Genomic DNA, 144,179 nt, shown 5'->3' with positions numbered 1-144,179 from the left:
ATTTTAAACGAGAATACATGAAGAACCTACGGAACTACGTGACGTAAAAAAATACAAATGAAATTATAACAAATTAGTGTTATACGAACACAAATTTATCAGGAAATGTAGCCTACATGTTGCGCAAACGATAAACAATAAAATATTTTTAATAAATACAACATTAAAGAAACAGCAGCATTGCTAGAAAATACCAAAGAGGCAATATATGACTGTTCCCACAACATTGTTTGTACCATGAGCATAATATGAAAACAGGCAACTTGTTTATAAAGAGCTGTAACTTAATTGAGTGCCCGATCAATACTGATTATAATATTACAATCATGAATCATCGATAACATTCGCTAGAAAACGAATGACTTTTTTTGTCATAGAAAATAAATAAATAAATATACAATAAAGAAATAAATATAAAACGAAATAAAAGACCCTTGATTTACACAACAATCATTTCGTTTTCCTTTTTGAAGTGAATTTTCATTTGATTTTTCGTCTCATCTACTACACAAGCTACGTCTTCGGTATTATCTGAATGCAAAGTTGGAGTTGTTACGTTGTGCGATGATTCATGTCAGTAAACGAGTTTTTGAAGGGCAGATATACGAAATAAATAATTAGATGGCAACTCTTAAAAAAATGTAATAAATTTAGAAAACATGAGCCATGGCAACAACTGCAAAGTGGCAGTTGGAATCTTGAAACATTCGCTGAAAATTAGGTGTGTTGTAAATTTGAAAAATCGAATAATGGACGTTTGGTGCACATTAGAAGAGTCCTAAATTCATACTGGTTAACTATAGAACAAAAATAAGCATACCATGGGCTTTTGGAGAAAATTTACTATTAAAATGAGTTGTCACATGCTATGGTTTTCAGTTTTCAAACTTCACTTTAATTCAAAATGGCGGATTTCAAGATGGCTGCCGTCAAGGATATCCTTACCGTATCACTTCCTTCTAGGCATAATATGTATTACTGAAGCTTTTCTCCAGTTATTATCATTAATACGCGGGTTAGAAGCGGAGGTAAGGGACTTGCGCACATAGTAAGTATAAACAATTAATATGCCTATAACTTTTCCCCAAATTGGCGTATCTTAAAACTAACTTCCCCATTGTCTTCCTGATTAAATTCTAGCCCGAAATTATGTATCATATTGCCCTGTTCCCATTTAAAAAGCTTGACCTTAATTCAAAATGGCGGATTTCAAGATGGCTGCCATTAAGGTCATATCTAACATGCAACTTCCCCCTAGGCCTTATATGTACCTACATGGTTGTTCTTTCATTAACGCTCCGTTTACAAAGGTTAGTAAGGGACTTCTGCAGTAATCTCTAATAACCACATCACAACTCTTAAATATTATAAAAAATAGAAAACATGCACCATGGCAAAAATTTCTGACATCACAAATAATACATATATGTCCTCTATCAGCTAGAAAAATTTCATTGAAATCGGAGCCGGACAATTGGGTGATGTCTCTTGTGAGTAAGATCGTCTACAAAGCAAGAGTGGAGCCTGTCTTATGTTGACGAGATGTTATGAAAGTGATGTGTATTCTCGAAAAGTGTATTTGTTTCTACTGGAAGAGCAGATCTTATCTCATTATAGATCAACTCTATTTACATATTTAATTCGTTAATTTGAATCTAAGAGTCTACGTACTGTGAAATAATTTTCTGATTAAATTTTCTTTTCATAATATTCTTCCTTAGGTGAGGGCGAAGAATGTTTACCAAGAGATCCATTAGCAGCCACTACGAATGACTGGATGATTGCATATTTGTTTCTGGATATAATATGGTGTCTTGTTTCCATTCTAATGATCTGTGAGTATAACGTTTATATACTGGACTACCATCAATCTGGTTAAGTTGTGGATCAATCCTTATTAGAGTTTGTGAGCCGTATTCAGAAACGATTTTACGTGTGATAAGCGTCGAACTAACGATTTGACTAACGCCTGAATTATAATTTCAAGATTGAGCAACATTTTCCTTATGTTATTAACGACTGAAACCTATAACGATAGAGGCAAACCACAACCCTTCCACAGGCATTGTCAAACGTATTGGCAGAAAAATTGTCATAATGTACGTTCTTACGTCATAATGTATTTGTACAACCCTGCGGAAAAGTCCTGAATTGGATTTATTGATAAAAGTGGTGTATAATTTCATAGACGTTCTACTGAATACAGAAATCATAATCATGCGTTAGTCAAATCCTTAGTACGACGCTAATCACACGTAAAATTATTTTTTAAATATTGCTCTGTAACTTTAAACATATGTAGGTTTGTAGTAGGAAACTAAGGATAAGCATCGCCAGCCGTTATGGTTAGGACTTTAAAAAATGTAAAAAATATATCGGCAATTAGGGCCAAATAAGTGAAGCTCTTGAACTATCACCTAAACATTAGAGGCCCTATATAGAGTCGCTTTTAGCACCGTATAAAGAGCTTGACTTACTCTTCGTGTTCACGGCCATGGACCATGTTAACCCATACATAAATGCGGCCCTGTATTCACTTCACTATAAGTGTCTAGATCCATGGCCCATGTTAGCCCATGTGTAAATACTGCCTTGTATTCACTTAACTAATAGTGTCCAGGGCCATGACCCATGTTAGCCCATGCGTAAATATGGCCTTGTATTCTCTTAACTAGTAATGTCCAGGGTCATGTCCCATGTTAACCTAGGGGGCCGCGGTGGCTGAGTGGTAGAGCGTGGTGCGTGGGGTCCCTGGTTCGATCCCAGCTCCCGGCAAGTGAACTTTGTGGTGGACAAACACCGTGTGTGTGGGTTTTCTCGGGCTTCTCCCGTTTCCTCCCACTTACTTCATTCCACCATTTCATTAATTGCTCATAATCACTGTCTCATTTAGCCTAGCCGGCATAACCGTGGGACGTAAAACTTAAGATTTCATTTCTTTTCATGTTAACCCACGCGTAAATGTGACCCTGTATTAACTTAACTAGTAGTGTTCAGCGTCATGTCCCATGTTAACCCATGCATAAATACGGCCCTGTATTCACTTCAATAGTAGTGCCCAGTTCCATGGTCCATGTTAGCCCATGCGAAAATAAGGCCCTATATTCACTCCACTAGTAGTGTCCAGGCCATGGACTGTGTTAGCCCATGCGTAAATATCTTCCTGTATTAACTTGTAGTATTCAGGATCATGGCCCATGTTAGCCCATGAGTAAATAATTCCCTGCCTGTATTCACTTAACCGGTACTGAGTTAGAGCCTCGTCGTGTTCGAGTGGCTCACACACGTGCTATCTATGCATGTGGCCCTGGGTTTAACTCTCGGAGGGCTACTTGCCTTAGATACAGTACAAACCCAGCTTTAAATAGTACTTTAAACAGTAGACCCGTCAAGTACAGCCTCAGTGCTGAGAAAGAACTTTAAACTCCTATCAACCAGCCAAGGAACAGAACTTTAGGAAGATTGTAGGGCAGAATTGACGATGGAAGATCAAATCCTGGGGAAAGTAAGTGTCTGTTAACGTTTCTTAATTTCCAGCAAACTTTGCTTTTATTTACAATAAAATCTGTTAACTTGGCCATCTCTCTAAGTTGGCCACTTCTTATACAGCTTCCATTTTTTCCATAAGGTTTGCATTAGTTATTACTTTCTAAGTTGACCATGTGTTTGACTTGGTATTACTTATTACTCTGTAAGTTTTCCATCTATTTAACTTGGAACTTGGCCACAATGATGCAAAGTTACTGCTTCAGCTATGTTACCTTCATTCTTAAAAACCGTTGCAAAATATCTGTTAATGTATATTTCGGGAGGTCAGAAAACCCAAGGGAAATAGGGAAAAGCTTGCTTGCTGTTTACCATACATTACTAACCATGTCCAAATGCACAACAAGGTAAATTTTGGTGTATCACTATTAAAAGGCAAGGCCGGCTCTACCATATGTGCAAGATGTTCATTTGAAGAATCTATCATAACATATTATTTAAAATAAATATTTCTTGTTGGGAAATGACTTCATGATGATGGTTGTTAAATTTGTTAAGCTGACCTTCTATTTGAATACTACATTCATAAATCATGTTTAGGTCGCATTAATTTACGATCACATGTACAATGCTAAAGGAAATGGTCAAACAAATCCCAGCCTGAATTGCTTGATTCTTGTCAAATACAAGAACTCAATTCTCGAACAGTAGCAAACATCTGTTCCATTTAGTTAGTCATCACAGTTTTGATATGAAAACTAGTCTTGTCTCTTTCACAAACAAGTTCCTTATCATTGAAGATGGAAACAGGTGTTTTTAAATTTTTTTTAACAGATGTAGCAGAAAAATCAAGAAATAAAGACAAAAAAGGTATTTGCAGTAGAATTGCAAACTGACATATTGAGATTGAAGCTCAATAGTTAATTCTATAAAAAGGATTATCATCTTTTCTTTACAAGTGTGTTTTCTTTATCTTTCACTAACATAACGCATTATTATTTAAAGAAAAAACAGACAAAACGAGACTGTATATGCAGACTTTAGGCCTTTCTGAGTGCGAATGCACTTTCCCTCTCTTTCGTTGTTCATGATGGGATAGCATCCTTAAAATCGTGGCTTTTAGCATTTGTTTTTTCCCGGAGAAGCGGGGTGGAAAATTATGCCATTGTAGGGGGCGGCAAATTGCCTAGGACCGGCTCTGCTAAAAGTAGTGAGAAAGTGAGGATATTTTGAGTATTTTTTTTTGAAACGCACAACGTTATCTAGATCTACTTCATAGGTGGAAGATAGGGAAGAAATGAATAAAGAATGTACCGAAGCGTTTGGTAATTAGCATTTAAAACAAGTTGTTTCAATGGCATACTCACAATCACATTTATGGGATGTTTTAAGTTTCATACATATTTTTTTTACTGTGTTTTATTTATAAAATACAAATTTCTTAATAGATAATACCTATAGGTAATAAGTTTGTGCATTAGAGTCGCTTGCAATACAGACTATAACAGTATTTTGCACCAGAATATTCCTGTAAATTGGTCGCTTTTCAATGCAATCGATGGTGGCCAACATAAACAGACTTCACTGTATTTATTTCTTCTTGTTCTTCTTTTTTTGGTTTCAGTTCGTTTGAGGGAAGGGGTAACGAAATCGACTGTTCTTCACTGCGCTCCTTGGGTGGCCGCAACTGGATTCATTTGTTGTGTGGACGCTATAGCAACCATCGTCTTCTTTGCTCATATTGCAGAATATCGGGTAAGTATCAGTATCTGTCTTTTAAATCACATCTAGTATGAGTGTAACTGTTAGGAATATTTTCCTTACAGTTGCGAGAAAACAAACAAACAATAGATATGATATTTAAAAATGTGTTTTGGTTTATATAATTATACAGTAGAAAAATACGAGGAAGGATCTGGAACTAAGGTTACAAGGCTGATATTTCTGGAGTTTCGTCTGTTATAGAGGAATCAGGAGTGTGCGATAACACATGGAGTTGGCAATTGTGCAGAGTTTCAGCCACCTGCCACTTGCGGCGCTAGTTGTGTCTAAAAACAAATGGCGCCTCGTTCAGAAAACTGGTTTTACGAAGAAGTCCACCCAGTTATTCGGTTTCTGTGGGCGAAACATGTAACCGTGACTGAAATTCACCAGCAGCTGGTAGAGGTTTACGGAGAGACTGTAACGTTTCGTTAGCATGTCGCACAATGGTGTCGAAAGTTTGCGGATGGTAGAGAAAAAACGTCACCGACGACGAGCACAGTGGCCGGCTCGACACGCTGAACACAACTCCCGTGGAGGAGCTGATTCAGGACAACAGGAGAATTCGGACTTTCGCCTGTTCTCGCACTTGAAGAAGCACCTCGGAGGCTGTCGCTTCGCTTCAGACGAGGAGGTGAAACACTTCGTAACAACGTGGCTGAACACGCAAGGACAGGATTTTTACCAGGATGACATCTTCAAACTCATCCCACGATGCGACAAATGCCTCAACAGATATGAGGACTACATCGAAAAATAATCTAATGTGTGTACTATCTGTTGACTGTATTGGTTGTATGCAGTGGTGTATTTAGGGGGGCTTCCGGGCTTAATCCCCCCCGAATATCTTGCAGAATTTTCACATTTTCAGGCAAAGCTCCCCCCCCCCCGAAAGTTAGCAAAGCCTCCCGAAAGAAAATCGTAAATACGCCACTGGTTGTATGAAATAAAATGTACACATGTTTCAAGGCAGCCTTTGTAACCTTACTTTCTGATCACTCCTCGTATTATTGCCAATAAACGACATACTTATTAGTGCCATAAAATTAGTTTTTTTTTCGAAAACCACGCATGAGTATTTGCACTCAATCATTAATTTTCTTCAATTCGGTTCGATCTATCGATTGATGTCTGGTCTTTGTACTTTCCTTTTTCTGGTAATGTAGAACGTAATATCGACAATTTTACTTATCAAAGATGTCAATTTAATAACGAACAAAGTAAATTTTGAATATTAACCCTTTATTTGGCACTGTTGCTCTCAAGTAACATCGCATTCCATTGCGTTATCCGCACGAATTATAACTTCAGTGATCATTTAATTGGCACTATTGCTTTCATACGATATTCATATACATGATTTGCGGGTCGCTTCTTTAAATACTTCTAGCCTTCGTCAAGAGGGAACAGCCAAATTTAGTATTGTAGAAGCTTTGTGGCTACATTCTGCGAAAGTTCTGTTGTATATTTTTATTCTTTTTATTTGTGGTTTCTTGCTCTGTAGGAAGATATTTCAACGAAACAGCTGCTAATTACTGAAAATATAATATTTGACCATAATAGGGCAATGCTGTTCAGTAGCTACACATAAGACCTGTTTTGTGGCAATGCTGGTTTGAAATAAACATCCTGTATTTTGTAACCAAAGTACAAAAATACTTTAAAAATTACGAAATTATGATCAGGAAGACATTGGTTCAACGATAGAAGCAAACTAAATATCTTAATAGTAATGCTATCAATGCTTGCCAATTAAAGAGTTAACGCGGTATATAGATAGGATGAAATAATTTTTCATTATAGCTTGATTAGACACTCAGGTTTAATAAACATTAAGGGCCCTATGTAGAATCGTTTTTAGTGTTGTATTAGGAGTTTGACTGACATGTGATCGTAACTTACGTATTTAGTAGCACGTAAGTGAAGTCAACAACTATTTATATCGAAAAAGGCTAGTCATGACTTTTCTATAGGGACGTTCCAACACATTAGAAGAAATCAATCCCCATCAGGAAATCGCGGTCAGAAAGAGGGACTGCCGCCGTCAACAGTGGCGTGCCACCGGAGGCAGCCGGCACCTGTCTGCGGCGTCACGACGATCTACTTGTTCAAAATTGCCGACCTTGTCGAAAATCGAAAATCGTAAAATAAAATGTCATTTGTCGACTCTTTGCTGACTGTTGCCGACCATCAGAGTCGGCAAAACAGTCGGAAAGGCCTCTTTCCGACCCTCTGCTGACTCCTTGTGCCGGCCTCTTTTCGACGGCGGCGCCGGCGCATTTAATGCTCATTTCCAGCTGTTTGCCGACTATTTGGCAAGGTAACTATTCGTCGCGGTCGAAAATCGCGCGAAAAGACGCCGGTGTCCCGCGCCTGCAACCCGACCGTGGCATCTAGTCAGCATGGACAAATTGTCCGACTGTAGGCGGCAGGATCCTGATGGGCATATAAGACAGAATATAGGTTTCTCATATTGATTTATCCTAGTGTGTTTGGACAACCATGCAAAGATATTGTGGCATTCAAGGATTAACCATCAGTTTTAGCCAGTGTATAAAAAGGGTCAAAATTAGAAATCAAGTTAGGTCATATTCAAACCGGAAGTGGTAAAAATCACGTTAAATAAATTAAACTTCTTTACAAAGTATGCAAGTGACATTATTACTTTTTAAATATTTGATAATGTATAAAACCTATAGATGATTCATGTAACTTTCACTTGACACTTCCATGAAAGAAAATTTAGATGCGAGGCGTGTCCGGAAAGTAAGTACCGTTGTTTTTAAAAAAAAAATATATTAAAAGGTTTTTCTCAAGACAAATTTATTTTTCTTGAAAAAGCAGACCTACAACTATTTTTCGACACAGTTTCCACAATATTTAAACACTCGCCACAGCAGGTGACCAACTTGTCTAAATCTTCCCCAACGAGACATCCCATTAGTGTCCGGCAAATACTCACCGTTTCTTTCAAAGGCCACTGCAGCGCTAGTGTCGGCTGAAATTTATCGTCAAATTGTATAGGATTACAATGAAAACGCAACGAGTGATGGAATGGCGCGGATGTGGGTGAGTCAGTTCAATGAAGCGCGGACAAATGCCCACGATGAACCACCACGAAGTGGACGGCCTTCTGTTGTGACTGATGAGTGGGTGAGGAAAGCCGTCTGACTACCACTTGTTCCTGCACGTGAAGCACGAGTTTGGCGATAAACGCTTTGAAAGTGAAGTCGACGCAAAAAACGCTGTGGAGTTATAGTTGTCTTAACTGGATGGATGTTTCTTTAAGGAAGGCTTGGTCAAAGTGATCACACCCGTTATGACAAGTGTTTGAACATTGGTGGAAACTACGTCGGAAAATTATTTAAGATGTGGTAATTCATATGAAAATAAATTTGGCTTAAAACAAACTGTTTTAGTATGTTTTTAAAATGGTATTTACGTTTTTTCCACACGCCTCGTACAATATATGATGTAAAGGTATCATACAATCATGTGTATCATAACATATCGAAAAGAAATCCCATTATTGTAAAACCAATAACGTTTCTCATTTATTTAAACTTGAATATTGCACAACATAGAAAAACACTGTATTTACAACTAACTGATACTTTTGGTCTTTCTTGTAGGAATCAGTTGGTGTTTTAGTCTTCCTTGCTTTTGTATTTGCACGTTTTGTGGTGGGCTATGCACTAAACATGATCCTCATTGTGAAAATGACAAAAACAATCGTCCAATTTTACAAGCCGAAAGAACCATTTGTAAGTTATTTGTTAGCATTATAGACTGTTCTATGATCAGAATTTATTTGTAACAACTCGTAATTCATTTTCAACTACATTGAATACTAATGTTTTAAAGACGAATCCAGGAGAAAATTACAGAACAACAAGCAGCAAAAAAATTCTTTTATGGATGGGAAGACACTTATCTACAAAATGAAAACAAACAGTTAGTTTAGTTTCTTTAAATGAAAGATTTGATAATTGAATTTTCTCAATTTAATTTGTACGAATGTTTTTAATATTCATAAGGGAATCAGTAGATTAGATTATTATGTTTATATTTTAATGTAGTACATATTTTTTTCCTGAAACAATGTTAAGCTGCCAGTAAAACCCTTCTAAAACTGATTAAAAATCAACTTTAGTTTTTGTGTGATTAATTTTAACTTGTTTATGTAAGAATTAACTTATTATATTCGTTCTCTTGTTTCTCCATGTAAATAAATGTTATTTATTATTTTAATATTTTGTACAAATGTGTTTAAATAATAATAAAAATAAAAATAGAATCGAATTGCTCTGTGTATTTTTATTATTTTTAAAGAAACAATCAAAATTTTTGGAACTTTTGTAAGAAGATTCACATTTAGGAAACTCTTCTCGACCCATGTAGATTGGTGGGGCTTCGTAAAATGAGTTTCCTCGAAGAATTCTTATTTTCGCTTGATTATTTTTATTTTACAATTTATTTCTTCACTATTTACATAATTTCACCTTCTTAAGAGCATACATTTGACAGAAGAAAACTTAAAACTTACTTTATTTATTGTGTAATACAAACACTTAAAACTTTGTTTTACATATTTATTTTAAAATAATTACAGATGAAACTGTGAATCATATTACACCAGAAACAATAAACTATAACAAGAATTTCTGGAACGAAGTGGTCTAGTTATAATAGTGACTATATATATGATTGGCTAGGACTGACGTGATCTATTTGCGCTATGAAATAGTGTAAAGAAGAAAGAAAAACTATGGATTGTGTTATAATACCGGACACAGTGTTGTACATTTGATCTATTTTTCAATAACATAAAGTTGGATTCTAATACAATATTTTTAAAATACTTTAAAAGTTTTTGTAATATGATCAACCAAATATTATGAACGAACCAGAAGTTCAATATAATATTTTGTCAATGTTATTTCCAGTTTGTTTAAGAAACATGATTGAATATATTACAAAACCTATTGATTAATTTAAACGCATTTTATTGGACTCAAACTTTATATTATTGATTAACATATAATAACATATCATATCCATAACACACTAGTTGTGTCTCTGAACCCACAGCCTGCTGTACACTACACATTAAAAATCGTGCTTAATTAAATGAACTAGTAGTTTACGTTTAATAAACTTATTTATTTATTAAGTTTGCCCACCTCAAATCCCCAAAATCCACACATTTAGGCAAGTACTTAAGGACATTGTTATATAGGCAAGCGATAGCGCGAGTAGTGATATTTATTAACATGACTAGCAGCGTTCACCCCGCTTCGCTGCGGTCACCCCGGAACGCAATAAACTTTGTTACTTAGATAATTTTTACTTTTTCGCTTTCAAGTGATATGATAAAAACCATAGTAGATTCCAGTAAATGTTAACATTATATCGCCTGTCATTTATGTTAACCCGCCGAGTCACATGGTCATGCGGGTTGCATATAAATACGTTTATTTTTACCTATGATGAACTAATAACAAAGGATTTGTACGTATGGACACTTGAATGGTCAATTATCTCAAGACACTGGTAATTAAAAATTAAAGTGATATGATAAAAACCATCTAGGGTCCAAATCCTAATAACCCCCCAAAAATGAAAGAAATTGGTTCAGCCGTATTAGCGTGATGAGTTCACAAAGGATTTGTGCGTTCTCTTTTATATATATAAATTGTGTATTATAAAGCTAGCGTGACACATGGACTAAGACTTTTTCCGTTTATTATTATGATTATCCACATAAGATTATGTTCTTACTCTTTTGTTTACACTATTATATAACACGTACATAATTCGTTATTCCTAGCCAATCAGTTATATAGTTACCGTTATGCAGGTTTATTCATCTGGTGTGACTGAGAAAAATGCTGTTAATATCTCAATCAGGATTGCCAGTCGCGGGAAAGGAGAAGGAATGTACACCAACTTTTTAAAAAATTGACTTTATTCGTTTTAGGGTTGTCCATTTCCACATTCATAAGAATTTAGAAATTGAAAGCTGAACACAGGGTGCGACTGCAACTATAATCGGCAAATATTCATCACTTGAAATTCTAAAATTTATATCCACAATAAATGCCTGAAGATCTCAATATTTTATAATAGTAAATGCCAGTATATAGGAGGAACACATTATTGAAAATCGAAAGAACAAAGATGGCCTATTTAGTTTCAAAGAATATTTTTTTTTTTCAAATTAAGTAGCCTTTCAAAGCTTGTACTTTTCTTACAGCCACCGGTGCTAGATATCAGATTTGAAACAGTCACTAACTGGGCAGGCTGGGTGCAATCTCCATAGACCTACACTCCGTTAAATAATTACTTCGAGTCATAATTATTAAAAAAATAGTATGTAAGTTTAATTATACACAAATCTCTGACAAGATACTTTCAATCCTTAGTCACAACAACCAAAATTATTAAGACTTTAATTTAAAACATCTTAATCTGCTCACGACACGAAGCTGTGATTTCATCTAAAACATTATTAAAATTGTGGTTCAATCTAATGTTATTACAGTCAAGTTTGCTATAATCTATTTTACGTAAATTAAAAATTTATCGCCATACTTTATGTCATAAAAGCAACAATAACAACTTAGAATTTACAGCAAATATCTGGCAGCAAGTGTAATTTTTAAACCGTATTTATTAATATGCATGTTGTAATAATCACAATTCACAATGCAATTAGATTCTCTGTATTCGGATAAATAGCTAATAATAATGTTATTTGTGCATTTTACTACAGATGATCACAGCTCCGTCGTCGTTTGCCGAACACTTTAAACCAAATCTTTTAAAGGATACCCAGCATCAGCTATTGAATCCAGCAGCGAATATCAGGTATGTTTGATTCATTAAAAATTCAGAATTCACCAAATTCACTTACAAGGTGAAAGCAGACTTTGGTAAATGAATTTCGGGGCCATTTTTTGCAAGGTAATAGTGCACATTTACAATGTTCATATTACAAACTGGGAGAGCACAATCGCCTAATATAGCATAGAGAAAGCGTCTTAAAGTTTTAGACTCGCCACATATGTCGCACGTTGAGCAAATTTTCAAAGTGACGACGTGGAAGAATCAGTAGCATCTCTGACTTACGTGCCAAGGGTCCCGAGTTTGATTCCAGCTGGAGTCAAAGTTTATGTTTTTTGCTTCAACCAATAAAGTAGCCACTTGTACCTACTTGTAAAATGTCAATCCACCATATGTTTATAATGAATTAAAACAATAAAAATATTCAAATCAGTTGTAAAATCTTTCAATGTTCCATGTTAACTAGCAACGAATTGTAATCTATTTCGTAAATCTATTGATATGCCTGTATATGTACTATGTAAGAGAAGTGTTATAAGAGCTTTGAATAACACGCGATGAACAGTTCAAACTTCTTGGAATCTTTTACTGATTAAAAAATTATATAACTCTCTACAAACCAATAACTTCAAAACAATTTTACTCTACACAAAAGCGCATGTTAACATAGAACCTAATGAATCTGTGGACCGATTAAGTAAAGCTGCAGCTACTACAGGTATCAGTACTAATATACAAATTCCTTACTATAATTTTAAACTTATCAAAAATAAAATAGAAAAATGAATCAGCCAATGGAAAAAGAAAAACAGAGAAAGTCCTTCCAAGTACTACTGGATAATATCGGATGACCAGGAAGATAACGTTTGGGATGTATTAAGAACATGGTCGAGATCGAAAATTTTATTATTTTATCATATAATAATAAACACAGCATTAACACTAAAAAACTGTTCTGCATTATTATCAAAGATACAAATCTCTGCTGGTACGGAAAAGAAATTGGAAATCTGAACCACCTAATATTTTATTGTGAATTATTACAACATAAAAGAAAAGAGTTTATAACACATCTTTTAAATTGTTTTCATATTCTAATCACAGTGGACATGATAATAACTTCGAGAAATTGGACCCTTATCAAGAGGCTTTTACAGTACATACAGGATAATAACCTAAATCTTAAAAATAGTCTGATGAATAACTCGTTGCATAGAGATATGTTTAATCAATATAACAAATTTCTGGAATGACTGGGAATTGATTATTGCTACTATAATATCCTCGTATTAAGATGTTCATAAGAATACAAATAACAATTTCGTTCAAAACAAAGAGAATAGATATAACATTCACAAATCCCAGTGATCCCACTTACATCTCAGTGTTATAACTTTTAATTATTAATAACTCAACTTTACTTTTGGACAGTAATAGGAAACAGGCTATTTAAATCTAAGTTTGGGCCTATGAACACGGCATTCACAGATGCCGAAATGGAATGGAAATCTATTGATATCAAGAGTTATATTATGGTTACCACAGTCGTTGTGTAGAAAATGTTCTCGACACTTCGTGTCTACATCGGTTGACAGTGTGAGAATTAAAAGAGAGTGAGAAGGAAATCCCCTTTGGATGTTACTGGATGTTACTATAACCAAAGGAGATTTTTCCCCTTATTCCCCTTGTAATAAGCGGCGAAAATCTGTCTCCAACATGGGGGGGGGGAGTGAAGGACGGGTAAGACCGTTCCTATATTTTCTTAAAGCGATGTTCAAAATATTTATGAAGTTGAAAAACAATACTGTGGAGGATCAGGGGAGCAGAGTTGTCTTCAACATGGGGCAGATTTTAGGCTTACTCTAGGGGACATCAATTTCATCTCACTTTTCTTTGTGGCAATCGGACACAAATCATCACACTTCTCCCCCCCAAAAAACACATTTCAAATCGGATTATTTTGGGGGGACAGTCCTCAGTTCCAAGATTGGAGGAGACATGTCTCCCTCATTCCCCCGTGCCATTTGCACCAGTGCTTGTAATACACACACTGTCAACAGAAGTAGATACGAAGCGTCAAGAAAATTTTTTACACAACGACTGTGGTAACAACAATATAACACCTAATATAACACCTAATATCAATATATTTACGAAATAGATTACGTTTCGTTGCTAGTTAACATGGAACATTGAAATATTTTACAACCAATTTGAATATTTCCATTGTTTTAATTCATTATAAACATATGGCGAATTATCATTTTACTTACATCTACAAGTGGCTACTTTATTGGTTGAAGCAAAAAATTAAAATAAGTTGACTCCAGCGGGAACCCAATACGGGACCCTTGGCACGTGGTTCACAGATGCTACTGATTCTGCCATGCCGTCACTTGATAAATTTGCTCAAGGTACGACATATGCGCAAGTCTAAAACTTTAAGACGCTTTTTCTATGCTATATTAGGCCCTTGCGCTCTTCCAGTTTGTAATATGAACACTTTAAATGCTCACTAACACCTTGAAAAAATAGCCCCGAAGTTTATTTACAAAAGTATGCTTTCTCCGTGTTAGTAGTAGAGGGGAAGATCGGAAAATAATGCACACTGTTTTACCTATTAAAAGTTTTATAGATGCCCAAACCAAAATATATACACAACGATACTACACTTCTTACCTATTTATTTTCGAACAAAGGATTTGTAATTTCTTCCATAGCACTTTAGGGATGCGCACGAGACAAGATTTGATGTTGTCTCGTCTCGAAAGTGTGCTGTAAAAAGTGATGTCTCGACTCTAAAAATCCATTTCTCTATTGAAACAGCTATCTCGACTCAAATTTTTTCAGGAAAATTGTCTCCTGTCGTCTCGTGCGCATCAACATTTCCAATAGTCTGTAATCACAGTAGAGTTATTCAATTCAGCATTATCTACAGCAATAGCCTTTCCAAATTAGGGATGCGCACGAGACAAGATTTGAGACTCTCTTGTCTCAAAAATGTGCTGTAAAAATGATGTCTCGAGTCTCGACTCGAAAAATGTATATTTCTCTATTGGAAGAGCTATGTCTCGACTCGAATTTTGTCAGGAAAATTACGTTTCGACTTGTCTCGTGCGCGTCTCTAGCACATTCTGTAGACCTCCTCGATAGAAGTCCGTTTCTTGAGCGTAAAACTGAACTTTCCCAGTTCAGTCGGATGTTTCAAGCACAATAATGTTTAAAGCAATAGCGTACGCATAATTTTACCAACATAGGGTGTTAAGCTTCCAAGTTCATGTCACTTCAGGTGTTTGTATACGTATGTTAATATAATAAATGCTTAATGGATGATATCTTGCTCAATGGAGGGTTAAAACTCGGACCACAGTGTGTACTCTACTGGCTTCAGGGCTGAAAGAGACGAAAGTCTGAATAGAATCAGGTGTGGACTCTGTTGAGGCTGTTGGAGGTAGCTGCTAGACAAGTACTTTTGTGAATAACCTGTTAAACAAAATGGGTCGAGTGTTATCATGAAACAAGCTGACGTTTGAAGCATGTCTGTTATGGCTTATATTAACGAAAGACACGTGCATATTTGTTAATATCTTAGCGTAGTTGATTACAGTCATAGTAGGAGACTCCAGGTAGCAGAAACTTCACTATAAGTACGCCTTGCGTGTTCCAGAAGCCCATCACGATAATTTCTTGAGCACAATGTGAGACATGAATTTCTTGGGAGGATAGAAGTCAGAACTATACCAGGCTACACTGGCTTGTTTCGAGAGCGTAGAGTAACATCGTGGGTTTATCGCCCGTTACTATACCCTTCAGTTCATTATGTTCTTCATGTATGTAACACTGCAAATGATGTTTGATAATTCTTTGTCATGTTCTTAAGTACATTTTGCTGAAGTCCGAGGTATCATACACAGTATCGTATATTGTACCGTGCGAATATTGAAGTTTTTTATATTATTATTATTACTATTATGTTCGCACATGGTTACGTCGGTTATTTCGATTCCTTCCTCACTGATTCGCACAGCAGCAGTTATAGATCGATCCGGAATGAGCCAAATCAGCAAGGTTTACAAGGATAATTTTCAAGAACTTCGAAATTGCTTTGCTGATGTAGTCTATGCTGGTGTGGTCCAACACCACACACTTTTACCGCCATTTCTATTGATTTTTTAGTCAAGACATTTCAGTTTAGCCCACAAAAACCTCAATATAACTCGTTGCATCTCTTTCGTAAATCGTATGTAATTTTTTGTAAGAGTTACTTCACTTCTCCAACCCATCAAATCAACAGACAATCCAACTACACCGATCTCTAGGATGAACTTTAAACTACCTAGGTAGTCGCCTGAGAACTTGGTACCTGCTACTTACACCCCAAAAACAAGTAAAGAAATAAAACAAACAAGAAATAGTGTGTGTAACTCTTTGTTTTCTTGTCATACACTCATCAAAGTATAGGTAGCCTACATACCTAGGTATATGTTTTTGATTATTATCGAGATACTTTTTGGTGATTCATCCGTGTCTAGCTCCATATTTATTAAATTCGATTTTTTTGTGAATGTGGACCAGTATACACAGAGCACACAGATCGTAGCATAGCACTAGATATAAGAAACGTCGCTAAGAACGAATGCAATGTAAGTCAGAAAAACAAACAAACGACAATAAAAAAAAGTATCAAAACAAATACATTCGCGTATGCGGCCAAAAATAAGCATTGAACTTTCGCAGTATCTAAGATGCAAGAAGGTGAAAACAAAGATGATAATTTAGGCTGCCTTCACACTAGGATCTTGTGAGCCGCTCATGTGAACCTGTAGTGTAAAGGCATTGAATATTTCTGAGCTGCTCAAAAGATCGTGATACACAATGGGAGCCATGCTAGAGCCCGAAGAAGCTGCAGCTTTAATCTTGGAGATACATTGCAAGAAAAAAGGAAAAGCAGGTAGAACAATGTGGATTCATCTTATAAATCGATCAAGACTAGAAGAATGTTCATTTTACATTGTTTCCTAAACTGAGAGAGATGAAAGATCATTTTTCAGTTACTTCAGGATGTCTACATCTTCGTTTGGCGAACTGTATAATAGTATAAAGTGTACATTTCAACAGAGTAACAGCAAAATGAGAAAATTGTCAATATCAAATATATGTACACTTTTCTCCGTTCCAATTGAATTCACGCTCACATGTGAAGGGCTCTCATAAGACTGTAAGTTATTTTCTTCCACGCCAGTAGCCCGCTCGAGCCAGCCACTGGCGGGGTGACCTTCATATCAGCTCAAAGCTGCGACTCATTTGCACCGAAGCGCATGTATGAAGCCATACATTTAAGATAATGTATAGCTATAGCAACTGCAGCTCACGCAAGCTCACAGGATCCCAGTGTGAAGGCTACCTTAGTTTTCAACCTCGTGTCACACATCAAACAAACTCTTGTTCCTCCTCTCCTCGCGTTCTTCTTGCGAGGTTACGCTCTTTTTCTCTCAAACAAGTTTCAACTCTTTTTAACTATCAGACCCTCATGGGATCTTGGTATCTCCTTATGAGATTGAACGTTTCTGGTTGAACTAGACTCGAGATATTTGTATTCGTATGTCTTTTGTGGCTATTCTGCCCAAAGGAAGTTTCTATTTTATTTACCTTGCAAAAGATAGAAGGCTTGACTCCTTTTCTCCGTAATTGAAACGCGTACAAAAATTAAGAAACTGGAATCTAAGCGGCGCAACGAAGGAATAGATTGAGAATTAGAATTATGGGTATTATAAATACAATAACATGGTTTGCAGATGATATGGTGCTTGTTGTAGAATCGGAAGAAAAAGTCAATAAGATGTTAGAAAACCTGAGGAAGGATTGTGAAGAATATGGGATAAAAATAAATGTTAGAAAAACGAAAGCCATGGTGATTGGAATGAAGCGGTCAATGTCAAATATAGAAACAGGAGAGAAGAAAATGGAACAGGTGACTAATTTTCGATACCTGGGTAGTATTATTAGCGCTGTTGTGAAATGTGAACGTGAAGTAATAGCAAGGGTAGGAATGGCAAAAGAAACCTTTAGGAGAAAGAAAAGACTATATTGCGGGACATGAAATAAGGAGTTGAGAAAATGGCATAAAATGCTTCGTGTGGAGTATTGTACTGTATAGGTCAGAAACATAGACATTATGCAAAAAATGATGAAAAACTTCTGGAAGCTTTGCAAATGTGGATGTGGAGAAGAATAGAAAGAATTAGAATGAGTGTTAGAAATGGTTAAAGAGAAAAGAACAATTTTAGATATCATTAAAAAGAGGAAGAGAAACTGGTTGGGACATTGGATGAGAAGGGACTGTATAATGAGGGACGTGCTAGAGGGTATGGTGGCAGGAAAGAGAGGGAGGGGGCGAAGTAGACTACAATTAATGGACAGTATCAAAACAGAAAAATCGTACGTGAATACCGTGGAACATGGAAGCTTCTCAGTTGCAGCAATATTGGTAGAATACCTATGATGATGATGATATACAATAACTAGTACTGGGTACACTAAGAGTATATTCATTTTGTCACGTAAAAAGAATCGTTACAAGTCAAAGAAATATTGGTATCCGTTGATTTTGCTGATATACCAGTGTCGTTCCGAGTGATACGTTTGCTAGAAAACAAAGAACATAGATTGAAAATGTCTAGAGTATATATTGAGCAGGGCCGTGCCGTGGGGGGGCGAGCGGGGCGACGGCCCCGGGCGCCGAAGTAAGGGGGCGAAAAAATTCGGGAGAAAAAAGGAAAAAAGATAGGTAAAATTACTTGGAATATATGTATGGGGGCGCCGTCGTATACCCTCGCCTCGAACGCTGATTTTCCACGGCACGACCCTGATATTGAGTATATGAGAACATATCTGGATCATAAGATTTTCTATTAATAGTATATTATTTACAAAATTACTTCAACTTAAGCGTAATAGTCACTAGTATTAATTTGCTGTTAACATACTCATTTGAAAGGTTCTTCTTCTTTTTTAAGTCATTATTCGTGTATGATTATTACAAAGAAGCATCTCGGGAGATATATTTTTTCCCTTCCACGACATGTTAATATGGAGCATTGAATAAGGTTATCTACTGGGGTCAGAGATATTCCTATTGAAAATCACACTTTTTGAGACAAGACTACCCTTTCACGATACCAGATAGTGTTAATTCTTGTCTCGTACGCAATCTTACTATAGAGGAATAAATATTTGTTTAAAAAAAAAAAGAAAAGAAAAAAGGAGAAGAAAAACAAAATCTCCATCTGTAATGTACCATTACAGTTGAAAGTAATGGCAATTTTTTTTTACGCACCCTGTACCTAGTAATTTTTTTTTCTTTCATTCAATTTCGGTTTAGCTACACAATTTATTTACTCCCTTTACTTCGAATTAAATACAATGAATCGAAAGATTTCATTAATAACCATATTCCCACTGTATAATATATTTATTTACATTTTGATTAAGTGTAAATCCCATTTTCGGATATATAAGTTGAATAGTTACAAGGTTTACCATTCTGACGTCATACCGAAACATAGTTCTGTCATTGGATATAAATTTTCTTAATTTCAGACCAATGTAGAATTTAGTCAGGTACCTAATCTTTCCCTCACCCCCTCTCAGTAGTCCATAGTCACTTTCAGATCCGGTTATATCTGGATTTACCAAATTTCCATTCGCTTTGTAATTTCCGCGGCTAAAGTTTTCGTTCTGATTGGAGGAATTCTCCTACCTCTGGCTTTTTCGGCGCAATGTTATGAGAATAATCAAGAACGACTCTACGAGCACAGCCGTGGAAATCAACTACGCTATACTGGCTGGTAAAGACGTGGATTTCGAGTGTAAAACAGGTAAAATTTAGACTAAATGTCATCGTAAACGTCGTGTGATCAATCAGGAGCCAGGAAACCCATATTTTTGTTGAAAGAACTGCAAAACCAGGGGAAAATATCTGATTCAGGATTTCGGTTTGCAGGAAGCCATGTTTGCTGCCCAGATAGGATAGACAATATAGGAAAGTGATTTTTTTTTTATCTTTTCAAATTCAATTAGGGATTAGGGAAATTACGACCTGATTAGTGCATGTTGGTCGTGTATTAAGTAAATGTGATTTATTATTATTTATTTCGTAATTGCATGTATGTAGTAGGTTTGATAGTATTGTAAATAATCATAATGGCAGCTTAAGTTAGCCTAAAAGGGCTCCTATCCCCTTTTCTAAATTGAACCGGTTCTAGCGGGGGAATGGGTTAGTTATTGTTCGTTTTAGGGCCTTTTCCCCTTTCAGGGGAAGGGTCCCTCCATAAACCTCGTTAAGGTGCCCCCCGGGCATCAACTTTTGGTAGTCATTATGTAAACAATTGGTCAGGTCAATTGGACCTAGTGTTTACCTTTCTCATTTTGCCCCTCTAAATTAAATAGAGCCGACGGTATATATCAGAAGGGAGTATTTATTTGGTCAACATGCATGTAACTAAATGGTGCATGTTTGGTTTAGTTAGTTGTTTTATGTATAGTATTAGCAGTGGTGTATGTAGTTAGTAGTCTTGTGTGAGTGTGTGAAATTTCGGTTAGGACAGTGTATAAATATGTGTTAATTTAGTACCATTTTCCTAACAGAAATAAACCAGAGTAAATATTAAATTTCTGATTAATGAGTACAAGTATAGATTTCAGTACACGGTAAATTATGCCTCCACTACAGCGCCACAGCGTCCGGTTTCGGTACTCAATTGTTTGTTGACAATACGACATCGCATAACTTAGTGATCTAGGTTGTTGGATTTTAGTCATTTATTCAAAAATTACTTTCATTGGACATGGTTTTCGGTTCAGATGAGTATACCTTCGTATAAAATAACATGAGATCTTGCTGTGCGAAAAATTTCAGCTTGCTAGGGTCAGTAGAAATTGAAATATCTGCTGAAATAAAGAATACCTATTTTCTTAGTAGAAGTAAAGCCCATATGCTGTTACTGTTTGTTTCAAAATGTAGTATTAAATTCTCTTTTCCCGTGGCTGTAGAAAATTCCATTGTTGCTTTAGTTTTATCAGCAAATAGATTAATCGTTGACAACTTAACTTTCAGTAAATACATGTATGATTTTTGTTTTAAACCTGCGAAGTAAATACAATTTGGGTGTTTCGAGACAAAGAGTACGTGGTTCGATGAATGTGATCGTGTGGTGGTTTGAGCGTGATAGATTGTGATAATTATATATATTTATTACTGTGTAATGTAAATATGTGTATGGCCTGCGTGTAAAATGTATGAAATAGGGTGTCTATAAAATATTACTTCGCGCGAAAATTAGTAGATAATGAATGAATATAATGGTATATTAATAATATGATATAAAATATGAATGAGATGATGACCCCTATATTTAAATGGATAGGCCTAGTGTATGTTATATAGTGAAAATATGAATATGTTTACGAAGAAAAGAAAAGATCTCTCGCGTTTTGACTTCTACACCAGTACATTCATCCAACCGAGTTTGCTACTTGAATGGTAAATTGTAGTTGGGAAATTGTCTTACTTTGCATTTATGTACCTCATGATAATAGCCCCGGAATCTTAAAACTTTCAATAGATAGGGTAGCATCATGTGGGAATTACTTCTAAAGGTTGACAGAAATGATAATTAAGAAAACCAACTGCTATATTCTGTGATCATCGAAAAGTACAGGTTTCGGTCATTTATACCTTTAACATTCATTGCCTCTCAGAGATTTTTTTTTTTGTCGCTTACCTTATTTAGTTATTGTGCAGTGTTCATATAACTCAGTTCGGACTATCCGATTAAATCAACTGCTACTAAATTAATATTCATGTCATTAGCGTACCCGGATGTCGACCCCTAGTCCCTTTAAGTATTTTCATTTCTTTTCTTAGTTTAATTAGACGAGGGAAATTAACGACATCCCAGACGGTGGCATGTCTGCGCTGGGTAGCCATCGGTGATGTTTCGGTAATTGAAATCACCGATCCAAAATTCAGTTTATTTATTTAATTTTTTTTTAATTTTGGCGAATTACTAATTAGGGATACCTTAGCTATTACTCTAATTTCATCCCTATTCTGGAATCTTCTAGTTTCCAAGAGGTCGGATGATTTTTTTTTTCTTGAAATTCTAAATTAGCGCCTTCTCTAACCTTCCGGACGATTTCCGGGAACCTGCTGGTTTGGGCCGGATACGGGGATCGGATTTCAATCTTACAACCAAATTCTTGTGGGATTGGGATCTGATGGACACAGAACTTGCATCCTTGGCAGCAGGGCGTTCCTTGAGTCTACGTATTTGAGTAGACCACCCTTTTGGCATGTTAAGAATATTTTGGCTATGGATTTTGTTGAGAGCGAAATTCGATTTCTGTCTTTGTAGCGTTAGTTATTTCCCACTTAAGTCTTTGGCGCCACTATTTCTTCGTCTTCCTTCTTCTCTATCTCTCTCTGTCTTCATTACTTCGAGATTTTTTTTTTTAAATTTCAACCTCCCCCCCCCTGGTTTCTGAAACTCATGAAAATGTACAATATTCCATATCACTTATTTCGATCGTATGTACTAACTGAGACATCGAGGGATGCCAATTCATGGAGGTATTGCAGCACATCTCGGGACCATTTTCGCGATATTCAATCCACCACTGGAGAAATTGACGGGAAGGTACACTATGCTTTCGGATTCCTAGAAACATTCGTTATTCATGGATCATACAAATTATATCCATTGACAACTGATTTCTGGTTTTTATTTCTATTGATTGGTCATATAGTGTATATGTATTAGTAGTCTGGGCCCACTAGTTTCCAATAACATTGATTTTTTTTTATACCTCTATATATGTGCTTACATAGTTTTAAAAGTTACGTGCCTGCTCATTTTGTTGCATTTCCACCTCTTATGTCAACTATTTTTTATATATCTACGCGGATCTTTAGTAAATTGAAAATGATTATTGATTATCGGGTTTATACATATAAATTACAATGTTGCAACCTTATGAGGAAAAAAAAAGTGAATTTTTGATAGTCAGGGTTTTGTTTTTGTCTTTGAGCCAATAAATATAAATATTTATAAAATATGAATACTTGTCGAATATGAACGGTTATGTAGAATTTAAACGTCGACGAAATATTAAGATAGATATTAAAGTGAAATTTATTGTATTGATTAATATGAATACATATATATATATATATATGCGAGTATGTATGTAATGGGCTCGATATTTACCCTGGTCTTGTTAGGTTGCCATAGATTTTTGACACCCGACCTTTACCAACTATTTGTGACATATAGTGTTACCGCGTATATTGTAATAAATTACATTTTGTTGAGTGGTTACTGATGTCTGTAACTATTAAAGTTGAATATAATGTTAAATACCGCATGTAAGTAAAACGAGTAGCAGGTCGTAAGATAAGTAAAATAACCCTAATCCTCATTCAAATTTATTCGCAAGATCAAAGTGAAATTAATAACCTACGAAACAGTGTGCCCCACCAACGAATCTTCTATCAGTAGACTCTGAAACAAATCCTTCCCTACGATCAGAAATTTAACTATTCAGTGACTAGAATCTTTTGACTACAAGATCTATACTATAAAGAAAATTACTGGTCTTAAATTTAATGAAGAGAAGTTTAGTTGATAACTTAATGTGAATACCGGAATATGGAAATATGTTCTCAATGTCTGTGACTGGATTCAAAATTTTTTAACCTTGATAAACTTTGAAATTTTATATTGAGTGCGTCGAGTGACGAAATGAGAAATATAAATATATATATATGATATGAAGCGACTATTTGTCTATAGCTAAAACAAAAACAATTAAACACTCTCATGGACACAAACCACAGTGCAAAAGAGAGTTGGAAAAAGGAGCTATTATCGATGTGAGAACAAAGACTCATAAAATCGTCGAAATGTCTCCTCTTGGGACAGAGACCTAATAAAATGTTACTAAAGTGTTTTTTTTTAAAGGATGATTAACCAATTATATTTTTTTTTCTTTCTTTCTTTTCCGCAACGATATATATATATTCATTACATTGAATCCTAAATGTATTGATCTTTGAATTTTTTTTTATTTTTGTCTTTCATTTTTTTCTTTTGTCAAATTCTCTTTTATGTAATTCAACTTTTAATATATATATAGGAAGAGAAATGTGTTATTTGGTCTTGATAAAACTAGCGAATTTCTATGCATGTTAATGAAACATTCTTTCCATGTATTAAGTTTTTCCCTGTTATGTCCAACTAATTTTTCTTTTATTGAAATGTAATAAATGTATATAGTAATGTAGTTAGGTTAGTTTAATTTAACTAAATACAACCCAAAGTATACATTGTCCTATATGAATGCGTGTGTGAGTGAAATGTAGGTTTAGTATTAAGTGCATCCATTATTTTGACATATATGTGTGATTTATTATAATTAATGGTAGTTATCAATTAAACTCATTGAATGTTAATACTAACTTAAGTTGGCTCTATGAAGGAAGTAAAAAGGACTGAAGTAGCCTGAACGAATGATCAGCATGGGAGAACTGTGAGAGTCAAAATCTTCTACGAATATGTAATACTCTGATTTTTTTTTCTTTGTGGTCGATTCTAACATGCCATCAACTTCGTCTTTTATTTTTCAAATATTGGATATTAGTCTAGAACTTCTGGAAATATTGAATAAACTGTAAACTTAAACTTTCTCGTCTATCTCAGATCTAGATCGGGATAATTTGGTAGTTGGGGTTAAATGGATCTAGATCGGGGATGTATGGGTTAACATGCGTCTACCCTTAATCACCTGAATACCAAATATTAACCCAATAGCTATTGGAATTCGATAATTATTCACTTTCTTTACCATATGTTTTCAAAATATTCAGTAACAGTTTCCTCTTTATTACCTTCTTACTTTACCTCTTTCCTCTTCTATTTTCCTTTTCCTTTCTTCATCTTCTTCTTCTATTTTTTTTTAATAAAACTGAAAAGGGGGTCGTGACTGGGAATCCTAGATGTAATAAACACGGTCATGTACTTAGTTATTTTATTTCATTCTCTTTAGAAGTCCGATAAAAAGTTTTCTCGCTTCAATCGAATCTAGTATGTTCAAAATTAAGAAACGGTGGTTTCTATGTTGGACGACAGCCCCCCCCCTTTTACAGTTTTAAAGTGGCGACACGTGACAAGACTGTTGCTATGGTAACCATGTTTACTGTGGTAACGGATCTGAAAATGCTTATTGAATAATACCAGTTATCATGCCAATCAGTTTGAGTTGGTGAACCGCGATAAGAATGGTTGTTATGGCAACGTTTGTTTCCATGGCAACGGATCTCAGTTTAAATGGCAACCGATAGATTTGAAATTTTTTTTAAGAATGTCAAAGAGTGAGGTTGAAGGCATGTTGAATTGATTACAACATTGAAATTAATAAGAGAAATTTTATAGTCAAATGAAATAAGTAGAGTCGTTGGCTACTTTGTCATTTTTGTTTCCTTTTCTAAGGGGGAGAAAGAGAAGGAGTGTCCAAATTTTTCTAAAATTAGAATTAAACGCTAGAAGGGTTTCAAGGAAGGAAAGAGAATGGGAGTCCTTTAAGTCATGAATAATACTTGTCTGGATAGCAAATAAGTATTTTATAGTATATGTGTATTTTTGCTATATATATCTTGTCTTTTGTAAAGTGTAAAGTGTCTCAAAGCTATGGCAACAAAAAAGGTTGTGGTGTCACAGGGCGAGTGTGAAATCACGTGCACTCAATGCACATTAAATGAAAAAGAGAAAAGATCTCGCGCCCCGCGAAGATTAATTAGATGCACCGGTTGTGGACAAAAATGGATCCACTTTGCTTGTTCCAATTTAGATGATACTGCGGAAAATGCAGAAAAGGTGCAAACCGGCGAAATAGAAAAATATTGTGAGGACTGTGAAAAGGACCGAGGCCAAATATCTCCAGCGGAGATATCTGACCTCGACGATGAAGAAAAAAATGAAAATCACAGTGATTCTCGGGATCAGACGGCAAACCCGAAGGAAGGAATGTCATCTGGAGGGTCTGACACGTCTGCATTAATTCGCCAGATGATGGAAATGATGCATGAAAAATTTTCTAACATGGAACAAAATAATACAGAAATGAGGCGTGAGATAAATCAGAAAATAGATCAGAATAGTGAAAACTTAAGGCGTGAGATAAATGAGAAGTTTGATACCTCGAAACGAGAGACCGACGCTCGATTCGAGGTATTAAACAATAAATTTGACCAGATCTGTTTAGACTTTGCTTCTTCGATTAGTAAATTGAAAGAACAAACGTCTACTGAACTGGAGCAGGTTAGATACCGGGCCCAACAGTCTACCGAGCAGCTCAGAGACGAAACAAATGAGAAATTAAACGAAATAGATGTAAGGTTTGAGGGTACAAACAAAAGATTTGGTGACATCGAACGAAAGGTTGAACAGCAGCAGGCTGAAATAAGTAAATTGAATGTTGTAATATCCGACCTATCAATAGAAACTAAACTAGAGTCGGTTGATCAAAGAATTAGTCGAATTCAAACTGAGGTAGACAGTATTAAGGGGAAGATTACTAAACTGGAAATCGTCAAGTCTGACATCTCCTATCCTTTTCCTGATAGCGATTCTTCAGGGAAAAATTTCCCAGAAACGAGTAACGTCCTCCCGGGAAAGAGTCAAGTGTTGCCTGATGCACGGGACACAACCATGTATTGTCCCCCGCATCAGCCAACCTCGAAATCATGGTTGAGTAATTTCGATGTACCGATGCAGTCGAGTGTTGTGACTACAACAGTCACTAGCGTAAATGCTCACTCTACCTTTGGAATGGTACAATCTTACAGCGTGCTGCCAGGAGGGGAAAGGAGATGTGCCGGACCGTCGGTTACTGCCGTGGTGGGTCCTAAGTTCGAACCTTACATGGTCAATACTAACTATAAAACCTCTCTTGGTCATATGGGAGCGTTCAGTTCAGTGACCACTCCGTCGGTGGCAAATCCGGTGACAACCCCAACCGCTCAGGATAACGCGTTGATTCCACTAGATTCTTTTCCTGCCCCGTATAGTATGAGCTCTAAAGTTTCCCTCCGGGATATTGAACGTTTTCCCACTTTCGATGGGAACATTACTAACGGGTTACCTCGAGTTTTCCTGCGGAGACTGCAGCAATATTTAGACATGTATAAACTTACTGATGGGGAACGCCTGCAGATAGTTGAAAAATGTTTGATCGCCGCTTCGGGCGCATGGTTTGCTTCGGTTAAATACCAAATCCGGACGTTTAGTGATTTTTTGATTCTTTTCAAAGAAGAATATTGTAATGAGCACATCGAACGGCTCCAAAAGAGAAACTTACAATCACTCCGGTATGATCGCTCCAAGTATGGGTCCCTCTTGGACTATGCTTGGAAAATTATCGAACTATATTATCAGATAGCTGAACATCCCTCTCAGGCCGAACTGGTAGATATTATTGTTAACGCTCTTCCACCTGATGAGTCCCGGGCCATAGCGTCCCACTTGTGCCAAACGGTGCGAGAAGTCACCTCACGGTTAGCTGCCTTGTGCGGTAAGGAAGTTGGTGGTCCACCAAAACGATACTTCGCCCGACAGGCAAAGATTCTAAAACCGACGAAGACGAAGGTAACGGCAAGTTGCCAGACAGATTTCCTGAGTTATACCCAAGCTGGATCTCGTTATCCTAGTGGGTATGGCTCAGAAAACAACAATAATGGCCGGCGACTATTTAGGAATCGGCCCATGTTCAACAATCGCCGGAGTTATCGTCCCTATGACCGTACCAACATGGAATCAAACCCGGATAGGGGCGATAACGCCAGGAGGAATTTTAACAGGACGTACGGAAGAAGGGAGAACGGTAATAGTCAGAATAATAGTAACAATAATGTAAATCGACCCCAGAATTCAATCCATTCGCAAGTGCGTGGTAACGGTGAGCCTAGAACAATACTAAATGGCAGTGATAGACGGGAAACTGCGGCCTAATGTCATCTAATATGCTAGTCGACGGCTGAAGCCTTACGAATTGTCTCTGTTGATGTCACAGTTAGGACTTCTATCCGTTCTATTGCTATATGAACACTACTGAAAAAAAAAAGTATCGGAACTCACAATTTTCGAAATTTAAAGATTTTCAATTGTACAGAAGATAAACGTAATGAATTACTCGCGCAATACCCCAAGTAGATATAATATACTGTCCTAGTGTGACTGGTAATGTTTGAATGAGATGAATGAGTGTGTTAATTTAACAAGCATCAGTAGTTAGTATTCCCAATTAGCAAAATTTTGTTATTCTAACAAAATTTTTGTTAATGGGCCGGGGAAAACTGTAATGTACCATTACAGTTGAAAGTAATGGCAATTTTTTTTTTACGCACCCTGTACCTAGTAATTTTTTTTCTTTCATTCAATTTCGGTTTAGCTACACAATTTATTTACTCCCTTTACTTCGAATTAAATACAATGAATCGAAAGATTTCATTAATAACCATATTCCCACTGTATAATATATTTATTTACATTTTGATTAAGTGTAAATCCCATTTTCGGATATATAAGTTGAATAGTTACAAGGTTTACCATTCTGACGTCATACCGAAACATAGTTCTGTCATTGGATATAAATTTTCTTAATTTCAGACCAATGTAGAATTTAGTCAGGTACCTAATCTTTCCCTCACCCCCTCTCAGTAGTCCATAGTCACTTTCAGATCCGGTTATATCTGGATTTACCAAATTTCCATTCGCTTTGTAATTTCCGCGGCTAAAGTTTTCGTTCTGATTGGAGGAATTCTCCTACCTCTGGCTTTTTCGGCGCAATGTTATGAGAATAATCAAGAACGACTCTACGAGCACAGCCGTGGAAATCAACTACGCTATACTGGCTGGTAAAGACGTGGATTTCGAGTGTAAAACAGGTAAAATTTAGACTAAATGTCATCGTAAACGTCGTGTGATCAATCAGGAGCCAGGAAACCCATATTTTTGTTGAAAGAACTGCAAAACCAGGGGAAAATATCTGATTCAGGATTTCGGTTTGCAGGAAGCCATGTTTGCTGCCCAGATAGGATAGACAATATAGGAAAGTGATTTTTTTTTATCTTTTCAAATTCAATTAGGGATTAGGGAAATTACGACCTGATTAGTGCATGTTGGTCGTGTATTAAGTAAATGTGATTTATTATTATTTATTTCGTAATTGCATGTATGTAGTAGGTTTGATAGTATTGTAAATAATCATAATGGCAGCTTAAGTTAGCCTAAAAGGGCTCCTATCCCCTTTTCTAAATTGAACCGGTTCTAGCGGGGGAATGGGTTAGTTATTGTTCGTTTTAGGGCCTTTTCCCCTTTCAGGGGAAGGGTCCCTCCATAAACCTCGTTAAGGTGCCCCCCGGGCATCAACTTTTGGTAGTCATTATGTAAACAATTGGTCAGGTCAATTGGACCTAGTGTTTACCTTTCTCATTTTGCCCCTCTAAATTAAATAGAGCCGACGGTATATATCAGAAGGGAGTATTTATTTGGTCAACATGCATGTAACTAAATGGTGCATGTTTGGTTTAGTTAGTTGTTTTATGTATAGTATTAGCAGTGGTGTATGTAGTTAGTAGTCTTGTGTGAGTGTGTGAAATTTCGGTTAGGACAGTGTATAAATATGTGTTAATTTAGTACCATTTTCCTAACAGAAATAAACCAGAGTAAATATTAAATTTCTGATTAATGAGTACAAGTATAGATTTCAGTACACGGTAAATTATGCCTCCACTACAGCGCCACAGCGTCCGGTTTCGGTACTCAATTGTTTGTTGACAATACGACATCGCATAACTTAGTGATCTAGGTTGTTGGATTTTAGTCATTTATTCAAAAATTACTTTCATTGGACATGGTTTTCGGTTCAGATGAGTATACCTTCGTATAAAATAACATGAGATCTTGCTGTGCGAAAAATTTCAGCTTGCTAGGGTCAGTAGAAATTGAAATATCTGCTGAAATAAAGAATACCTATTTTCTTAGTAGAAGTAAAGCCCATATGCTGTTACTGTTTGTTTCAAAATGTAGTATTAAATTCTCTTTTCCCGTGGCTGTAGAAAATTCCATTGTTGCTTTAGTTTTATCAGCAAATAGATTAATCGTTGACAACTTAACTTTCAGTAAATACATGTATGATTTTTGTTTTAAACCTGCGAAGTAAATACAATTTGGGTGTTTCGAGACAAAGAGTACGTGGTTCGATGAATGTGATCGTGTGGTGGTTTGAGCGTGATAGATTGTGATAATTATATATATTTATTACTGTGTAATGTAAATATGTGTATGGCCTGCGTGTAAAATGTATGAAATAGGGTGTCTATAAAATATTACTTCGCGCGAAAATTAGTAGATAATGAATGAATATAATGGTATATTAATAATATGATATAAAATATGAATGAGATGATGACCCCTATATTTAAATGGATAGGCCTAGTGTATGTTATATAGTGAAAATATGAATATGTTTACGAAGAAAAGAAAAGATCTCTCGCGTTTTGACTTCTACACCAGTACATTCATCCAACCGAGTTTGCTACTTGAATGGTAAATTGTAGTTGGGAAATTGTCTTACTTTGCATTTATGTACCTCATGATAATAGCCCCGGAATCTTAAAACTTTCAATAGATAGGGTAGCATCATGTGGGAATTACTTCTAAAGGTTGACAGAAATGATAATTAAGAAAACCAACTGCTATATTCTGTGATCATCGAAAAGTACAGGTTTCGGTCATTTATACCTTTAACATTCATTGCCTCTCAGAGATTTTTTTTTTGTCGCTTACCTTATTTAGTTATTGTGCAGTGTTCATATAACTCAGTTCGGACTATCCGATTAAATCAACTGCTACTAAATTAATATTCATGTCATTAGCGTACCCGGATGTCGACCCCTAGTCCCTTTAAGTATTTTCATTTCTTTTCTTAGTTTAATTAGACGAGGGAAATTAACGACATCCCAGACGGTGGCATGTCTGCGCTGGGTAGCCATCGGTGATGTTTCGGTAATTGAAATCACCGATCCAAAATTCAGTTTATTTATTTAATTTTTTTTTAATTTTGGCGAATTACTAATTAGGGATACCTTAGCTATTACTCTAATTTCATCCCTATTCTGGAATCTTCTAGTTTCCAAGAGGTCGGATGATTTTTTTTTTCTTGAAATTCTAAATTAGCGCCTTCTCTAACCTTCCGGACGATTTCCGGGAACCTGCTGGTTTGGGCCGGATACGGGGATCGGATTTCAATCTTACAACCAAATTCTTGTGGGATTGGGATCTGATGGACACAGAACTTGCATCCTTGGCAGCAGGGCGTTCCTTGAGTCTACGTATTTGAGTAGACCACCCTTTTGGCATGTTAAGAATATTTTGGCTATGGATTTTGTTGAGAGCGAAATTCGATTTCTGTCTTTGTAGCGTTAGTTATTTCCCACTTAAGTCTTTGGCGCCACTATTTCTTCGTCTTCCTTCTTCTCTATCTCTCTCTGTCTTCATTACTTCGAGATTTTTTTTTTTAAATTTCAACCTCCCCCCCCCTGGTTTCTGAAACTCATGAAAATGTACAATATTCCATATCACTTATTTCGATCGTATGTACTAACTGAGACATCGAGGGATGCAATTCATGGAGGTATTGCAGCACATCTCGGGACCATTTTCGCGATATTCAATCCACCACTGGAGAAATTGACGGGAAGGTACACTATGCTTTCGGATTCCTAGAAACATTCGTTATTCATGGATCATACAAATTATATCCATTGACAACTGATTTCTGGTTTTTATTTCTATTGATTGGTCATATAGTGTATATGTATTAGTAGTCTGGGCCCACTAGTTTCCAATAACATTGATTTTTTTTTTATACCTCTATATATGTGCTTACATAGTTTTAAAAGTTACGTGCCTGCTCATTTTGTTGCATTTCCACCTCTTATGTCAACTATTTTTTATATATCTACGCGGATCTTTAGTAAATTGAAAATGATTATTGATTATCGGGTTTATACATATAAATTACAATGTTGCAACCTTATGAGGAAAAAAAAAGTGAATTTTTGATAGTCAGGGTTTTTGTTTTTGTCTTTGAGCCAATAAATATAAATATTTATAAAATATGAATACTTGTCGAATATGAACGGTTATGTAGAATTTAAACGTCGACGAAATATTAAGATAGATATTAAAGTGAAATTTATTGTATTGATTAATATGAATACATATATATATATATATGCGAGTATGTATGTAATGGGCTCGATATTTACCCTGGTCTTGTTAGGTTGCCATAGATTTTTGACACCCGACCTTTACCAACTATTTGTGACATATAGTGTTACCGCGTATATTGTAATAAATTACATTTTGTTGAGTGGTTACTGATGTCTGTAACTATTAAAGTTGAATATAATGTTAAATACCGCATGTAAGTAAAACGAGTAGCAGGTCGTAAGATAAGTAAAATAACCCTAATCCTCATTCAAATTTATTCGCAAGATCAAAGTGAAATTAATAACCTACGAAACAGTGTGCCCCACCAACGAATCTTCTATCAGTAGACTCTGAAACAAATCCTTCCCCTACGATCAGAAATTTAACTATTCAGTGACTAGAATCTTTTGACTACAAGATCTATACTATAAAGAAAATTACTGGTCTTAAATTTAATGAAGAGAAGTTTAGTTGATAACTTAATGTGAATACCGGAATATGGAAATATGTTCTCAATGTCTGTGACTGGATTCAAAATTTTTTAACCTTGATAAACTTTGAAATTTTATATTGAGTGCGTCGAGTGACGAAATGAGAAATATAAATATATATATATGATATGAAGCGACTATTTGTCTATAGCTAAAACAAAAACAATTAAACACTCTCATGGACACAAACCACAGTGCAAAAGAGAGTTGGAAAAAGGAGCTATTATCGATGTGAGAACAAAGACTCATAAAATCGTCGAAATGTCTCCTCTTGGGACAGAGACCTAATAAAATGTTACTAAAGTGTTTTTTTTTTTTTAAGGATGATTAACCAATTATATTTTTTTTTCTTTCTTTCTTTTCCGCAACGATATATATATATTCATTACATTGAATCCTAAATGTATTGATCTTTGAATTTTTTTTTATTTTTGTCTTTCATTTTTTTCTTTTGTCAAATTCTCTTTTATGTAATTCAACTTTTAATATATATATAGGAAGAGAAATGTGTTATTTGGTCTTGATAAAACTAGCGAATTTCTATGCATGTTAATGAAACATTCTTTCCATGTATTAAGTTTTTCCCTGTTATGTCCAACTAATTTTTCTTTTATTGAAATGTAATAAATGTATATAGTAATGTAGTTAGGTTAGTTTAATTTAACTAAATACAACCCAAAGTATACATTGTCCTATATGAATGCGTGTGTGAGTGAAATGTAGGTTTAGTATTAAGTGCATCCATTATTTTGACATATATGTGTGATTTATTATAATTAATGGTAGTTATCAATTAAACTCATTGAATGTTAATACTAACTTAAGTTGGCTCTATGAAGGAAGTAAAAAGGACTGAAGTAGCCTGAACGAATGATCAGCATGGGAGAACTGTGAGAGTCAAAATCTTCTACGAATATGTAATACTCTGATTTTTTTTTCTTTGTGGTCGATTCTAACATGCCATCAACTTCGTCTTTTATTTTTCAAATATTGGATATTAGTCTAGAACTTCTGGAAATATTGAATAAACTGTAAACTTAAACTTTCTCGTCTATCTCAGATCTAGATCGGGATAATTTGGTAGTTGGGGTTAAATGGATCTAGATCGGGGATGTATGGGTTAACATGCGTCTACCCTTAATCACCTGAATACCAAATATTAACCCAATAGCTATTGGAATTCGATAATTATTCACTTTCTTTACCATATGTTTTCAAAATATTCAGTAACAGTTTCCTCTTTATTACCTTCTTACTTTACCTCTTTCCTCTTCTATTTTCCTTTTCCTTTCTTCATCTTCTTCTTCTATTTTTTTTTTTAATAAAACTGAAAAGGGGGTCGTGACTGGGAATCCTAGATGTAATAAACACGGTCATGTACTTAGTTATTTTATTTCATTCTCTTTAGAAGTCCGATAAAAAGTTTTCTCGCTTCAATCGAATCTAGTATGTTCAAAATTAAGAAACGGTGGTTTCTATGTTGGACGACAGCCCCCCCCCTTTTTACAGTTTTACATCTTCAACAAAATTGGCGTAGTTGGTACGTATTAACATTATATAATGTTTTGGTGCTTCTCAAACTTTTCCGCCATGTGAATCATTAAATTTCTTTATCTGTTTCTCTTGTTTATACCGAACGTGTAGACCATTGGTGAAAATTGTCTTATATAAGTCATTTAAAATTTTATTATCGCAACTTCAATATCAGGCGCGGTGTTGGCAACACTGATGAAGTTGAGCACGTGCAGAAGCATGCCCTAGTATTCTGTGCTTGTGTACGTGCGAGTAGCAGTATTCAACTGAAATTGCTGCCATAATACAAAATCCCGTCAAATTTGAAATGAGATCTGTCATACGATTTCTGAACAACAAAGGACACAGGACAGAATGTAGTTCATATCCATCGGGGGTTGTATGACATTTAAGAACTGACATAATGAGCGAAAGTAAAGTGAGACAATGGTGCAGTTTCAAGAAGGGCGTTCAAATGTTCATAACGATGAGCATAGCGAAAGATGTAGTGTTCACTGATCAGACGAACGACCTGGTGGAACGTGTTAACAAGAAAGTGCGATCCAATCGCCGGGCTTACAATAACTGAACTCGCCAAAGAGTTTCCAGAAGTACCTGCGAAAACAGTTCATCGAATTGTGAGCTGATTAGCTGGGTTATCACAACTGTATGGAAGATGGGTGCCAAATATGCTGTCAGACGCTCACAATGAGCAAACAATGACAGCTGCATATGATCTTATGGCCCGCTGTGAGACATGGGGACGAGGACGATCAGATACAGCAGATGTGTGTTATCAAACACTGAATAACCTGAGATGTGCCTTCCAAAATCGGTTGAGAGGAATGCTACGCGTTGAAATTCTTCTGATCCATCATAACACCGCGTACTCTGCTGCTCGTACTGTTGAGACAATTCAAAAATTTCGATGGGAACTTCATTCATCTCCCTTACAGCCCCGACCTTGCCCTCAGTGATTCCCTTTTCTTTCTTCACCTAAAAAAGTGGCTAGTGTAGAAGCATTTCAACAACAGTTAAGTGCTCAAGATATCAGTTCTGGACTGGATGCACAGGCAAGCGGCAGACTTTTACACAAAGCATATATGAAAGCTTGTATCACGCTACCAGAAATGTCTCGAGGTTCGTGATGACCATGTCCAAAAAAAAAAAAAAAAAAAAAGCCAAGAAGAAATATGTACTTGTATGTCAATCAAAATAAACTTCTATCATTTTCTTATTTTGTAAAAAAAAAAAAAAAAAAAAAAACCTTTTTTTGATATGAGCCAAGGTATTATTGATATATTTTAGAACAAAATATCACTATGTTTGCTGTGGTTCAATATGTAACAGAACACTAGAAGCTACTTTGTAACAGCTGCAAACCTACTGATTTTTCACCTATTACAAGTAATGACAGGAAAGTGTACAATTTTTGAAATGCCTTAACTTGTGCTACATGTATTACAGTATTTGTGTCTTTTCATTACCAACATTTAATAAACAATATTATGATTTAATTTTCTGTTACAGATATATGGGTTACGAAAGCACTAGTTCAATGTATGATTCCTTGAAAAGTGACGAATCATTTGGATCTGACGATGAAGATTTGACTCTGTTCAATGCCCAGGAAGACACGACAGAAGCGACAAAATTCACCAACAACGCAATAGAACCTATTTACACTCCAATTGTCCAAGCTAGAAAATCAGACACCAGCACTGCGTTAACATCTAATCGTGCTTTAGATGATGGCCAACCTCGTAAGTCTTTGAACCTTCAAAACAATGGCAGTGATGGATATTCGACTGATAATTTCTTTTTCGGAAACAAAACAATTTATGAGCAGCACAATAATGAACCAGATACTAAAGTACCTAAAGTTGAAAACAATACGTTACATAGAGATTCGGATTATGGCTCAGTTTCTCCACAAATTGGCAGAAATACCTTGACGACCTATCCTAGATCCTTGAATTCAGAAAGAACATTAACAAGCCATTACTCAGCACTCCCATGGGAAGAACATGGAACGCAAGATAATCCAGTTTTTGGATTGAATTCTTTTGGCTCTGAAGAACCCGGAAGAAATAGTTCTCTAAGGATTGAAACATGTCAAGTTTCTTTACCGAGATTGCCGCGAGTTCAAAGAAAAGTTCCTCCATACAGACCTCACTCGTTTCAAAGTGATCATTCGCCGTATCGTTAAACAATTTATTTCTATAAATACTACTGAAAAATAAATTATATCATATTTAATGCTAGTTGATTTCTATTTGTGTAATGCAAACAAATAAAATTTAATTAATCATATATTCTTTATGTTTCTTTTTTATTCACAAAACCAAAAAGTTCCAAAATATCGAATATTTTATTCCTTTATGCCCAATGGTTTAAAAGGAAATTTCAATAATCGCAAAATTTCTCCTTTCCAAACATGTTTTGGAGTGAAGGTTTTGAAACTGCATGCAACTAAACGAGATATTTATTAGTTTGTGTGTGTGTGTGTGTGTGTGTGTGTCAATAAGCCTTTATTCAACAATTTTCTACAGAGTTACAAATTTTAAGTCTGTCTTTTTTAAGGATTGGATATCGAAAAAAATACGTCAATGAACTCACAATCTACATACAGACAAATATTTTCACAAATTTTTAAGTTTATGTAGGTCCAACTTTGAAATAATTTGAAATTTACTCAGTGAAGGATTTAGGTTTGATAGGCCCTAAGCTATTGATAACTAACTAACTCTATGGCCTATGGAACCCGGAGGTTCAATGCCGTGTTCACAAAAGCTCTCCACTGACTTCTATTCTTAGCTAACTGCATCCAGTTTCTACTTTGTATTCCAATCTCTGCGAGATCCATCTTAATATTGTCCTCCCATCTGCGCCTAGGTCTTCCTAATGATCGTTTTCCAATTGGTCTTCCAGTCAAGACTTTGAAAGCGTTTCTACTTTCTTCCATTCTAGCTACATGACCCGCCCACCTAAGCCTCCTAGACTTGACGACCCTAAGAATGTTGGGTAAACCATATAAATTATGTAGTTCCTCGTTATGAAGTTTCCGCCATTCCCCATTCCCGTTCCTCTTGGGTCCGAATATTCGTCTCAGGACCTTGTTCTCAAATACTTTCAGTCTATGTTCTTCCCTCAGAGTAAGCGACCATGTTTCGCAGCCATACAAAACAACAGACATGATTATCGTTTTGCATATTTTAAGCTTCAAATTCCTCGACAGAATTCGCGACGACAAGAGATTTTGAACCGAACAGATTTTGAACAGTAACAGTTGACATTTAATTTCTCCGTGAATATGATTTTCCTCTGTTAATATTGATCTAAGCTACTGATAGGGGCCCTTTATACGTTAAGCTTTCTTTTTCAGCGACAAAATGTCCCCGTTTTTAGGTTTGATTATATGGTATATTCTAATTTATTAACCTTATGGATATCTAAATGGGAACAAGGGCTCATTACAAGCAGGACTGGGAAACGGGGGCTCCATTACAAGCGGAATTGGATAACAAGGGTCTCATTACAAGTGGGACAGAGAAATAGAGCCCTATTACTTGCTTCATAAAAGCCTAGTACATAACAATATAAAACACTATTGTTGTATGTGAGTTTTATCTTATTTGCTTTTTCTTGTTATTTCTAAATTACATTACAATTAGTTTTTTTCTTTTAAATGTTTTGGGCCCCCAAGCGAGTCGGGCCCTAAGATATAGCTTGTTTAGCTTATACGTAAGTCTTGTACTGGATCTGGTCAAGAGTGAGAACACATTACCCGCCTTTTTTCCCCTTAAGCATAGAATTTCACAAAATTCAGTCTAATTTACAATCTTGGGTTTAAGAGAAGCTTTTGTAGAAAAATTTTAAGATCCTAGGCTCAGCAATTTTGGTGATAGAGTAATTCGAGGGGGAAGTGTACATAGCAAGCATGAAAGTGAAGATATATTACACAGAAATGGTAGCATGGCTGATTGACAATTATCTCACCCGGCCCCTCCACCATGTAAAATCATCTCAGTTTATATAGGGTAGAGCAATTATCGTACACGGGAATATGGACTTTCACATCACCTTTTATTATAAAAGATCTTCTTAAATACAGAAATATATTACAATAAGTAGTTCCTCTAATAATTTTAGGTAAGAAAGTGGAAGGAACCCAATGACCAGGCGTCGTAGGGCTTTTGTAGGTGAGGTTCCTCTCTTTGACCGGGCGTCGTGAGAGAGAGAGAGGGGACCTAATGGCCGGGCGCCTTAGGGCTTTAAGTATAGGATCTCTCAATTGACCAAGCGTCGTGAGAGGGTAAGATGAACCCAATGGCCGGGCGCCTTAGGGCTTTAGGTAGTTTGATCAACCTGAATAGATTGATGCTTGTTGAGGCGTGCTCCTGTCTTTTATCCTAAAATGTCGGCTACCTTCGATGATCTCTGTCTTGCCAACTGCTGGCGATTGTGGGCGACTCCTCTTCGGTACTGTCGTCTGGGTTGTATTTGTTTACTGTCAACACGTGTAGTACATACATGGTTATCGCATGATATGAAGACATGCGGAACCTTACAATATGAATACGACAGACCTGCATTCTGAAAATACAAGTATGTTTCATATCGTGTCTGAAGTAACATGCACAGAAAGAAATGAATCATACAAGGATGAAATTGATAAGTACTAAAAAAAAAAAGAAAAAAAAAGTTTTAAAATGAATTTTAATATGTCAACACTGTAATTGGGTATCTGCCGTTGTGTTGATAAATAAATAAATAAATAATTATACATATGGAGTGAAGTAGTAACCAGAAATGTCCTCAACATAATGTAAATAGCAAAATATAGACTGCTATAGATATAATGAGTATACAGCTAACGAAGAACACCTACTTGATGTAAAGGTACATAAGGTATTGTCGTAGAAATGCTTAAGAAGCAAATAGATAATACCAATCCGAGATCATGTTAAAAGTACCGTCTCGGGGCCATTGAGTTGGCTGATCTTTAAAGAAACAGCATAATATTTGAGTTGTCAATAGGTCTTGAACCTAGGTTTCTCCTATAAGAGTGTGGTTTGGAGTAGTGTTTCTTTCAGAAAAAAAAAATGTTCCCTGGAGGTAGTGTTCGGTATGTGTTAGTATTCAGAGGGGCATACATACACACAATATGGAATGATTAACAGGACTATTCACATCACCTCAAAATATGTTAGTCACTTCATCCCAACTCGTTGTCTTTTTTCAAAACATGTTTTGCATCTTTATGTGCGCAATATATTGAAGTATATCTATATACATGTGTTCCTAATAATTGCCTCATGCTGCTGTGGAAGTATTGCGTACAACACGATTATTTCAGGAAAGAATTGCCCTATTTTCTTATTGTTCCATATTACGATAGCAACAAAAGGGTTACAAATCTACTCACCTTCCCTGCTGCTCATGCTCGTTACATTCTAAAGTTCGCTTCTTTCCTTTGTGCACGACGTTCTTCGTCAGCCTCAAACTCAATACTGACACTCAGGGGTTTTGCAAGGTCAGTGCTGATCATGCTTTGTTCCCACATACCATTAACCTTAAGTCTTGGGCTATTTGAGAAAGCGTTACCCCCTGTAGCGAACGCGGCCAAAGTGGCTATTCAGTAATTTTACTTTCACCAGATGTGTAAATCATACTGTGAGCCAGTCAGGGTTTCCAGGTCTTTTTGCTAGGTCCAGGTGTGTAATAGCATAGTTCCAATACTCTGCACAAACCATCTTCCAAGCAGCTGTTTCTTGCTACAATCCCTTCGCCTGGCAACACGTCTTTCCTTTTTTTCCCTTCCTTTTGAAATCTTTTAAACAGCAGGCGGTCTATTGTTCCGACCCGCACCAAATACGCTCGAGCTGACGTTTTCTCAGCGATTTTATTGCTTTCGCGTTTATGATTAGCCATCTACATTTAAATATAATGGTCAGCGTATTCCAAGAGTACGCATAAGCAATAAATACGCTTTGCGATCGCCTCAAATAGCCGGGTACTAACTCTGTTCACTTCATCCCTATGGTCACTTCTCGAATTACTCAGAGTTCTGTGGTTTAGTTTTTCGTAGATTTGGCTTGATTAGGATTTTTAATTTACCTGGGATCAATATTTTAAGAAAATGAAAGCAACAACCTCTTCCCATATGTTTTAAATCATAAATGAAACATGGTTGAGAATAAAAAAAAAAAAAAAAAGATGATGTAGTAGATACAACCAGCAATGTCATTGAAAATATTTAACAACCGGTTTTATAATTACTACAGTAAATTAATATTAATACTACAAGGATGAGTCATATAAGTCTTGCCATATTCTGGTACCAAACATACCCGTATTTATTACAATACAATGAAAGCAGATTATGATTCAAAATAATATAACCTCTCGTGGTGAATTGTTTATAGCCACGTTCTGGCTAGTTCATTGATTCCACGTCCATACCATGTCTTATTCTTAGAGGTAAAGGAACCAGTCACTCCTGTTATCATATCCTTATTCTTGGTAAAACATCATGGGTGGTATTCAGAGAGAATTCGTTAATCGATAGTTAGTTACCGACTAGTTAGTGTCACACTAGCACTTCAGTAAGGAAGATGTACTTTTTGGTATTCAGAGTCTACTTTAAGTACAACTAAAAAAATTGATTTGGGTATGATTAACTAATATATCCCAATTCATCAGGTGAGAAAAATAAATGTGGCAACTACGGAAAAGAGATGTGCGCATGCGTAGTCTGTAAAAATTGTAAATATATTATATACGAAATCCGAAATGTGTCGCACAAGCTAAACCGTGGCTAAAACAGTACCCTCTGCTCTAGATTAATTAATCACATGTAATGAACTCCGTCGATTACTACGTCCTAATCAGAGACTCTGAATACACTTTTGATAACCATCTGTTAGTCAACCCCGTAATATTGCCTTAATCAGACGTCAAAACGACTCTGCATAAGGCCCCATGATTTCAGGAAGTGTGCACCATGAACCGAAACAGATAGTAATTCGAAGTGGCAAGGTCATGAGTCAGGACTATATACCAAGAGTTTCATCAGATCGATGCCAAGAAATTGCTGATTTTTCTTCTTTTTCGAGGCAGGTGTAGTTTTGCGATATCTTGTTGCACGAGAGTACACTTTTAGTTTATCAATGCAGGATATTGTTTTGCTGTGGTAAGCCTTTCAAATGGCTATTTATTACTTGGAAACCAGGTCTGTGAGAAGTAAATGCCAAAGAATGTTTTAATCTTGTTTTTGGAAGTATAATCAACTGTACAAGTTTTTTGAAGGAGTAAGCCTACTTACTTTGTCCACATGTCATGCTGAAACCAGTAACATCTTAAATGAGGTTCATTTCACTCACAGTTTCGATAGTGATGAATGACTACTAAAACTAAGATTTTTTTTTTTTAAAAAAAGCACACCAGTTAATATTTAAAAAATATACTGGTTTTGGTAATATGGAAATCCACAAATAATACGATTACGCAAAGTCCCATTCTGCATACAAGAATGTTGTGTAGTCAAATAAGGAAGTTTTTTATTAAAGTTTTTTGCAGTTCAGATGTCAAATTTATCAGTTTTATGCAGTTCAGATATCAGAGCTGTACTTAAAAAAAAATACAAAACAAAAGGAACTCATTTGACTACTGCATTAAATTTTAAATTGAACAGCCAAGTTTTCTATATTAACATTTTTGTGCTAACTGAGTATCACACCTAAATTTTTAACCATTCACCACTATTTTATCTTATGATTGCAACACATTTAATAGTTCTGGGTCCCTGCTCTATTTAAAACTAGCCTGCCGTGCTGCAATAATCTTGTAGCTGTCATTTAAGAAAATGTTGTAACCCGATCTTTCTATGTAGACCTACTGTTTACACATTACAACTTCCTGAAAGCAAGAAAGGTATCTCCACTCATGTAGCACTGCACTCTAGTGGACAAATAGTTAACCTTCTTATTAAAAACGTCTATTTTGGCGCACTCCCCCTTCCTGTTCAAAACAATCCGTTGTTTCGGGAGCGGCGAAACTGTTTTTTCCTTTATGTCAGCGGGAGGGCGATAGCAGGTAGTAAGCAAGACGGCCGAGAAAGTTGCACATGGTTTAACTCCTTGCAAGATGGAAAAAAATGTTGTATGTCCCTTTCAAGACTATGTTTACAAGGAGAAATATAGTAGGGTTTCAAGTTTATTTTAATGACAGCTACAAGATTCTTACAGCATGACAACCTAGCTTAAGAGGGGGCAAATTCTCCTTAAATTTAAAACGTGAAGATGATTAGCAAAAGCAATTCTAAAGCTAACAGTGGAAAGTGCAAAATGCGAAATTTTAACAGGAAAGGTAATCTAATTAAGCACTTGTTGATTGTCCGTGTGAGAATGATCTAAAGATGAATATATGGTTTGTTTTACACCCACTTCTTAAGTTTGATACTCTTGGACTAGCGAAGAAAATTAATAAATTTAAAGTAAATCAATGTAACATTAAACTTAAATATCTTCATATAGGCCTACTTCCTCCTCAACAAGAATACCAATTAGAGTACGCATTCTCATGCTGTGTATATGAATATAAATATAAACTGCAAGCAGCTAATATGATCAACCAACAATTCTATTTAATAAGCTAAATTCTCTGTGTTCGCTTTTTCCTTACAAGAAAATATGAATCCAACATCGGTCTCCTGCTTGCTTGTGTCACACTATTGTTTCTCCGAACACAAGCACTCCTCCGTCTAATAGCACTTACCGTATTTTACGAAATGTAAGACGCACTTCTTTCTTCGAAAAATTGCTCCCCAAATTCATGTGTGTCTTATACTCGAAATTAATATAAAAATGTCCAGTGTTTGATTTAAAATTCCCACCAGTCTTAAAAATGGCCATATATTTGATGCCGCGGGAAACATATCTCTATCTGGCAACATTGGATTCAACTGGCAGCAGCAGTGCACGGATACCACGAACATGATTTGCGGACATTTACAAGCTTGCTAACACTGTCTCCCTCCCGCCCTGCCATCTGATAATAAAAATGGTAAAAATGTTACGGTATTTTTTAAATGCTTAAAAATTAAGGTACGTCTCACAGTCCGTAGCTTTTTATAGTGCGTAAAATACGGTAAGCATTACACTAGACATGGGATAGGGCTTCTGTGGGTAGATAACACCTTCTCAGCACAAAGAAGAAAGATGGCAGTAGAAGAAAAGAAGAAAGCTTGTGTTACAGTTTGTGGGTTATTACTTCCACTCCCCATAGGAATTATGGCAGAGCACTTCACTCCAACAGCAGTGGTACAAACCCTAATAGCAGAGACAACTTGCAAAACCACTTGCTGTAAGCTTGTATTGTTAGTCGGCAAGCTTGCATTCAGCTTGATTGCAAAAGTATGCAAGCATGCCGCAAGCTGGATTCCAGTAACGAAGTTACATGGGAGCAACCTTGCATTCAGTGTTCCATTCAAGCTTGACGCAAGTGTTTTACGCTGGCGGCAATTCAATAGCCAATGAACGGCTAGTGATGCTATGACGCTCTGCGAAGGATCTAAAATATCGCTTGCAAGTACAACAAAAGGCAGATTGTATGAAAGTACACGTTGAAAGAGCAAACGTAGAAAACCAAAAGCCAAGCACATGCCAACTGGCCAAAAGTTTACTTGTTACTTGGTGAAAATCATTGTCTATATATATGATTAGATTTCAATATTGTTTTGAACAGAATTTTAGACAGTACGCTTTATTTGTACTGTCAATTTTAGCGAATAAATCGTATTGTCAGTTAAACAGGTGCATTTTCAAACTTCTATTTCTTCTTTGGAGTTAGGACAGTTTTCGTGATATCCAGCACTTGGTTTCTGATACCAGATTCTTGGCTCTTGAGCCGGACACTCAATTATCAGTTCTGGATACTAGTACCTGATTCTCGTTGGATTCGAAAGAGAGTATTTTTGGAATCGTGTAACGCGGACCCGAACATTTCTGGCCATCTCTCCAATGCACCCTTTCCATTTGCTGAAATGATACTACAGAATGTTGATAATCTGTATCTCAATATATGCTCAAAATGGTCGCAACACTACTTCAACATTTTCCTTGAAAACATTTCAGTAACCATTGTTACCACAAGTTAAAAGTAAATTAAAAATTGGTACATACTAGTTTTACTGGATATCTTCATATTTCATAGACTGCTTCTAAACTTGGTTTAAGTGTTATAAGTAATAACGAAAATTTTATCGTTATATTCGAAAACACGGACTTACTTACCTACTTACTTTACAATCGTTACTTCACACAAAATTTCATTTCTCTAGACCGGCGCAGCTTATCGTTCTTTTGAAAGGCACACGATTGAATTGAGCTTATTAACTAAATATAATAGTTCATTACTATACTAACCGCAACAACCTGTGAAGCTTGGACGCTACACGAATTATAGAACGCCAACCATCCTGAGTGAGATATTCCGCATTCATACCAGACAAATGTTAGGTTAGTACCTAACATACAAGTCTCAGGCCTCTTTCTTCCTTCCCTTTCCTCGGATAGTTTGATCGCCGAGGGACGTCATCTCTCATACGTAACGGGCTAACATGACCATAGATACTGAAAGTCCAGAAATCTAATTCCTTATCCTAATGAATCGTATCCAAATTCGATACGATTCGCGGAACTGTTCCGAAGGCGCACTTGAAAAGAAGTGAAATAGTGGAAGTGCACCAACAACGTTGTCAAACTTAAGAGGACATGGCGAAGGAACGAGCAAAAACTCACTTAAAGTAGTATAACAAGAATACTAACAGCCATTATTTGAATTAAACAGTGACAAAAACAATAGCAAAAAGATAATATAATCACCACAACAATAATAACAAAAGGAAAGTGTGGCAACCCGACAACACTGCATTCTCAGGACATTTTATCTATACAGCGTGAAACACAACACTGGTAAAATTTCATGGCTGGGTTTTGACTAGGGATGGGCAAAACCGGTTTGTATTCAAAAAACGGAAACCAGTTTCTAGAAAACCGAAATTCGAAAAACCGACATTTCAGTTTTCTCCAAAACTGGTTTGGTTTTTTCCATCGAAACCGGTTTCGGATTTCTCCAAAAACTGAAAACCGAAAAACCAGTTTTTGTGCCCACCCCTAGTTTTGACCAGTGTTCGTAGGAAAGTTTCCCTCGACTGACACAAAATTTTTCCTTTTCTTATCAAATTTTACCTAGTTCAGATGAGTGTCCAACTCCTATCACAAAAATTATGCGATAAAATTAACTTAAATATATTATTTAAGTAATGTAGCTCTTATTTTATTTATTTGCTTTATTTTTGCTTTATTTGTTTTAACTTTTCCTTTATTTTTTCACAAAACAACACAGAAATTCACCCAACTAGTAATGGATACAACTTATGCTACTTTGAACATACAAAAATTATTGCTATTGTTTTATTTCTGAAGAAAAAAAAAGAAACTTTAAGCATTTATATTGATCAATCAGTCAATGGGAGAATTTCCCTTAATTTTCACATTTTCTCGAAAACTTCCCTTTTTCCCTTTTTGCTACATTTATCTACGAAATTTCCCTTGATTAGGAAAATTTTCCTTAAACTACGAACACTGGAAAATGAAATAAATTTTTTGAGTTTTACGTCCCACGGTTATGCCGGTTAGGCTAAAGGAAACGGTGATGATGAGAGATGAATGAAATGGTGGAATGAAGAAAGTGGGAGGAAACGGGAGAACCCCGAGAGAACCCATGCGCACGCTGTTTGTCCATCACAAAGTTCACTTGGCAGGAGTACGAACACTGGTTTTAACTCGCGATTACTATAGCAGTGTTGGCATGTTATGGGAAAACTTTGATTTTTGAGAGAAAGGGAAACATTAAGAAAAAAGTCTGGGAAATTTTAGAAGCGAAGAAACAATATTAAAAACACTGAAATAGGTAACAACATGAAACAAGTAGCAATGTTATTTGCTTATTTGAGGAAAACTGCAAACACATTTAGTAATACTTGGTAAGTGTTACATGTGCACGATATAATATCCTCCACTCACGTGAACTGCTTAGGAAACTCTTCTATCAGTGTCATGGGCACGAGATGATCGAAGTGCATTATCACTATTTAAAATGAAATGTTGCAATAACGGATGATATTAATGGTAAGTAAAGTATATTTTATTGCCTGAATGTGAAACATTACTTGTGTAACTCAGGAGTTTATGACATTCGAAAGAAATTGGTCCCATATTCGATTTCCGGTGGAAGACCACAAACATTTAAGTTTACAATCATTCACTTCCATTATTTGTCTCTTATACATAAAGGGCATAATCCGTCCAATGTTAAATTAAAGAATTTCATTTATTTTTTCTTTCGAAACAGCTGTTTGGAATATGCAACGTTTTCGTGAAAGAAATGGTAAAAATTTAATTTTATTTGTATTTCGTTTCTGTAAGATATGGGAGAAATCATAGTTATGTGGGAAGCTAAGTTTCCTTGTTGGGAAACTTGAGAACAGCGAATTCTCCATGGGACAGACTGTTCCCTCCATTTTGTGCCACTCTAAGAAAGATTTAAATTATTATAAAACCTGCATTTTCAAGGGAAAAAAATTATTCACTGTGTTACTAGAAGCAAGATTCATGTCGTTTCAATGCTTCTTTCGGCCGTTGAAACATAGCAGTGACTCCTCTGAATGCCAATTCACTAGAACACCAGGTGCTCCATTTCCTATCGGTTTAAGTCAGCACAAGACAAAAATTCGCAATATATATACCAGACCAGTGTTTGTGGTGGACAACATTGTGTTGATAGTTTTTCACTTTTCTTGTTTCAACAGTAAAAAGAAGCTATCTGCTTACCCGGGGCTGCCGTATTCCTAGTTGGCCTTGACTTACCACGACCTCAATAAAGTTTTACAATTTGAGGATCAGTATACGCCAAGGGCGGGAGGAGATGGTACGACTGGTATGATTGAAGAAGTGTTGCCAGTGTACGACTAGTCATGAATTCATGTGGCATACTAATCTTGAATCCATGAATGATGTGCTGAAAAGAACATTTTCCAGTGTACGACTGGTCATGAATCCAAGAATCCATGCTTCGAAACGTGCCAGTTGTTCTGCCTGCTCCGGAAACTTCTTACGAAAAACAGAAGCAGTATTGCCAACAAATGCCTTCAAATATAGGTAAATAAGGTTCAGAATCTGCAGTAGCTAAAAATGGCAAAACACTTCGAAACTTATAAATAAATTTATAGCTAATAGAACATAACAATAAAGTAAGCAAAATATTTAATAGTTTTATTGTATACGTAAAATATTATACTGTAGTATTCTTCCTTGTGTTCAGTTATAAAATACTTCCACCCTTATCTCCATTTAAAATATTTACAGTACGCTTTGCTAGATTCATTGACGAGGTGCTGCTACATATCCCTTGAATTTCTTTCTTCGTCCCCGGTTTCTGTGGTAATGTCGGTTATATACAATCAAAATTCTCATTCATAAATTAATTGTACGTTCAAATGAGCGATGGAAAAGTATAAAATCCAGAATCTCGATTTATCTGAGACCATGCTACTGACTGAAAGTGGTAAATATAATGAAATGAAGAGAAATCTTTCTGTTCAACATTCCACGATTATACTTTTTAATCTAAGGGAGACGATTATTGAAGCAGGTGAATGATGGTTTAAGAATTGAGTTAAGTTGATTTTGAGTTTAACGTCCTTTTCAGCAGCGAGGTTATATTAGACGGGACCTACTGATTAATGTGGAATTGGAACCACATGAGCTCCCGCCGGGAATCGAACCCGGCTCTCCTACGTCGGTGGAAGAATTGATGGAGCGAAAAGTGGACGGACAGGGGAGTACCCTGAGAAAACCTACGGACATAATGTTGTTCATCACAAATTTACGTGGCCGGGCACCGAATCGGGGACCCCACGCACCAAAGATAAGCGCTCTACCACTAAGCCACCCTGTTCCACCACCATAAATAAGATACGTATAGCAGATTTCAATGTGGAAATATAAGTACTATTAAAAGCGCAAATGATCAGCAACGAGCAAGTGATTTTATTCATAATTTTATAGTTATTAGCTAAACTACGTTTTTATTGGCTAAACGCCATGAGAAAATGGTTAGATTTAGCCATAGAGTTGCTAAATTTGCAACACTGACTGAAAGAAGCAGACTGTGACGTCACAGACCATCGTAATGGGAAATAAGGTAGACCTCTGTCTGAAATTACTTCTACATAATAATTTATAATGCTAGAAAAAAATCTGGCTTAAGATTCCTACCAACGTGATGTTCGTACTCTTCATTAAGATTGTTAAAAAACATAAGGAAATGGTTGAAGTTTTAATGCGTATTCTGCTACTATTGACGTAAGAAGAAGAAGCTAATATAACGAGAAGAAATCTATTGAACTGTCAAATAATAACAACATTAACTAAATGATTGAAGGGCTACTGTAAATCCTGGGATAGCATTGTTTAACAGATAAAAGGATCTTTTTTTTTTTTTTTTTTTTTTTGAGAATATTAATGATAACATAACTTTATTTTTGCTTGAACGTAAGCGTTAGTTCAACCATTCTGAATAAATATCTACTTCCCTCTCATCATGTAAGTAATGTAAGTAAATATATCAGTGACAACAAGAATTGGAAAAGTAATTCAAACGTACATAATTGATTTTCTTCAGTTACTGAGAATCATATTTTACTTCAATTAATTTTATTTATGGTTGAAGCAAAGACATGTTACATTTGATAAACTCTTTACATTCTTATGAAAACTGCTTTATCTTTTAAATTATGGTAGTTTTTATCTTAAAAAGAGCACTTAAAAAATAGAGAAGATAATGAATTGAGAGTAATAAAACAACTTTTTAAGAAGAAACAAGGTAATTTAACGAAGCAGAGTTATTAAGATTAAATGTGGCTAATTGAAATATAGGCAGGTATCTTGCATTGATCATCGACTTTACATTATAACTCAGCTGAACCTGAGCTCTGTACATAGCTCATTCGCATATGAGCATGAATCTCCTTGTCATTCCTCAAAATATCTGTTCATGTCTCTTTACAGACACAAGTGAAAAACGTCTTGATAAAGATCGGCAAGGGGTATCATAAAGGGGAGATTTTTTTTCCAATATCTCGCACCGTTTGCAAGATTTGAGCCTACTTGCGGTTGAAGTTCCTAATTCATCAAGGTGACCAGAACTTTTACTTTCAAAAACGGGACGCATACGAATCGGCGACGGGAAGGGGGGGGGGGGAATTCCACATTACATTTTGGGACTCAGCAGTTGTTTTCAATTTACAAAATATACAAGTAAGAATGATAACACAGCGTTTCTAACTTAAGTACTACCCAACAATACTTTTAACTACTTCAACACTCAGAATTCCCACTCAATTCCCACTTGAACCACAGAACATTCAATTCTCATTTGAATATTCAGAAGTTCTAGGCACGGCTGAACCTTCCCAATGAGTGTTGGTACGGAAGAGTGTAGAATTAGCATTGACCATTTATATTTTGAATAATAATTACGGGACACCTGGGTCATGTTTGCTTAAAAAAGGGACATTTAGGCGTCCCGTTTGAGAATCAGAAAAGAAAACGGGACAACGGTTAAAAATGAGGGACTGTCTTGGCTAAAACGGGATGATTGGTCACCTTGTAATTCATGTGTAACCAGTGTTTTCTTTCTTCTTGCATGCTGTATGTAATAAGCAAATACATTACACACACAATTAATTATTTTTTTAAAATGTTATTGTTTTTGTTGCATATTGTAGTAAAACTTTTCATAATACGAAATTTTACAAATATTCTGTGTCCACAATATTTTTAGTCTAAGCTTAACAACACAATAGGTAAATATAGCAAATCCTAAAACTTTTACACTGGTGAAAGCAGCAAAACAAAATGAAAAACAAATGGAAAATATTTGAATGAACATAAAATGGTAACATTAAATAAAACACAATGGAATGAATATATTCTTACAGTAGGAATACTTCTTCTAGTTCTCTGCCTTTGGGTATGGTACCTTGTATTGAGGCGACATTCCTTCTTAGAACTGCCATACTTATTCTTTGTATGAGGAAGGTGCTTGCTTTGTCATCGTTAGATAAATGCCTGATCCGTCTGCCTATTTCTTTTATGCAGTTAATACCTTCTCTGCCTCATGCACTACTGGATTCAATAGCGATACTTACAAAGTGATATTTCTCCGCAAGATTACTGTATTTTCTCTTTTTTCCGTTTCATTTTGGCTGGTTATATTTCCCGCCTGAATCGAAGAATAGGGGAGATTGGAAGGAGCGAACGTATCTGAACATGTAAAGTCCCAAATTAGTGCTTTACCTCTCTTCCACGGTAACAGAGTCATCCTATCTGGTCTTTTTCCATCTGTTCTGCTACACCCAATGGATTCTCTTATTGCAGGTAAGCCGGCTGAGAATAGTGCTCTCATTATAATGTCATTAACATTTGAGTGGCGAGAATGTCTACCTGCGCATTTGGAACATGAAAGGCCATGTAAACCTTTTTTATTTACTTCGCTCTTACATGCTTGACATTTGTGATCTTCACATATATCTGCCCCTAGACGTAACGCAATGGCTATTCGGAAGCATTCATTACTTACAAGGGAATGAAGGGAGAATTGATATCGAGTTGGAACGTTGTGCATACATCAATCGAAAGCACTAATGATGCTGATTAAGAATCTGTAATAAAAAGTTTCCACATAAATGTATTGAAGGAGTTATGTCGATTTGTCACTTTTCACAGTTTTCGCACTTTTTCACGTTATTTCAATTCCAATCGCTACCAAACTAATACAAACGACTAATTCAAGCACTAGAAATCGTTTGGAAGTGTTTTCGTTACTCATATTTGAGGAAACATAACGAATATGAGTAACGAATATGAGCATAACAGAATCAAATGTATTAGTTGACATAAGATGTGCAGTAATGATATTTCAGCACATACTCAGGGTTATCAACAAGAAAATGGTTCAAGCAAAAAATGTCTTTGCACCAAGAGCAACAGATTCTGGCAAGTTTCTCACAATGCTTACAGTTGGCTACACCAAACCTGAAACCAAATTTGCTTGGCGAATCAAAAGCAGGATATTCACCAGTCTTATAACCAGCTTTAATAAATACATATTGATACAACCCAATGTACCTTGGTGAACTCATCTGATTGGGTAGAATCGAAGCAAATATAATGCGCTGGTCTCGTTGAAATATTTTATACCCGTCAAGTTCGAGTTTCACATAGTGTTAAAGTTTTTTCAAATAATGTTTCCAAACAACAAACCCATAAAAGTCTAACGGCTGACAGAATAGCGTGCAGTTTTTTGGGATATTCTCAACCTTCACCATTGCGCCATTTGGCAAACACGCGTCAATTCGCGTGTGGTCTGTAAACAGACCCCAATGGTCAAGTAGAACGATATTTTCTTCGTTCGGTGAAATCGCTGCAGACAGCAAGTCTTTAACATACTTGTCGCGGCCGTCACATGTCATGATGCCACTTTTCGATGCATCAGGCACTAGATTTTCGGATTTCATTGTTTTTTACACCCTTGGTCCAAATTTTCCGCTAGAATCTCGGAGTGTTACCATCATTTTGTCATGAACAACTCCGCTCATCGCAATTATTGGCAACATAGTGAAAGAGTGGGTTGTAGCACTTGTTGACTGCACAACTTTTTCAACTCTATCTTGTCCTTTGAACGCCAGAGTGCGATTTCCTGTCATTTCATATTGAACACCACTCTGATCGGCGTTCAAAACGTTTGCGGCAGCGATGCGTTTTTCATTGATTGTGTTGATGATGCGGGTCGCAAATTTGTCTGATTCCGTTTTCAAAAGCTCCTGATCTTCGAAGCAGGACTTCGTCACGCGACTCGTGATTCGGCGGCAGGTAATTCCACGGGCTTTTTTAAACTGCTGTACCCACCAAGACGAAGCCTCGAACGAATGAGCGAAATCAAGTTTGGCTGCATTTTTCATCGCCCAGATTCGTATGTCGTCGTCGTGAATTGGATGCCCAGCCGCAGCAGTTGCGTTGAAATAGGCAAACGTGTCTCCACTTATTTGCTTCAGCTTCAATTCTCTATTGCCACCAGATGCGAATTGCCTTTTCCACGCACGAATGACAAGCCAGTCTGGTGCCCAAGAGTGTTTCTTACGGATGGCAGTGATTTTTCTAAATTTGCCTCGCGGGGTCCATGCACAGTCAAGAACCATCCTCATCTCGTCGTCTGCATATTTCCGAGTGAATTTTTCGGACAACCTGCTGATGTCGATGGTTCATAATCAGGGTCTTCATCCAAAATCGAACAGCTCCTTCGTGATGTATGTAAATGTGCCACTGGTGTATCACCGTCAATCATGCGAAAGTCTGTCAAAACCAAACTTTCTGAAATGGCATTGCCTTTTTCACACCCTTTAATAATCATGTCGCTAATGGCGAATGCGAAGTCAATTTCACTTGACATTTGTTCAGCAGACTTGATCCGATTCCGCTGGATACAGTCGCTGACTTGTTTAGTTACAATTGCCAAGACGTTGGCAATATTCATTTGCGGCATTTTGCACCTTGACGTAACAAATGAACAACATTTGAGTACACATCAAAACAACCACCTTGTTACCTCGGCGAGAGCACACTGACAACTGTTCGCGTGTGTTTACAGTCCGAAGCTAGGCATGGGAGAATCGAAGTTATTGCGCACTTTACCGCATAGATGGCAGTACCACACAGGGACTTTATTATGCGTGCAATATGGCTTATGATGCTTTCTCACTATGCATTTCACATAGATGATTAGCTTTGGAAGGTAGCAAGCTCTGTGAGTTGAGTTCATCGTTTTGTTTTCACCTACTTAACTAATTTCAAAACAACAAAATCTCGCAAAATGTGAAAAGTGACAAATCGACATAACTCCTTCAATACATTTATGTGGAAACTTTTTATTACAGATTCTTAATCAGCATCATTAGTGCTTTCGATTGGTGTATGCACAACGTTCCAACTCGATATCAATTCTCCCTTCATTCCCTTGTTAGGTGAAGGCCGAGAGTGGGCGAAGGTAGGACTTTGAGCCAAGCACCTGCTTCTAACAAGGTTCATGACACAGTTGTCCCGCCAAACCTAGTGGACATTTTGGGACCAAACCTAGTGGACATTGTAGACCTTGACTCCCGATATGAGGAATGGGTTGGCATTCGCCAGACTAAAGCCTGGTTTAGCAGTAACCGCCGTTGGAACGTCGCCAAGCAGTCCGCCAAGGCCGACCGGCATGCCTGTGGCTACAGAGAACCTGACCGTAGAGTTAGTTTGTGAAGGCGTTGTTTTGTGCTGTTTCGCGCTGGTTCTTGCTGTTTCTTTGCAAGTGTGTGTTTTAACGCTGTTGTAGTCATATGGCAACGGCTGGAAAGAGAGTTTTGTGTTACATTAGCAGTGCGTTTGGACTGATTCTGTGGACTCTGCATCCTGTGAGTGTGGATCAAGAGTGACTGATTATAGTGGACTCTCCTTTAAGCGTAATAAGTTTGACAGATAGACTTGTGCGGGATCCCGAATAAGCGACATGGCTACCCGAGTGACGAATAAAATCAATCCTGCGAACATTATTCACCTCCTCCAGGAGCGCCTGCGCACACGGGAATTTGCGCAGACACGACCGAATCAACAGGAAATCGAACTGGCTAATATTATTTGGGACACGGTCTTGGCTGCAAATTGCAGTGATGTTTATGATGTCGAAGTCATGGAAACATTGGACATTGGATCTGTTGGGCGTGACAGTGATGAGAATTTCCAAATTGTGGTTGACGATTCGCATACCGCAGCAACTTCTGTCGATTCTCCATACAAATCAAGCCCTAGAAAGCGACGTAGAGCATCTGGTGAAGGTCCTACTGTCAAGCAAAAGTTCAAAGCCATTTCCTTGAGGACGAACGATTTTCACCAAGACAAGAAAACTTGGAAAACTGTCAAATACGTTATGTCAAAATGCTCGTTCCTTGGCAGTAATGAAGACACAGCTCGGAAATCACTAAACCGTTGGCTCGAAGCACATCAAAGAGGAGGTAGTCGGGAGGATAAGCTGCGAGATGTCTACGAGCATGTTTATGACAAGTTCATTAAAGCCAGAGACAATCGCGAAATCATCCATGACACTCGAATCAAGTACTGGGCAAATGCAAGAGCGAAAGAACTCGGTGGTATTCCGAATTTCAAAGCAAGCGACCGCTGGATTCAAAGATTCAAGCGTACCTACGACTTGACATCACGTAAAATCACGAAAATCATCACACGTTCAAAGTTGGTCAAAGAATCTAAACGAACCGAGGAATTGGAAGCATTCCGAGTGCGGGTCAATGGCAAGATCGAGCGGTACGGTGTCGATAGCGTTTTCAACATGGATCAGTCTGGTTTTCAACTGGAAATGCACACAGGGCGTACTTTGGCAATCAAAGGTTCACGGCACATCGAAGTTGGTGTCCAAAACGTTGATTCTACAAAGCACAGTTACACAATTCAACCGATTCTGTGTGCTAACGGAACTTTACATCCAATGTTATTGATCGTACTCAAGGAAACATCTGGCAAAATTCCTGCTAATCCAAGACCACCCCTCGCAACATTTGCAAATCTTTACGTTGTCGCCTCAAAGTCCGGGAAAATGACCAAGGAGCTCCTGGAAAAGTGGTGCAAAGATGTTTACCCCAACGCAGCACCCCGAGATCGAGTGTCGTGTCTGATCATCGATTCGTGGAAGCCATACGCGGACATTGATAGCATGTTTCCGACTGGAATGACTGTTGACATCCAACAAGTTCCCGAAGGATGTACGGACGAAGGACAGCCGCTTGATGTTCGCCACTTCCGTCAACGTAAAGTTTTCCAACGATACATCGAGGACCACATCTTGTGCGACGAGCCTGACATTGATTTGAAACAGCGGAATCAAATAATGAAACGGCAATCTTTAATACATCATCAACTGTGCTCTCCTAGATTTCGTGAAATGAATCGATCGGCTTGGACAAAGGCTGGCTTCGACGTCGGCGATGCTGGGGCATTCATCATTCCCAAAAAGTTCTGCTTCGATCAAATTACAGGTGAATGTTTCACTTGTGATGTAGCTACTTTTATTGTATGTGCTTGGTGTAAAAAGAACTTGTGTTTCAGACATTTTTATTATGATCATCATTACCATGACAATCTTGAAGATTATGTCGAGTAGAATTACTGGATGAAATCCTGTACGCATTTTCTTTGCAACCGAAAATAAATGGTTTATGTTAAGCCCAGAGAAACCAAAATGGTCGTGTTGGTTAGATATAGTGTACTACATCCTATGACACCTACATTGTTAACTTGCGCCTTCTAGAGGTCGAGAAGGAAGGGTTAGAACTTTTCCCATTTATTCTTGCTCCACCTGAACCGGAAGTCGGACGGGGTCAAATTGGGGGTTACATTACTGTACTCATAGAGTATTATTTGCGGATATATAGAAATGAACCCTAACAACCCTGGGGAGGTCAGAATCGAACAGTTCTACAAAAGTTCCAACGACGTTTACTCCTAAACCAGGCTTTAGTCTGGCGAATGCCAACCCATTCCGCGCATCGGGAGTCAAGGTCTACAATGTCCACTAGGTTTGGTCCCAAAAGGGGCGGGACAACTGTGTCATGAACCTTGTAAGGAAGAAGTAGAGACTAGTCTGGCTTTGTCTTCTAAGTTGTCTTCCGACTGGAGTAAAAAGGAGAGGTGTGATTTAATGATAGGCATATCCTATATGATTTGTTTTGATCTGGAGTTGATTTCGGGTAATTCTAAGCCTACAAATATTGACCAAGTTGTAGAGCAATCCTCAATCTTAGTAATTCCGTGAGAAATTATATAGTGTTGGAGAAGCGATTCGATTAGGCATTTGGAACCATAGAATGATGCCAAGAAGGCGGGAATAACCATATTTAAGGCTCGTCGGATGCTTAATCCTCCAAAACTGATCGGAAGAGAAGCCTGTAGCCATGCATTATGAGGATGAAAACACTTAATGATGAATTCCAATCCAGATTTGATGGAGTTATCGTAACGTTCAAGTAGATATTCTTTTTTCCAAGATGGGGATCATCGTAGAAAATATAGCAACCTTGGCATGGTAAAAGTTCTTAATAAATAGAAAGCTGAGTGTGCCGACATTAATGACAATCGTTCGAAATAATTCTCCAGCTTGTCAATTTCTGAATAATTAATTAAATTTGTCAGAGATATATGTTGATCATTGGGCAAAACACTCCAAACAATAAAGATTCATCTTAGACTGGAGAAATGTGATTGTGAGAAATCATTGTCATTCGACCATGTAACAAACGCCGGACAGATTAGCTTGTGTGATTTTGGAATGTCTAACTCGTTTGATATGACGTTTTACTTTTTTTTTTTAAAAAAAATCAATACTTCTAGTGTAGCAATAAAAAAAGAAATAACGGCCTTTAAAAAAACATTCAATTAGAACTGAACAACCTACACAAAATTTGCAATCGCTCAGTGAAAATGGCATCTTTCTAGAGCCTATGGTTCCCGAGAACTCATTCTCGAAAGGATTGGCCGTAAACATATAAACTTTTTTGACCAGAAATATATAAATCTAACATTTTAATATATAGATAATCACAACAGAAATGGATTTGGTAGTTAACGGTGGGTGAGCTTAATTCTGTTTCTTCCGGTGTCAACAAAAAAAGTGCGAAGTTACGAACGTTATACAGTATTCCAAACAATATGACTGATTGTAAAGGAACTGTAGAATAATGTGTTTAACTTACATTTTCGTGTAGACACGTTCTTCACATTCCTTATTAAATATGCTATCTGTCGCCAGGTCCTGGAACTAATAGCAGTTTTTGTTCTTAGGAATGGGTCTGAAACTGTATCTTCAATTTACTTTTGTAAACTCCTTTTGTAAACTCAATTTAAATGCCAGATCAAACTTATCTAATAAGTGCTTACTGCAACAATTTGTAGCACAAATTGCTGCCGATTTTCTTCTATTTCAAGAAGTTACAAGGCTCCGAGTTTTCCTCTTTGCCGACTTAATCAAGGTGAACACAAACAAGGAACTTTCATTTTTGTATAAGAAAGATATACAAGCTCACGATGTAATCTGTTTACCTCACTGGCGGATTAAACCAAACGTCTTGGGGGGGGGGCTCTTTGTTGTGGAGTGAAATATGTTCCCATAAATTACCCCCCCCCCAAATAAAGAAAGGTAAAGCGGATTCAGGAAAAGAGGGTAAAAGATATAATTGCTACGGAATTTTCACCACAATGCCCCCTCTCCCAAAACGATATTCTGTCTACAGGCCTGGTCGTGGCTATGCTTTACTAAATATTTTGCTAGAAAAATATCAGGTTAAACATTTCTTAGAACGCTCATAATGTTTTTGTATTTTAGTAAAATGAATTAGACAAAAGGACAAAAGAACTTACGACAAGTTACAACGCAAAACGTGCTTTTTGGTGAATACTATCCAAGTTGTGTCTGTCGATATAATATTGTCGCGATCTACGACAATGTTCCTGTGACATTCAAAAGTGCTAGTCCTTCTACTTTCTCCATTCCATAATTTCATTCATTGCTCATCAGCACAGTCTTCTTTAGCCTAGCCCGCATAACCATGGGACGTAAAACTCAAAAATTTCATTTTCATTTTTTCCATTCAGCCGTTTTTCGCCAAAACGAGATCGCAACCACGTTTTCAGTCGGTGCAATGTGGATGGCACTAGCCGTATCGTATGCACAGCAGTTTTCGAATAGTCACGCGAAGATCTTCGTCACTGGTGGCCAAGGCTTCCAACGCAGTCCGTGATAGAGTTTCACCTTCCTCTTTAATTCTCTTCCATTTAGAAGTACAGATTGCAAATTCAGAACTAAGGAGAGAAAACAGCATTTTTTCTTCAGTTCCCATAGTTTTGTAAAGTCCGATAGTTTTAGAACGCGGTGGTGTTGCTCAGAGTTTTGTCAGTTGCACGTGTTGGCAATATAATGTTGAGTCCGTATACGTTTAAAACTTCCGGCGCAAGACGCATTCTGAGGTCTTCTACGACCGACTCTATCAACGGAATGTAGACAATTCTTCAGTAGTAAGATGTCGTGTCATCTGCCCTGAAGTGAGTACGATGTGTTTGTCTTTGGGTGAGATGAGGAGTTCGAATCTGCACGTCGACACTGGCAGCCATTCTGGATATTGCTTCGAAAATTTCCTTGAATTCTTCTTTGCTGTTTGAACGCTTCTTGTTTAATGCTGTGATAGTGTCCTGAATGACATCTGACGCTGCGTTCATGTCTAAATTTGTCTTCTGCAAAAGTCGATTTAGGATAGAGTTATCGTGAGAACATCCTGAAGACAAGTAATAGTTACGATAAACTCGCTGTCGTGCATGGCAGAAGAAAGTGCCCGTGCTTTGGCTGTATCTAACTTGGATCACTTGGAACACACTGTAGAACCTCACTAATTTTCTTGAAATTTCAAGGGAAATTGTAAAACCATGTAGTTCCGTTCAACCCATCTCGTTTCACAAAATGTCTCCAATTGGCCACCAAGCGTAAGCTTAAGGACAGAATTACGTTTTGACGATGCGGTGGAAAACACAATGATCTCTTTCATTGTTTCCAGACATTTCCTCACGCACTATACTGACGATGACCTGAAGATGGACAAGTTGAGGCTGTGATTGCAATATGAACAGTACAGCGCGTTTGAAGCCTCTTTCTGGATCTCCTGCACTGCCACGCGACTTTGAGAGGTCATGACGGCGCAACCATCTGTACCAGTACCAACGCAGTTTTTCGGGTCGAGTGAGAAGTCTCGTAGCAAAGATAGAGCATTTTTTTTTTCAATTTTCCCTCCAGTCAGTGAGAGTTCGGGCGGTTCTGTGTCTTCAGATTCCGAGCTCGAACCAATATCCTCACGTTTCAGCTCTGCTGATCGAGGATCAATGAAACTGAAGCAGCCTTATCTTATTTCACCCATGTGTTCGTACCCTAGAATCAAAGACAGCTGAGATGCGAAACGTCCGTAGTTTCATCAAACATAATAGAATAAAACTGACCCTCCTGCACTCGATTGACAATATTATAGACGTGATTTCTCATCCACAACCCACAATGAGGGCATTTTGTGTGATTTTATTGGCAAAAATTGCTCTTTTCGATGCTTTCTTCCAGTGATTCTTTAAGATATCGTTACCACAAGTCATTCTAAATTTGCCCAATTCTCGAAAATTGCCCTCTTTGAACTTAGTTTCTACACCGTCACCATTTGAGGCCCAATTATCCGCACAAACATCTTCCCTGTGGCCTTGAAAAGCAATGCCTTGCCTTCCAAGGAATATCACGTTCTACAACATTAATTTCAGTTTGTCGCGATTTAGGATTGCTTGTCTTCTTGACGAGTTGATTTGATTCTCGACTGATTTCACTGGTTTCCAGTAGTTTTTCAGAAACGTTTTTCCGACCTCAACAGCGTTAATGTACTATTATGCCTTGTTGTGAGCTTCTAAAATACCGTAGAAAGTAGCGAATTTCTTCAAAGGTTTAGTCAAAAGAGTTTGGAGAGGCATGTTTATTCGATAGCCCCCAACCAAACCCGTTGCAAAAAATGAGCAATATTTACAAAAAAAAAAAAAAAAAAGCAAGAAAGAAAGAAAGAAAGAAAAAGACCCCTCTCATGGGAAAGAACTAGCCATGGATAGTTTTCCTGATGTTATGACCTCAAGTAAAATCGTCCTTCTTCCTGAAATTTATCTGATATTATGACTCGAGTTATCGTTAGCGTAAACGCGGCATGCTGGACAGACACAATTTTTAAATATAATTTAAAGAATTAACCCTCTTTTGAAATAACGCAAGAATGATCCCAAACTTTCGTTCGTGTGGCGGTAAGCTACAAGCAACAGTGTGTGTAATTTTAATAATTTGGAGGGCTCTTGGGGGGGGTTTACCGCCCATGGTTTACCTTCCGGTAGCGCAATTCATTGCTGCTCGGATGAGTCCACGATTATCAAAATTTATTCACCATCCGGGACGCAAAACCGCTTATCCTGGGAACAGCTTTATAATGAAGACGTACTGAAGTTGTTACCCACATTCCCTGACAAACTTATCATGGCAGGAGACTAGAATGCGGTGGAATCCCCATTAGACACGTCAGGTCAAAAATATACCGTGTAAGGCAATGCAAAATCTTTTCTCACAGCTTCACATTTGTGATGATGTGTGATTAGTATGTCATGCAGACCGCCAAATGAAGTATCGCTCCGAGCAAGTATAGTTACGCTTAGATAGATTCTATATATCAAAAGTTTCCTGGCAAAATATTACTGGTGCGATCATACGCATCCGCTCTTTTTCTGATCAGTCACGTATTTAACTTACCTGCAAGTTTCCACAAGCTCTGAGTCGTTCTGTTGGACGGTCATATTGCAAACTGACACCTACCCAGATAGCACAGAAAAATTTTTAAAAATGTTTAAAAATTTGCAAAGGCAAACTAAAAAGTTTGAAAAAAAATTGCCTTTTCAAATGAGAAAATTTGCCGAAAGTTCAATGCAAATAACGAAGTTGACGCTGGCTGAGTTTGCAGCAAAGTTGCCTCAGAAAATGAAAACATCTGCCAATACAAACGAAATGTTTGCGACTGCACAGCAAGAAAGTTTGCCAGGACTTTGTTGCAAAGATTTTGTGTAAATTTTCTTTGACAAAATTTCCGAAAATGAGCTGATGAATTTGCTGAAAACATTAAAAGGTTTGCAGCAACATTGCAGAAAGTGTTTTCACGATCGCAAGACCATGTTTGTTGCAAATTTATAAAGTGAAACCTAACTTTATGAAACATCAAAATTTTTATAATGTGGATCCGTCTTTTCTTAGTGGCAAGCATTACACATCTTTAGCTACTTGCCAAAGATAAACTTACGAACGATAAACGCACAGACAAAGGATATCGCAATTTATCTACTAACTCAACGATCATATCGCTGTACTTACTCTCACACATATTCACAAAATAACATCAGGCTGCCTGGGTCAATAAAAACATCTGATAAGAGACCAGTGAGTTTATTCTGGAGTCCTCTGATGTATTGGTTTTTCTCGATTCTCACTTCCCGCTTGCTTTGTCACAGTTGATGTAGCGCAGTGAATTCTGGGCACCATGCGCGCGCACTCGGTAATATCATCACATATTTGCTTTCAGCAAGTTTTTCGAAACAAGTTTTTTTTTTTACAGAGTTGCAAACTGTTTGCGACGGCAAACTTTCAACGCTATATTTTAAAAAATGATGCAAATTAATTGCAGTGGTGAATTTATTTTTACAAATCAGCGAAAATTTGCAGATCATATTGAAAGCTTTTAATAAATATTTAAAAATTTTACCTTCGCAAACTTTCAGATTGTTTGCTCCACTAAACGAAGCAAAAATTTGCCGCAAGTATTCGTGCTATCTGGGTATACTTTTGAACCATCCTGATATTAAAAGAATGTTCTTTCATAAGTGGCAGTATTGGACTACCAAACAACGCTACTACCACAGTTTTAATAAGTGGTGGGTAGTTACGCTAAACGTTCATTTTTTTCAATGGTAAACTCATGAAACAAAGACGACGTTCTCCATACCCAGGAATATTACTGCAACATACCACATCACATGTGATCCCAACCGAGTACGGTGAGGAATTTTACTCTCATGCACCACATCAAAGCAAAATTTCATGGAACATCAACTTTTTTCTAAGTTTACATCTGCATCTATCTTGGTGAAAAAATGAAAAGAGCAATTTTTATCATTATATATGTAACACTGTTCAACATTTTTCACTTTTTAGTTTTTATAGAAACGAAGGTAGCAGTTCTTTATTTATTTTTGGCCACAGGACGCGAAAATCGCATTAAAATTCTCTTCTGGCTCAGATTTCTGAATATTTTAGAGTTTTATATCTTGCATATAACGCTATGGGACATTATAAGTACATGATTTGAAATTATTGTTTTACACGGTATAAAGTGTCGTTCTTGATAAGTATTTGCTGAATATTCGATTTTGCAACGTTGTATGTTATCAACAGCTAGTGCAAGCGTCTCATGAGTCACGTGAGGCAATGATTGCAAGTTGCAATTAGCTCCAGTTAACGTCTCTAATCGTATTCGTGGTGTGCTTCAAGCAGTAGTTTGGCAGACTATTTGTGTTACTTGTGAACTAGCAGTTTGAAAGTAGTGAATGAGGACCTTGTCGCTGTTGTACATATTGTTTTCATTGCGAAGTGTCAGTGTTTCAAGAAAAGTGCAGCAATGTCCCGCGTTAGTAAAAATTCGGTGGACAATGTATGCTACATATGTGCGGACGTGATTTGTGGTTCCAGGAAGCGGCCATTGACTGTTTCAGTGCAAAGAGCATATTTACTATACTTTGGGTGTCGTGTTGGAGACCAGGATAAATCATGAACTCCTCACGTTTGTTGTACGAGTTGTTAATCTACTCTCAATGCCTGGATGCATACGAAGAACGTTTCGATATGCTTTGCTGTGCTCGCCATTTGGCGTGAACCAACAAACCATAGTACAGACTGCTACTTTTGCATGCTACCCTGCTTGAAGGAAGGTATAAATACGAAGAAAAAGAGGAAGATCGAATACCCAGTGATACCATCTGTCATTCGTCCAGTGGCCCATGAAGAAGGATTGCCTGTTCCCGATCCCCCGGCTACCATTCCGACGGAAAGTGATACAGAGAATGAAAGTGAAGGTGAACCTGCTTCACATACGTGACACTGATCCTTCATTTGAGCCGAAAACTAACTATCCTGAACCACACCGACTCACACAAGCGGAGCTTCATGACCTGATTAGAGATTTGGAATTGCCAAAGAATAAAGCTGTGCTCTTAGCATGTAGGTTGCAGCAGTGGAACCTTCTGGAGGATACAGTTAGGGTATCAACTCTACGCAATCGTCAAAAAGATCTTGCAAAATATTTCTGCTACACCGATGAGTTAGTATTTTCCTATGATGTTCCAGGTTTGATGCAGAAACTGAACATTCTGTACAAAGTCGAAGATTGGAGACTGTTTATAGACGCTTCCAAAACAAGCCATAAGGCTGTGCTCCTGTACAGCAGTAAAGATATATTAGCATCAATCCCTGTTGCTTATGTACTCCTAGGTATAGAAAGTTATCCCATGTTGGAACGCGTTCTGGATCTTATAAAATATCGTGAACACAAGTGGTTAGTTTGTGGTGATTTTAAGATGATCGTAATTTTGCTTGGTCTACAGGGTGGCTATACAAAGTACAGTTGTTGCATATGTGAGTGGGATAGTGTCAAAAGGGATGGCCGCGACGAATAGCTTTGTTGCCAGGCAAAAAAAAAAAAAAAAAAAATCAAATATACCTCTCGTGAACCCACAAAGCATTGTGGTGCCACCTTTGCACATGAAACTTGGGCTCATGAAGGCATTTGTGAAGGCCATGAACAGGAATAAACGTGCACTGGCATGCTTGTGCCAGAAGTTTCCGTGTCTAAGTACAGAAAAGATTAAGCAGGGAGTTTTTATTGGTCCGCAAATACGCAAGCTATTGCAAGACGAGGTGTTTGAATCTATTCTCAATGCTGATGAGCTCCATGCGTGGCATTGTTTCAGCAATCTTTGTACCAGATTCTTGGGCAACCATCGAACCGAAAATTACAAAGAATTAGTAGAAGAATTGCTATCTGCCTACGAGAAACTTGGGTGCAATATGTCACTCAAAATACACTTCCTCCATTCCCACCTTGATGACTTTCCATTGAATTGTGGATCTTTCAGTGACGAGCAAGGAGAGCGATTCACCACGACATTTCTGCGATGGAACAAAATGAAAATAAAATGAAATGAAAATAATGTTCAGCGATAAAATTACAAAGGAAAGTGGTCCGTTTCAATGTTAGCGGATTTCTGATGGATGATTCGAAGAGATGCTCCAGATGTTTCTCACAAGAAACAAGGAAAGATACAGCGTGTTTAAAACAGATACTTTAGATAACTTTTACCAATACAATTCTTGTCCTGTAGCGCTATATGCAAAATGTTAAGAGTACTATTACACTGATAGTGTGCCAGGAGAACGTTATATTTTTGATATTCATATTCAGTTTCCAAACCTTTATTATAGATAGCTATTTTTATTTCCGTAATTATGTTAATGTTTGTTACTTTTACCTTTACCGTTTCATTATCATAGCGTGATATGCAAAATGTAAATTGTGCAATTAGTACTAAATCTGAATTGGGAACACGTAGTTATTGTGTTTATCGTGTTCAGCGCCCAAAAAATGATAAGAGAAGGACATTTCTATTTACGTAATCATTTCAAAGTTTGGTGACTTTTATCTTTACAAATTTATTATAATAGCATTATATGCAAAAGGTAAATTATGCAATTACCAGTAAATCTGAGTTAGGAGCATATTATCATTGTCATTTTATTGTTCAGCGTCCAAGAAATTATAAAGAGTTGTTATTTCTACGTAACAACGTTATTTTATTTCAGTGTTTTGTGACTTTTACCTTTACAATTTCATTATAGAGTTATATATAACATGTAAATTGTGTAATTACAAGTAAATATTAGGTATGAGCACATTTTCATTGTCAGTTTCGTGTTCAGCGCCCCAAAAATCAACAAAGGATGACTATTTACATTTCTGTAAAAAATTCACTGTTGCACACTCGAAATATATACTTTGTCTTGATGTCGGTGAACACCAAACCCTAAACAATTTTGATATTAAAAAATAACTTGTTCGCTTTTATCTGTAAATGTATGAGATACCCTTGGACATGTTGACCAACATACAAGATTTTATAAATTTTCCTTTATCGCATGCACCACCTCCCTCATGTACTCATATGCCGCACACCCAAAAAGCATTTTACGGCGAACATTTTTCTTCTCCCCGTACACTCATGTCCTAAATTATTGTCGCATGTTTATAAATATGTTGTAGAAATATAATTTGATAACGGATTCGCCCGGTATTTCTTATAACATTAGTGTGTGTGTAATCGACGAAGACTTGTATGTGGCAAATTTCATGTCAAAAGAGCAGTAAATAAGAACAATAAAACGAAAATAAAATTTTCGTGTCCATTTATCAACATTTTGTTTTACTCACTCTAATTTTCGTATTTATAATTCTTTTCCTATGAAATTTACCACAAATATACATTTCAAGATTATACACATAGTATCAATATTAAAAATATTCTGCAAAATCATTATCAAATTATATTTTTACAAGAAGATAGTTATAGATATACGACAATCATTTTGGACATGAGTGTACATCACTGGTTCCCGCCAACACTGTCATGTGGCTTCTTAGTACAACTCTGTACTACCTGCTTCATACTAGAAAACATTGGACAGCAATCGAAAATTTTGAATATTTGTAACGTTCCCAATGGAAACTTACGCGTTATGTGGAGGAAAACAAATATTTAGCAAATATGCTATTTGACTAATACTGCTTTTTTGCTATTGATTTTTCTTACTAGATAGTGTAGTATTACAACTACAATGCTTTGACTCTTCATTGTTCTATTGTATAATTCTCATGTATGTACTACCTTAACATATACACGATTCTTATGTAGTAATGAAACCAGGACTTTCTGTTATCAGAACATCATGAACGATAAAAAAGAGTGGTAAAGTGTTTGCCTTTGGTGTATGAGGTTCTTAGTTCGATCACAGTATGCTTCGGTGTGGAAAAACATCGAGTGCGTGAGCTTTCTAGGGGTTTTCGTGTTTCCTCTCACTTTATTCTTTCCACCATTTCATTCATTTCTTATCATAAACGTCTGATTTAACCAAGCCGGCGTAACCGATTTACGTAAAATTTAATTTCATTTCACTTTTTAATTTCAGAAAAAAATTATCCATTATTATAGGCAACGAACTACATACTTTTTTTAATACCGTAAAAATTCATCTTTATCGAGTTTCTCGAAAACTACGCATGAAAATTGACCCTGAAGCATCTCACTTTATTCAGTGTATTTTGTTGAAAGATGAGACAGACATTGTCAAATATCGATTGATATGTCTCGCCATCTTTGAACAAGATTTTCTAAACAAGAATCTAAGTTTCAGAGGTGATTATAATAATTCAGTTCTACATTTCATTCACCAACGTCCCCATTAAACTCAATATTAATCATACTGAATGTTCTCGTCTTGCTACAGTCACAATGAAGAGTTTGGTAAAGGTGGCATAAGTCAGTTACAGTCTCATCCTAATAGGTGGCGTGGTAATCGTATACTATCAGTTTCTTTTACAATTGTTTTTCTTTTTTCTCGCGAAAATTACTGGTAAAAATTTAAATTTAACTTACATTAGTTTGTTTGGTTAAGTGAGATTTATCAAGTGGTACACGTCTATATTCTGGACTTTGTGTTATGCTCATATGCTGGGAATAATTTTCATCTTCATAAACCATAAGGGTGTTATAAACTCACTTAATACGTTCTTATGTTCAGTTTTATTTCACAGTCTCATTTTAGCGCAAGTACATAGACAGCAAATGCTTCTGTACTTGTACGTACAAAAATTCTTATCAATTGTGTGATAGTTGATGAGAGTGAACGCCGATTTTTCCCCTATGCCAGCGAAAAGCCAGCAACCTTTAGAAGGATGCGCCTTCTGTGCGGTAGGAGATTATGTAGATAATTCATTTGAGCTCAGTTATCATTTGATGGACTATGAGATGTTCGTAAAGTAGGAGCAAGATTTTTTTTTATTATTTTCATTTAGTCATTATTTTATTCAGGTTCTATTTTATTTTATCATTGTTTGAAAAAAAAGAAAAAAATGGGAGAAGTAAATGAAAAGAGAAACATGAAGTGCACTGTCACAACACAATACATACGTAATAGTGTAACAAATGAATATTATCTTGTCTCCAACTCTGGACGTGATGAAGACAAACAGGTGCCCTGTTAAGACATGAGGTTCTTCTTGTGCAGAGAATGAAGGTGCTATGTAATGAGGAACGACGGATGATGAAAAAGCTGCCACTGCGTCTAAATCCGCATGATCAGTAGGTAGGGTATAGCAGTAAAGTGCAAAGAGTAGCGACAAAAGTGTATCCAGTAATTTGCGAAGTGGATTGAACGGGATGTCTGCTTGCATTGTGGTGAGGAGCAAGGGATGCCGGGACTCGAATCTGTTAGTTATATACTTCGTCCGTAAAGCTTCAAGATGAAACATAAGATATGGAAAAGGCATAATTTCGTAAAGATCTTGAGTAGGACTAGTAAGTTTTATTCTGTAGGCTATTCGTATGGCATGTCGTTCTAATATTTTCAGTTTTTCATAATGACGCTGGAGTGCGGCTATGCATGCAGTGAAACCGTACGTCAGGACTGGTCGTAAGAATACTTTGTAGATGTTAAGAACGGTATTAGCTCGTGGTCCTCAAGTAGTACCCGTGAGGCGTTTGAGGAGCTTAATCCTGTTATATGCTTTCTGTAATACATTCTGAAGGCGAGGGCGCCAAGTGAGGTGCTGGTCAAAAATAATTCCTAGATATGTCACATGTTTAGCTGGATGAACCCGCATGTTATCTACTTGGATATTCAGTAGTGAAGGATTTCGATGTATTTTTGATTTGCGTTTCGGCGGGAGAAAGACTATTGCTTGTGTTTTATCTGGGTTGAGTTTCAGACGCCATTTCGTACACCAGGTGAGAAAAGTTTGGATTGCTGCATTAATTTCAGTACTTATACGATGGATAGTTCGGCCTAATGTAAGAAATGCAGTATCGTCTGCATACTCAAAAATATGTGTTTGGCGGCAATGGTGGCATATCTGCTACATATAGAAGATAAAGCAAAAGTGATAAGGCAGACCCTTGTGGTACTCCAGAGAGAATAAATATCGGGTGTGAGAGAGTGTTATTAAGAGCGACATAGGAAATACGGTTGTGAAGAAAATTATAAATAAAGCTGATTTATGATATGGGAAGTGTCACACGGATAAGTTTATATATGAGAGCTGCATGCCATACCTTATCGAATGCCTTTTCCAGGTTGAAGAGCACTAGACAAGATGGAAATTGTGTATTAAACTGAATAGTAATAGTATTAGACAGACGAAGTAACTGATCATTGATACTGAAACCGGGGCGTAAACCAGCCTGATATAGAGGGATTATATTACATTCTGTTAGATAAGAATGAAGGCGTCGGACAAGGATTCTTTCAAGAACTTTGCAATACAGAGAAGTAAGTTGTATAGGCCGGTAAGAAGAAACAGTATTTGGTGGTTTGTGTGGTTTTAGGAACATCAGTGTTTTGGAAGTCTTCCACTCACAAAGAAAAAAGCCTGTCTGAAGGATGAATGTATAAATGAGAGCAAGAAGGTAAAGCAACTGATAAGGCGCTTCTTTAATATGTCGATAAGTAATCCCATCGAAACCAGGTGCAGTATTTTTCTTGTTCATGACAATTCGAGTGATATCCGTTACTGTATTTTTTTAGTAAGAGCAGTCTTGTGCAAGAGAGTGTGATAGATGTCAGGTTGAAGGCGAAAGGTGTCGAAATTAAATTTCTCAACCGGATGAAGACGCTGAGAGTATGCAAGTGGTAATGGAGTAAAGATTCCCTGGAAATATTTTGCAAAAGCGTCGGCTTTGTCCTTGTCACCTTGTAGTAGGGAATCTTTATCTATTAAGGGATATGAAGTACGAGTGGATTGTCCTGTGAGCTGATGGAAGCGCTTCCAGTATTGTGTTGGATGAGTTGTTTCGGCTAAGAAATTACAGGTTTTATCCAGTTGCGTAATTTATAAGCTTTAAAGTAATTGGAGACGGTGCGTTGAAGTTGACAGTGATGACGAATAGCTTCTTCGCTTCTGGTATGGATATATTTATTGTAAAGGGCTCTGGAACGTCGTATGAGAGGTAAGTATTGCGGAGGTAACGGAGGACGGCATGGAGAAGTAAGCTTGGTAGTAGGGATGTGTTTACCCCCGGCAATTTTGAATTGTTGTGTTGATAGTATTTAGTGTAGTATAACGTGCTTCTTCGGTTTCCGGTCTAGGAGTTTCCGCCAACGCAGTAGCTATATCAGTTCTATAAGCGACCCAGTTTGCTTTATCGAAACGCAGGATACGTCGAGCAGTATGACTGGATAGGGTTTGAGAAGACTTTAAACACGTGATTGTTAACTTAATTGGTAAATGATCGCTACCCAGATTCCCCAGAACTGTAACATTACAGTGATTATGAAGGGAGGCGGAGGCAATCACAATCTCTGGAGTGATTTGTGAGATGGGTCGTATGTGCGTAGGAAGTTGATGAATGATGCCTGTCGTGTTTGTGTCAATGAAGTTAATGAATTGTTGTTTCTCTCGCTCTGACCAACTATGAATGTTAATATCTGCCATAACGATATAATTACGAAAGTTATTGGACATATATTGAAAGAAGTTGAATGGGATATGGTGACCTGGACTTATATAGATGGTTGCAAGACTCACATACAGTTGGCGAAAATAGGTCTTATAAGGTATTCCGCAAGACGAAATGTGATAAAATGTTGTAGATAACAGGATAGCCAATAGCTACGCTGCGATTTTCACGTTGTGCTGGAACAGTGTTATCGTGACGTACAAGTTGATACTGTGGTATTTTACAGCTTTGCTTGGATGTAAGATATGTTTCATTCAATAGAAATGCGTTAGCTTGTGCGTTGGTAGCGGTCGGATATTAAGAAATATAAATACAAGTTCCATGATCACTTTATGCTTAGACTGGTGTTTCGAGTGGGGCAGCATGGAAATAGACAGATTGTCCGGAATACGTAGCATTGAGGTTAATGTGAAAAACATTTCGCGCAGCATATTGGATTTGTTGAAGAACATGTAGCCTGTATGTTTTGAAGAGCGATGGTTATGAAGGGGAGTAGCTGAGCCACAGTTACAGTTTGTTGCGTTTGTGTAGAAGGCATTTGAGTTTGCTGTGTTGTATGAAGCCGAACTGGAACAACTAGACTTGGTTTTGTGGTGTCAGGTGCTGGGCGTGATTTACATTTAGAGCTGTATGTCGGGTGACTCTCAGGACAGGCAGAACAAAGACATGGCATTTTCAAATTTATACACTGATTAGTAGCATGGGGACCGGAGCAATAACCACATTTCGAGGCTCTCTTACAATTAGCTGTAGTATGGTCGTTATATTTTTGACATCTCTCACACCGAATCTGTAAAGGTTGTGCAGTTCGAGAAGATTCAACACGGTGGCATTTCTTAAAGATGTATGCGCCGTTGGAAAGCAGAGTTTGAATCGCATCTTGCGAATTCGTTAGGACTCTCACCATGTAGGTCGGGCCTTGGTTATTGCGAATACGCATGCATTTATGGATGCCAATGCATCCTAGCTTTAGTTCTTCCTCTACTTTGTCGTCTTCAATGATAGGTTCGACACCACGGATAACTACAGACAAGACGGGTGCTTTCCTAGGCGGCGGAGGTTGTTTAGCAGTTGGTGGTTGTAGCTTTTCAAGTTTGGCTTGCTTATCAAAAATCTCGCAAGATAATTTATTGCGAATGATAGTTGCAAATCGAGGACAGTAGATCGAATAATAATGTCATTCCGGGTTTTGATAATTTCCGATACAGCTTTCCTTCGAAGATATTTAGTGATCTGCTGGAGCAGAAGTTTTGGATTTTCGAATTTAGTATCGTAATTTGCTAGTTTGAATGGATACCACTTCGGTTTCAGAGTCGACTCAAGTGTTGGGAAGTCCTGATCGTTATCGATAGTGACGTCATCGGCGTCTCGATCGCTGTGATGGCGTTTAGTTGGTGTATCTGGTTGTACAACGTTATCGCACACAAGTGGTGATCGACAACGCGAGCGTACCGAAAACGATTCGGTGTTGCATGAAGAATCAGATGCAGTAGAATTTCTTCTGCGAGCTTTGCGTTTTTCACTAGCGGGTGAATCGGGAACCTGAGCAGCTAACCCTGGGTGGAGTCCCGTTGCCATGATTGAAATGGTCTATTGCCCTTGATGCTTTTTAGCTATGAAAGATTAAGCACAAAAGGTATTCGTTAGGCGGTAGAGATGCCAAGATCGTCCACTGATTTTCGGTAGCTCTGCCTCCGAAGAGGAGAGAATCAAATAAATCGAAAAGCGAAAGAAATAGCAAGGTCATAAACTCAGGATCAATTACGTCTGTTTACCTCCGTGGAGGCTTATAACCAGTTAGACGGTTGTTTTCTTGAACCTCAAAGAGGCAAGTAATCCAACCGTATATGAGAAGATCGCGATTTCAGTTTACCAATGGGGATGGAAGATCAAGTGACTCGCTTATTTTTCTCCACCAGATACGGATATCCTATTTTTTAACCTGGTTAGAGCTCCAGGTGGCCAGTTCGTGAACGCCACGGTCACGATTACTTTTCAGGTTTTGATTCGAGTATCGGGCTGTGGCTCTTGACTCGATGAGATTTTGTTTTTAAAAATTTATGGGTTGGGATGATTGATGGGTTGTTTTGATTACATTATTTGTTCTGTACCACTGATGTAGGAGCCAGTAACTCTCGCTGGCCAGGTAATATCAATGTTTTAATTAGTTTGGTCACGGATAGGGATTCGATGAACATTGGGATGCAAGGGGGCTGTGCCTCACCTAAACTCCCAAGCTAAAGAACCACTACTTGAGAGTCTTTTCGCAACTGCTTATTCAGTATATTCGCAGGTAACCTCTATATCTAGAGGCCTTCTCCTCGATCCACAACCTGAGGACGCGCCATGCCGTTGTGACAGGAACCCACATTACACGGAAAAAGATCTCATATGAGACCAAAGCAAGCCGTGAGAAAAATTAGGTCAACTGAATAATATTAAATCGTGTTCTATGTGACCTATAATTTTGAACGCACTTTCAGATTACTTTGTTAGTTTAGAAAGACAATTGAAGGGTTTGGTGCAAGAAGGAGGCAGCTCCACTTTTTCCAGTATGTAGCAAAATAAAACAAAACGTTTTAAAACTTCAGTTATTACGCAAACTCGAAGTATAGGCAGCTCCATCTGCCGCATTTCTTTGGAACTAGCGGATGGAGCTGCCTCATTCTTGTGCCAAACGAAGCGCCGTTTTTTTGTATGTGATAGGGTGTGCAACTCAATAGCGGCAAAAAGTGGAGCTGCCTCCGTCTTGCACCAAACCCTTCAATTGTAAATTAATTAACGTATATTATGAAGGAAATAAGAATTAAATAATTGGGGTTGAAATAACGTCAGATGTGTGTTTGTGAGGGAAACTACTCTAAAACAATGTCAGATAACCCTATTTCTATTAAACATTTTGGACCTGAATGCAATATGTAGGTCTTCAAAATGGCCGCCATGATGGTACTATACAGTAGTAGACACGCTAATACCTCCATTACCCCAATCAAATATATGGTGTTACTCTCTTCAGCCGTTCCAAATGTAAAAGGTGCCTTTGCCTTACATTACACGCTGTAAATGCATGCTAAATCCGAGGAGATTGGCGCACCATTTAATATTATTTAATCAACCTAATTTTTGTCATGGCTTACTTTGGCCTAGTGTGCGACCATCTTAGGAGGTGACACTCAAAACACTCGGAAGTAATATATATTATAAGTCCACTTTTAATCATTTTGGACGTATTCCTTTTTAAGATATCTGAAGCTCCTTTCTGAGCATAAAATACTCAATGTCCAGATATTGTCTTAGTATAAGGTTAAAAAAGTATAGTGTTATTTTTTCCACGTACTTAAACTAAGCGTTCAAATTTCGTCTCTTTTTATCACAATTTTAGCGTGTGATTTGATTTCCTTGTGCCCTGAATGTTCCATATTTAGATACTCTTATACATATCGCGGCCGAATCCAATATTGGTTTCTACGCCAATCGCAAGAAGAAGTTGTTTCATGTTATTTGCATCAGTCAAGTTCATTGGACCTCGTTAATTCCAATCCGGCTACCAAGCTTGATTTCTTTCCTTTCAGACAACTTCTTTGTCAAAGCTTAGGAAACCTCGTTTGTAAAATGAATAGCCAAATGAAAGATAATGATAATAATAACGCTATAAACAACAAACACAAAGGGAATAATAACGAGTTAACAATGACAATATGCAGACAAAGTTAACGAAATATTCCGAAAATCTCCTATAACCATATATTCATGAGATTGTTCCTAAGTCCTCTCGCTTGTCTAGTGGAACAATCTCATGGTGCATGTAGTTCTGAGATGGTGCATGTAGTTCTAGGAAGACAATATCCATCATGTGCATGTAGTTCTGGATTCGATTCCCGATAGAAAAGAATTGAACGAACTAGGGTTTTGTCGAGTTCCGTTAAGATATTTTCAATGTAATGCTAGTTGAGAATTCATTTATTTATTTTTGCGAATAGGTGTGGGCAAGTACCTGTAGATTATGAAAACTTCAGATATTATTGTGATTCTAATAAGCTGCACACAATGTTGATAACCCAAATAAATGCATTCCGGATTATTATTACTTACCTGACGGAGATCCAGTCTTATCTTATTCATTTTAACCTCTCCTACAGGCTCCTCAATTGAACTCTATTAACCATATATTTCCTATGCAGACAGCCTTTCTGGCCCATCTTAAATATGCGCATAAAAGCAATGAAAATACTATATAATATAATATATTTTCACTGAGAAAGATCAGAAATATTGTGGTTACAAAATGTTGTAGTTATCTTCTTTGACACCACAGAAGTAGACCAAAAACTTACACCGAAGAGTTTCTTGATCACTAAAACAAATCTCTCCATAATTTTTATCTTTTAACATTTATTTAATAATGTATTATTAACGCATTAGTCACTATTACGTGTCTAAATACTTTTTTCTCTTCTGTATAATATTAAGATATATGGCAACATCAGGTTAATATCAATTTATATAGTACATATTGGCAACAATTACAGTGTTACTAATGATTATGACCTGCTTGACTGCACATTCTACAGGAACCTATAATTAAAAAAAAAAAAAAAAAAAAAAAAAAAAAAAAAAAGAGAGAGAGAGAGAAAGGAATTAGTAAGCATTTATAGTTTCTGAAACTTCATTTACTTATATACACCTATTACTGAAGAGATACATGCTTAAAAAAGCACTGTACCTTTAATTAACAGAATAGTTTTTATCAGGCCCGTATCCACGGCGGGCAAGAGGGGGCCGCCCTCCCTAAATTTGTATTGTCCCCCATAAAAGTTGCTTGCAAATGAACTATAATATGGTTGGATCGGCCCCCCTAACTTCTGCCTCTTCCCCTCAATTTTCGGGCAGGCTACGGGCCTGATTTTTATTTCGATTTAAGAAGGAATTTACAAGTTTCGTTTTTCCCAACCTCCGTTAAGCCATTAGGAGAGAAGCATGTATAATAATGGAACACAAAGTAGTCATATCTGTTCACTGGTGATTGCACATCCTCAATACCAATATCAATACTCAGGTGTTTAATTATTGTGGAGTAGTGATCGCAAAACAGTATCGACTATTCAATCATTTTGAAGAAGTGAGCGTGAAACCGTACCGAGTCTTGAATCATTGTTTAGCAGTGAACATGTAACCATATCGAGTACAATCTAAGCGCCCGCCAAATGTGAAATACATTATGTAATTCAATTTCTCCAGGCGGAAGGGTATAATACAGCCGCTATTTATCGTCGAATGATTAAAGATTATAACGGAAACTTAATAAGTGATTGCTGTGTATACAAGTGCTACAGGGAGTTTAAAGAAAGACGCCGACCGACATGACTAGAGAAGCCAAGAGTGGGTATGTGTGGTGAAAAACGACCTTGATGAACGCATAAATCATGTGGTTTGCGAAAGAGGTAAAATATGATTTTTAAACTGACTGATCTTGGAATTACAGGGAAATCAGAAGCCGGCTGGATAAATTGAATTACATCATGTAGTTCATACTTGGCTTGCGCTTCGATTGTACTCGATACGGTTTCACGCTCACTACTCCAAAATGATTGAACGTTAGAGGCTGTGTTTTGGTATGGACGATATGCGATCTCCAATGAACAGATTTCGTCAACTCAAGTCTTTCTCCTCTTTGGCTTAAGGAAGGCTGAAGGAAAATCAACCTAGTAGATAGTTAACAACATTGAATACTTGCAATATCTTTCTTTCTTAGTCTATTGATTTATATCGGCAATTATGTCTCTATTTCCTTTGAAATGAGCTGGGATTTAAATGGTTGGGTGTAACTGATGTGTTCTGCAAATATATTTACTTCATATCCCTCACTTCGAGACAATTAAATTTTGTTATATGTATTTTTTTCAATATTTAAACTTCCTGCGCCTACGCAACGCATCATTCTACGAGGGCAAGTCAAAAATTATCTACACTTTTGTCATAACTTTTCTTACATTGCGCACTTTGTCTTCTGTCCTCACATATTTTATTGTTATACTGTTGTGCTAATGCTGTGAAAGAGTTATCTTAATTCCTCCATTATTCTCCCTTCTGTTGAAGATATATCATGACTGTTCCATTAGAAGTTTGCACCAAAGAGGAACAACGAGCAGTGATCCCATTCCTCTGGTTGGAGGGTGTCAAAAGGTCAGAAATTCATCGCAGTCTATCATCTCAATATGGGAGAAGTGCACTATCACATAAAACTGTATTTTTGTTGATCGAGAAGTTTAAAAGTGGTCGAACAAGTGTAACGCAAGAAGAGGGAGCAGGGCGGCCATCAACCTCCACTAAAGATGACAACATTCAGCATGCTCTAGAGATGGTTATGGCTCTCATACATCAGTTATGGCTCTGCTCATCAAATCATCCACGACGAGCTCGGTTTTCATAAAGTCTGTGCACGGTCGGTACCAAGAAAGCTTACCGCAAAACACAAGCTCACTCGTGTTAGGGTCTGTCAACGCTTACTCACTCGCTTCAACAACGAAGGTAATGCATTTTTAAGCATAATAGTCACCGGCGATGAAACATGGGTTCATCACTATGAGCAAGAATCAAAGCGCCAGATTATGCAGTCGAAACACCCTGGATCTTCAAAACTGAGCCATCCGCAGGAAAGGTTATGTTAACTGTGTTTTGGGTCTCATAGGGGCTCATAAAGGCAGAGTTCATGGAAAAGGGAAAGACGATCAACAGTGCGAGTTATAGTGAAATGTTGGAAAAGAACCTGAAGCCGGCAATTCGCAACAAACGCCAAAGTTTGTTGTTGAAGAAAGTTTTGTTGTTGCATGAAAATGCACGGCTCATCACACTGTTGAAACCATCAACAAGCTGAAATTTGAGTTATTGGAACACCCTCCCTACAGCCCAGACCTAGCTCCATCTGACTTTCACTTGTTTGGGCCATTCAAGGATGCTTTGTGTGGTCGTCAATTTGCCTCAGATTTAGACGTGCAAAATGCGGTGCAAAAGTGGCTTCACGACGAACCGAAAACATTTTATTTGGAAGGAATACGTAAGCTCGTTGACCGTTGGGCCAAGTGCATTGATAAGGAGGGAGATTACGTAGAAAAATGATGTGCATAGTATAAACCTAGCTTCATGTAAATAAACTGTAGAATGAAAAGTGTAGATAATTTTTGACTTGCCCTCGTACTACGAGCATGATTTTTTCCCCACTTCCTCACTATATACATATGTGTTTATAGACACGTGTAAGGACGGGAGACCTAATTTATTACCTTCTCGCTCGCAAGGGTCACTTGAGAATCAAGTGTAATGGGATGTGATCTACGGACCCAGCCATCTTTATTCATTTTGCAAAACAGTTGTCTAACAGTGGAAAGACAAGCAGATTTCTGAATTTTTAAGTTGGGAGTTCATCACGTACATGATTAATAACATCGGCCATTCGTTCGGACGTCGCTAGCTGACACCTATATGTTGATACCAATGAATTCGGTTTATTTCCTACTTATTGTTTTGCTATCTATAAGGAAAATGCTTGTACTTGTGAACAGTGGCGGCTTCAAGGGGAACTATAAGGGCTATAGACCCCTCCTTGACGCTCAGATATACACTGGATAAAATGGGCTTTAATCCTGCTTTACACTGGATACAACGGCAAAATATGGTTCAGCCCCTCCCTTGATCATATCCTGGATCCGCCCCTGCTTGCGAACACTGGTGCAAATCCCGGGGGGATGAGGGGGACATGTCCTCTCTAATCTTGGAACTGGGGGAATGTTCCCCCCAATAATCCGATGTGAAATGTGTTTTTTGGAGAGAAATGTGATGATTTGTTTCCGATTACCAGAAAGGAAAGTGAGATGAAATTGATGTCCTCCAGAATAAGCCTCAAATCTGTCGGCCTCCCAATGTTGAAGATAACTCTGCTCACCTGATCCTCCACAACATTGTTTTTCAATTTCATAAATATTCTGAACATCGCTAAAAATAAATAAATAAATAAATAAATAAATAAATAAATAAATGGTAACGGTCTTACCCGTCCCCCTTAATGTTGATGACAGATTTGCGCCGTTGCTTTAGAAACTTTTGTAATAAAACTGTAGTAACAGTTTCACGAACCATTTACACTTGTCCTCAGCTTACGCTTTGCTTCGTCAAGTCTCACAGGTGTCGTCATTGCTTATTTATGATGAGATCAGGCGCTTTCTCAATGAATTTGTATCTTATTGCCCCTTATTGTCATAAGTCATCACCCAGACATTGTCTACTACGTTCGTTTACCTGCCATTCATCTCAGTGATGAGGAAATATTGCTTATTGAAAGTAAGTAAGTACTTTTACTTTCATGTGTTTGTCTCGCTGAATATTGGAATGCGTCATTCAGCAACGCTAGCTGCTTAGTTTCGAAGTATGGTTTCTTTTCTTGTTGGATCAGGTGTATGAAGAAATAAGGACTTCGTCAATTTGGAGTAATTGACCACTTCTAGGTATACAAGTAGGCGTTCGCTTCCATCTTTACCCTCATGACATCAAAAGGACAGTCGTATCAAAAGCAATTGAGAAAGCACAATCTTGGACATTCTGGAATCAGTCATTTCTTCGTTTTTTTTTTCTATCTAGTCATTTCGCCTTTAATCATTTGGTGACTTTTCGTCATTCGATGCCATGGTCGATTGATGATTAAATCTTTTCCAATGGAACTTTCGGAGACGCCCCACTCTTCTAGATCTCAGGGCTTCTAGGACAACGAACATCGTCACCAACTAGAGAGGAAGAAACACAGAACAGCGTCTACTATGGTGAAACTGTTCTGAAATTAAGTTGTTTTCCCAATCTCTACCGTCTTAGCTTTACCAAAAAGTGATTCCTACCAATAGCAATTATTTGAAACACGTTTTTCATTTAAATTATAATTCTCCTAGTTATCCCGCACTTGTGCTGTATCTCTCGACACTCCCGTGTGTATTGGGGCCACGGTGGCTCAGTGGTAGAGCGTTCACCTCTGGTGCTTGGGGTCCCGGGTTCGATCCCAGCCCCCGCCAAGTGAACTTTGTGGTGGACAAACACCGTGTGCGTGGGTTTCCTCGGGGTTCTTCCGTTTCCTCCCACTTTCTTCATTCCACCATTTCATTCATTACTCATCATCACCGTCTCCTTTAGCCTCACCGGCATAACCGTGGGACGTAAAACTCAAAGATTTCATTTCACTCCCGTGTGTATTTTAATTCTTTACATGGTGTTCGGCTTCAGTTTTGAACTTCAGTGGTCCCTCTGCGCACTAGTACGCCCTTTTACTTGTATACGTTCCAACTCATAAATTAACTCACAAACTATGAAAAGTATCAGATAACTGTAAGAGATCGCGAGAAACTGTCATTGATACGGATCCAGGATTCGAAGAACAGTGTGAAACAAAAAAAAAAAAAATACTTGTTTGGGATATTCGTATTCAAAATCTTTATTCTGATTAACAGGTTCACTGCCAAGGTGATTTGAGGGTACTGATCCCAGGAGGCCATAAATTTCCTCTTACCTTTGTCTCTATTTTGGATGCTTATATCACATTTTTGTTGCGATATTTTGGGAGCCGAGCACCATATGTGATGCTAATTGTCTTTCACAGTAATTTCTGACAATGAGCATCATATATGATGCTCAAGAACCTGGATAGGTTAGTAAATTGTGATATGAAACGTGAGCATCATATATGGTGCTCATGGCCCCACAGAGAAATAAGGTGAGCACCACATATGATGCTCATGGCAGTTTAAAGTAGTGTAGCATACAGGTTTCTGATGGAACATCTGATTCAAAGTTATTTGATAGATTTAGATTTGTTCCAGCATATTTGTGTTTACTCTGGTGAATTACGAACATTATTGTGTTCCCTAATAGCTTTAGAATAATAACGCATTCCAGTGTTCCCACAATCACTTTATGCATACCGTATGTTAAGGGTTGTTTTTTTTTTATCGTTATTCAAGTTCAGAATCGAAAAAAATATAGTGAAAATAATTCAGTTCTTCTATGTTTAAAAGTATTTTGATTAAACTGATTCAATTCTTGGTCCTTTTTTCTTTTGTCCGTGGCGGAAGATGACGAACATCCTACTCACACTCGTTCGGCTACTTTTAATCTTCTGTACCTACTACATACGTTTCTATTGCATGATGGAGCACTGTTCCTGTTTTGTGTTAAAAGTCTCCGATGAATTTCTGTCCTCTGCTACCATTTCAGATCAAAAACAAAATCGAATCACTAACAATTGCTCTTCCTTGATTTATACAACTTCCCGAGCGGTTATGGTCTCTCTACAACGGAAGAGAGGAAAACGGACTAATTAAGATCAAATTCTCACAGAATTACTGTAACAGTACAACCACACAACATGCGAGAGCAGATGGCAGTGCGCACAATATAGTTATGGAGAAAATATGGATAATTTTTGGCTTACTCTATACAACATTTAAAGTTATCTTTTACTGCTCTAGTTATATGGGGAAGCGAAAGTGAATAGATCTGATACACAACTCTCGGTTTCAATACAGAAATAAGGCCAGAGTTGAAATCTATTTTTCGTGCTGCTGAATTCATATCTCAAAACCGTTTATGACTATCTCTTACTATTTTGCTGTGATTCCTGTCGACAGATAGATAGGCAGCAGTGGTTGGTAAATAGAATACTATCTAAAATGCCCAAGTTTATGTCTACTTTATCGAGAAGTAAAATTAAAATAATCCAGAAACACATAATAATGAAATGATACTTACATTTTGGTTTCCCGCATTTGCATTTAAAAACAATTGGAGGCAAAGTATCGGAAGGTTTGCTTCGTAGCCTTTTGGAAGTTGCAGGGAAGTTGCCAAGAGATTTCTGTACTTTGGAAATTCCAGGGGGAACTGAATCTGAGAAGCCGCTAGGAGCTTCTTCCTCTTCTTGTGGTTTCTGTTGATCAGCCATGGTATAATGAGAGTCATCAGAGGAGGTAGTAGCTGGCTCGTGGAGTCTTTTAAGTCTTGTTTGCAAATTTTTAAACTCCGAATCAGCGGATTCTTCACTAGGGGAAACTAATGCTGGTGATTCTGATTCAACATTTGTAGGTTCCAAAATTCGAAGTGGAATATCTACTCTGGTAAATGTCACAGGTTGAGGAAGAATGTTTGAGGTATGGCTGCTGCGAGAACGTATTTCGCTTGGATATTCTTGCTGAATGTCGGACGAATGTGTTTCGTTTGGACGTTTCAGGTGACTATCGAACGAAAGTGTTTCGCTTGGACGTTTCGAGTGGTTACCAGACGAACGTGAAGTTTCTGACACAACTACTGAAGGAGCTTTGACTCCGCTGCTGTCTTCTTGATCCTGTCCCTTATCATCTGTGTTTATACCAAACGAACGAGTTTGATAGGATCTGACTTCCATCGGTTCATCACGTCGTCCTTGAAAAATGTTGTAAAGAATATGAACAGATCTTCCTCTATTGCTTGAAAATTCGTCATCACAAGGACAATAGTTGTAACGGCTTGTGGTTTGCACAGCGGCAGAGCTTCTAGGAGTAGGTATATCCCCTGAACTTGAAGGTATCATTCCAGGGATCACTGTATCATGAGGAAAATAAGTAACGCCGCCAGAAGAACTGTGTGATTGTGGTCGACTTCTTTCTTCATTTTCTGAATGGCCTGCTCTAGCCAAAGATTCAAATGCTAATTTCCGTGGCATCTCGTTTTCTTTAAAACTGTCTCTCACTTTATCGCCATATGTTTGAGTTGCATGTTCCGTTTTCCCAACGAGAGTTGCTGATGTTTCCACACTGCAATAAACCAAAGAAGAGAAACAGATAAGGCAAAAACAATTTAGTTGGCAAGTGTCACTTACAATTCACGATTCAATTGTAAGGGTAAAAACATGCCAAAGATACCTTGGGGTCGAGGTTAAGGTCGCAGTCGCTGCCTCCATGACGGGACAAACACATGGATTCAAATCAGTAAGTGCATGCAGGCTACATCGCGACCTAAAGATCGACCGCCATGGTGAATCAGTGTTAATGATGATACATCGATGTTCAGTGGAAGCATCGCTGTGGCTCGTGTTTTCATTGCTTCTCCCAGAAGTGCTGCATGGCATAAAATCTTAATTTGTTCAGAATTTTGTCTGCAGAAGATTGTATGTGTCTATGTTCGAGAGGTTTTCCTCGACTGATAAATTTGATTATTAAAGACATATTAATATAAAAGTGAGGAATGTTCCAGCAATACGGGTACGAGGCACAAACAACATCATAATAGGCACGTTTTAAATAGAGATTAAAAAAACAGCAACTCAAATGGGAATATCAGATAACATATTCATGTTTATTTGAGAAAAGCTAGTCGCTGTTATGGGGAGGGGACTTTCGATCGAAGTTCCGGAATTTCTAAAGAAAAAAGAAGTTAGTGTAAATCATACGTATGCTTAAAATCTTCAAGTTCCCCCTGCCAGTTCCAAGAATAATAAAAAAGAGTTTCCTTACTGATTCGTTACTGATATAAGGGAAATAAATAGCTGTGAAGAGAGGCACTTGTCATAGGGAGACAATATCGAATGGAATTGCAGTGAAAAAAACTTCACTTGGTCAAGTTAATACTCCCTCCACACCGAAACCTGAAGACATATCTGTTTTTGATTTTACTGAAAAGTGATTTTCTTTCCCGAATGCTGAAAGTGGGCACTTCTTCACGGAAAATTAAAGGAAGAAAATCTTTGATCTGTTGATAGGGATAGATAAGAGATGAGGCTCAAATATTTTTGCGAAACACGAAACGAGACTTTGGCATTTCTGACGTCTCTCTCACGTCCATTCCTATTTATAAAGTGTTTGGACGTTTCAATTTTGAATTATGATTTCGCAGTGATTTTTATACATCAACGGAATAATCTCACACACGTCACAGCAATGTTTCTCCTCAAACTGAGAACTTACAGCGAGGATACGACCTCTTCGCTATGTACGCCCTTCATCCATCACGATCTAAACATTGGGGCAGCGACCGCGACGTAAACCTCGACCTCGATCGCGAGGTATCTTCGGCTTGTCTTTACCCTAAGACTAAAAGAAAGAAAATGATCTAAGTCATAACTAGTAGACAAAAAATGTTTGTCCAATTTCTAATTTCTCTAAATGCAATTTTAATAGGTTAAATGATTCCCGGTCCGATTCTCGGATATGTTTTTCACTGATTATATGGTATTGATTTACAATTGAGAAACTACCTAAATCAGCAGATATGGTTCTCGGGTGTAACCTATAAGGGCTTAATAAGGATGGTGGAGCTGGCCTTGATTAATTACCACTTAGTCCAACACAGAGTAAACGGAAGTTCCACGATTAATACCAGGCTGTTTTACAACCGAGAATAAAATAAATGAAATAAAATCTTTAAATTTTACTTTCCACGCTTATGCCGGCTAGGCTAAAGGAGATGGCGATGATGAGAAATGAATAAAATGGCGTAATGAAGAAAGTGGGGGAATGGGAGAGCCCTGAGAAGACGGTACACGGTGTTTGCTCCCCAGGAAGTTCACTTGGCGCGAACTGCGGTCGAGCCAAGGAGTCCATAAACCAGAAATGAACATTCGACCGCTGAGCCACCCCGGCTCCTCCAACCGAGAATGGAATGCCCATGTTAAAATAGATGATTAACCAATCAAGATGTTTGAAATTATTCCCGGATACCTCCAAAATGAATGCTATGTCATTATTTCGATGTATTTCATATACTCTAACAAAGATTGAAAGAAAAGTAGCGGTCAGAAAGCTCGGAAAGTATGTCATGAAGAGTGTGTTATCTTGTATTTAAACATTCAATACAATGCTCTTCTTTTGATAGAGGAATGAATTCCTACCACGCAAGACCTGAGTATCTGACGTTACTTGTCAATCAATACAGTATTTGATTAATTTGATATTTGTTTAACATTAATATGTATAATAAGATATACAAGTTTTAAGAACGGATGCAACAGTTTTTAAATGGCTTTGACTCGAAAACAAAATTTTTGCAGACTTTTTCTTTTCCTTTCTTTCTTTTCAGTGCAGAGTAATCGCTTTAACATTCTGACCCTGCTGATCAGTGACATTTTCAATATAATATGATTGCATTTTAACTGGTTTACATTATACGAGTAGTTGCACATGGAAAGACTATACCTTACGGATTACTCTCTGAAGTCCATCAGAATGGTTGAACATACTTGGTCGTGTGGTCTACTTCCTTCGAGGTCAAGAACTGGTAATTGGCCTATTTTAAAACTTGGTGCCTAAAATTGAAGGCAAACGGAGAGAGGGAGCCAAGCCACAAAAACTAAATTCCGAGAAATCGAAGGGTAAAGTGTAGGACAAATAACTGCAAATTATCCCCTGTAAAGGTGGTTCCTTTATTTCTGCATACCACGCTACAGATATCTGTACAAATTTTAACCTGTATTACATGATGTAAAGTGTGTTGTATTAAGAGGAATAAACCAACATTACTAATGTAAAGGAAATATTTTGCAGTGATGATATCTGACAGTTTGGTTAATACTCACTAAATACAATAGGTTAGGTTAGATTTCTAATCTAACCTAACCAAATTAGGTAAGGTTAGAATAGATTATATTTCTAACCTAACCTAACTTAACCTAATTTGTTATTACTTACCCGCAAGTAATGTGCTTTACACCTCTAACCAGTATTATATGATAGTTCATCAAACTCCCTCTCTCCCAATCCTCATGTAACTGCTGGTTGAATGACGTGAATCGTTACATCACGACAAGCATTACATTATATAAATATTGTCAGTGTTATGATCTGATTCAGAGTTCAGTAGAATGGGTGCTATACGGGTGGAATAAATTGCATCATCTTTATATCACGGTACTTCAGATCGTTGATCTTCCTACCATCAGGATACAGCACATGCAAGCTATCCAACAGAGACCATAGATCGTCCGTAGCGGACACAACACATTTGCGTCCTGTGCCAGGGTGTTTCTGGAACACACGACTTTTCTTCCATATTTCAACAAATGAGTAATACACTTAACCGAGATGATCCCAGATTCAAGTCGCCGATACTCTCACAGCCGTCACTTTTCGCATTTTCACCTTACTGCCAGTTTCATGCACTATATCTGTGAATAACACTTTGGAAATGGACTTTACATCTTTCATATCAGATAACATCATGCGTATTACATGAAATGAATCCTGCACACTGGCTCTTCCAACAAGATCGTACAACTTTTCAGGCATGTATATATGACCTGTTTTCCTGATTTTTTCTCGGTAACTCCAAAATCAGCATCAGACGGCAGAAAGGTGTGGCCTGAAACCAGGTCTTAGTGACGTCTTTTTTCAAACTTGTGTGAGTGAACCAGAATGTAATACAACAAGAAAATGGAAATGTTCTTGTTTTGTCCAAAGCAGGAGTCCGAAAAGAAAGTTTTTTTTCTTGTGTACAACTGGCCCGGGATCAGAAGAAATTCCAGCAAGTAGAATCCGATTTCAGGTTAATCACGGGATGCTACTGTTTATGGCTACATTCACATGCAGGCGTTCTTCATATTGCACTGCTGTCCACTGTTTCCTTCCTTTTTAGCAACATTTTGTTCCCATTGTTCCGCATTTAATATAGGTTTACAACCTTTTGTTGCCATTGTGTTTGGTAGCGTGCTACCAGGCTACGCCATCTTTGTTTACGAGCAGACGTGTCTTCTGATTGGTCGTTCTATATGGACTATGGTTTGACCCCTTCTATAGGACACGAATTATTGTGCCTCAAACCGTCACATATTTTCATTCCTATTTTTGAATGCACAGGGAACAAGTCACACACAAACTTAGACGATGATGACAAATGAATGAAATGGTGGAATGAAGAAGGTGGAAGGAAACAGGAGAACTCAGAGGAAACCCACGCACATGGTGTTTGTCCACCACAAATTTCACTTGTCAGAATGCACTAGTCCAAACATGAGGAACAATAAGGATTGTGATAATCAACTCTTCCAACTTCTGCAGACGCATTCCGTCCTCAACTGCTGTCAAAGCTTACTATTTGAATATTTTGGAGCCCACCTTTAAGCCCGTTGGGAGCAAGGATGTTATGAAATAGAGGATCTGCCCATACAACAAAATCGTGAAGCCATGTGTCACAGCTTCGCCACACCTACTCTGCCCACTCCGCGCCACTAAGATCGCACTGTTTCGAGCCAATAATCATGGCGGAAACGAGAGTAGCCAATCAGACGTGCCGGCTCAGACGATGCTGGAGTGTTTTTCGGCTTCATTGAGTTCATATGATGAAGATACGTATGGGCAGATCCTCTATTTTATAACATCCTTGGTTGGGAGCATCTGCAAATGTCCTGTGCACTCATGCACACTTGCGAAAACGCAGTTTTGGATGACGTATGTGTGACTTCTTTGGACAGTCAAAATGGAAAGGCACTCCACGATTCATCGTGTTTGAAATAATCCATGTTACTTTCAATTATTTTCACGTTTCTAGACGTTCCTTGCTCAGAAATTATGCAGTTTTCCCTCACAGGTCCCTATGAATTGTTTTCTTTTCTGATATGAGAATATTTCTCTTACAGTTTGTCGATGTAGTTCATTAACACCCTATATCGGGTGTTCTAAAAATGACACCCACGGCCAACAGAGTGCTGTTCTTAAGGTCAAAATAAAGCGAAAATGCTATATAATGTTATACCCTCTGGTGTCTCCTTTTAGCCGCTACAGGCAATTAAAAGTTTCACTACATGGCAACGCCGCATATTAAATTGGAACCACAGGCATTACCGTTGAATCTATCAAGCACTTACATCGATTGTTACGCAAACAAGTGATACCAGTGTCAACGTTTATCGACTTTAACTACCATTTGGAAGGCATGGATTAAATATTTGAAGGATTGGAAGATCTATTCTATGTTTTTTATCTGCGACGTTGCCACATAGTGTAATTCGTGACTCTAGACGAGGACCCGATGGTACACATTCATGTAGTATATTTTTCGCTTTATTTTGACTTGTAGAATCTCGTTCTGTACTCTGTGGGTGCCACTTTTAGAACACCCGATATGTACATTAACATTATTTAAGTTAAATCTGAATCATCTATTCAAATGCTAAGTTTATATGTTTGTGGACGTTTATATGTTATAGACATTCATATGTTCGTGGCCTAGTCTTTTAACAACGATATGTCGGAAACCACAAGACCTAGAAAGATGCAATTTTCATTGATCGATTGCAAATTTTGTGTAGATTGTTACGTTCTAATCGATCATTTTTAAAAGATCGTTATTTCTTTATTACACTTTTAGGCGTACACTGGAAGCATTGAAATTTTAAGAAGTAAACCATCATATCCTATGAATTATACATTCCAACACAACATAGTTGTATATAGGGGTTGTATATCTCTCAGCGTTCGTTTCATGACCAAATGATAATGAAAAACGAATGATAACAATTTCTGTAGTCTAAGATGAATTTTTACTCTTTGAAGTGTTTTGCCCAATGAACACCATACAGGGTTTTCATAAACTATGGACGGATTTAATTCGCTTATAATTTACATAAAAATGCTCATATTGAAATCAAATAAAGTGCAAACGGTAGCGGAAGGATTAAATTTTTACCTGTAATCTGCACCAGCTCAGTTCATTCACCGCCACACCTCCAACTGGGCGCCATTTACGTCCACACATTCGCGTATGCGGCTCTGGAATCCACTCACAGCGTTCAACCGTGTTTGATCCGAAGTGCCAGCCACAGACGCCCTGATTTTGTCTTTTAAGTTCTCCAAATCACTTGGCTTCTTTTCATAAACTTCCGTTTTCACATGACTCCAAAGCCAGAAGTCGCAGGGGGTAAGGTCGGGTGATCTTGGCGGCCAAGCGGTCGGGCGACCGCGGCCAATCCATCGGTTAGGGAATTTCTCGTCAAGGAACTGTTGCAGGCGATGTTGGCGGCCTCCCACTTCGAGGACGGTCCAGGACGCTTCCTGTCTCCAAGAACTTAGCATGCCACTTTCGGATTGCACTCTCAGTCGGTGCCGGCTTTTTGAACTCTTTGGTGAACTTTCGACACACCAGAATTGGTGATTTTAGCTCTGCGTACCACAGAACACATTGCGCTTTCTCTTTCACCGACGCCATCTTTGATACGGTAAAAAAGTAGTCTTCTCAGAGGAGTTTTTCATTTATTTATTTCTTTAAAAGACACAAACACCAATACAGCTTACAACTTACTTTTAACAGTCAACATTGAAACAACAATGGATGGAATTTGGTAAGAAACTGACCCTTGCCCTCCCTCACCCTCTCTCAACGTGTTCAGAGTTGCCGCTTATCTAACAGTGTTGCCAACTAAAAATTTAATCCTTCCGCTACCGTTTGCACTCTATTTCATTTCATTATGAGCATTTTTATGAAAATTATAAGCAAATTAAATCCGTCAAGACTTTATGAAAACCCTGTATATCACTGACATTATAATTAATTGTGTGTGTAATGTATTTGGTTATTACATGCTCAATACAAGAAGAAGAAAAAATACTGATTATACATGAATTAGAAAATGCAATAGGAAGTAGATTCCCGGTGGGGGCACTCGGCCGGAAAAGTGTAAAACGCTTTTTCAGGCCAGCCAACCTGAGTGAGGATTTCCTGGGTTTTTCTCATTCATACCAGGCAAATGTCGGAGTGGTACCTAACTTTAAAGTCCCAGACCGCTTTCTTCCTTCCGCAATCCTTTTTTCCTTCTCTTTTCTCGGATAGTGTGATCGCCGAGGGACGTTATCCCTCAAAGGTGACGGGCTAAATGGCTATAGATGCCGAAAGCCCAGAAATCGAAATCCTAAATCCTAATCCAATGGGAAGTAGGTTCAAATCTTGCAAATGGTGCGAGATATTGAAAAATCTTCCCTTTATGATACCCCTTCTCGATTTATATCAAGACGTTCTTCACTTTTGTCTATAAGGAGACATGTACAGTACAGATGTTGTGAGAAATGACAGGGAGATTTATGCTCATATGTGAAGGTTGAGCTGTGTAGAGAGGGCTGGTATAGCTAGCTAAATGTTAAAATTTTGTATCACAAAATTTAATTTTCACGAAGTAATGGCATTCTACATAGATATGAAGCAGAAATTAGTAAAATCAAACCATAAAATTTCCCCTTACTGCCAAAAAAAAAAAAAAAAATGTTCCACATAAATGAATGGGTTTTAAAACAAATATGGCGCAAGTATTCCACACTCTTAACTAACTCTTAAGTGAAAACTGTTTACCCCACTATACGTACGTTCTGCATCTGTCTATAAATAAATTTTATATTTGTATTCTTACGTATTTCTCTCACCTTCTCGAGATCATTTTCACTGGAGCAACATAACTCCTGCAGCCACTACAGTCACACTAAAAGAAAGAAAATGCAAATGCAATATTTTACTAACCGAAGCCCAGAGAAGTGAGAAAAAAATATAATAAGGTCTGCCTAAGATTTATATAAGATATAATAAGATTTAAGAATATAATAAGATTTTGCGACAGATGCGTATGTTATGTTATGACAGATTACTCAAATATAATGCTCTGATTATCACAAAACCAATAGCTGTCTTGTTCTAGCACCTATAGATTTTACACAACGGACGCATTTATATATATACACTGCGTAGCTAGTGTTGAGTTACAGCAATGGTTCTCAACCTTTTTCGACTGACGACACATTTTACAGGACGTCGAGGACATCGCGACAAATTTGTTTGATATTTTTATTATAAATAATAATAATAATAATAATAATAATAATAATAATAATAATAATAATAATAATAATAATAATAATAATAATAATAATAATAATAATATAGCGAAACTTATTGGTTTTATGACTTTATGTAGCACTGAGCTGGAGGCGTTGATTGGTGCAGTCTGTGTCGTTTTTAACTTATTATTATTATTATTATTATTATTATTATTATTATTATTATTATTATTATTATTATATTCTTCATGATTTTTAAATTCTAAAATTTTGCGACACACCTTAGGGTACTGCGCGACACACCAGTGTGTCGTGACACATCGGTTGAGAACCACTGTGTTAGAGGTACTGAAGAATGGAATTTTAAATACCAGAATTTTCAAACTTTGCTTTTCCCTCTAAAGTATTCCTTTATGACTGTAAGTGTGTTCTAGATTAGAGCCAGGTAATAGTGCGAATTCTTCGATCCACTCATCTCGAGGGATTGAAAGCTATTGTATCACTTGCCGTAACGTGTCAAAGACAGTAAATAGTAAATGTTGCAAGTGCCAACTTGAGCTGTTCATGACTTCATCAACAACAAGAGACCGCGATGGTTCAGTTGTAGAGCGCTCACCTCTGGTGCGTGAGGTTCACTAGGCTCGCGCCAAGTGGGCTTAGTAGTGAACAAACACTATGTGCGGGAGTTTTGCCTGGGTTCTCCCGTTTCCCACCATTTCCTTCGTTCCCTCATTTTATTCATTTTCATCATCACCGTCTCCCTTTAGCCTCGGTGTTAAACTAAAACAGAAATGTGACAAACAACATGCCAAGCTTGAGTGGTAGTATATTGAATGACAGTTGTATTCCTATTAATTGACTCTTAGCTTTTATTTCCATTATATATCATGTTTGTTATAGTAAAGCAATTTGACAAAGCGTTGAATAAAATTTCTACTTGATTTCAATATCTAGTTGAAACATATCTCTTATTATCCAATGTCAAGATTGAGGTAAGCCTTTTGATAACTCTCAGATTCACAAGCTCATAATAGATGCGTTTAGAAACACCATGAACAACATTGAACTTCAGGGACTTATCGATGTCGCCCACAACATTCGGGCAATGTCAAAAATGACCGATAAGAACAGGGTTTTAAGGAAACGCCCCTAAAGAAATGTATGCACAGGAATGTCCATGAGTTGGAACTTTCTTCTCTCTCATTCTTGCCTTGATTACATTCAATAAAACTTAGATGTTCTCATCAAAGAACAAAGGTAGAGGTTCTACCAAGACATTAAAGGGATAAAAACGAGTTATTAGGGTGGATAGGATGTGTCCATATGATGGCAGATTACTGTTGGTGTCTAGTGCTAGATAACCCACTTGAAGACTACAAATGCAAGTATACAGAGTACACGCTTGTAACTAAACGACGGAACAGGTATTTTGTATTTGTAAAGTTTTACGTAACTTGAAGCTTCTTTCAGAGTTTTATACTTATTTTATTATATTTTGTTGAAGGTAGCCTGCATTAACCATTACTCACTATGTTATTATAATTTATACTGACTATTACAAACCATTAGGACATTAAACATTTCATCACAACATTGTAAGAAATCCTTACATGATACGGAATAACGGTTGGTAGAATTAAAATCACAACACTAAATCACAATACCGGGACGCTCAGTTATCCAAAACACTTTTTAAAAATATATATATACATTAAATTCTTAAGTGACATTTTGTAATTTCGACCGGTTCAATGTTTCATCAGCTTCTATTCCTGTGGCACTAACCGGCTGACGATATCAGTTTTCTCTTTCGTGTCTTTGTGATTTAAGTGTTCATTACGATTTTTATTCATGAATATATATGGTCAAGAATGGGTTTCAACTGGAGCCAAACCAAGCTCAGCTGACACATGGTTCGTAATAGCTTAGAGCGATGTGATAAGCAGTGTCTGGCCGTTTTGAGCTCTGGCACTGGAACAAATTCAAATATGGCATCGGGGTTTCCTTATTCGGAAACTAGCGTGTCTACCCGTTCTCCCTATACCCACATTGCCCGAGGGGCTCTTCGGTCACCAGAGATGCGCGCCCCCACAAGTAGACAATTGGTACTCGTCCGGTACTCGGTACTCGTCACTTCTTGTGAGCATCCTGCTGGATCTCTGGAGTTTCATTGGTAGTGTGCAGCATGGATTTACGCAACAGATGCAGAAGATGAGGATAGACCAAAGGATCACCAGAAGTGACAACAACACTGTCGGGACCGTCGATCGGTTTTTCGACTCTTGTTCGAACTCACCTCACTTTATGACATTCAAACCAGCATACTCGTGACCTACAGAGAATACCGGTTCTCTAAATACCCATAACGAAACCTGGTAACCACTGGTCAAGAAAGTAGGGAGTCCACAATGCATGGCTGGAGATGCCCTTTAAAGTGCTTTCCTCCTACCATTTTCGGAATGAAGGTGTTCCATACATCATCTTACTGGATATCTTGGAGGTTATTTACTCCCATCATGTTTTTACTACTACTACTACTACTACTACTACTACTACTATTATTATTATTATTATTATTATTATTATTATTATTATTATTATTATTATTATAAACTTTTGCAGATATTTTGGCCTTACTTATTAACTTTTCTTTCAGCGTACGCCCCTAAGCCCAAGCCTAGTGGTAAATTTGGCCCTGTCCACATCTGATATAGCCTCGCTGCTGAACTGGACTGTAAACTCAACTCAATTCTCGACGGGAGCTCATGTGGTTCGGATTCCACGTTAATGAGTAGGTCCACGTCTCATACAGCATCGCTGCTGACACAGACGCTAAACTCAGATTGAACTCAATTTAAAACACATTAAGAATAATTGCATTATAAACGTTGATAGTTGAGCCTGAAAAAAATACAGGACAGTTGAAATCTTAGTTTAAAGTGGAATCTGAGTCAATGTAATACGTTCGAATTTCATATGCTCTTCTACCGGGAATCGATCCCGCGATGCTGTGTATGTGCGCGCTAGCCATTAGACCAACGCACAGGACAAACAGAAGCCAAACTTAACTGAAATTCAATAAATTATGCGGAAGTTATTGCGGATCAGTTAAACAAAATAACTAATGCATGTTACGAGCAATGGTAATAGTTTTCTTACTCTAAAGTCAATGTTCCTAGTTTTGCATTCCGTAGGAAGAACTTGATGAGGAAGATCCCTTTGGATATCGGATCCAGCAGATGAAAGTCGTTCCTCAGTCCTTAATGTGATCTCTGGCAATTTACTGTCATCTTCTCCAGAAGCTTCAGAGTTGGTGCGACTCTAAAATTATTTTTTTTACAAGCAGAGATAAAATTCAATTAATTATTAGTGTAATGCTGAATAGTAAATTCATACAATTGATTCCAGAATACCATTATGAATAAAATATACGAGTCATTGCACTAAATTTTCTCATTCTAACTTCTTAAATTGAAATAGATTGCTGTAGTCATATACAGAAAACTTTTATTTACAAAATATGAACACAATTATAGTATGGGACGTTTTTTAGGAAACTTTGTATTGTAAAAAAAAAAGCAGGAGCAGATTTTTTTAAAAAAGATAAATGATTTATAGGATATTCCAGGTTTGTTAATGGAACATTTACGTATGAAATACTACCAGAAGTTTATACTCTTTGCACACAAGCACACACACACACACACACACACACACACACACACACATATATATATATATATATATATATATATATATATATATATATATATATATATATATACAGATGGTGATCAGAAAAATGGAAACACCTGAACGAAATTGCAACTTACCAGATTAATATGGTGTCGGGCCACCTTTCGCCTTCAGAACAGCCTTGATGCCACGTGGAATGGAGGCATAGAGGTCGTGAATTGTAGCAAGTGGAATTTTACACCATTCCTCGTGCAGGGCATCGGCCAGTTTTTGAGAGAGGATGGAGGTGGAAATCGTCGCCGGAGTCGTGTTTCCAAGACGGACCACAGATGTTCAATTATGTTGAGATCTGGGGATTGAGCGGGCCAGGGGAGGTGTTGAACTTCATCCCGATGTTCCTCAAACCACGCTGCAACAACGCCAGCTCTGTGAATGGGTGCATTATCATCCTGGAAGATGGCGTCATTGTCCGGGAACAACATCCGGACCATGGGATGCAAGTGGTCTCCTAAAATTGCGACATAATAGTTGGCAGTGATTCGTCCGCTAAGTGTGACCACAGGACCCAATGAAAACCATGATATTGCGGCCCACAGCATCACCGAGCAGCCGCCATGTTTCACAGTTGGGCGGAGACACTGCAGATCATAAGCTTCTTTGAGCGTTCTCCACACATAAACACGGCCGTAGTTGAGAATAGGGTGAAGGGTGACTCATCCGACCATATCACACGTTTCCAGTCCTCAACGGTCCAAGTTGCCTTGTCGCGGCACCATTTGCGGCGTGCGAAAGCGTTATGGTCCCTGATGAGCGGTTTGGCCCGTGCAACATGACCCCGTAAGTTCATGTCATGTAATTCGCGGCGGACTGTAATTGTCGAAACAGGGTGGAGGAGGTGTTGATTGAGTTCCTCCGTCACTTGCTCCGCAGTGGCACGACGGTTCTGCGTGACAATGCGCTTTAATACCCGGCGTGACCTGTCACTCATGATTTTCTTCCGCCCACTGTTCCGCTTCCCCGATGTGGTTTTCCCGTGTGTTGTGTAGGCCGTCATCACCTTCGACACGGTCCCACGCGACGCATCTACCACAGTAGCCACTGCCGTCACACTCACTCCACATAACCGCGCACCAACAATTTGCCCTCTTTGGAAATCTGAGAGGTGTCCCATTTTACACTACCTCCGTCTGCTGCAGCCACTGGACACTGCTGTTCCACTGCGCCTGACATAGTATGGAGACCGACCTAACACACCACCACCAGCGGTCCGGCGCTGCGGGCGCCACGACAACACTGCCAACCCATACATCTGACGTGTTGCCAACTACAGGTGTTTCCATTTTTCTGATCACCATCTGCATATATATAAACATACTGAACAACGAAACGAAAAAAAAATATCATTTCCTACTACTTTTACATATCTCGGTGAACGCCCCCTTAGACTCTCCTGGTTCGAAATTAAAAAAAAAAAAAGCTTGGTCTTGGTCTGGGGCCTGGACCAAGATACCCGTGACGCAAATTTGGTAACTCTAGGTTCACTCGCCCGGTCCCAGGCCGCACACAGACACACAAACAAACTCTTTAGTTTATAGATATATGATAACGCAAGCAACAATATCTGTTAACGTCAGGCTGGTAAATGATAGCGCAGCCAGCATTACGTATTAACATCAGGCAGGCAAATGATAGCCCAGGCAGCAGCATCTCTTAAGAGTCTTCATCCCGGCGAATTTAAAATACCGCTTATTTTACAGTAATTATGTGATATCTTCAAATAGAAAAAGATAATCGAAATGTGGAACAAGAGCGCCCTAGACAATATTATTTTACATGAGAAACCGTTATCACGACTCACTTATCTGCTTTCGATTTAGAGCCATTTTGAAAATCAGCATTTATTTTCGCGTTTCTAAACAGCTGAAAACGGAAAGCCGCTAGGTGACTTGTGATAACGGTACCTCACGCAAAATAATATTGTCTAGGGCGCTCTTGTTCCACATTTCGATTATCTTTTATCTATTCGAAGATATCACATAATTACTGTAAAATTAGCGGTATTTTAATTTCGCCGGGATAAAGACTCTTAACGTCAGGCAGACAAATGATAGAGTGGGCAGCACCATCTGTTAACGTGACTGTTTATTATTAAGAATTAGCGTAACGCATTCAGACGTTGACCGCTTATAAATAAGATTATTTACTTTTAATAACTTACAATTAACTTCTTCGGAGTAACTGATGTTGTAACCTCACGTAGTTGCATACTCAGTGATGCAAAATATACAACAATGAAAGCGTTGATTACCCATAGAATAAAGCCACGCATACCCATAGCCAACATAAATGCTGAGACGGCCTCGTGCATGGACTTTGAATAGGTTTCATATCTATGCAAGCTGATAGCCGATTGCTAAAAGTGAGGGAAAGAAAGAAATTAAAAAAGAGATAATTAAAAATATTATAAATAATTAACCTAAAATTCAAAGATTTTCTAACGTTTGCCTAAGGCTGTGTATTTTCAATTAGAACTTAACCTCTTCACGGATATTTCATCAAATGATGCCACATATTAATTGGGAAAATAATCCGAATTTTCTCACGAAGAAGAGTGCGAACTGAAAGTAAGTAAAAATAATATTCTGAATCACTTGTTTTTACTTACCTTGAATTCGCACTCTTCTTAATGAAATAAGAATTCGGATTATTTTCCCAATGATATGTGACATCATTTGATACCATATCTGCGAAGAGGTTAACGTATTGCTGAGCAAAACAATATATTCACATAAAAAACTACATACATGTTATAGTTCCGCCTACTAACACTTTGGCTTCATCAGACACTATATCTTCTATAGTGTCTGATGAAGCCAAAGTGTTAGTTGGCGAAACTGTAACACGTATGTAGTTTTTTTATGTGAATATATTATTTTGCTCAACAAATAGTTTGTTTGTGTTTAAGTATATACAAAGCAAAGCTTCTACTTATGGAAAATATTAACGTATCGGTGCGATTATAGTAGGACTCGTGAAGAATGGGTTTTACAGAAATAGTAGAACTGCCTTGCATCATGCGTGAGGCATCGGAAGAATTCGACACGATTTGTGAGCTGACTTCCAAACGAAAAGACACTCTGAGAAAACGTGGAACAACAGAAGTACACCAACAATGTTTCCAAACTTAGAAGATGTCAAACAAGCGACAACGAATGCAACACTTAAAAAAACTATAATAGGAACACTAATATAATTATTCAAATTAAACAGTAACTATAATAAGAGTGAAAATATAAAACAACAAGCGACAAAGAATGCAACACTTTAAAAAATATAATAGAACACCAATATAATTACTCAAATTATACGGATAACAATAATAACAGTGAAAATATATAGCAATAAGCGACAAAGAATGCAGCACTTAAAATATATAATAGAACACTGATATAATTATTCAAATTAAACAGTAACAATAATAACAGTGAAAATATAAAACAACAAGCGACAAAGAATGCAACACTTTAAAAAATATAATAGAACACCAATATAATTACTCAAATTATACGGATAACAATAATAACAGTGAAAATATATAGCAATAAGCGACAAAGAATGCAGCACTTAAAATATATAATAGAACACTGATATAATTATTCAAATTAAACAGTAACAATAATAACAGTAAAAATATAAAGCAACAAGCGACAAACAATGCAACACTTAAAAAATATAATAGAACACAAATATAATTATTCAAATTATACGGATAACAATAATAACAGTGAAAATATATAGCAATAAGCGACAAAGAATGCAGCTTAAAAATATATAATAGAACACTAATATAATTATTCAAATTAAACTTTAACAATAATAAGAGTGAAAATATAAAACAACAAGCGACAAAGAATGCAACACTTAAAAAATATAATTATTCATACTAATATAATTATTCAAATTAAACGGTAAGAATAATAACAGTGAAAATATAAAGCAACAAGCGAGAAAGAATGCAACACTTAGAAAACTATAATAGGAACACTAATATAATTATTCAAATTAAACAGTAACAATAATAACAGTGAAAATACAAAAACAGCGACAAAGAATACAACACTTAAAAAATATAATTGAACACTAATATAATTATTCAAATTAAATGGTAACAATAATAACAGTGAAAATATAAAGCAAGAAGCGACAAAGAATGCAACACTTTAAAAAATATAATAGGAACACTAATATAATTATTCAAATTAAACAGTAACAATAATAACAGTGAAAATACAAAAACAGCGACAAAGAATGCAACACTTAAAAAAATATAATAGACACTAATATAATTATTCAAATTAAACGGTAACAATAATAACAGTGAAAATATAAAGCAACAAACGACAAACAATGCAACACTTAAAAAATATAATTATTCATACTAATATAATTATTCAAATTAAACGGATAACAATAATAACAGTGAAAATATATAGCAATAAGCGACAAAAAATGCAGCTTAAAAATATATAATAGAACACTAATATAATTATTCAAATTAAACTTTAACAATAATAAGAGTGAAAATATAAAGCAACAAGCGACAAACAATGCAACACTTAAAAAATATAATAGAACACTAATATAATTATTCAAATTAAACGGTAACAACAATAACAGTGAAAATATAAAGCAACAAACGAGAAAGAATGTAACACTTAGAAAACTATAATAGGAACACTGATATAATTATTCAAATTAAACAGTAACAATAATAATAGTGAAAATACAAGACAAGCGACAAAGAATGCAACACTTAAAAAATATAATTATTCATACTAATATAATTATTCAAATTAAACGTTAATAATAATAAGAGTGAAAATATAAAACAACAAGCGACAAAGAATGCAACACTTTAAAAAATATAATAGAACACTAATATAATTATTCACATTAAACGGTAAGAATAATAACAGTGAAAATAGAAAGCAACAAGCGACAAAGAATGCAACACTTAAAAAATATAACAGAATACTAATATAATTATTCAAATTAAACGTTAATAATAATAAGAGTGAAAATATAAAGCAACAAGCGACAAAAAATATAACACAAAAAATTTAATAGAACATTAATATAATTATTAAATTAAACGGTAAGAATTATAAGAGTGAAAATATAAAGCAACAAGCGACAAATAATGCAACACGTAAAAAAATATAATTGAACACTAATATAATTATTCAAATTATACGGTAAGAATAATAACAGTGAAAATATAAAGCAACAAGCGACAAAGAATGCAACACTTTTAAAAATATAATAGAACACTAATATAATTATTCAAATTATACGGTAAGAATAATAATAGTGAAAAGATAAAGCAACAAGCGACAAAGAATGCAACACTTTAAAAAATATAATAGAACACTAATATAATTATTCAAATTAAACGTTAACAATAATAAGAGTGAAAATATAAAGCAACAAACGACACGGAATGCAACACTTAAAAATATATAATAGAATACAAATATAATTATTCAAATTAAACTTTAACAATAATAAGAGTGAAAATATAAAGCAACAAGCGACAAAGAATGCAACACTAAAAAGTATAATAAAACACTAATATAATTATTCAAATTAAACGGTAACAATAACAACAGTGAGAATATAAATAAAAAAAAATAAACAAGACGAAACTTAGCGGCTATCTAACAGCACTGTACCATCAGGAGATGTTCTCTATATAGCGTGAAAGAGGATACTGATAAAATTTCATGGAAAGGGATTGGCGACCGGGACATACCTTCGCATTCTGTTGGGTGCTGAAATTGGTGGATCTAGGCCAAGCTTAACGGCTCCATGCGATTACTATAGAAGTCCGATTTTATGGCTAATGTATGAGGCGGTATCAAAAAGTTTCGAGACTAGTTCGGTTTACAAGGAAATTATTTATCTACCTTTACACACCATCACATTTAAAATAGTCACTTTGTACAGCAATTCAGCGTTTCTTCCACTGCTGGAATATGTCCTGGAAATCTTCTTTTCGAAGTGTGTCAAGCACCTTCTGCGACTCGCGCTGGATTTCCCCAATGGTGTCGAAACGGCTATCCGTGAGCTGGACCTTCAGTTTCAGGAAGGTAGTGAAGTCCACAGGAGCCAAACTTGGCGAGTTGGGTGGGTGCAGAAGAGCGATAATCTTGTTTCTAGTGAAAAACTCATGTATGAGGAAAGCACTGTAACAGGATCCATTCTTGTCGTGGAACATACAGATTTCGTGCTTTTGCCGAATGTTCTTGCTGCCAGTAGAACTCAATATTGACGGTCTGGTTCCTGGGAGCGAGTTTGTTATGTGAAATGCCGTAAATGTCGAAAAAGACGATGAGCGTGTACTTTGTTCAGCTGAGGACTTGCTTCGCCTTGTAAGGTTGTGGAGATGATGGGCTCTTCACTGTAAAGACTTTTCCTTTGTCCCAGAGTTGTACCCATGCACCCAAGTTTTGTCACAGGTAACAATCCTGGACATGGACTAATGATCCAAGGCACGCTGACTGAGTTCTTGGCAGATTTCGCCGCGGTGTTCCTTCTGCTCCTGAATCAGCAGCTTAAGGGCGAACTTGGCAGGAACAAGACGTATGTTCAAATCACGCGGGAGGATTTGCCTACAATGTTCCTTATGACACACCGACAATGGTAGCAATATTGTGTGTTTTTCTCCGACGATCCTGATACACAAATTACCGAATGGTTTCGACATTTTCAGCTGTTGTATTTGTTGTACGTCGTTCTGATATCTCGTGGTCTTCCAATAAAAAACAACAATAACGATGCTCTTCCGCTCTTGAAGATCGAGTGCAACTCAAAACACGTTGAACAACTCTGCAGCATTGCCGAATCAGATCAAGCGTCTGTGTGGCAGATTTGTCCAGTTTCACAAAGAGTCCAGTCTGATGAAATCGCAGACGTGGTGATGCACATGGTCAGAATATTACCAGCTGCACAGCTCCCGATGTACACAGGACATTGTAACTTGGAACACTGATTTACAAAGGTCACTGGTCCTTGGTCCTGTGCATGCAGCCTTGCGCTGCCATCTGTTAGCGTGTTACAAATCTAGTCTCGAAACTTCTTGATACTACCTTGTAAATCCACCCTTTATAACGCAACCAATAGATGGACCAAGATCATGCGTATGACATTACAAACTCCGTTGGACAATAAGCTCGGCGGAAAAGCTGAAAGTTTACGTGATCAATCATGTGCTGAGTACAACTGCGTCTTTTGCTTCGAAACTTAGAAACTACCTTTCGAATTGACGTTAGCTCTGTGGAAATTTTAAATTCAATCAACTCACAGACAAGAGTCGACTAGCATGAGATGAACAAGTTGTGGTGCGCACAGACAAGAAAACAAGTACTAAAAATAATGTAAACCTAGATCAGTACTGCAAAAAATAAAATAGAATTACTACTATCTTCAGTTGCAGAAAGAAACGAGAAGCAAATCAATATGCAGTAGGCTTATTTTTCGATCTGATCTTTCCGCACCTAATTGAATGTGCAAATGCTAATCACGTAGCTACGAGGGAGTTCATCAACGTTTCGAGAGTAGTTTTGGCTAGAACTTGTGTCATGCTAGATCGATAATGCACCGATGTATAACCAACGTTTTCACGAAAAACTTGGAACGGAGGAAAGAATTTATGGAATATTTAGTATCTCTCGTAATTGATTAGAGCAAAGCTATCGTAAATGCCTTAAGTTTGAATTAAGGGTTAAAGTGTTCCATTTGAAAATACCAAGAAGAATTCTCGGTCTATTCTAGTAAATTACGAGGAATGAACAGTTCTGCTTGCTTTATTACTATATTCTGTTACCTAGTAATTTAGCCAAAAGTTTAAAAGAGTTTAGCCATTTTTAGTCATACTCTGCATTTTAACTATTTTCTAAAGACACCTATTGGCAACACGAGCCATATTGCCTCAATTTTATGACGCAGGAAATAAATTAATTCATGTGTACGTCGTACTTGCGCAGTTAACAGAAAATCAGTGACAGGAATCTGAAACAGTGTTAAATGTAACCGAATTTCTAGCCTAGAAATTTATTTCTAAAATTGACCATTAAGTGCTCCCGAGTCCCTGGCCTTAAATCCATTTTGTAACTTCATTATTAAATGTTTCCGAGTTCCTGGTCTAGATATACATTTCGAAAGTTAACCACTAATTGTTTCTGAGGTCCTGATCTAGAAATATACCACTAATCTTGACCATTAAGTGTTTGCGAGCTTCTGTTCTCGAAATCTACACTGAAATTGACTATCAAGTTCATTTTTCTCTCATGACTTAGAACCATAGGACATTTTCCTGTTTCCAAAATTTTAAAAAAAATCTTGAGACACATATACTGTATATTGTTGTTGCGAATATTACCGGAACACCTCAAAAATCCTACAGCAAAATGAGTCCCAAATGACTTTTCGGTAGTTACACGGTCTTCTAAGAAAGTACATTTCAGTTTTTGTGTTTTGTCTTTATTAGTGCAGTAAATGAAGCTCAAATTTTAGTGAAGAAAGGAACAAATTCGTAACAAATTGAAAATTGGTCTACAGTTGTTGGGAATGCTGTTGTAAGCAACATACTAAAATTCCCCTGAAGTCACATTTGACCTTCGCCGCTATATTGGAAAATGGCCGCTGGAAGTGATATTTATAGAACAGAACGGTGGGTGTGCTCAACATGCCATGTGATTGTAATTTTCTTCTATGTGTCAGCTTTCTCTTTTCCTGGTTATTAAAGAATATGTAATGTGAAATGTCGCAAAGCTTGTTTTTTTTACTTTATCCTTCAAGTCGAAACTTCACACAGCACATTTCACACATAACATATCCTAAATCTATTCACAACTTCAAAACCGTTGCAGAGTTTGGATAAATAACTTTACAGTTGGGTTTCACTTCGAACGAGGACGTTGTCTAATATGTCACACGACCATGTTGCCATTTAAAGTAAACAAGTTCATTCCAAGATGGCGGACGACAAACTTAAACACGTCATAATGTTTCGCCTCTCCCACCAACATTGATCGCAATTGACTTCGGATCTACTGCATTTACAGTTTCTCAAATATTTAGCTCGGTCCAGATTTTGTATTTCACTTTAAAAAAAATATAATATTTCAATTACTTAGGACATTTGGACATTTTTTAATATGGCGAACGAAGAAGTAATGGGATTTTAGTATGTCATTTAAATAATCTTTAGCAACACCTATGTCAAATTTTAACTTGTTAATAATTACTTCCTAAGTTCAATAAAATTTTAAATCAGTTTGACGGTAGTTTTCGGAATTTTACAATTTAGAACTAAATATTTCTAAAAGTTTTTGTTTTATGAAAAATTGTTTCTCTATAAACAATGTTGTTTATCTATGTTCTATAAAACGACACTAAGTTTATCTCTTTATGTTCAACCATAGTGAAGATATTGCTATTTTTATCGGGTATTGTTCATTTGACATTTCCAGCGGCCATTTTCCCATATGGCGGCGAAGGTCACGTGGGATTTCAGGGGACTTTTAGTATGTTGTTTAGAACAGCATTCCCAACATTTGCACCGATTTTCAGCTTGTTACTAATTTGTTCCTTACTTTTTGGTAATTTGACTACACTGTTATGGAACATCATGGTTACAAAGAACTGGGTTATGAATCCAACTAAATTGGTGGGTGAATAGCTCATTACGCAAGATCAGCTTTTACAGTATGGCCCTTTACCCATCCTCTATCTCATCTACGAGAACACTTGATCATAAGATCATCTATCAAAGTCTGTCGCCTCACAAGGAGACTACGTACTTGGAAAAATAACAACAACCTGTACTGTGCAGGACAAGGATGTTATAAGATAGAGGATTGCCCATTTGTATCTTCATCCTATTAACTCAATAAAGCCTAAAAACAACCGAGCATCTATCAGAGCACCGAGTCTGATTGGCTACTCTTGTTTCCGCCATAATCTGATTGGCTACTTTCGTTTCCGATATGAATGCTGGCTCAAAACATTGCGATCTTATTGGGCGGAGCGGGCAGAGTGGGTGTGGCGAAACTGTGATGTATGGCTTCAAGATTTTGTTGTATAGGAGGATCCTCTATTTTATTACATCCTTTGTGCAGGCAAGCAAACATTTCTTTCTTCTTCTTTTTTTACCCAATTACAGTAATTAAATTCGTACGTGAGAGAGAACTTACCTTAACGTCATGAAAATCGGAGCTATATACAAAACCAGTTATTAAGTCTGTTAAACAAATACAACCCGTGACTAAGATCCAAACCCAGATTATAATCCAGAAAACGCCTCTCAGGTTAAAGTTCCAAAATTCTGTTACCAAAGAACATAGCATGGTTAATGATGCCACTATAAGATCAAGTATTACTAAGAAATAAACTGTCACATTCACAGATGTATAATAGTTTGTTTCATACATAATTTTTACTATTATAATAATTTAAATAATCTACACTACTATATATCTGATCATTGAAGTCTCCAGGGAACTTTTTACTGTTTACCATCTTCGAAACGTTTAGTAGCAACTTAAAATTTTATATACATAAGTATCCTCAAAAAAACAATGAATAAGATGAATATTTGTAAAGTTTCTCCTCTAAGTAAGTGAAAAGAGGAAAGTTCGTCCTCTAAATAGGAAAAAATTTCTAAACTTTCGCTTGCTCTTCGAAATTTTTGGGCATTAAAAAATGAAGATTTGCATAACCCTAAACTGTGGACAGGACGAAATGTTACAATATTCGACCTGTAATAGAGGAAGGCAGACTTGAGGCTTTCTCCACCCTTTACAAAATGTCCGAAATCTTTGGGCATAGGAATGTATGCAAACACTTACAGAATTCACGGTAGCGATCAGACGAAGAATCTTAGAAAAAGACAACCTTGTAATTTAATCCCATATTAATTTTTCTCCCCGATAAACCCCATTTTTTAAAAAAATAATCATATGCTGGACCGTATTCACATCGAGCTTGCATTATCAGAGGGTTTTAGATTGCAAGCAATATTAAGCACAGTGAAGTCGTTGCAAGAAAGAGAAAACTTGTAAGCAGATTAATTGATATTGTTTGTCATATGAGTGTGCAAGAACTTCCATTTAAAGGTCACAGAGGGGGTTCAGAGCCTGTCAATTAAATAAATTATTTAGACCTTTGGAGCAGTGTTCGTAGTTTGAGGGAAATTTCTCTAATCTAGGAAACTTTTGTAGGTAAATTTTGCAAAAATACAAAAAGGGAAGTTTTCTGTAAAACGTTGAAAATCCAGAGAAATTCTCATTTTGACTGATTAACCAATATAAATGCTTAGTTTTCTACTTTGTTTTTCAGAAATAAACCAATACAATGACAATAGTTTGTGTGTGGTATAAAGTAGCATAATCTGGAGGACTAGCTCAGGAGAGTAATGCTCCCGGAAGTAGGAACGAAAAACACAGTTCTGATTGGTTGGAGTTATCCATTTCTTGCAACGTTGCATTCAAATAGCAGAAATCAAACGATTATTGTTGTCGGTCTTCATGGCCGAGTGGTATGTGCTCGTGCTTTCGAGCAGTTCAGATCGCAAAGCCTGCTGGGAGCATACTTCATACGATTTTCACACATTGGTAGTGTGGTGAACTTAGTGGCATCTTTTTCTTGCCTATTTAGGCTCGTACGTTTACTATTTGTGGTGATTCCAATTTCTGTGTCTAGAGAATTTGAGCGTCATGTCTTATAAGAAAGAATTACAATACAAATTCATGTTTGATAAGCGTTATCGAAGTTCTCGACCTAATTCCAGTCAAGTGTACCAATGGCTGTTGGAGAAGTTTCCTCGCCTGTTTGACCAGATTTGTGCTCTTCAACTTCATGAAGAAACTTTTAGTATTTATATTAAGTTTAAATCAATCAAAGATTATGACCAGTTTGCCTCGACAGTGCCTGAGACTGTGACCTTTAATCACATGGACGGTAACGTAAGTACAGTAAGAATTTTGCCCGCAGAAGACCCTGTGAAATTGGTGAGAGTTTATGATTTTCCATTGGAAGCTCCAGTGCAATTATTGGAAGAACATTTTCGTGCCTATGGATTGGTAAGGCGAGTAGAACGACAGTATTGGGCGGCACCGTTTCCTACAGGCATTGACAGTGGTGTACGGGTCATACATATTGAGCTAACTAAGCATATTCCCTCTAGATTGATTGTCCAAGGTTACAAAGTGAATGTTTCATATGAAGGTCAGCCGATTACTTGTTTTTTTTGCCAGAGCACGTCGCATACCGTGTCTAATTGTCATTTGAAGAAGAAAAATAGTACTATGGGGGGAAACCGACCCCGCCGCCAGTGGTTATGACTGAATTGGGGAAGGTATGGCGATCAAATCCGCTTCCGGCTTCTTCCGATCATGTAAGTGACGAACCAAGTTTATCTAAGACTGGGTTTGCAAAGGATAACAGTGTTCCCGATGAGTCTCAGTTTCCTGCTTTACCAACGAGTTCCGTCGCGCCTTTACCATTACCAACCATGTCGTCAGTATTGGAGGAGAAAAAAAGCTTGGTGTCTGAGCAACAGCCCTCCGAGTCGTCTCTGGTCTCTACGATACATTCGGAGAATCTCAAGAATGTAGATGTGCCCATGTGTCCAAGTGAACCCCCCCCCTCGCAGGGTCTTGATCCTCTTAGTAATTCCGTTATCTCACCCAGTGCTACGATGATTGCCGTTGATCCGGCTTCCCAACAAAAACGCCGAAGGGTATCTAGATCGACTACAAAAAAGAAAGAACATACAGCTGTTGTTGGTGTTTCTCAAGGTGCAATACAGTCCAAGTCACGTGATCACAGCCTCAAAAGCCGTGCAACGTCCGATTCCGAGATATAGCGTGCCTGCATTGTGTGTTTGTTTTTTCTTTTTTGCGCCTTCAGTTCACGAGTGTTTTTTTAGTTGCATTGAGTTGTGTGTTTAGCAAGAAGAAGCTTTCTTTTTCCAGTTTTTATGTGCTATACATTTCTTGTCTACTGCAGTGTCTTTCTATGGGCGTTACAAGTAAGTTTTTGTTTGTATTGCTGTTAGTGTTTTTGTGTGGAAGTATGGCGCAGATCAATGCTTTTACTTTAATTACTCTCAACATTAATAGAATTAGTTCTGCACAGAACTTAGTGTTATTACAACAATTTATTGAACGGAATCGTGCAGACGTTTATTGTTTAACTGAAGTAACTTTTCATACATTTGACTTTCTCTCTGACTATAATACTATAGTGAATTCCGAAAAAAACACTGGTGTCGCGATGTTAGTACGAAAGGGTCTACATTATGATAGGGTTATGCTATCTCCGGATGGGAGAGCCATCCGTTGCTATATTAACGGTATATGTATTATTTGTTTATATGCCCCTAGTGGTTTTCTTAAAACACGAGAGAGGGAAGATTTTTTTTCCAGTGTCATTCCATCGTTAATACCTCCCGGTCTTACTTATTGTTTATTTGCCGGCGATTATAATGCGGTGATCGACGCACGTGATTCGCTCACACCATCACCTCCCTGTCATGCCTTAGTTGAGTTGGTGAGAGTTCTTCAGCTCCATGATGCTCTTCTAGCATCTCACTCTAAGCATGCAATGACGTACACCTGTACTACGACACGAAGTCGCTTGGATAGGATTTACGTCGATGCTCGCTTAAGTAAGGCTGTCCTCGCTGTCCACACAAGGCCTGTATCGTTCACAAATCATGCAGCTGTCTTAGTTCATTTTAAGCTGCCTTTTTTTCTTCCGGCGGGAAGGGGACGTTCCTTCTGGAAAATCAACAACGAAGTGCTGTTAAGAGAAGACACTGTTGAAGAGTTTACCGAGCGTTTTAAGTACTGGCGTAAAATGCAACGTTATTTTCCAACGGAGGTTGCGTGGTGGACTACTTATTGTAAACCCAAATTCCGTAGTTTCTTTCAATGGAGAGGGAAATTGTCCCAACAGCACGATCGTCAGCTATATGAGTTTTATTATAGGGCACTATGTGACCTCTGGGCTGCACAGCCTTCCCTACTTAATCTGGCTTGTATTAACGATATTAAACGTAGAATGCGTCAAATCGATACTCGAGTATCGTTGCAGGCGTATTTTTCAGACGATCTATATCATTGTTTTCCGGAAGAATCGTCTTCCTTGTATCATGTGGATCGCCTTTTTCGACAGCGACGAGCTACATGTATTGAATCGTTAGTATTGGCCAACGGCGATACCATTTCTGACCCTTTACAGATTTTACAAGAATTTACGCAACACTTTATAGCCTTCACGAGCGCATCGCATTCGGATTTTCTTTTTGCTCCTGAGTTTCTATCAGCCCTTCCCCAGAGGCTGCCTGCAGAAGCTTGTCAGGCTCTATTGCGCCCAATTACGGCTGACGACATCTTGGCGGTTCTCAATAAGTCTAAGGGACGTAGTTCTCCCGGCATAGATGGCTTGAGTGTATCTTTTTACCGTCATTACTGGCCTATTCTTCGTGGTACCCTTGTGACACTTTTTAATTCCTGGTTGTCTAATGTGCCCTTTCATTCTAATACTGCGGTTGTCGCTCTTATACCCAAATCGTCCAAGGCGAAGGTTGTGGCTGATTACCGCCCTATCTCTTTATTGCCAGTTGATTTGAAATTATTTACTAAAGTTCTTACAGCCCGATTACGACCTATCATACAGAAACTTATCAGTCCGTATCAAGCAGCCCTGCACGAATCGAATAACATTCAATTTACCCTTCGTACTCTTCGAGACCTCTTTGCATACTTTCAGTCTCGCGGTGTCCCAGCCGGAGCGTTAGCAGTAGACCTAGAGAAGGCTTATGATAGTGTCGATCACAATTTCCTTCGTCTAACCCTCGACGCTTGGGGTTTTCCCGCAGCTTTCTGTCAAGTAATTTCGAATTTATACACCACCGCCACGTTTCGTCTCCAAATTAATGGACATCTATCTGACCTCATTCCCTTAAAACGAGGTTTGCGCCAGGGCTGTAGTTTAAGCTCTATTTTGTTTTCTTTAGTTATAGACCCTCTTCTCCATCGTTTGGCGCTAGTGTCTGCCCCAGGCCCTACCCTCTTTACTTGTCAAAACATCTATTGTTTCGCTGATGATCTGACTATCACAGGGGTCGACGCAGTTGCTCTTCAGGGTGTCTTTCCGGTTCTCAAACGATTCTCGCGTTGCTCTGGCCTTCAGTTTAATGCAAAGAAAACTCAAGTGTTACAATTTCACGGCTTTCAGTTACCCTCTCCTACCCCAGGTACGCAGCCTATACCGCATGTGACATCCTTAACAATTTTAGGGATTCCTTTCACGTCCCTTCCCACTCCCCATTATGAAGAAGTTTGGCAACCTCTCCTTACGCAAATTCGGGGGTTGTTCTTCACCCTCCGCTTTCGTCGACTTCATTTATGGCATCGCATTCAATTTATCAATATCTACGTGGCAACTAAATTGTGGTATAGGGCTCGGGTATTTCCCCTCCCTGAGATTTACGCCAAAAGATTCGAATCTCTGTTCCTTTGGCACATATGGCGGGGTCACTATTTTCGCATCCCCAGAACTGCCATTTATCTCTCACGTTCCCGCGGTGGTCTCGGTTTAGTTCATATCCATCTCAAATGTCAAACTCTCTTCATGGCAGATTCCTACGTTGGTCTGTCATCCGTCGATTCTATTACGAACCATTGGTTTAGTTGTTTTTGGCCGGAGTACGCTCACCCTGTCAATCCCCCTTTTATTCAATTTGCCGATCAGTGTCCGAAATATGTTTTGATCTTTATTCGATATTGGATTTATGCCGGGGTGCCTTTGGTCCCTCAGCAGCACAATGCTCGCTCATTATATTCTGTGCTCTTCACATTGTCCTCTCAGCCGACTCAGTTACGAGTAGTACAACAGTTTCCACATATAGAGTGGCAGCAAGTTTGGGCTAACATTTGGAACCCAATCTTACCTTCCTATATGCAAGTGTTATGGTTTCAAGTAGTCCATCAACTTACCCCAACACGTGCGCGGCTTTATGCTATACAACGAGCACCTGATGCTTTGTGTACTATATGTCGTTCTGAGGACACTTTGGCTCATCGGTTTACAACATGTGAGGGAGCGCTAGTGATATGGAACGCCTTGCAAGTGATGGTGGGTCGTATCACTCGTCGTCCGAGTGCACAGTTTCACATTAATCATTTGCTTCTGCCGGACTTTCATTTTTTTCCCCCCACTAAGCATCGTACAGTGCTTTTCCTGCTAGCCAGCACTTTACTATATTTCCAGCGGCATATCACGTTACTGGATGCACGCACTTACTTTGATTTTCTTCAACGTACACGCCGGAAATGTTATTCTCCGCAGCAGGAAAGGATTTCTTTTAGTAGGTTTTTAGAAGTGCTTTTGTCATGAACTAACGTTCCTCTCTCGTTTTTTTTAATTATTAGTATTCTTATTATTCTTATTCTTATTATTATTATTGTTTAAATATGCATTTATTTATTTCTAGTTCTCTGCCTTTATAGTTGTAGACCCAGATTTGGTGATTTTTGTATTTATGTCTAGTGCTTTTCTTGTTTAGACTCAGCTAGTTGAGTCCATTTTGTATTTTTCAAGAAGGTAATAATAAAACTAGTGGTCTACCGCTATATGCTAGTAACGAAAATCTCTTTTGGCATGAGTTCAAACCCGGCCCGAGGAGTTATTTTTTTTACATTTTTATAACACTTTTTAAATTTAAAATAATATGAAAATAATACTCAAAAATGTGATTTACTTACTTTTGTACAAATAAGTAGTAGTAGTAGTAGTAGGAATGGGTTAGAAGCCCCGCAGGGCTCGTTTTGTTCCCCTTGCACTCCATGATATAGCCATCGTTTTGTTCCCCTTGTACTCCATGATATAAATTTTGTGACCAACTTAAAACAGCTGGCTAGGACAGCGCGTAAAACAGCTGGCTAGAGTAGCGCGCGAAAAAACGTACTTCCGGGAGCATTACTCTCCCGAGCGGGTCGTTAATCTGGACCCATTGTTGGTTGGGTATATTTGTGCGCATTTTTTAAAGTTAAAAAAAAAAATAGAAGCAAAAGGCAAATGAATAAAAATAAATGTGTTTGGCACTTCCTTTGATATAGCTAAATTAATCTTATAGCATAACTTCTGTCATAGAAACTGGACACTCAGCAAACTAGGGAAAATGTAATAAGAAAAGTGAAAATTTTTGGTCAGTGGAGGGAAATTTTCTTAAAGAAACCTACGAACACTGCTTTGGACTTCATAGCAGTTGAGGAATCATTCGTGAGGGATTACTTAGAGTCTGAAAGCGTGTTCAAGAGGACTTCTAGTGATATTCAGAATGATTACAATCTAATCATTCAGAATGATTTAAATACGATGTATTAAACCCATATTTTAGTGGAAATCCGGCTTATGCTGACATTACATTAACCAAGAAAAGGATATTATCATTCTAAAATTCTTCGATATTGTTAGGAAAAAATAGGGCTAATTCAAAGAGTAACCGAAGAAAAGATCTTTCCACAACAGGTAAGTCTGACAAAGAACTCCTTGAGTGCGAGGTCGCAAGTGCAATCTCTAATAAGACTCAGTTTGAAGTATAGTATGAACAATGATGACAGGAAAAATATTAGCTGCTAATGACTCACCGGGTGCAGCAGAACGGTGACAGAAAATACGTGATCGAGAGGCGCAGAGGTCAATCTTCTATGGGATGTATGTATTACACTTCACGGTTAACGGTTTGTAACTCCCAAGAAGTTCACCTTCGATCTTGCTGATGCGAACGTTTCTGATCACTGTGGCACCTCATTTCTCATTCGGTATTCATGGTGCAAGTTAATGGTTTATTTTGAAAATTTCGTGAATGTCGGCGAAGTCCATTTTGTGAAGTGTAATACATACATCACATAGAAGGTTGATCTCTGCACCTCTCGGACACATATTTTCTGTCGCCCTCCTGATGAAACCGGTGAGTCATTAGCAGATAATATTTTTACTGTCATCATTGTTCACACTACACTTTCAACTGAGCCTTACTAGAGCTTGCACTTCCAACCTCGCACTCAAGGGGTTCCTTGTGGGCAAGTGTTAATCCAGAAAGTATAGGGATCAAGTTCTTAGACGTTTCCCTCGCCCCCACCTACACAGCCTTCGAGGCACGGCAAACCTAACTGTCCTCTCATGTGACCTCCTTGACCCATGATTAGAGAATCCTGTTGTACTGCACACTCAGTACAGGTGACAAGTAATGTTGAAAGTATGCCCTTGTGCAACATACGTAGTATAGGTGAAAACCAGTTTTGTAGCGGTCACCTGCACTTATATTGTAAAACTGTAAGGCTAGGTGTGAGAAATGTATACACGTGTCACTAAAATAGCTAATGCTCGAAGTATATAATAGTTTTACCGCAAAAAATAATCGTAGATTTCTATAATTTTCTATTTGATGACAGCTCGTAAAACTGCACATCAGTTTCTGGGCACAAACAGTTGTTTATGTTCAAAATATTATTGATTTAGTAAATATTTCTTACCTTTGAATGCAGTTAACGAGGCAATAATCCAGGCAAAATTAAGGGTAAGGTTGGTGAATACTATCATAAGCGTATCCTGCGGACTTATCTTATGAGGATAACTGTCAAACTTCTCAGCTGAGCATGCTGCATCTGTTAAATACAACTAAAATTAGTCATCCATGTAAGTGTTCCAAACCCCAATAGAAGGAAAACGTATGTCTGCATCTTTGGTCGGAAACATTTAATTAGAATGATGGGGTTAATATACTATAATTAATGGATTTCGTCGTAGGCTGGCTACACTGAATATAACAACCGAGAAACTTTGCATACGTGTTCAGGATCTCAATAGGGTGGAAAGCTTTTCTACGACTTTGGTCGGAAACATCTAATTACAAAGATAGTACAATTTAAGATAACCACCCTACAACCAATTCCACTGATTACCTTAAATTGGCCCCGTACTTTTTCCTTGTATTGAAATCCTGAACATATATGCAAAGTTTCTCAATTCATTCCCAGAACACCCAATATATATATATATATATATATATATATATATATATATATATATATCTTGTCAGTCAACTGTTCCTTAGTTTTGTTGGTACGTTTAACCACAGTTTCACGTTTATGAGTAGAGCCTGCATATTTTAAAAATGCATATGGCCATTTGGAAATACATATTTTAAACGTATTTGCAGTCAGGGTCGTATCCAGGATTTTCTGAGGAGAGTGCACCAAGACAATAAAAAAAAAGTCTCATTGAAACTCTTCAAAGTGACATGTGACAATGTTCTTTACACCTGACAACGCTGATACATAGAACGGACGGGGGTATTTTAAAGACGGTAGCAAGTGATATGCAGGAAAGATTGTTTTTCTCTCTTCCTGGATTCTGTTTCTTCCCTGGGGGCCGCGGTCTCAGTGGTAGAGCGTTCACTTCTGGTGCTTGGGTCCTGGGTTCGATCGCAGCCCCCGCCAAGTGAACTTTGTGGTGGACAAACACCGTGTGCGTTGGTTTTCTCGGGGTTCTCCCGTTTCCTCCCACTTTCTTCATTCCACCATTTCATTCATTACTCACCATCACCATCTCCTTTAGCCTAACCGGCATAACCGTGGGACGTAAAACTCAAAGATTTCATTTCATTTTTCTGTTTCTTCCCTACTTGACAAATGTTATATTGTTTTGCTTGGTGAATCCTTTTCCTTCAACCTTCAGAAAATCGACTTAAGCTATTGCTTTTGCAAAGCTCTGCTTTCTTTTAAAACCCAAACAGAAACATGACGGCAAAAAGTTGCGGAAAGCGTTCCTCTTTTCACTGCTAGTTTCTAATTTTATATAGTGTATATTTACAACGAAGGGGACGGTACACGTGCACCCCCTCTAAATCCGGCCCTGTTTGCAGTTATAAAGGTGTAGATAACGAATTACTTTAATATTTTCAATGTCCAGATCGGTAGTTTCGTGTGTGTTGGACATCCATTTTCCTATCCTCAAACATTCCTTTCTAGCGGGTATTTGAAATAAAAAAAAAAAAAAGTTCTCATGCTATATTTTATGACAATTGTTGAAACAATTTGGCGTCTCGAATTCAAGGTACATTCCCCTCCGAGTCACTCGAACTTAAGAAGACTTCTTGTATAAGTTCTGCAGCAAGCTAGAGTGGGAAGAAGGTTAAAAAGAAGCTGGAAAACGTACTTAGTTCAAATCCAGGATTATGAAAGATCGAATTCTAATCCTAGATTTCCATAAAAAGCACGTTACTCAAGTTTTCTTTAACTTTCTTTCCCATTCGCTTGGTGCAGAACTTAAAAACGAGAAGTTTTCTTAAGATTCAGTGACTCGTAGAGAAATGCTCCTTCCGTTCCAGACACTTAAGTGTTCCAGTACAGATTCAGTATATGTGTGGGAATAGTAAAACCTTGTCAAATGACTGATCCGAAATTTCTTGTCCAATCACATTAGTTGGTATTGAAAGGTCACTTCCGGAATATAAACTTATTTAAAGAAACAATAGACGAACTTCAACAGCAGAAAACTTTGAAAAATACCGTGTAATGTACTGTTAAAATTCCTGCTGTATGTAGTAAGTATTGTAAATATGTTAATGTAAAATAGTTGTTTCTTAATTTTTTTTTGTAGGACCTTGAATTAAGAGTTGAGAAAAAGATTCATAAAATGCTTGATGTGGAATATTGTACTGCATAGGGCAGAAACATGGGCATTAAGCAAAAACTGGGCATTAAAAAAAAAGAAAGACTGGAAGTTTTCGAAATGTGGGTGTAAAGAAGAATGGAATTAGGTGAGTCGAGCGGAAAACGAATGAAAGGGTGTTAGAAATGGTTAATATCAAAACAGAAAAATCGTATGGGAAGACGAAGAGGTTGCCTGAAGACCGTGGAGCATGAAAACTTCTCTGTTGCGGCAAGTAACCTGCCAATAATGGCAGAATACCTATGATGGTGATGATGATAAGTGCATATTATGATATTTGTATTGCATAGTAACTTTTAAGCGCTTATAAACATGTATATTCTCAGGTGTTTTAGTGCATGTAAATCAGGGCTCTATCTATGAGCTTTGAAAATGGATTCAATTAGTAGAGCTTCAGAAACGTAAGCACGCACTGTTTAAGTCATTCACAGATGCACAATTAAAGTTTATTACAGAAACACACAGAACACACAGTACTTCCAATCTCCAGTGCATGTTTTGTTAGTCTATTGTTTCTCAGTTTTGTTATCTATTAATATATTATATTCATATAGTGATTATAATTTAATACAGTGATTACTATTGTATTAAATATATAGTTTCAAAATTAGTTGTTTTATAATGTCACAGAGGTATTCATAAAAAGTCTGAAATTTAAAGTTATTCTGCCTTTTAATATATTTTTACATATGGCACTAATATGTCACTTAATTAAAAAATACATATGTGCCTGACTCAAACTGTTTTATTATATAATTCAGAAGTGCCCACAAGTATGGGGATCACGACATGGTAAATAACACATAACTATAAGTAAATAATTCTTCATCTTTTTGTGACAAAAAAGCGCTGCTAAGAGTTACTTTACGTAATCCATTCTAGTATCTTATAAAACTGGGACAAAGTATCTATTATAGCCTTGGTAGAACCTTGTAATACGAACCTACAAACTTGTAATGGCAGTTTACAAGAGCCTCCAGACCTATACTCTGGGAGACTTGTATAGCTCTGGTCTAAGCCTGGAAAGCTAGTAGAGTTTGATACATGCCAAATTAACAACTAAAATTTTATGTGAAAACTCCACAATTGATACACGAAAAACACATTTTAACGAAGGTAATATCCAAATAGGAGAGTCATCAGAAGTCAAATTCATTGAAAGTAGTGGGAGATGTCAGTGGAATATATTAGCTGTTTACGTCATGGACCATAAACCGCAGGAATGGGCACTCTATCATGATCCAATAAATAGTAAAACAATACAATAGCTATATTTGTCACATAATACGAGGGTAAATCGGAAAATAGTTTCCCTTGGAGGTTATGGACAGATAAATAATATACTGCAAAAATAAGGAAGAACCATATCTTAATTTTCACACGTATGAACCAAAGAACAAGGTTTAGATAAGTTCTTTTGGAAAGTATGAGTGACTTGTATACGAAAAAGAAAGTCCTTCACTCTTGTCTTCACTTCATGATTGATTTCTCATTTGCTTTCCATTGAGAGCATTCTTTCTAATGTTGGAAAGAAATGGAAGTCACCAGGTGCGAGATCGGGACAATACGACGGGTGGGCAAGGCGATCACAATCGAATCGGGAAATTTCGCAACCTCTGTCGATTGTGGTCTTGCATTGTTGCCGAAAAGGAGAACACTAGATGTCAGAAAGCCAGGCTTGTTCCTCCAAATAGCACAATTCAGTCATGTCGATATCTGACAATACCGTGGTATTAACTTTTCCAACCTACACAGAATGCCACAGAATGGACTGATCATTAAAACTTTTTGCTAGCACTGCAATAGCGTCATTTGCAGGAAATTTTGGTTATACATCATTCAAACGACAGGACGTATTGATGGCTCTCCCTTTACGCTATTATCTTGCTTGCTCTGTTAGCGCGCTTTACGATTTCTAGAATTGAGGAGAAGGGAAATCTTATTTTCCGATTTCCTCTCTTAATAACAATAGTATGAGAAAACTGTTTCATCATAGATAATGATAAGGTTATTAAGTTGATAAATCGTTCACAGTACTCACTATAGAAAAAACTTCCCCATAAGTAGAGCCTAAATATAATTCTTCTGTCAGGAGCTCCAATTCCACAATAGTAAACTATTATTCCTAATAGCGATAAAATAAACCATACAATTGCTTGTATCTGAAAAATGAAACAAAATCCAGAAGATTTGTATATAGGGTATATTAATTAACTGCATAACACAAAACTAAAGAGTTTTAATCTTTTAGATGTCAAACAACCTTTACAATGAAAGATGTTATTTTTTAAATGGAAGATTCAGTAATTTATATAAGACCAAATTGAAAGTCAGTTGAAGATTTCTAAAATCTCTTATCTCTAGTTATTCTAGTTTAAAAGCTCTAATTGTTTATATTTAACAAATTTATTTCCAGTTAATCAAAGACTTAGTCGTACTGAAAGAGACAGTGCAGGTAGCGACATCAATTAGCGCCAGACAGGAAAGTGATATCCCAAATTGAAACATCGATTAGCGCCAGGCAAGCAAGCGATAGCCCAAGTAGCAACATTGATTAGTGCCAGGTAAGCAAGCGATACCCCAAGTACGGGTGGACGGTTCCTGGAAACGTAAACCGCGGTTTCGGTTTGCCACTTAAACCGGTTTGGAACGGTTAACCGAAGCCGAACCGAACCGGACTGATCCCAAACCGAACCGTTCACGAACCGAACCTAACCGTTTTCAAACCGAACCGAATCGTACCGTTCAGAACTATCGGTAGAACTTTCACAAACGGAACTGCCCAAGAGTTTGAAACATGGTTTTGTTTACTATTGGCTGACCAAAACTTACGTGATCTCCGTCAAAGCGAATTCAGCTGTGTCCAAATGGAGCTGAATTTAATCTTTAACTCACTCGTAACATACGACCAGTTAGCAGATTTGTGTATAATAAAAGAATAAAATAGCAATGAACCTGAAAGTACTCATTGCAGTATATATATGTCTGTGTATGTAGGTAGATAAAAATATCACACAACTAGATACCACGTATGCAAAAAAAAAAAAAAAAAAAAAAAAATCCTGGCAATTACGTATTTGAGGGAGAAATTATCCCAATAAATTCCTTCAAATTAGAAGCATTTCATATGTCAACGGAATAAAATAAATCACTGGTAGTGATCAGTCTTTGAAACAGGTGAAATTCGTTGGGTTAAGTTCTGACCTGTTAAGCCCCTATTCTACAACTGCTTCAAATTTGAAAATGATATTATTCCCCTTGTTTACCTTCACTTTTAATATTCCCGCTCAAATAGCACCTTGCATATGTCTTCATTTCTCTCATTTTTCATACTTTCATTCTCACCGTCGTGATTAATATTATGAGAAAAGCGTGATTAACTAACCACACTATCATCATCAGAACGCCGAACACATGTTTTAGACTTTGAAAATGCTCCTATGTACAATGTAAGTCAATACTCGGCACCTTGTATATCACATCGTTATTAACAAATCATTATATAATAACTTTCTGTAAATAATAAGTAAAACTTCTTGTGAGTTTTACTGAAACGTTTGGATTGCGAGCGTAGCGAGCAAGAAGGTTTTTAACAAATCTATTTCTTTGCAAACCGACAACAACATTGATTTAATAGGGCGCCAATACTTTTACGGGACACCACATCGTTTACTCATTTTCAACACTTCTTTTTCCTTATTGCTTGTTCGGCGCCCTCTTGCTATTAGCTTCCCCCCGTAGCTACGACTCTCGGTGTGGTATCTTCTCCGTCACGATGTAGGTTTTGTACATTTGCTAATCGTACGCATAAATATCATTCTCTGACAGAACAGTTGCACTAAGTTGCAATCTCGTTATCTTCGATTCTGGCCAGTGAGCACAATGGCGAGGAAACATCTACCATTTCCCACTTTAATTTTGTTTTATTTCATCACCATACGGCCAACGAGTGTGATTACAGAAGTAATGGAGGAGTACACACGTGAGGAATTTGCAGACATTGATCTGGCATACGGGAAAGCGGACGGTAATGTTCGTGTGGCACAACGGCTGTACAGACAACAGTTTCCTAATCTTAGAATTCCACACCACGCAACGTTTTCCAGTGTAGATCGAAGATTACAAGAAATTCTTTCCATGTCCAAAAGGTGCAAGCATTACACGCCATACACGCAGGCGAGAGTTTGTCCAGTGGCTACGCGAACCATACTAATATATACCGCTTCATGCCTCGTATTTTCTTCAAAGATAAAGCTGTTTTCCCATGCTGGAGTGATGAACACTCACACTCAACATTTGTGGTCTGAGGCAAACTCATATGGAATGTCAACTCTTGCCCATCAGAAACGGTGTTCTGTGAATGTGTGGGCATGAATCGTTGATAATTCTCATCAGGCAGTACCTACTACCACAATGCCTGACCGGGTGGGAGTATTGGATATTTTTGAAAGAGATTCTGCCTGAACTACTAGAGACTGTGCCACTGGCTGTTCATCGAAACATGTGGTTTATGCACAACGGTGCTCCAGCGTATTTGCTGTGGAGGTGCGAAATTGTCCTTTCCGAACGCATCCTTTCCGAACAAATGGACAGCAGAAAAGGACCGGTGTCTTGGCCACCTCGCTCATCCGATCTTAACCACTTAAATTTCTTTTTCTGGGGCCATATGGAACAACAAATTTACGCGACGCCTGTGCAAGCAGAGGATGATTTGGTTGCTCAAATTGTTGCTGCAGCGTGGAGCATTCAGGAAACGCCAGGAATGTTTCAACGCGTTCGCAGCGTATTTCCCTTCGACGCCGCTGTAACCTTTGCATTGAAGTGGCGGGTCGAAACTTTGAACTCCTTTTGCAATGTCCTTCTGACAACCATCCTCTTTCCATGTAAACAAAGACTCCCCTCTGTACCTTTCTCCCTACATCTACCTTCTCTATGCAGTCCCGTTATACGATTTGGAACCAGAAATATCGGCCCCTGTTACACTATGTACAAATATCGTGAATGGAAGAAATATTTTGTTTCACATCCGTCAGTTTAGAACATTGATTGAGAAAAAACGTGCTGTAGTCGCATTTGTGATGTACTGATCGAAATGAATGTGCTAAAACAGTTATTATTATTATTATTATTATTATTATTATTATTATTATTATTATTATTATTATTATTATTATTATTATTATTATTATGCGTTCTTTATTTGTCTGTAGTTCTTGTTCAATTACTGTAGTTGTAAAGATAGATGCGTTTTCAAAAGCGTTGCGATATCATTAATATGAGCAGATCAGCAATCGGAATTTCTTTAGTTTCTGTTACTTATCGACTTGTGCCGTACGTACGTATTTTTACATTCTAGTGACGTAAAGTTTCCAGTGAATTCTTGTACAACGACTTTACTAGTACTTTTAGAGGAGGTATGCAACCACACACTGGAATTTTTACTTCATCCGCCATCTTTTATCTTCGTGTATGAGTACTGACCTGCCACGTAGTATTATTTCCAGGCAGTGAAATGTCCTTTACATATTGTTGTTCACTCAATTTACGTCATAAAATGTCAGGGAATCAGCAACGTCCTTTGGAGAATCCCCTGCGCCGCCATTGCACAAACCTGAAAACTGAAAATTTTGATAGAGCAGGTTAGGATCCTTTGTCGATATCATGCCGCATCACGTCTACAATCAGTTGTTTGTGCAATATTTAACTCTAAAGTTTGTTTTCCGACACTTTCGGCAGCCTATAACACGTAAACGACACACTTTTCGTTCTATGTGTACTGGATTTTTTTTTTTTTGTTTGTTTTGCTCTCAGGAATCACCCCTCTGTTTTTGTGCAACTAATTTAGCGCCATACTGTGTAACGTCATTAGAATCAATTTGACCACACTAACGCGACAAAAGTAACTGTTCTCAACAACAGCACAAATTTTCTTGGTTACCTGATAATATTGCGCCACGATATGTTCCACATACAGGGCGTAAATCATGCTCCCCCACCTAGTCATTTCAAGATGAGTTTAGTGTTTCATTCTAAACGTAGCTTCTCCTGGAATAGCATCCACCATTCAAGTAAATGCCCCCCCCCCTTCCGCGGTAAATCCGCCCATGCCGTAAAGTTGTCTTCCAACTGATATTAAGAGTTTTATTCCAAAATCCAAACCATCAGTAAAAGTACCCACGCAAGTACGACCCCTCAATTGTTTCAATAATATCGAAATAATTTTAATCTGAATAAAGTTATACCGAAAAACGTAACATTCAGCCTTATTATAATGTCTGGATGGACGGTTCCTAATAAGGCAAACTGCATTTCTGTTGATTTCAAATATTAAACTGACACCGAACAAAACAGTCCTCAAAAAGGGCCCAACAGTTCCTAAACCGAACCGAACTATTCTACAAACCGAACCGAACAGTTTAGAAACCGAACCGTTTCAAAACCGAACCGAACTGTTCCCAAACCAAACCGAACCGTTTCAAAACCGAACAGAACCGAACCGTTTCAAAACCGAACCGAACCGAACCGTTCCCAAACCGTACCGAACCGAACCGGACGGATTTGAAGTCCAAACCGATTGATTCGGTTTAAACTACAAACCGAACCGAAACAGGTTAACCGGTTCTTGGAACACCCTAACCCCAATTAGCAACATTGATTAGCGCTAGGCAGGCAAGGGATAACCCAAGTAGCAACATCGATTAGCGTGGCGCCGTAGACCGGGATTTTTGTTGTTTATTATTAACATTCCGTTTATACGAAAAAGAAGAATAAAGTAAAATACAACTTTCGCTCTCCTTATACATTATCAAACGCACAAACAAGCAAGTTATTTATTTCTTCTCGGTAAATTTTAAAATTTTTGCTAGAAACAGACGACCAATTTTGGAACTTAACCCTATTAAGAGATTAACTGCGCCAGTAGAAAAATGTACACATAGGTATTATGTATGTTAAGCCAAGCTATCACTCTGCAGGTAGCTATATCAAATAGAAAGTAATCAAATACTTTTTTCTCAATGTTTCTTAATGACTTACAGCAGTAATTCCAGCAGAAACCAATCCTATAATTCTATAGATACAATTAATCGGTTGCATTATGCATTATGTCAACCGAAATCTTAAACTGTAAACTCATCCAATTCATATGCAACGTTATACAAACGTTTCTAACCATACCGAGATATATATTAATAATGTAAATGTTTGTTAAACATTCAATTGTATTCTGCATTTTAGTTTAAATCGCCGTATTATTTTCTTTATTACATTTACGTACAGACTAATTTGGTTATTTTCTTCTTTCTGCTGTATTAATTTAGTGTTATTTGCAAAGAACTTCTTACCCAACTTGAATTTCTTAGGCAACTAAATTGAGTCGATAATAGGAGAGAGCGTAATATGTAAGTTTAAAGCACCAAGCATGTTTTACAGATAAGCAAATTACGCATTTTATTTCTTTGTGCCCATAATTCTCAGTTGATTTAAACTGTTTGTAGTTATTATTTATTTATTTACGAAACCGTTATAAATGTGAATGTCACTATTGGGAAAAGGTAAACAAAAATAGATCCAAACTGCTAATTAACAGTTTTTTTTGTTTGTTTTACATATGCATTTTACATATTCAGTGCATACCAGTACGCTCCAGAGTTCTTGCAGAGGGAAGTCACATCATACTATCAATGGCGTACAAATCGCCTTCGAATTCCTCTCCCTATAAAATCAAACCAGCGTTTTCGAGCATTCAGTGAGTTTTCACTTTATAGTAATTCTTGAAATTCTGGTATGAGGTACAAACATTAAACTAAAAATAACTATCACTTTCCTATTCCATAATATGTATAGTATCTATTATATGTCTTACATACAGAACTATTGAATTCGCCCTTGAAACAATATAAGTCGGTGTTTTCCCGCAATAAGCAAGTCTTTGCTATCATCTTCATCGTGTACAAAGCCCAAAACCAGCCCAGAGTCTTGTAATATGTTGTTTACAAGTCGAAAAACGTAATGAAGTAGGAATACTAGGAAAAAGTAGATGCCATTTCTAACTAATGCTGATTAATACCCCAAAATTTTCATGATTTTGTGGTATCAGCTCGTCCCATGAGTAATATCGTTGTTTAGATGAACGCTGTGTCATTTCAGAACATTTTATTGTGCATAGTGCGTAAAAAGAGAACGACCTACTCCATGGTGGTGGAATTATGACTTCTGTTTGATGATGTCAGTGTCGGAGGACCGCATTAAAAATATCATGCCGTATGAATTTCACTAGGGGCATTCAGCCAGCGCATGACGCGAAACATCGATTCTGTATATGGTCGGAAATGGGTGGACTTCGAGTGTGCAGGTCTGAATGCATTAATTAATATATTTCCGAATTCTGAGATATCGGTTGTAACTTTCAATTCAACCAAAGAGTGTGGCAAAAAGTGCAGAATTTAGCATTGGTGAATGAATACCTGCATAATGAAGGAGTGCACCTTCAGATACGTATATATATATATACACAGTGGCGTATTTAGGGGAAGGGCTTCCGGGCTTAAGCCCCCCCCCGAAATCTTACTTACTATAGTAAAGTATATGAAATATCTTGCAGAATTTTCATATTTTCAGGCAAAGCTCCCCCCCCGAAAGTTAGCAAAGCCCATCCCAAAACAAAATCGTAAATACGCCACTGTATATATATATATATATATATATATATATATATATATATATATGTGTGTGTGTGTGTGTGTGTGTGTGTGTGTGCATCACTAGCTCTTGCATTCAGTGAATGTGTTGATGATGGAACAGTACCCACATGGAGAAAAGTTAAATCCTTGAATCGCTATTTCACTCAACAATAACTTGAGAACTCGAGCATTACCGTCAAATGGTCCACACCACCAAATGATAACGTGCTAACCACTAAATCAGTGTGAAGGATGGAACAAAGAAATAACAGAAATAAACGAAAGAAAATCGAAGAGCAACATCAAAGACTGCCGCCCGTGTAAATTTCCAATCCCTGCCATGCACGGGAAGAATGAATTTTATGAGTTGAAATTAAAGAAATGAGTCAAATAAATAATGTATCCTTGTTAATTCCGGAGCCAGCTGACGTGCCCCTTCTAGCCCAAACTTGGGCTCATATGTCATTTCGTCTGCACCAATTAGCTCAGAAACCCTGAAAAATATGAATTTGACAATCCTAGTCATTTCGGACAATTTTATTTTGACCCCTTTTCATCTCAATGCCATAGAACTTGAACACAAATTTAAACGCATCCGAAGTGTCACTATTCATGTCAGTAATCCCGAAAATTGTGGATTGGACATTAATATCAGTCGTTTTCATTTATTTTTACATGCCATCCTTTTGCATAAATGATGATTCCCCTCTCTTCCTTAAGATCAGTGGCGTATTTAAGGGGGCTTCCGGGCTTAAGCCCCCACCGAAATCTTACTTACTATAGTAAAATATATGAAATATCTTGCAGAATTTTTACATTTTCAGGCAAAGGCCCCGAAAGTTAGCAAAGCCCCCCCCCCGAAACAAAATCGTAAATACGCCACTGCTTAGGATATATATTTTAACCGAATTATTGACTTGAGATTATTGGGAGAATTAAGGTTGATAATTTCAAGTATCATTTTAATTGATTCAATAACTATTGTATGATGCGATCAGAAAGAAATTCGCATTCGTATTTATATAATACACACTATATATATTAGGTGTACAACTTCCGTGTTTGTTTTTTCTTCGACATTGGAGGCTTGATTGTCAAAATATTGCCCACCGTTGGTCATTACTTTCTCCCATTTTTCGGGCGGCGTACGAATCCCGCGTCAATAAATAAATAAATAAATAAACCCTGCTCATCCTATGAGGTGATCTACGTACCGATCCTATTTTTGACTTCTTCAGAAGAACGTAAGTGCTGTTCGGTCAGATTGCGTGTCATTGACTGAAACAGGTGACAATCAGAGGGAACAATGTCTGGACAATATTGTGGGTGGTTCAGGACTTCCCATTTCAACGTTTCCAAGTATGTTTCTACAACAATGTTCTATTTTGTATCTTTCGTTCGTAGTCAGGGCAGCAGTGCTCAAGCATTTTGCCATAAAATAGAAGAAGAAGAAGAAAGACATAATGTAAGCTATATCTGTCGATTGATATATACAGTGCGTTCCACGAATAACACTAAGGCCCGTCTCCTGAAAAAAAAAAAACAAGGCAGATAGAAACATGAAACCTTTTGTAACCTTCAAGGGACATAAAAGACAACATTACGCTGATAAGGAAATTCCATATGAGGGGGGACCAAGGGGGTTGCGGGGAGTAACTCAAAAATTTTAAATAGCAACCCCCATCGTCTGGTACATCGTTTGAAAGATAATCAAGTGTAGAAACTAGTTCTGGAAACTACATGTCCCTAGCGTTTCCCTAGCCAACATGGTGGCCATCCGTAAAGTACGGTCGAAATTCATCCCACCATAAAAATAAGACCTGTTTCCTAAAGAAAAAAGGCAGATAGAAACTTGAAACCTTTTGTATCCTTCAAGGAACATAAAAGACAACATTACGCTGATAAGGAATTTCTACATGAGGAACGCCCCAAGGAGGTTATGGGGGTTAACTCCAAAATTTTAAATATCAACCTGCGTCATGTTTCAATTAGTGAAAATGTTTAAACTCTCATGTTAATTATTATTAATAGAACAACATTTTGATGTTAGACTTAATTATATCATATTAATAATACACTTCGTTTTATATGAAAAGCAAATGATCACAGATTATTAAAACTTGGATTACTTCAGAAGTAATATACAAAGCTAATTTAAATCATTTTTGATTTTTCTGATTGATTCTTACAAGGAACACTTCCGAAGTGTAACACTCCCATTTTGATAAAATTTGGCAGGTAGATACTACACATGAAATAAACGAATACTTTTTTTTACAAAAAAAAAAAAAAAAAAAAAAAAAACGGTTTTAGGGGGCAAAAACCCATACCCAACATTTTGAAAGTTGACGCCCGAAAGGCAAGAACAAGTGAACCGAAGTCAACGAAATTGTACACACATATTGTAGACATAAAATGAGGGAATACAAGTTTCTTACTTTCCTGAAAAAAAAAGAAAGAAAGAAAGAAAGAAAGAAAGAAAAGAAAAGAAAATTGTTTAGGTGGGACACACACCCCTCTAAAACTTTGATCATGAAATATCAAAGTGCTAATAACAGTATCTCAGAAGTGCTTGAAGGACATGAAGAATTCGAACAATAGATTGTGTAGGGACAATACGCAAAAAATAAACGAATATGTTTTTTTAGTTTCTTCGGAAAAACAGTATTAGGGGGCAAAAACCCCCACCCAAAATTTTGAAATTTGAAGTCCAAAACGCAAGAAGAAGTGAACCGAATTCAGTGACATTGTGTACAGATATTGTAGACGTAAAATAAGATAATTGGGTTTCGTATTTTCCTGAAAAAAAAAAAAATCGGTTGTGTGAGGCACGGACCTTCGAAACCGTTGATTACGAAATATCAAAAGTCAAATAATTATACGTCAGAAGTTCCTAAAGAATATGGAGAATTGCAACGAAACTTCGTATTGGGACAGTGTGGAAAACAATAAATGAAACGTGTTTTAATTTGTGCGGAAAAACAGTGTTGGGGCCCAAACCCCCTCCGAGAAAAGTCAATATTACCGTAATAGCACAGGAAGGAGTGGACTGAAACAACTGAAATTATGGTAGGTATTGTATAGACCCTAAGTAAAGTAAGGCCTTTCGTGTTTCTCAAGTGTCCCTATTCGTTTTGCTTCAAATTTGGCACATCTACAGCAAGCTGGAAATAAATCGACACGTGTTTTTGTTTATGCGGAAAAACATTGTAAGGATTAAAGGTGCCTCCTGAAATACTATAAAATACACTATACTGTTTGTGCTTGTAGTCGATCTATCAACAAGACACTTGAAACACGAAAGGCCATATTTTACATATCCAATATCTATATACAATTTCATTCGCTTCGGTCCACTCCCTCCGCCACTTAACGCCTCGGTCCACTTAACATTTTTTTTTTTAAGGAAAATACGAAACCCTTATTCCCTCATTTTATGTCTACAATATCTGTGCACAATTTCATTCACTTCGAGTCACTTCCTCTGGCCCCCTAAAACCGTTTTCTCAATAAAATACCCGTGTTCGTTTATTTTTTGCGTATTGTTCATGCACAAAGTTTCATTGCAATTCTTCATATCCTTTACACACATCTAACATATGTTACTTGTACTTTTGATATTTCGTGATCAAAGGTTTGGAGGGGTCCGTGCCCCACTCAACCGTTTTCTTCCAGGAAAATACGAAACACATATTCCCTCATTTTATGTGTGTACAATTTCGTTGACTTCGGTTCACTTGTTTTTGGCTTTCGGGCGTCAACTTTCAATATTTTGGTTAGGGGCTTTTGCCCCCTAAAACCGTTTTTCTGCACAAAATAAAAATCCCCGTATTCGTTTATAATTTGCGTATTGTTCATACACAAAGTTTCGTTGCAATTCTTCATGTCCTTTACACGTATCTGACATACTGTTACTAGCACTTTTGATATTTCGTGATCAAAGGTTTGGAGGGGTCCGTGAGCCCCCAACCTTTTTTTCTTTAGGAAAATACGAAACCCGGATTTCCTCATTTTATGTCTGCAATACCTGTGCAAAATTTCATTCACTTCACTTCACTTGTTCTTGCCTTTCGGGCGTCAACTTTCAAAATTTTGGGTGGGGGTTTTGCCCCCTAAAACCATTTTTCCGCAGAAAATAAAAAGCACGTATTCGATTATTTTATGTGTAGTATCTAGCTGCCAAATTTTATCAATCCAAAGTTACACTTCGGATGTGTTACTTGTTAGTAAAATAATTTTGTTCTATGTATAATTTTAAAGTAATACCAATTAGTGTTTGTTTCTTTTTCTTTAATTGCCGTTACAACTCATTGTAATTTTTGTTTTATCCCTTGACATAAATTATGCTTTCTACTTTTGTAATAATTGCGCCCGAACGAAAGAAAGGAAGAACAACATTAATCTTTATTCTATTGTTTGGCATATTAGTAATGTTTTCTGATTTTATAACAACTGCATCCGAACGAAAAGAACATCCTTATATTTTATTGTAACTTCTAATGCTCAAATGCACTTATAAACCTGGGATAAATAACTAAAGTATCAAAAATTGGAATTCTTCCTTAAATCATGAATAATTTAAGGATTCCCTTTGGTTAAGGAGCCAGATATAACAACAGCGTTGTATTTTGTATCTTTCTTTCGTAATTAGGACAGCAGTGCTCAAGCATTTTGCCGTAAAATAGAAGAAGAAGAAAGAAATAATGTAAGTAATATCTGTGGATTGATATATATATTATTGGTACGTTGCTGTAGTGATGTAAACGGTTGTCAAGGAGATGTTTTATAATATAATTGAAAGAATCACCATGCCAGCTAAATGTCTGATTTTCAACTGTGGTGTAAAATAAATAAGTCCTTATCAAATATAGTGTTTTAGAAATTGAGATTGGTGTATATTTCAGTGTAACTATTGCTAATATACGTAATAATTAAAATACATGAGCACATATATGAACTAAGGTGTAATAAGTGGTTATATTTTGACCGACTTTGCGACATGGGATCGAGCTTTATCGTGCTGCACACTTTATCGTGTCTTTCGTTGTATCGAGCCGTTTGTCTTCCAGTGTTCGGCTTAAACGTATTAATTGCTTTAGATAAAGACCGCCTGTAATTATTTCAGTCGGTTTGAGCAGCTTAAAATACACTATGTCCAGTGTTCTACCAAACATAGAGCATGTCCTTGGAGCTGTGAATATTCGGTTTGGCTAGGAAGTCCCCATAACCTTCAGCGTTTGAGGTTATCGTAATGAACTCATTTTCAATTGCCAGTCACAATGCGATGCAAAAATTTCTTCCGTCTTTGCCTTTCAAGCACTTGTTTACAAACAAACAAACGCCGTTCAACATCTCTTGGCTTCAACTTGTGCGGCAACCAGTTTCCTTGTTTATGAATCATTCCCATGGTTTTGAGGCGTTTTGAAATGGCTTGTTAAGTCACTCCTAATGATCCTGCCAATTCTTCTTGCGTTTGGCATGTGTCTTCAAGCTGTAATGCGTCCAATTCTGCATGTTTGAAACAAATCTCTCTTTCACCGCCATGTAGGTCTTCGCTGTCAGAATCACTATTCTTGAAGTGTTGAAACCACTCACAACATATTCTTTCACTAATAGCTGTCTCGCCATAAGTATCTGAGAGTACTCGATGAGCCTCTGCAGCAGATTTCTTTATACTGAAGCAGAAAATTACCCACTCCTCAAAAAAAAAAAAAAAAAAAAAAAAAAAAAAAAAAAAAGGCCATGTAAGCTGACATTGTCAATCGAGAATAACTTTATGATGCGGACACAAATCGACTAATATTTCAATAGGATTATGTTGAAAAAATGTCTGAACTATTTTATGACGTCTACATCTCTCTTGATTTCCACCACCACTTACTGCTAGAGCTATCTATTGTAAAAAAGGCAAAGTTGTACTACACACACACACACACACACACACAATATATATATATATATATATATATATATATATATATATTACTTCGAAATACAATACTTCCGAAAATAGTAGTATGGGTGATTCTAGGCAAAAAAAAAAAAAAAAAAAAGTTTATATGAGCGTGGATCTTTTTCTCAACTGTTTGAGACCTACCGGTTGTGAACCATTTTTAATTTAAATTGCATATTGCTCACCCTGTAGTTATTCTACACAGGTGGGACATAGCAGATTTCAAAGGTGATAGGATGGCTTTTCCAGCGGTATGCAACATGTGGCAGTGGTATGTTTGGAAGATGAGTTATTGAGAGATATTCAGTGTTGCCATCCAATTTCTTTAAATAACCTTAAACTTACCAAATTTCCCTCAATAAGACTTAGCTTTCCTTCCAAAGATACCACTGCCACATGTTGCATATCGTTGGAAAGGTCAATCCATTGTCTTTCAAATCCGCTATATTTCACCTCTATAGAATAACAACAGGGCGAGCAATACACAACATAATGTCAAAAATGGTTCACAACCTGTAGCTCTCAAACCGTTGAGATTAGGATCAATGTCCATATGAACCTTTTTGCTTAGAATTACCCATACTACCATTTCCTAAAACATTGCCTCTTCCTCCTGGTACACCCTATACATATATATACGCGTATATATAGTGTGTCTGTGAGGCGTAGGAAGCGATGTTACGGTCTCATATAAAATTATTCAAGTTGTGCTGATTCTGAGTAGATTCTTTAGCTTACATTCTGTTTCAGAAAATAGAGAAAGTACGAATTTATATGCGTTCGTTTCCTGAAAAAAAAAAGCATAATACGTTACTTATCTTTGCCAAGAAAAAAGCACAGAAGAACAAGTGTAAAGAAAGAAGATATTCTCCCGAAAAAGAAGAAGAAATGAGACTACCATATCTATACACATTACGGACACGTTGGACACAACAAACCACTTTTCGAAGCATGTTTAACTATAGCCAGGACAACTTAACAGATGCGAAAAAATGACTTTTTTCTTCTGAGAAAAAACAAAAAAAGACATTCTAGTGACACGATTTGTAATGTCACGCGAGACACCGGCTGAACAATAGAAGATCATCGTTGGAAACTTTTTACGTTGTTTAAATTATTGCATAACTTCTATTCTATGTAATACCGAGCGTCAAGAAAAATCAAGATGTTTGCGAGTGTCAATGCTCTTTGAAGGAAGAGCTCACATAATTAGTTAGCTCTTGCTTTTGAGAAAGGTTAGTTTTTCATTCCCTTTTTCATCACCGTGATCATCATCATCGCCGAAATATCATGCAACGTGTTGCAATGTCTTTTTGTTTCCATTGTCATCCACAAAGTTGTTTGAACAAAACTTGACGTGTGAGAAAGTTCTTCTTTCGTATAGCTACAGCAGACAACATCGTGAGAGAGTTATATGCTTTTTACCTGATTATAAACACGCTTCCTCATACATATACGATATAAACACGCCTCGTACCAATAAATAAATAAATAAATAATAAGAGAAAAATATATATCTTCATTATAGCCTTTATTTGACAGCTACATTGTTATTCCAAACGTTATTATTGAAATTAGTTAAGAGTGTAGAGTACCCGCGACATTTTTGCTTTTTAGCCTATTAGTTTACCTGGGGAAGAGAAACACCTGCAGGATTTTTTTCAAAGGAGAGGAGACAAGAAACCGACACACAAAAGCTTTCAGTTTTACGTCCCACTATTATGTCATTTAGAATAAGGGAGACGATGATTAAGGCAAGTGAATTGCAGTATGATGGTATAATTGGTGGAATGAGCAAGTGGGAAGAAACGGCAGTACACCGAGAAAACCCACAGACAGGATGTTGTCCACCACAAACTTATCTGGCCGGGAATCGAACTACTTACTCCACGCACTAGAGGTAAGCGCTCTACCAGTGAGCCACCACGCCCTCCAGACACACAAGCAAAGTATAAATACTTACACCTTAATAAACATAATACATCATGTAAATTATACACATTGTATATCTTTATTAAGGACAGTAAACATAGTAAATACACAATTGTGTTAGTAAGCAAATGTAATATGTTTGGCATATGTTTCGAAGAACGAGCCCGTTTCGAAACTCCAAATGGGGACAATTGCTCCTCTCGTACCCCACTACGGGTAGCCACAATGACTGGGAATATGTTTTCCTACTTTTGTGTAATGTTCTTTGATGCGTAATCAGTCCGGACCCCGACAGGAGCCTCATTTGAAGGGCTTCATCTTCCCTTCCCATGTAGCATGTAGAATCCTCACAAAGAATACTAAGTTTCATCTTGTTAAGTCTCGGACGGCGGGGGAGCTTTTCTTCATAAAGCTGTCAGCTTTATTTACGCGTGGTAATGGGGCCCCAGGAGAGGACCTGTTCCTATTTCTTTATGGTATTGCAATAACTTGTCGAATGACTAACAGAGGGCCCTAGCAGGACTTTATAAAAGTCAGTCTCATTTCGGTATTCATGGACTATACAATATGATACTGGAGCTCCATTTTTCATATTATAGTGCGCCCTAGTATATTCTTACTAGACCACAAACAAAGGACCCCAAACAGGACTTTATAATACTGTTAGTTTCATTCCGATAAGACCCCAAGATCTCGTTCAATGCTGGGGGCCAGCAGACATGTTATATCTTACTTTCCATGCTATATATATATATATATATATATATATATATATATATATATATATATATATATATATATATATATATATATATATATATATATATATATATATATATATATATATATATATATATTTAGGAAGGGCCTCAGCAGGGATCTCTCCTCTCCTGCCCTGGCCAGTTCGAGCCTGTACTTTGTATTGTTGCAGTTTTGTTAAAAAAGCAAAATATAGTTGAAGAAGAGAGAAAAAAAGAAATATTGCATTTTGTAATCAAATGAGGATAGAGTCATAATAAAACTTCTTACAAACAGTTAAAACTTTCCTAGCTAAATAAAAAGAAAAAGAAAAAGAAAGAAAGAAAGAAAATTAAATAAAATATATGATGATTATGGAACTACACTGGTGCAACTACTTTTAAGACCACACAGTAGGAATTCACGGATCTGGTCGAAAGCTGATCTTCCAGAACACGACGATCGTAGGTGGTACTATTCCCAACATGGTATCCATGACATATCTTCAATATCTTGCAAGGACTAACTTTTCACAAAATTTCAAATTTTTCTATCCAGGCCCATTGGAGATATTGGACAGTGAATTATACTAAATTGGCATAATTCCCCAACTTTACGATTTTTTTCAGACCTTTGGGAGCAGTTACAGGTTTGTAATTTTTTGTATATTAACTTATGACCCCGGACTACATTCACACACAAATTCAGACCTCTACATCAGTTGTTTCCTCTTCCCAAACATGTTTTCAATGTCCAAAAATGTTGCTATTGTAGGCCCTGATTTCACCCCTTCAAATGGTTTAAGGCAAAAATGTTAAGAGATCAAAGTTTTAGCTCTGCACGAGTTGGAGACGTTCAGCAATTTTCAATTTGTTACGACAAATACATGCTGAGATATTCAAAACAATGTAAACGCCTAAAATAAAAAAATAAAAAACCACACACACAAAATAGCGGCAGCCGTTGCGTCGTCATAGGATGTTGTAAAGAATAATTAATTGTGGTTTGGAAGTACCCTGATATACGATAAACATTCATGAAAATATCAGATTTTTTTGTAAAGGTTGAGTGTCAATTTTTTTTTCGATCACTTTCCATGGATTGACCCTATTGCGATAAAGTGAACTTCATAAATTTTCCGAATGAGCAATTGGCAGCCTATAGTAATATAACATAGGTATAGTTATCGTCTTTTCGTTCCCTTAAAGCAAGAGGCCTACACAATAACTTCAGCTGAAGGGAAGATGGGGGATTTCAGCTAGTATTTAAAAAATGAAATCTTTAAGTTTTACGTATCACAGTTATGCCGGTTAGGCTAAAGGAGACGATGATGATGAGAAATGAATGAAATGATGGAATGAAGAAAGTGGGAGGAAACGAGAGAACTACCGAGAAAACCCACTCTCACGGTGTTTCTAAATCACAAAGCTCACTTGGCGCGAGCTGGGATCGAACCAAGGACTCCATGCACCAGAGGTGAAAGCTCTACCACTGAGCCACCATGGCCCCCTCAGCTAGTATTAAATAAATAAATAAATAAGAGAAGAAGTAGAGTAAAGTGAGAATGATATAGTGAGGGAAACATTTGAAAGCTTTCGAAAACAGCGCTTGGAGAAGTGTTTAAATGTTGATAACAAACAGATCCGCTTCAGTGTTGGCATATATTAAGGTAAAATGTCTTTTACACATTTTCTCTGAGCTCCACACTGTCTGAAGATGTTCATCTGTTTGATCATACTAGCCACCAAGTAGCAACATAGCATTCTATTTTTGGCTCAGGCCACTTGCCTTAAACATTATTCCCAAGTATAGTTTTAATTTTATTTGTGTGCATTTCGTTCATGGACAAGATATAGTATGAATATAATTGCATTTGTACGTTATCATTGGCAGAAGACACAGATAGTTCACAAAATAGAATAGATAATATTGTGAAATATGCATAAAATATCATAACTGATTATCATCTTGTATGGATGTCAGTGCTTCTGAAATTATAGAGATATCTGGATGATAATGAATGGCAAATTTATCTATTCTAAGAAAAAAGCTTATATTGTGACTCTACACTTCGCTACTCATTGCATTAACAAACGATGTACAAATACTTTTTTTAAAGAAGAATGACAAATGTATACAGGGAGTTTTATAGATTAGATAATTATTTTTTTTAACATATCAGATCATATTGCATCAAGTAGACAACACAAGCTACCAGCGTATTTATAGCACAATACTGAATTACTAAATTATTGATTACGAACAGTTGTAGAAAATGTTCTTTGTTTTATTTGTAATATACAGGGTGGAACATTTATTTTGATACGCTCTTGTAACGTTTAAACAGATTTTAAAAGAACCTGAAATTTTCTACTATATATGCAAGGGGACATGGTTTGACGTATTGTATAAAACTTATTGTTTTGTTTCTCCAACACCGTCAGTTTAACAGTGTTAGCAACCCAACACAGTTTTTTTAAAAAAATAAGAATTGCACTACGTCAGGTTATTGTAGACTTCAAAGCTACGTGCTAAACTAAAACACTTAAATTTACAATATCAGGTATTAAACAGTGTTATAAGCTGAGGACGCGACAATATTTTAAGTATCCAAATTTTGGAAGTCTCTACAGAAGTGAAGCGCATGGGCAACGCACACCTGAAGCACATGACGTACTTACAATAAATAGAAACAAAGTTTAAGGGATTGAAAATTTGACTTTTTTTTTTCAAAATACTTTATTTCGAAAATTAGCTTAGGTGGGTACGTACTATGCTCAATTGAATTAAATGGTTTTCAATAAATATGAAGATTATAATGATAATCCGTATAAATGTGTAAATATTGTTATGGACAATGGTCTGGTACGGAAGATATCATTTTGTTTTATGGCCAGATCTGCACATTTATGTTGTTAGGTTTTGTGGGCAGACAGATTTCCAGGCGGGCGGGAGTTCAGCGGTGATTGTGATAGTGTCAACATCCCCTGGTGTGCTGCGCAGAAAAGAAAGGGGATTAAGTGAAAAGTGCACACTTTACGTTCATTACACACATTTACATTTATGCACAAATTCATCTACACTCATCCACAAATACTCTACACATCTATATTTCACTTAATTTTCACTTTTTCTCACTTTTACACCCTGACCAACTGGGTACCTGGCCCTCTTCATCCCGCTGGACCTCCTTCCCGATTTTGACTTCAATTCTTACCGATTTTGACAATTCGATAATTTACCTGAATTCGACATTTGCTTTAGTTATTTTATACTGAATTCTACTCTTCAACTTATGACAATTTTTAACAATCTAATTCAGGCACTTCGACTTTTACGTCGGCCAACTATTGCAAATGGCGACATCCGCCATTTGTAAACTTTTTATACAATTTCTAATACATATAATTCAATACTTTCTGCATTTTTAGCACACTTGACTTGATGTTGGTGCACCAAATAATTAAACACTGTTAATGGTGGAGAAGACAAGATAAGACATATTTCCAGGCAGTGAAGATATAATCCAAAAGGATGTAAATGTGTGTATGTTCAATCTAAAAGGAAGAAATATTGTAAAAATATAAGGTAAATGTGAAACTGTCTTCGGAAAATACACAAGTTTACATTTATTTAATTTTGTGTGTTATATATTCTGACAAATTTAGGGCAAATACGTAACTAATTGTTCAACAAAAATAGTTGAAGTTGGAATAAATGTTACAAGATCATAATGTCTCTACAGCAATTTCATATAAACTGTACCGGGGGAATAGTACACACTGGTAAAGTTTGCAGCACTGCTTAAAATTATGTGATTACAAAAACTTGTATTTAACCCATAGGCAGCGCCAGAATTTTGGTAAAGTGTGTGCAGGCTGGAAGGGGATAAGAAATATTAAAAAATCTTAACATGGTATGCAATAAAAACTTTTATGTACATATTTATGGAATTATCAAAGTATGGAGTTATGGAATTATCAAAGTAATAGATGTTTAAGTGTATAAGAGTACTTTTTTTTTTTTTTGGCAAGTTTGTTCCTGAACTTTGCCTTTATCCTCTGCAAATTGCTTCTTCCTACTAAACGGTGATTTCCTGTTTTGATTTAAACATTTTAAGGGTAAATTAACATGCCGACATGCGTATATACAATAACAACTAAACTAGCAATTACATCTCACTGTTCGCCTAAGACGCTACGCCAACACATCCTAACATTGTGGCCAGAACGCTCTGCACTATTGAGCCTCAAGATCTCAAAAATAATCCCTAAGTTTTATTTTTAAAAAATAATAATAATAGAAAAACACTGTGTGATTGCAAGTAACTTATGAAAGATTTAAGAAGTCACTCAAATATATCCAAACATGGGAAACAATAAATATACAAAATAGAAAGGATTATTGTAGGAAATCTGAAAATTGAAGTTAATGTGGGTGCACCTGCACCCACTGCACTCACTGTGGGGCCGCCTATGTTACACCTACCAAAAGCTATTGTTGTTACGCTATAGAAGCAAAGGAAAGTAAGAAATGTTTTATAAAGTTCCCTCAAATAATCTATTTTAAGCAGTATAGCAATTTCTACCGATGTTTCTCATATCTCTCGAACGGTTTGAGTCATAAAATCGCTGTAAACGACATTATGGAATGTATGTCTATTCAGAACCATCTACATAGTTGAATGTGATATTTATCTAAACATTTTTTGAAAGAAAGTCCTTTGAAAGAACTTGAATTTTCAATTCTTCGTGACTTTAAAGTACCATTGTTTAGAATACGGTGATCATCATATGACGTATTTCAAACAAATAGAAACAGATGTGCATTGCACCATCAGTGGCACTTGGGTTATTACTGTCGTATCGTAGAAAGTTTGCTTTTTTTGATGCTTGTGATATTGTAATGTACCTTTACTTTGTAAAACTGAATAAGAAATGTGATATTTTAAGATTTCGTTTGATACGTATATTTGAAAGAGGGCTACTGTATGTAATAACCTGATATGGTGGTATTTGAATATAAATCTTATATTGAGTTGGTAACACTGTTAATCTGGTAGTATTGGGCACTATGTCAAACAATGTATCGCTATTGATGTTTGCATAGCACAAAATTTCAGCATTCTTTATCTACACGGTCCGGCAAAAAGACCTCCCGTATTTGGAGAGGGAGGCTGTATGAATTGTGGGTGGGGATACGACAGGGGAAGGGGTATCGATCGATAGCGGTACACGTGCCATTTTCAGTAGGCACAATGCCATGGCGCGGTGAACATCGTGCGTTTATTGTGGAGGAGTATATTCGTAATGGTGGTGGTTCTATGATTACTATGTAGTCAGCGGTCATATCGCATGCGGTTCGGACTTGACCGACATGATTCTTTTCCGGACAAAAAAAAAAAAAATAAATAAATAAATAAAAAAAATAAAAAATCAGGTTTCGATGTCAAACTTTAGAGCAACAGGTACTACGCTGAGAAAAAAATCGTCTGACCGACTTGTTTAAGTACTGAACGCATTGGAAATTGCTGGATGGACGCTCTCACACGCGCCACATTTTCCGGCGTTGTTACGGTCCGAAGTCGGCCAGGCGATTTTTTCTCAGTGCAGAACCTGTTGGTCTAAAGTTGAATAGTTCTTTCTACGTATCCGGAAAAGAATCATGTCAGCCAATTCCGAACCGAATGCGATATGCCCGTTGAGTAGTAATCATAGAACCACCATTAAAAATATACTCCTGAACAACAAACGCACGATCGTCACAGCGCCAAGCCATTGCGACTACTGAAAATGGCACATATACTGCTATCGGTCGATACCCTTGCCGTATCTCCCACAACTCACACAGGCCCCCTCTCCAAAATAGGAAGTCTTTTCGCCTGACTATGTATTTGTTTAGAAAAATCGCACAAGGTAGTGGACCACTTATCGCAAAACGCTCCTCGCTACTCATATATTATCAGTTGGCTAAACTGTCATCCATCATCCTCCAATGTTGGATATACTGTATATACCAATGTCTTTAATAGTTAACAGTATACTACTATTTTTAATTAACTTTAAGTAAATTGTTTAATTATTCTATCACATTGATATATTTATTTCATTAATATGGAAACTTATTACTAGTTTCTTGCTCTAATAACGCAAACTTTAAAAACAAATAAAAAACGCTTTATTCATGTAGGCCTACTCACAAACTCACATTGAATGTCATTTTTTTGTTTTTGGGACGGTGTGGCTCAGTGGTTGAGAGCTTAACTCTAGTGTGTAGGTCTCTGGTTCAATCCCCTGCGAAGTAAGTCGATAGTGGACAACATCGTGCCCGTGGGTTTTCTGGGTGCTCCCGTTTCGTCTCACGTTACCATTTCAAATTTCTTCCATCATTAATCAGTTGCCATAATCATCATCTCCCTTAGCCTAATGGGCGTAACGTGGGACGTTAAAATTGAAAGATTTCTATTTTCATTTCATTTTTTTTTCGTTTTATTTTCTAAAAGAATAGTTGGTTGTTCGTTTTATTCCGAGAATTTTATATCTCTTATATTTTAAAAGTCATAAAGTCGAATTGAAAAAGTTCTTAATACTGTAAGAAAAAAATGAAAAATGAAATCTTTCATCATCACCGACTCCCTTAGCCTAACCGGCATAACCGTGGGACGTAAGACTTAGAGATGAGTGAAATGAACAAAGTGGGAGGAAACGGGAGAACCCCGAGAAAACCCATGAGCGCGGTGTTTGTTCACTACAAGGTCCCCACGGCGCGAGCTGGGATCGAACCAGGGACCCCAAGCACCGGAAGTGAACGCTCTACCACTGAGCCACCACCCCTCCGTGTAAGAAAAAAAGTATCCGGTTTAGATCGCTTCTGAATCTGGTTTTCAGCCATTGCTATTCTGTTTTTGAATTCAAAATAATGATGGCATATTCTAGTTTAGAATTTTAAAAAATCGTTTTTTATTCTTTGAAAAAAAAAACAAACAGAAAAAAACAGTATATCGTATATCCAACATGGTATGGAATATATAGGGTGTCCCATAGAAAACGCAACTTTTGAAATGTCAACCATTTCTGTTCTAGTAAGTTGGCAGCACTGAACGTTACACGATTTTCATGTTGTCTTAGTGGTTAGTAGTCGTGGAGCTCCGAATAGTATTATGGTCTGAATCTGTTCTCTGGACCGGACTTACAGCTACAATATCACTCACGATGGCGATGTTTTCCATAGAACAACTAACATGGTTTTATGTCAACAACTGAACCAATTTTCTCAAATTTAGCAATCAGTCTAATCACAGTCGACTTATTCGACGTATTACGTTGATCACACATTCCATGGAGTTTGCGAATAGTGTCTTCAAAATATTCAACACATTTGCAATAAGTTTTCACTATTACAACACGCTGTTCTGTCGTGAAGCTCTCCATTCATACCCGTACAGAAAACAAATGATGATCATGTGCTATTGGATGCTCCGTGACTACTAACCACAAGCACAACAGATGAAAATCATGCAACGTTCAGTGTTGCCAACTTAATAGAACAGAAATGGCGGGCATTTCAAAAAGTTGCATTCTTTACGCAACACTCTTTTTTATTTTCTTCTTTTGTCGATCATAATTAAAATGTCATATAGTCTTCCTTTTGATCTTTTAGACGATAACAGACTATAATGGACGTAACAGTCCTGGCCGCACGGTTTTGAGTTAAAGATTTGAGTTTTTTTTGTTATTTTCGCCCATATACAACACCGAGGTTATGAAGAACAGGAATTACTTCCGAGTCACCACCGGGGATTGAACCTGGTACAGTTGGTAGCTGCGCAGAATCACCCTGCAAGATCAGCCGTTACAGTTGATTCCCATTGCATCATTTCACACTCGGTCGGAAAGGTATAACAGATTTTTTTTTTTTATCCAGACCAGCCATCATGAGTGAGGTTTTTTTGGGGGGGTTTCCTTATTCATCCCAAGTAATTGCCGGGATGTTACCTAATAATGTAATGATGGCAGACCACTTCGTTGATTCCTAATTCCCCAGGCAATGTAATCGCCGATGGACGCTATCACCCATTAGGGATGCGCACGAGACAAGATTTGTGGCTGTCTCGTCCGAAAATGTGCTGTAAAAGTGATGTCTCGACTCGAAAAATGTATATTTATCTATTAGAAGAGCCGTGTCTCGACTCGAATATTGTCAGGAAAATCCTGTCTCGACTCGTCTCGTGCGCATCCCTATCACCCATACGTCAAAGGTTAACATGACTTATAGATGCCAAAAGCCCAGAAATCTAACTTCCAATCCTAATCCTATTCTAAGACAATTAGATTACAGGGCTACGCCACCAGTCCGTATTATTGCTCACGACCAGGTCCGCATCCAGGCGGGTCTAGGGGGGCCGGCCCCCCTAAAATTTTCAAGGTAGGCTTGTAAATGAACTATAATATGGTTGGATCGGGACTCCCTAACTTCAGCCGGCCACTCCTCCTACATTTTTGGGCTGGCTACCGGCCTGCTCACGACACAAGACAAGACGAGAGGCCATTCTCGTCTCGTCTCATAAATTTGGTAAAAGTCTCGTTCGTCTCCGTTTCATAAAATTTGTTCGTCTTGTCTCAATTGTTGGAAAGCTTTTTTTCGTCTCATTTTGTCAATTCATGTACAAAATTTATGACCTCCTTTTCTTTTTTATTTAATTTCATCTCGAAGCTATCAAAGTCCTTCCGTGATACGAGAGGTCCACGGAGTGTGTGATATAACAACATGTAAACCAAATTTATTACTGACATATATTGTGTATCTTAAAATGTTAATAAATGCTCTTCATTATGTTCGTACAATCGCTTTATGAATTTATGTTTTTTATACTATGAATCATGTAACTAGTAGCGGTTCTTGAGGGAAGTCACATCAGTAAACAAAATTAAATTTTATTCCTACAAGCTAAAGAAATAAAGCTTCATATAGCTTCAGGAAGCTATCTACAAGAATTGCTGTTAGGTAAGCTTTTTTACTTTAGATTCTAGCGACCAATTAGAATTTTTAGCAATGCGACTTTCTCAAAAGGCGCCACTGCATGTAACACTGAAACAATATTTGAAATCTAAGACGTGTGTAAGATAGTGTTGCTCATTAACGTCAACAAACTTCTTGCCTTGAAACCTAGATAAATTATGTTTCTCATATCGTCCCAAATAATAAAAAAAAATCGTCTCATAGGCAACATACTACCGGTCCCGGCATAGTTGTAGTTGGATCATGTATGGTCAGCCCATTGATTCCTAAATCCGTTCAATTATTGGCGATTTTAAAGACCGAGTTCGATACCTTTTAGTCCAAATAACTCCTCAATTATCTCTGGATACCAATTCGACACTGAAAATTCTATACTCCAACCGGTTCCAGACCTGGATCCGAAAACCTGGTTCCAGAACCGGATCTTACTAATCGGTTCCAGACCTGGATCCGAAAACCCGGTTTCAGAACCGGATCTTAGGAACCGGTTCCAGACCTGGATCCGAAAGCCCCCAAAGACCCGTAAATGAGTCACAAAGTTCGTCTTCAAAACACTGCAAAGAGGAGCATGCGCTTGTGCCCTCCCCGCCCAGACCCGCTTGTGCCTCCAGAAAAAAAATGGTCCACCAGTGGGTGTTTAGCCAAATGAGTTGGCAAGTTTGCCTGTTTAGCCAATGAGTTTGCCAGTTACCCAGTTTATTTAGCCAAATGAGACAAGCGGCCGCCGTCTGGGCGCCTGCCTGTCGCTTCCAATTTCATCTAGCACATTGTTCTCAGTCTACCAGCAGCTCGGGTTTAGCGTAGGGATGGTCACAAAGTTTCGGTTCCAACGGAACCGGTTCTTGGAGATCCGGTTTTCAAAACCGGTTCCGGAATAGGTTCCAGACCTGGGTCCGAAAAACCGGTTCCGGAACCGGATATTCTAGAACCGGATCCGTTGAGACCCGCAAAACGGTTCCACCAGGAACCGGTTCTGGCCATCCCTAGTTTTCATATCAAAACTGTGATTACTAACTAAATGGAACAGGTGTTCGCTACTGATCGAGAGTTGAGTTCTTGTATTTGACAATCAAGCAATTCACGCTGAGATTTGCTTGATCATTTACTTTAGGACTATCCATGTGATCTTAAACTAATGCAACGTAAACATGATTTATAAATGTAGTATCCAAATAGAAGGCCAGCTTTCAAATCTAACTGCCATCATCATGAAGTCTATTTCCAACGAGAAATATTTGTTTTAATATAGTTATGACAGATTTTTACCGCCCTTCGAAACGTGTCTCTGCATGCAAATGTATGTGTAGCACATAGATCCTGCCCATATGTGTATACCTTTACTGTAGCGTATACAGTAAAGGTATGAACGCTAAGGAAGAACTACAAAGGAAAGAAAAGAAAATGGAAGATAGAAAAATAAAGTAAAGCAGAAATATGGTCCAGGGATACTGCTGATGCAATTTTACTTTCATTGAAATTGAATTAATATTTAAAAAATAAAAAACAGAAAATTCTTCCCATAATTTACATAGCAACGTATATTTACATAGCAATGTAATTGAACGAGTTACCTTTAAGAGTAATTCTAGTTATTTTCTAAGCACGTTCTCACTGAATATTGCTCAAGGCTACTGAATATTGCAAGGTTTATTGTTTATTGCACTTTGAAAAACTGATCTTATATTTCTTTCTTTCTTTTCCAGTGAGACAATATTTCAGATGCTTCCCAGAACATAATTAAATCAGTTTACACATTCGCTAATGATAGGGTGTGGAAATGAAGGGTAAACGTAGTCTGGTAATTTGATTTAAAGTTATATAGAAGTAGAAAGCGCATTCTCATTAACAAATCATAACGTGGTTATAAAACTCGTGTGCAGAGTATCACGTAAATTACACGAGCACAAATTCCACATAATGTCAAAGTTACGAATGTCTGGTGGGAAAACATATTTAGCATTGTTCACAACCTTGTACTTTTTCTTTCTTTCTTTCTTTTCTTGAACATGAGTGAGTTGTCTTTCTGCAACTGTGATTTAAAAAAAATCTTTATTTCTTATTCTCCAGTGGCAAATTTCCTTTAAAATATTACAATTGTACAAAGGTAACTAAGAAAGTTTTGTCGCATTTTGTGGAGGTCTGTGTTCAATTGGCCCTCACACCGTGAGTTGAATACAAATGGAGATTAGGCGAAGGTCAGTTGTTCGTGTGGTTATATTCAACATACTACCTGGTTGTGGCAGTTCCGTTACACAGTGAACTTGCGTAAGGTCAGAGTGAAAATGGACCTCCACAGAGCGGCATAAGGGCGTGTATGCTGTACGAGTTCAAACTGGGGTCAAATGCCGCTGGAACGGGACGGAAGATATGCCAGGCCTTTGGTGAGATTGTCGTGACTACGCGGACAGTGCAGCAGTGGTTTAACGGTGACGAAACACTTAACGGAAGATCAACACATGTCCACAATGAAGATCTTCAGGCAGCAATTGAAGCGAACAGTGGCCAGATATGTGAGAAACTGGCACCACAATTCAGTGTGACTGGAGAAACTATTCGGCAGCACCTTCATCAACTTGAGAAGCACTAGAAGTTGGTCTATGGGTCCACATGATTTGACTCAGGGCTAGAAGGCAAAGCGACACACTCCTGTGTTTCCTTTCTGTCTCGTCTGAGGAAGGAGTCATTTCTGAACAGAGTGTTGACATGCGATGAGAAATTGGTTCTGTACGAACCTCCACGGCGCCGTCATCATTGGTTAGCATACCATAAACTAGTTCCAAAACAGCCGAAACCAGCACTGCACCAGAAGAAGGTCCTCCTGTGTGATTGGTGGACTGCTCGCGGTATCGTGCATCGGGAACTGCTACCAGCTGGTCAGAGCATCAATGCAACTGTGTACTGTCTGCAGTTGAGCTGTGTTCATTAAAAACTCAAAACTCTGGAGCCAGCACTTCTGAATCGCAAAAGGGTCCTCTTATTATAGGATAACGCTAAGCATCACTTGGCTATAATGACCCGGGACACCATTCTACGCCTTGGATGGGAAATACTATTGCATTCGCCATACTTCCCGAACATTGCGCCGAATGATTATCACCTGTTCTGTTCCTTGAACAATCACCTTAGAGGACTTCCCTAGTAGAGGACATCCCTGGTAGAGGTGCAAAAAGCGTACTAGGCGCCCCTAGAAGGCGTACTTGATACTTTCTTCACTTCACGACCCACCAAGTTCTACCGTGATGTAACCCATGGCCTTCCAGAACGTTGGCAGACGGTCGTCGATGCTGATGGGGACTATTTTTGATCTTGCAGGTACGTCTTAGGTGACATATCATTGATCGAAGGTGGTGGGTGAAAAAGCGGGAGAACTTTCATGGTTACTTTTATATAATTGTATTAGCGTAAATTTTTAGAAAAGCCCAAGGATATTATACATATAATGAAATATTTCAGATTAACGTCTCATGATTACGTCCTTTAGACTAAAGAAAACAATGATTAAGGCAAGTG

The 144,179-nt window shown here is 37.3% G+C and overlaps 2 protein-coding genes across 2 annotated transcripts in view; one reads left to right on the top strand and one right to left on the bottom strand.

The window, feature by feature from the left end:
- Positions 1–36,730, top strand: part of LOC145688848 (uncharacterized) — a 48,429-nt gene extending 11,699 nt beyond the window's left edge. The window contains exons 3-7 of the mRNA XM_081763015.1: positions 1,722–1,835; positions 5,111–5,241; positions 8,880–9,011; positions 12,023–12,117; positions 35,957–36,730. Of these exons, the coding sequence (XP_081619141.1) occupies positions 1,722–1,835; positions 5,111–5,241; positions 8,880–9,011; positions 12,023–12,117; positions 35,957–36,635 (1,151 nt within the window). The 3' untranslated portion in view covers positions 36,636–36,730. The remainder of the gene's footprint in view (positions 1–1,721; positions 1,836–5,110; positions 5,242–8,879; positions 9,012–12,022; positions 12,118–35,956) is intronic.
- A 37,556-nt stretch (positions 36,731–74,286) lies between these two features.
- Positions 74,287–121,602, bottom strand: LOC145688847 (uncharacterized). The gene is made up of 9 exons (XM_081763014.1): positions 121,383–121,602; positions 116,389–116,509; positions 112,148–112,279; positions 103,796–103,926; positions 95,758–95,952; positions 93,003–93,164; positions 89,436–89,491; positions 80,815–81,851; positions 74,287–74,607 (listed from the first exon to the last, which is right to left on the bottom strand). The coding sequence occupies exons 1-9, from the start codon at positions 121,440–121,442 to the stop codon at positions 74,567–74,569; spliced, it is 1,935 nt and encodes a 644-aa protein (XP_081619140.1). The 5' UTR covers positions 121,443–121,602; the 3' UTR covers positions 74,287–74,566.
- Positions 121,603–144,179: the final 22,577 nt, after the last annotated feature.

Source organism: Thermobia domestica, chromosome 7, assembly GCF_964235325.1.
Source record: "Thermobia domestica chromosome 7, izTheDome1.hap1.1, whole genome shotgun sequence".
NCBI lineage: Eukaryota > Metazoa > Arthropoda > Insecta > Zygentoma > Lepismatidae > Thermobia > Thermobia domestica.
The sequence above is the reverse complement of the archived record's forward strand: the minus strand, read 5'-3'. Positions and strand labels throughout refer to the sequence as shown.

Coding starts and splice junctions, on each gene's coding strand:
- LOC145688847 (XM_081763014.1), bottom strand. CDS start 121,442: ATGCAACCGATTAATTGTATCTATAGAATTATAGGATTGGTTTCTGCT. Junction 95,953..103,795: donor CCGATTTTCATGACGTTAAG/GTAAGTTCTCTC, acceptor CCTCACTTTTAG/CAATCGGCTATCAGCTTGCA. Junction 81,852..89,435: donor GTGAAAATGATCTCGAGAAG/GTGAGAGAAATA, acceptor GGTTTATTGCAG/TGTGGAAACATCAGCAACTC.